General features: G+C 45.1%; 1 protein-coding gene across 29 annotated transcripts; it reads left to right on the top strand.

Moving 5' to 3' along the window:
• Nucleotides 1-2,527: 2,527 nt before the first annotated feature.
• tcf7l2 (transcription factor 7 like 2) lies at nucleotides 2,528-97,492 on the top strand. 29 transcript variants are annotated; one of them, XM_056429286.1, is made up of 16 exons: nucleotides 2,532-3,083; nucleotides 3,261-3,327; nucleotides 3,552-3,676; nucleotides 35,878-35,979; nucleotides 43,695-43,754; nucleotides 80,232-80,364; nucleotides 82,617-82,719; nucleotides 83,712-83,789; nucleotides 88,049-88,186; nucleotides 88,258-88,420; nucleotides 88,935-89,043; nucleotides 89,969-90,031; nucleotides 90,784-90,834; nucleotides 91,871-91,943; nucleotides 92,526-92,598; nucleotides 95,202-95,288. In XM_056429286.1, the coding sequence occupies exons 1-15, from the start codon at nucleotides 2,895-2,897 to the stop codon at nucleotides 92,566-92,568; spliced, it is 1,497 nt and encodes a 498-aa protein (XP_056285261.1). In that variant the 5' UTR covers nucleotides 2,532-2,894; the 3' UTR covers nucleotides 92,569-92,598; nucleotides 95,202-95,288. The 29 variants fall into 29 exon arrangements, 28 of the variants coding, with proteins under 28 accessions (XP_056285256.1, XP_056285265.1, XP_056285264.1 ...); XM_056429281.1 differs by lacking the exon at nucleotides 91,871-91,943 and having other exon boundaries at nucleotides 2,528-3,083; nucleotides 92,526-92,704; nucleotides 95,202-95,330; XM_056429290.1 differs by lacking the exon at nucleotides 43,695-43,754 and having other exon boundaries at nucleotides 2,528-3,083; nucleotides 88,935-89,042; nucleotides 89,983-90,031.
• Nucleotides 97,493-121,896: the final 24,404 nt, after the last annotated feature.

Here is a 121,896-nt window from a genome sequence, read left to right as displayed (position 1 = left end):
TTATTGTACATATTGTTTGACTTCAAGTCAAAACCAAATGCATTTTGGAATATATTTGTCGTAATTTCAAAGTTTTGTTCATGCCCTATATAATAGAAGTAGCACGGAGAAGTTAGAATAAGGCAAACATCATAGATATGGATATAAGAGGCAAATGTTAACATTTGCAGTATTTATTTTCCAAGCTCCCAGAGACATAGAGAGGACAATAATTCCAACAGAGCTGTCATTAAGGTAACACAATGAGATGTAACATAATGAAAGCGACATGTATAAGTGCTTGTTTTCAGCATTAATTATTACAGCATACATTTGCATTTGCCACAGACACAGAATGACAATTAAATCCACCCCTGATTATTGCCGACTTCAAATCCAACGGTGAACAATTCAAACGTGCTGAGGTCAGAATCAGTGTGTGGATTCATCATCGGGGCCGCAGGTGAAGACGACACAAAAGAGAGCTGAAGAAGTCTGGTGAAATCAGACAGCGGGAGACGCCTCTGACTTCTGCACGGACGAGACCAGAACCACGAGCAGAGGTGAGCGCGCGAAGCCCAGAACGAAAACGAATAACGCCGACACGAGATTCAGAGCAGCAGCGGCAACGCAGCCTGTCGTCGTCTTATTAAAGGGTCCTGTCGATTAGGCAGGCGTCCCCACGGCAGGCGTGATCGCACGCCGCCAGCCCCCCAGTAAACTCTCAGGTGCCTGCTGAGGCAATCCGGGGAGAGGCCAGCCCCGGAGCTCCTCGGCTTTGGTTCTGGTCCGTGTGGGCTCAGGTTTGGAGGGCCCTAAGCGGCGGGGTGCCTCTTCTTCCACCGGCTGCTCGAAAAACACAGACACACACGCTGGATGAGAAGCAGAGACTTCTATCCCTTCCCCTCACAGCGCTCTACCAGCGCTCTCACCTCTCCCGCAGACACACAACACGTTAGTGCTGCACTGTGCTCAGGGTTCCTCCTCGCTGCTGTTTGAGAGGAATTACTGTCATAACGTTTGTTTTCATGCGTCTAACAGCACGATGACACGAAACAATATTTTTTTAATCAGCAATTCCATGTCTCGTTTTGATCTTATAGGTATTTATTTTTCGCTGCCGTGTTGCAGTGTGGTGTAAGTGTCACCTGGATGCATGTATCAGCTCCACTTCTTGCAGGTACATTTGAAATTCATTGTTGATTTTGTGATTGCTCCATCAAATATCGGCGATAATAGAAACTGCATTTCCTGAGCTGATGAGATAAGGTTAGTGAATCACCGGTGCTGAGCTCATCACACACACACACACACACACACACACACACACACACACACACACACACACACACACACACACACACGCACACGTGCACAATCCCCTTGTTCAGCAGGAGAAGGCATTAGGTGTTTTTTTCTCCCTGTCCTATTGCTTTTATTATTATATGCAACGGCAAGGTTTACATTTTTATTTTTATTTTGTGTTTATCTGTTTTACCCAGGAAACATTGTTAGATAATTTGCATTTTAGTATTTTTTTCTTCATATTTTTTTCTTCATATTCTTCAAATAATTACATTACAAAAATCTTCATAATAAAGTAATAAGCTAGTCACAAAATTGTCATATGGTTTTGGAGACATATAGTACCTTATCATTATATATTTAATAGTGTTGAATTATTTCCTCTTGCATTTATAATTAACTGCATCTCCTTCAGTAGGCATAGTTATAGATGTGTTTTTTTAGGCTGTATTTGTGTAAGAATAAGACACACAATTGGAGCATCAGTTATTTGTGTCCAGTCTGGCTGCTGAGGGAGAAAATAAAAATAAAAAAACATCCCAGTCTGCTGCCAGTGAGGGATTCAGGTTAGTCCCAGAGGACATCACACCTGTCAAGAAAGCAGGATGCAATAACACCCTCCATCCCCAAGAAATAGATCTGAGGAAACATTATCTAATTAAATGAAAAATAGATCCAAGTCACCGACAAAGCAGATGCAATAGTACAAAAAAAGAAGCTTGGAATAACAGCTTTTATTCTGATTTTATAAGCCTCCATTTTATAAACAAAACAAATAAAAGAACAGATTCAAAAATACGAAAAACTGAAACCAAAATAAAACAACATTGTTAATATAAGCTGTGACTTAATGTGACCCCAGTGCGACAGACTGGTCGGGAGTGGTGAGAGTCAAACTGGTTGCAAACAGCCTGAGGAAGTACCCTCTTTTCATTTTTTTGTTCCCTCCACCGGGAGACCGCCCATATGTGCGTTTAATCCACATTTACAAGCAACTCATATCTTCCTCCTCTTCCACCATCACCGTCCTGCTCCCAAACTGCCTTTTTCCTCCTCACATGCGTTTCACTGCAGTCGTCCGCCGGCTTCCTCGAGCCTCTCTCTCTCTTTTTCTTCTCTCTCTCTCACACACACACGCTCACACTCGCTCTCTCGCTCTCTCTCTCACCCCCCCTCCTTCCTCTCTCCTTTTTTTTCCTTCCTCCTATTTATGAAAACGTCACTTCAAGTCCCTCCCTGTTTGAATCTCATTAGTTTCTTGTGTGTTTCTCCCTGTCAATAATCCTGAATCCAGACTCTCTCTATTTCCATCCCTCTCTATCTGTCAATCAGCGCCGCCTTTGAACTGAAAACCACTCCGACCAACTTCAACTCACTCAATCCGAGCGGCTCGGCTCCTTCTCCGGCTCCCTTTTTCTGCCAAGATTCTCTTCTTTTTTAGTTTTGTACCGGCCGCCAGAGCTTTGGAAAACGCCGATACAAGAACCCCCAAACTTAAAACTCGGACTTTTCTAGATCCCCGAGATCTAAGGGGTCTTAAAAAACTTCGTGGTTTTTTTTTTTGCCCGCACACCCCCCCCCACCACTAAAAAATTTGTGCACGGGGAAAAATGCCGCAGCTCAACGGCGGTGGAGGGGACGACCTGGGCGCAAACGATGAAATGATTTCCTTCAAAGACGAAGGGGAGCAGGAAGAGAAAATTTCGGAGAACTCCTCGGCAGAAAGGGATTTAGCCGACGTCAAATCTTCTCTTGTAAACGAGTCGGAAACGAATCAAAACAGCTCGTCGGATTCGGAGGTAAGTTGCACATTACACTCGCGGCTCGCGCGCGCCCGGCTCCGGTAAGTTTCGGGGCCTTACGTTGCTGACATTGTCACGCCGAGAAGAGACTTTACAAGAAAAGTTGACCGGCAACCGTCGCCGCCCGCTGTGTTCGCGTTAACGCAAACCCCTTGTGTTTCATTTCATTTCAAGGCGGAAAGACGGCCTCTGCCTCGATCTGAAACTTTCAGAGACAAAACAAGAGAAAGTTTAGAGGAGGGTGAGTTTCTGCTTTATTGTTCCGCTCTTGTTTTTCTCTTCTTCCTATATTTGCACCATGACATTGTATGTGCCGGGCGGAGGACGGGATCTCCTCCCGTTTTATTCATAGCGTGTTTTTTTGTTTTTTGTTTTTGTTGGGGTAAAAAAAAAAAAGTTATCAAAACCACTTTATTAAAAACAAAGTTTTCTTCTTTTTTTCTCCCCCCCCCCCCGCCATGTTAGCTGCGAAAAGGCAAGATGGAGGGCTGTTCAAGAGCACACCGTACCCGGGATATCCATTTATAATGATCCCCGATCTCACAAGCCCCTACCTTCCCAATGGATCACTTTCTCCAACAGCACGCACAGTAAGTTCATTTATTTACAACTGTACGTGCACACACACACTCTCACACACACTCTCACACACACTCGCTCTCTCCCGGACTCCGGGTGGACACGGGAGTGTCGTCGCCCACAAGTGCAGCGGGTAGAAAGCGTAGAGCCAAGTTGGGCAACTCCCGCAGTGCAAAGTGTTCCGCAAAGTGTTGGAGCCGGCGGCAGCTAGCATGCTAACAGGGCTAAGCGCTAGCAATGCGGGGCAATGAAAATGGATATTAAGGGTTTATGGCAGGTCATGTGCACTTGACATTTCTACATACATTCGCCCTGAAATTGTAATTAAATGTACGAGGAATGGCACAACTATAGTATTTATATATATTTTATACAGTAATAATAATAATGTTATTATTATTGTATAGGGCCTCGTGTATTCCTGGCTACAATTGCATGCCTTTTTTTTTTTTTAACCCACTAAATAATGCAATTGGCTTGTGTTTGCACAGCCTCATCAAACATGCCCTTTTTTCCTCTCACAAGCTGCATGAGATCTTTACGCTGGCTTTCTGACACGCTGCAAGTAGTTTGAAGCAATGTAGAACCACACAAATAAAATCAATATGCAAATGAGCCTTTCAAAGTGATTTGCATGTGTCAAAACCTATACAGACATTACGTGAAAGGAGCATTCATTAACATGTTATAGTTTTGTTGTTGTTGTACAAAACATTTCTTCTTTATATTTATTTGGTAATTTAATGGAAATGGTTATGCAACTCTGCTGTGCATGTGCACCACGTTTGTCTCTAATGAGGAATCCACTGTCTTTAAAAAAAAAAAAATAGCATGTGCTATGTAAACCCATATTTATAAATAAATTCATGTTATTTAGACACAATCAGCCATGCTGTAATTATGCACACTTACTCATTTGCTCAGCACCTTCGCTAGTCCCACTGGGCAATGGCAATCCTTAAGCGGCATAATTTTCTCAACCATGGGTGTTTTTTAGCCCCCCTATTTTAAACGGTTGCAATTACGAGTCTGTGCTTTAGGACCTGTCATCTCATTTTACAAGGTTACGGCAAAGACCAGGCATTAGGAAATATGACCCCTCCACCACCTCAGCTAACGAAACTGATATTTGTTACATGTTTTTCATGCGCCGTGCACACCTTGAAAATAAATGCACATCTGATGCATAAAGCTTTCTTTTGTGTTTGGCACCATTTCTGACGCGATCGCTCAGGGTCTCACGTAAAATAATTTTTGCTGTTTACACAATTCTCTCTACACCTGCTTTATATAGTTTGAAAAAAAAACCCCGATTTTTTAAAATCATTCCCGGCAAATGTATTCATGAGAACATTTTGCCATTCTTTCCCTCTCAGTCACTCATCCTTGTTAACGCGACTGGCTGGTATGTGGAATTAGTCACTCATTATTCTCATCAGTACTGACACAAACGCACACATTCACAACACACATCATTTGAACTGAGGCGCTTCCTTGTCTCAGTGGCAGAGGTTTGTAGTTTTCTTTGTGCCCATCGCAGCGCTGTGCCCAGCACCGGCCGAGCAGCACGCTTTTCATTGTGCCTATGCAGCAGTTAGAAAAGCACTAAATTGTGTAACCCGGCGAGACGGTTCTGACTCTTAATTCCACCCCTGAACTACCATTTCTTCAAAAAGAAGGAATCTTTTTTTAAATTTTAAATCTGTGCTTCATGCTGTTACCTGTTGTTTAGTCCCCTCTCCGCGTCACTTGCTCGTATACAAGATGGAGTCAGAGCAGAATCTAAAAACAACTGCTGACTGCAGACATGTTTTATTCGCATATTAGCAGACAACGTTTAGCTGAATTCAGACCTGTACCTGAACAGCGGCTGTGGACGATGAGCATGGGTTTCGGCTTGCGGTGATCTTCCCACCGTCCAGCCCGGCCCCCACTGTCTGCAGCGCCCTGTGTGTCCGGCCATTAGAGCTTTGAAGCCGGCGCCCGCTGTAATATAAATGTATTAGACTTAAAGCTGGCATAAATAATTCACCTGGACATTGATTAGCTGTCTTGCTCCCTAACATGTCATGTGAGGCACTGAATACGACGGTGTGTGTTATTGGAATGAGTCTTTCTATGTCCTGTCATGAAAGGGTTTGATTCTCGCTGCTATTCCCTTCATTTATCTTCTTCTGCTTCTCTTGGCTCGGGCGATGCTGTGATGTTTTATTTTTAGGATATGGATTTCAACATCTTTTTTTAAATTTTTTTTATCCGTGCTTTTGTATTTAATATACACGGTTTAAATTGAGATGATATATTTCTCTATTTCTCATAGAATAAAAATCATATGAATTTAGATTTTTTTTCTCTCTCTCTCTCCGCACGACAGCTGCTCCAGCTGAACGTTTTACCTGGTTTCTGCGATTCTGTATTTTTTTTTTTTTGAAAGAAGAAATTCCTGCATGTTGCGGTTACCATAATTCGTCTGACCTCTGGGAGCCATAGTCAGTCAGAATTAGTTTTTACTGCCACCTAAGTACAAGGAGGCTCACAATTTAGTATCATTTAGCAGTTTGACATGACTTTGTCCCCGGGCTTTAAAAGCCCTTGTTTAGTCCTCTCCTCCTCTCCTCTCCTCCTCTCCTCTCCCTCCTCCCCAACCCTCACACAAAGGCATGCTGGATCACTGGGTGCAGGTTGAATTGGAGAAGTGGCCTGCCCAGTTCACCCCCTGGTTTTCTATCTCCTTTCACTTTCCCCCTGTTCCCTTTGCTCTCTCTGTCTCTCTTCCTCTCCCCGTCTCCCTTTTGTTTCCTGCCGACGCTAACGCAGGGCTTGTGAAAAAGAGGCGGCGGGTTAGCTGCGGTGCTGTGGGCTAACATCACACCTCAACAGGTCCGGAGACGCCGAGGCTCAGGGAGGGAGAGCGGGTGTCTGGGCGGCCGGCTCTCCTGCATCGGGGCTGCAGGGCCGTAAATCCACCGGCTTTATTTACTGCCTCTCGGACTTATGAATGTTAAGATATTTGACGCCACCCCTGGCCCCGTAATTCTCCAAGCCTGGAGTCTTTTGGCGGAGGTTTTGAGTTTCGACATATAATTACAAGTAGTTTAAAAAAGAACAAGAAAGTAGAGGGGGGGAGGGCTGCAAATGGGGGATGAAAACACAACACCGAGCATCCACCGCTGTGTTGAGAGTGAAAGAAGATGCTCCCAGAACCCGTGGCGATTCTACGACAAGACGGTGGAACGGCTTTGTTTGGTTGAAACAATAGCTTTTCTCCTCTTTTCCCCCTTTGTTCCATTTTTTTATTTTTGTGCTCGTGCCAGGATCGCTCATGTTGCCGCGGATTCACCTTCTTGAAAAAAAACACACCCACGTTCGTACAGGCTGACTTCTTCCTTTATCATTCTTATTTTAGGAAGACATAATGGAGGATTTTCTGGTCAGATTATTGTAATGAACATGCCGAAGTGAATGAACAGCCACCTCCTTTGTGCTCACGTGCACACATTGCTGTGGCCTTATCTGTTATAATTGAAACAGACAGACAGTATCTTTCCTGAACGTGGCAGCAGCATGAGCATAACAATGGTATATCATATGGATTATGTGTGTTTGGCTGCTGTAAATGGATTTTTTTGGCTGTGACAAGAGGAAAGATGGTTTAATGCGGATTTAAAGGACAGGGCCCACACCTTATCAAATTGGCTTTACATGTTAATAGGACCTAATTGGTGTCCGCGGGGGGTTTGGTGGCACAGCGCGGCTGCATTTTGTGCCTCTAGCCGCAAAATGCACTCTGAGTTTAGTCGGAAGGTTGCGCTTCTTTTGTCTTGCAAATCACTTTTGTTTACAAAAGTAGAGCGGAAGCCCCCCCCCCCAAACTACTTCTTATTGTGCTCCATCTCTTCCTCTCTTTCTCACTCTTCTGTTTGTCTCATCCTAGGCGAGGAGAGCAGAAAGAAAAGGTCCTTATTTTTCTCCGACTCAATAAACAGTCATAAAAAAGCACAATCTGTTTTGGATTTGAGGAGTTAAGTTAGAGAAGGGAGGGGGGGTGGGGTGTGTGTGTGTGTGGGGGGGGGGGGGCTTGTGGGCTGGGAAGCAAAGTTTGGCACCATTAAATAAAAATTGGGGCCTGCTAGACATTAGCGGTGCACAGCACATTCTCAGAGCTTAATTAGTCCGAACTGTAATTGTTCATGGTCTGCCAATAGGAGTAATGCTCAGGAAAAGTGGAGTTGCACTAAATCGGCCCAGGGTTTTTAAAACAATAAATCACTTGCATATTTGTGCCGTGATTCAGTTGGAGGCTCGACCTCTCCCATCTCGACATGTGGTAAATTGTAAAGTCAATGAATCGCAGATGTAGGGGTTTGGGAGGAGGAGGGGTGAGGGGTGGGGGGGACTCAGAAAGAGAGGGAGAGGGAGTACAGTACGGTTTTGTTAGTGCCTGGTGAATGGAAAAGATTTGTGGCAGTAAATATTTACTGAGCATATATATATGTGTATTATTTTTCTTCTTCTCTCAGCTAGCGGGGCTTAATTGTCTAATGCTGATGATGTTGGCAGGCTGAGCTTACGCGCCCGTCGTCTGTCACTCTGCTTGGGGAAAAAACAAAACGCCAGTCACTTTGTGAGTGTGCTTCTAATCAGATGTGTAACTAGTGCAAAGGGATGAGGCGGTTCCCTGGTGGCAGCGTGAGCCGAGCTCGGGTGGAGCCGACGTTCAGCTGCAGTCGAGTCTGGTTTGGGGCTGAACCTTTTTTTTCGAATTAAATCATCGACTTCATTGTTTTAAACGTAATAACGGCTAATCTGATGCCTAATTTTGACTTCAATGTAACAGATTATGCCCGTGACTCATTAAGTCATAGCACAGCCTGCATCGTCTTTTGTTTGTTTTCTTTCGGTAAAACAAATTATTCTCAGAATGGATGAATCCAGCACCTCCTGTAGCCGTCCGTGTTTCTGTCAGTAAGCCGACGCACTCTGCTTCTCTGTGCTCGAGCAAAGAGGGAAAAAAAGGCATTAGTTTAGCAGCTGTGCACTGGTGCCCCCCCCCCCCTCCGCAAGCCCCCACTGTAACCCCGCTGCTCTCCATGCCGCACCCCCCATGCATTTCTATAGAGCTCGACACAAAGATAGTACTGTACATCTGGAATGCAACTTTTGTCATCTGTTAAATATAGGCTCGCTCTGCTCCTGGCCCACAGGGTTTGGGGCTCCCTGAAACATGGAAATTAAATTATTGTGCGTGTGTGTGTGTGTGTAGCCACCAGTTAAATGTGTATCCACATACGGAGCATGTCGGTTTATTTTTATTTACAGTTTCTGCTTGGTAGGAAGCACATTTCGCACTCCCCTTCAATTGTTGACGAGAGATATGCACAGAACCGGATGTACATTTGCTTTCTGAGCATTTTTTTCATTGAATTTCTTTTTAAAAGAAAAGTCGATATTGTTACACTTTAAATATGAATAGACACCAAATGTCCTGTCTGTTCTTTCCAAACACATTGCTCTTTTTAAATGTCTAAGTGCGTAGCTGATCTGTACACGTGTTGACAGTATTGGTTGGGAGAACATGGAGCTTCTTCTGGTTTCCACTAGAGTGAACTTACAGGGAGCTGTTTTGAATAAAGACTTTTTCAAAACGGTGATATAGATTATAGATGGTGCGATTTTATTATCAGCGTGGCTGCGCTGCATCCAACTGAAAAGATAAGGTTTAAATAACTAGTGATCGCATCTGTTGGATATAAAGGTTATGGTTAGGATTAGTTAGTCGGATGATTACCTGTAGAATTGGTATTTTTCACAAAGTCATTATTAAATCATTTGAAAATGTAATTTTCAAGAGAAGCATTTTGGAACATTTGAGAAGAATTCTTCTCGTGTTTAGTCCTGTGGAGCTGTACATTTAACCATATGTGTGTCAGAGAGCATTTTGGGTTGAGCAGAAGAAATCCACAGAATGTTATGTGGGAAATAGCTTCAGCTCGGGTATCACTCCAAACATACTTCTGGCATGTGCATTTCTCTTTCTCTCTTTTTTTCTCCTCCCCTCTTCGTCTTTTCCTTGCCTTGAATGTGCACATTTCTCTAAGTTCATTCATAATGGGACCAGAGTGCTCCAGTAGCCAAATGAGTTCACCAGTAGCGGAGTGGGAGGGAGAAGGGGGGAGGGGGCAGAGAAAAGCGGGAAATGTGTGTTTGGGCTCTGTGTGTGTGTGTGTGGAAGTGGAAGGGGTCGGAGGGGCGATGGTGGGGGGGCGGGGGGGGCGAGGGTCGGACGCACAAAAGCCGTCTGAATAGAGCGCATAATTGCTGTTAATGCCAGGGCAATGAGAGCAGCGACAGTTCCTGGTTAGATGTCCAAACAATAGTTCCCCTAGGCTTCACATTTATCTTCCCGTTTCCAAAAAAAAAAAACGAGGGGAGAAAAAAAACAACACAGCGGGGACTAAGAGCAGAGACGAACACGGAAGCAGGCGCGCTACAGTCTTCAGCCACGCTTGACGAGCAGGCATGTGTTCATGTGTGTGGTTTCTCCCCCCCGCCCCCCTCCTCCACGTTGCTCTCCGCGCTTCCCACACTCATTGTCAGCGACAAATTTGCCTTTAAAAGCTCCGGCTGTGAAGCCGGCGGGACCCTGGCGGTGCCGGCCTTCTGTTTGCATCGTGGAGTGTGTTTGTGAAGGGTCAAAGTGCACCGGCGATGACATGCTTTTCGTTGGGAAAGGAGCTTCCCCTCTCACCCCTTTTTTTTCCTTTATTTTTTTTTAACAACAACTGATAGGGAGTGCTTGAGGCTCCAGTGGAATTTGTGTTTCCCTCCAGAACTCGTGTGTGTGTGTGTGTGTGTGTGTGTGTGTGTGTGTGTGCAGGGAGGAGGTGCCACACTGCCATCACAGCTCTTAATGATCATGTCGGGGCGAGATAATGAGTAGCCATGCCAGTGTGCAGTGAACACCTGTAGTACACCAGCCTTTTATGGATGTGGTAGAATGCTCTGGAACGCACCACAGAAGAAGAATCTCATTCGCACTAATGTTTAAAAAAATAAATAAGAATTTAAATCTTGTACGCAAATAATCAGACAGCGGTGGTGGAGAATACTGGCATTGTTTTTTTACAGAAATGGAAACAATTATGTTCCCGTTCGCTTATTTATCCTGTGGTAGTTTAAGCTCCTATTATCTGTAATTACAAGATATTAAACATTCATATCAAACTATGTGCATTATCACAATGAGTTTATCTCCATCCAGTTTAATATGCAGATGTTGTTATTCGGCAGTCTTGTTTTGGTCCCCGTGTTTCTATCTCCAGTCTTTAGGGAATTTCTGTGTGCCGATAATCTGCTCAAAATGCTCGGAGGCACTTTGTGTGTGCTAAACACATAATGCAGGAGTTTAAGGTGATAAAACTCCAGTCGGTGTATTTTTTGATCTACTAATTAAACTTTTAATTGTGGCAGGATAAGCTCCGAGGAGCGCGTGCGATTGCGTCCGCGTTCGGGAAGCGGAGCGAGCGAGTCCGCTAATGAGGCGACCGGGTGCTTGCTTGTCGCTCGCGGTGGGGGATTCAGAACCGCCCGCGAAAGGTGAGGGAGGTTTCAGAGCGCAAGCAGAAATAAATTAATCTGCTAATCTGCGGTTTATGGTTAGGATTTTGTGGGGATGGGGGGGGGGGGGTGGTATTGGCGAGATTACTTTAAAATGCACAAGGTTAATAAAATCTAACCCCTGTACACTGGCGTGTGGATCAGCGGTAGATTATTCTTCTTTAAATTTTTTTCATTTTTATCCTCTAGTTGATGAACTAATTCCAGTGGAAAACGGATTACGGGTAAATTCCCTTAAACCAGCTGTCAGAAAACCTATTTACCCACAACACTAATGCGCCTCTCGTAGAGAGACAGCTGTCGGCTCGTGTGCAGCGCGGGCGAACATGCCGCGTGGACAGCCTGTCACGTCCACACGGCGCCCACGCCGAGCACGCGGGCCTCCGAGTGCCAACCGCCATCGCGCTGTGTGTTTCATCGAGCGCATCTCAATACGTAACAATGTTCTTGGACACTGTCTGTAAACAGTGCTTTATATTTTAAATGAAGTTTATTTTATTATGAGTATTCGTCTTTTTTATTTTGTTACCCCAAATTGGATCCTCACTCATTACTTGCGATATGCACACGCATATGTATACACTTGTGTTAGCATGTTTTTATCTTAAAAGTGACCCCCCCACACCCCCCACCCCCCTTTATATTCATTCCCCTTCCAGTGGGAGGCCGTTGGGTCCGCCGGGGTTCGGGGTCAATTCCAAAAGTGAACAAATTGACTCACAGCACTGAGTGAATTGTCAATTGGCTTCCTCCCTCCGGGGGTCAGAGTGAATGGAGGCTCTTGTTTGGACAACTGTCCCGAGGTGAGATGAGTGGCCTTCACCGCTCAGCCAGAAGGGACAGACAGACAGACAGACAGACTTACAGACAGACTGACTGACTGACTGATTGACTGACATACATACAAACATCCAGACAGACAGAGGAACCAAATAAACTGGCGAACAGACAATGGCTGCGTTGGAAAACAATGCCGTCTAGTTGTGTGATGTGGAGAGAGTCAAGCATCACATTACTTTGACATCAATATTGAGGCGATATTGTAGAATTGAGCAAGTGATACTTTCACAAAAATATTTACACAATAATCACCAGTAATGTGGCTATAATGACTCAGTGGGTAAAGAGAAATAATAGAACAACATGTCCATCAGTTCCCTGTGATGAAGCTCTTAAAACCAGGGAAAGGCAACTCTTGAGCCATAGACAACATTGAAGACGATATCTCAGCAGTGTTGGTATCATCTTGACATATTACCCGGCCCGGAGTCTCGTCGCCCTGAATTAACTGCTTGATTGTAATAATGACCTGCAGTGCATGGTGGTTGGCAGCTGCTGAGGCCTTGGCACGCGGAGGAAGTAATGAGTGGAGTCTTCCTCGAGCCTGAATGACAGCTGATTTAGGAGACCTCTGTGTTAAGTATTAAATATAGATTAGAGCCGCACATGCTGTACTCGAGTTTGCGTACTTTGGCTCGGGTGCGCTCCGCGGATAATTATTCTACATCCTGGTTTCTTTAATGACGGGTCTTGACCCGGAATCGGACACAAATCGTATTCCCGCATGTTTCCCTGTGTCTCTTTTCAAAAAGTGAGAGATCAGATTTCAGATTTCGTTTGAGTGGAGCCATCCCGGGGAAAGTCCTACTTTAACCCTCCTGTTGCCTTCGGGTCAATTTGACCCGATTCAATGTTTCACCCTCCTGTTACCTTTATATTTTCTAACATATTTTACCCTTTGGGTTCAATTTGACGCCAGCAATTAAAACCTCCAGAAAATTATTAGAATTAATATTGTTTTCCAAGTTTAAGTGTGAGGCACTTTATGTTTGCTTGTTGACCACCGAAAGAACACCGACATTAAACATTGAATTAACCCTAAGGCGGCAGGAGGGTTAAATATTGATTCGGGTCAAATTGACCCTAAGGCAACACAAGGGTTAACGCCACACAATTCCAAAGTTTGTCTTTGCGTGGTGGACCTCGGAGCCTGTAACTTGTCTTTAATCCGTATGTTCTCCCAAACTTGTGCTGAACATCTTTTAACATCGGATTATTTTACAGCAGGGGGGGGGAAATCGTTGCGCCGATTTGTATGTGAAACATGTTTGAGCGTTATGTCGTATTCTACTTCGCTATCTCCTCTGATGTGAGCCAAAGGCACGAATCCGAAACCCGCTCGGTCATAATGAAAGTTCAGGTCCGAGCGCGGGCGGCCTCGGCGTCATGTGATGCACGTCACGGCGCCCTTTAGAACCGGGAGGCTCTTTATCTCCACTTTACTGCCCCCTCTATCTTTATTGGTGGCCGCACTTTGCATATTGAAATAAAGATAAAATTCCAGCTCCGTCATTTGGCGACGTGACGATCCCACTTCTTTTAATCGCTAAGGGAGGTCAGCGCGGGGCTCTGGAGCATTTCTAGCCGACGGGTCCAGGTTTGCGCGTCTATAAAAGCCCTTTTGTCTGTCGGGGGTGACCCTTGCTGTTGCGAGGCCTGTATCTGTCTCTGCTCAGGCCTGCGGTGAGGATGCGGCAGCTGGCCGGGGCCCAGGCGCAGGAATGCCGTGTGTGCTGTTTAAACAGCGGCTCGCCTCAGCGCAGGGAAGGAAGTCGCTGCGTGTTTACATAGCTGAATTGTCCTCTGGGCCCCCCCAGTGTCTAATGCACTTCTGTTCAAACATTCACAAGTGTGGAGATGACCCCCACCGATGCTGCCGTTCACAGCTACGCCTCCAGCCGGCCTCTGCTCTCCGTCTGCGTGCGTGTTTGTGAAGACACGACGACTCACGGCCACGACTTTCTTTTCCGACTGCGAGTGTTTGTTTGGCTCGGGCGATGGATGCAAAAGTATCACCGGGCTCAATTTATCACGTCGAGACGTAAGGGAAGAGATATACACTACCGTTTAAAAGTTTGGGATCACTTAGAAAAGCACTTTTTTCAATAAAGATAACATTAAATTAATCAGAAATACACACTATACATTGTTAATGTGGTAAATGACTATTCTAGGTGGAAACGTCTGGTTTCTAATGAAATATCTCCAGAGGTGTATAGAGGCCCATTTCCATCAACTAACACTCCAGTGTTCTAATGGTACATTGTGTTTGCTAATCGCCTTAGAAGACTAATATCTGATTAGAAAACCCTTGTGCAATTATGTTAGCACAGCTGAAAACAGTTATGCTGGTGATATAAGCTATACAACTGGCCTTCCTTTGAGCTTGAAGTTTGAAGAACAAAATTAATACTTCAAATATTAATCATTATTTCTAACCTTGTCAATGTCTTGACTATATTTTATATTCATTTGATAAATAAAAGTGTGATTTTTCATGGAAGACACGAAATTGTCTGGGTGATCCCAAACTTTTGAACGGTAGTGTATGTTTACATTTAATTTATCTGAAGAAGACTTTTAAACATTGTGTCAGTGCATACAGAGATATATACGGACGGATGAAGAGATAGACGGCACCTCGCGGCTCCGCCCGAGATCCTGTCCGACAAGGAGCCAGACGTTGACGCATGGCGGAGTCGTCAAGCTAATTGTTGTTTAAATGACCTGTTATGATCCGATGACGAATCTCTCTCACGCGCTTGCCGCCGGAGCGGAAAATGCATCCGGGGGATTGGCATGATCATCGCGAGTGTGTAAACCCGGCTTCAACAAGATGGATAAATGCAATTATCGGGCGGACCTGGAGAGGAGAAAATCCATTTAAAGCCCGTAAAGCTAAGCAGGGGCCGCGGTTAATTCATTTGGCCAATTTACGGGTGATGTACGAGTGTCGGGGCACATTAGTCAGGCGGGGGAGAGGTGGGCGTGTGTCGGGTGGAGGTGGGCGTGTATTATTATTTATTTTTTTGTCGTCGGGCTACATGCGAAGATGCTCACTGGTTGCAGAGCAATCTCCTTGAGACCTATTTCCCTACTTCCTTCCACTCCTCCTCGCCCCCTTTTCCGTCTCAGCGGACAAAACAAATGGAGCCGGGACATGGAAATGACAAAAAGATGCACTGAGTGAGAGGGAAGAGGGATTGTTTTGCAAATGAGGCGGGGGGAACGTGTCGGCCGGGCGGCAGAGTGAGTACCGCCATGCTTTTCAATAACCAGAGCCCGGTCGGGTCCCGGCGAGTTTAATGACGGCGTTCTTCCTCCATATGCAGCAGTCGTGGCCACGCGGCGACCATTCGTCGTGGTTCCATGTCCCCGAAGAGCAGACCTGTAATCTAATTTCTGCTTCCAGTGTCAAATCAATGAAGTAACTGCTCAACAAATATTTAGACGTCTACGTTTTTTGTTGTTGACCCGTCGCTAAGCCCCGCCCCCTTGCAGCGACTCCTTTCAAGCTGTCGGAGGTACCACCGAGCGCACGCTGTCACTCACGGCACTCCCTGAGTAAATATTTAAAGTTTTGGGGAAAAACAAGAAAAAGTGATTTTGAAGAGAGGAGCGGACGAAACAAACGCTTTTGAACGTACGCAGGGTGTCGGGCGGATTCAGCGGCAAATAAAAGGTTAAAAAGATAAGGAAGCTGAAGCCTACAGATCACAGTGTTCAACCACGGCCAGCTCGAATTCCACACAACCTCGTGAAAGACAGTGAGAAAGGGTTGCACGAGAGTCTGTGGGAAGAGCCGCATACTTTGTCGTAACCTGATCAGAGCCGGCCGTTGCGACGCCGTAATTGGCCGGTCTGCGTCTGAGGGGGCGGGACATAGCGAAGAATCAATTAGAAAGTGAGGGAAAGAAAATACTTAGAAAGTCAGGAAAATAAACATTTGTTCTCATGTTATTACTGTTACAATTTACTCTCCCCCAGATCTGCTTTCATACTCTCTCTGAACTCTTGAGTTTCAAAATGAGTCATAATTACAACGTGGATCCGATGTCCCTCGCAGTCTCACCCACGATACTTTTATGAAAGCTGTTCACAGGGTTCGTACGGTCACGGAAAACCTGGAAAAGTCATGACATTTCAAAATGGTTTATTTCCAGGCCTGGAAAAGTCATGGAAAAAACATAAATCATAAAAGTTTGGGAAAAGTCATGGAAATTTGTTCATTTACGGTGAGTTTGAAATAATTACTACGTTTTTAAAGAAAGACGCTCAAAATATAAGTCGGCGTACGCTCTCAATACGCACAATTTTCAAAAAATGTCATGTTTATACCGAGATTTCAGTCTGGTCATGGAAATTTGGTTTAAAATCCTGGAAATCCATCGGTCAAAATGAGTAAGAACCCTGCATTCAGCCGTTAAATGCTTCACGTTATTTCCGTCTGCGCCTCTTGTTTGAGCGTGGACAGATTCGTGTTTATCAACTCTTGCAACACGTTGACATTCGACGGCTTCGCTCTGCTCGCTTTAGTCTGTTGCACAGTCATTGTCCCGCCCGAGCGAAACCACTCAACGGTTACACAAGCCGAGCGGTATGCAAAAGCTGTGGTTAGATCACAGCCGGGCGGCTGAGAGGCGTTGAGGGAAGCTTTGGTTTACGGCTCCGAGCCGCAGCCTGAATCAGGCCGGGGCCTCGCTGTCAGCCAGGGAAACACGAGAGGCTGGAGACCTCTCTCGCTATGCCGATGCTTTTTAAAGTGGCCGGGATCACACTCGAGTGCCTCTCGGTTCTGTTGATTCGGGTCGCCGGTGTGCGTACGTGTTTGCCGTGTGTGTGTGTGTGTCGGAGGAAGTGTGTGTTAGCGTTTGTCGCCTGACTGCCAGGCGGCTTCGGGGAAAACCAGAGTCAGTGTGAATGCCGAGGCTTGTCGGAGACAGGTGCCGGGTGCCGCCGCCGCCCCGAGCCTGCCTTGCTCAGCAGCTGGGGCGAAAGGCCTGGCGAGGCCCACAGTCAAGTGTTGGACCATCGGCTAGAATTCCCTGCCGGACGGGCCTCGCTCAAGCCTGAAACGTACCGAATGCACCTTCAGCAGCGCTCTTTACAGGGTTCGTACGGTCACGGAAAACCTGGAAAAGTCACGGAATTTTAAAATGGTCATTTCCAGGCCTGGAAAAGTCACGGAAAAAACTTAAATCATCAAAGTTTTGGAAAAGTCATGGAAATTTGTTATAATCATATGTTCATTTATGCCGAGTTTGAAATAATTAATATGTTTTTTTTAAAGAAAGACGCTCAAGATATAAGCCGGCGTACGCTCTCGATACGCAACATGTTCTACATTTTATTATGTTTATACCCAGATTTCAGTTTGGTCATGGAAATTTGGTTTAAAGTCATGGAAAAGTCATGGAAATCCATTGGTCAAAATGTGTAAGGACCCTGTCGTTGTTCCATGCATACTCGTCTATAGAGCCACATTTGTCATGCTTTTCAAAATAAACTTTGACGTGTGAAAATCAATTCTTCTTCTTTCAGCACGGTTGTTTTAAGTGCCATGGATTTGAGCAGGTTGTTGTAATCCTAAATATAATTCAACAGCTGAACAGATTCTGTTCTCATGCTCCAAGTATTCAGAGATCGTGCAAGTAAGAACGAAACTTTGTGCCACGATTTAAAGTCCAGCTGATTCGTTGTTCTGCTATGCAGCTGCATTTTGAAGGAGCTGGAGAACGAGAATCAAACGCCAAAAAGCTGCGGAAAGTTAGTAAATCCACAATGTCCCGCATTTGTAGAGAACAACCGATCTGCACACATGCTATGATTACATGATTGCAGACATGAGACCTGTCATGAGACCTAATAAGCTCCAACAACCACAACCTGTTATTATGTTATTATAACAAGTGTTAGAAATATTCCACCGTGTAAGAAAATCAAATAAAATCCTCCGTAAAATGTTTTATTCAGTTTTTTTTCCGCAAGTTTCATTTAAATTCAAAAGTTATTTTTGACAACTCGGAATCAAGTTCATCGTGTCGGAACGCCCCATCGACTCCGCTCTGTCTTGTTGTCTCTGACGTCCCCGTGAACCGCGTGGTATTAAACAGCGGCGCAGCGATGTCTCAACTGGAAAGTGGAACAGGAAACATCCCCGGTCCTCTCAGGATAGTGGGGTTGTCGATGTGCCTGGAAGCCATTACTTTAAGTCCTCCGAGCCTTCCAGGGGAAGTTCCACGGACATTTTCTTCTCATTTTCTCCTCTCGCCTTTTGGGATCACTTTGAGTCCTGCGATCTGAAAAATCCGGTGCTCTAAATATGCAGATCCAGTCATCATCGTCTCCCGATCCACCTCCTCGCTTCTTCCCAGATGCTCGCCCGCCCTCATGGGAGAACAACTGCTGGCTGTCATCTATAGGCACACTGAGTTAGAAAAAGAAAAGAAAAATGCATGGAAGTTTTCTATATGCTCCCCCCGCAAGATCATTTTACAACGGTAGACGTGCCTCTCAACACAACTGTTCCCAGGCAGTGGCGGGCTGCCAGTCTTATTACGGTCACCAGTGGAACAAATGTTTTCCCCTGTATAGACGCGGCTCGGTCGTAAAGTTATTCAAGCTGCTGAAAAAACACGTATACAAATTAAAATCCTCCAAATTAAAAATATTTTTGTTATTAATGCCCAGACCTTTTATTATAAAATTATTAAAGTTTAGTTTGACCTGCTAATACACCACAATTTGATACTTTTTTATTGTAAATTATTTTTGTACTCGCTGCGTGACTAATTTCTACAATTATTTGCAACGTAAATCTTTTTCTTCTCAACAAGTAGCTGAATCTTTTCCCACTTCTATTTTCACTGTATTCTCGATGTGTACACTATGTATAGTGGATATTTTAAGGATCAGTTTGCTAAAGTGAATTTCCTTTGGGTACAAACAGCTTGAATGCTCCTCTTCTAATGTTCGGTCAATTTAGAAGTAAATATGATCCAAAAAAGGTTTGTTTTAGATGGCATACATTAGCCTACTCCTGGTGTAACGCAGAAAGAAACGTACAAGAAATGTGCCTTTAAAAAAAAAAATATATATGACCGAAACACATTTTTGGGGATTGAGATAACATCCGCCGTAGGCCTCGCACATTCAGAAATGATCTCACTGAAAGCATTTCATGCCTGACATGAGTCCAGCCAGCGCAGTTATTTTGCTGTTATTTATTTCTCTGGTAGTGTTGAATCATAAACCGGCTGAGAGAGAGGCCTCACGAGCAGTTTGTGACAAATAAATGGCAAAACCCGGGCCTGAACTTCTGAATCTTGCTTTTTTTTGTCCGGACGGCTCGACTGTTGGAGCTCCCTCTCCAAAGATTGAGAATCTGTGGTCTGAGACGCGGGGAAAGTCGACCTCTAATTGTTCTCAGAAGCCGAAGGGGGTTGAGAAATGATGAGTTTGTGTAATGCATCAGCGGGGGCAGGAGGGGGGGGGGATGCTGATATGAGACCGCTCACACTTTGCTGTGAGGCCCAATGGGATGCTCCCCAATGACACACTGGTTGTGCTCAAGAAAAGAAAAAAGAAAGTCTCGAAAAACCCAACTCTCTTTCCTCGGCTCACTTTCAAGAGACGGACACTTTCTTCTCGTTTTAAATTGGGCTTGTCATGCGGTTTCCCCGACCGGGCTGCCGGGAGCCGACTGTTTCCACATCGCCCGATGTTCTCGACCCGTTTTTTTGGTATCGCGAAAAAATAAGGGTCCGCTTCTTCTGGCACTGATCACTGTGGTATTACACTTCCAATATTTTTTTTCTTCTTCTTCCCAAAAGCTAACACGGCCGTGCGCTCGTCTTCTTCTTCACGCCCTTTTGGTCTCTGTCACAGTTGCTTGGCGAGAGGCACATCTGCCTCCCTGTCACTAACACGACCCCGTAACCCCCCTTCTCCCCCCCGACCCTCTTCCACTTGTCGCACAAATCCAGTTTTGTGGTGCGCCGTGAGTGAGCGAATAGCATCAGCAATGATTCAATTGGGTAAAAAAAAAAAAGTAATTGAGAGCCGGCCCTGCTTGCCATCTGTCTGCTGAGATTACTACTTTCCGTGTAATTAAACGTGTGACCTTGCGGCCGCGGAGGGAGGTGCCAGCGAGCAGCTACTGCCAAAGAGCCAGGCCGTCGTAGATGAAGTTGGAGGAGGCTGGATATAAATTGTTTTGGGGGGGGGGGGGCTGTTGGTATGTTTTAACAGTTTAGCCCAGCTGCTAAAGATAGCACGGGCTGATGTGAGTAGAGATTAAGTAGCGGTCTCCTTTACATGGATGTGTCCTGCGCATGTCTTCGGTCAATTTAGCGATGCGAGAGGCGACCCCTGTGTGCACCCAGTGTAACCAGGAGAGGGGTACAGGCGATGGGCCCAAAGCGTGTGTGTGTATGTGTGTGTGTGTGTGTGGGGTCACGACAGGCTGAATAGAGGCTGCTGTTTTCACTCTGATTTTATGTGTGGTTTTGTTTTGACTCCTGAGGTTTGGTTTCCCTTGGACAGTGTCCAGAGATCACAAGGCCTGCTTCTCCTCAGCTCTCCTGCGAGGCCGAGGTGAAGGGCCCTGCACAGCTTTGTGATTGGATTTCAGTCCCGATCTGGTTGTTTTGCGTTGTAAACAGGACATTAAAGACGGGGGAGATGGCGTTTTAATGAGTCTTTCAGTCGGTGTGTGTGTATGGAGGGGTGTGTGTGTGTGTGTGTGTGTGGTTTTCAGCCTCCTCCATTGCGGTCCACAACGTTGTCCACACCCAGAGTCAAGAAGAGGAACTCAACCCCCTGCTGATGACATACAGTTCATACACAAACACAGGCACAACCGAACAAAAAGATGGTGTCTCTTGCAAAAAACCTCCATCCAGAGCTTGGAAAAAAAGAAAATCCTGTTTGTTCCCCAAAACAAAAATACCCATTTTAATGACTATGGTCGTGCTATGGTGCAGCCACAGTGCGGCTGGCAGGGCCCGGCTGAGGTGGCACCGGACACTGAGGATGGGGACACGGTCTGGGCCGGCCTCCAGGGGAATTACAGGGTTTTTAAGGAGAAGGAGGAGGAGGAAGAGGAGGAGGAGGAGGAGGGAAAGTCTGCCTCCAGTCCTAGCCCGGAGAGCTACTGTTCGCAGCTAGCCAGCTACTCCGTTTCATCTTCGCCCTCTCAGGACAATGCACTCTATGTACTCGCGTTTTTGTTGTTCCAAAGTTAAGTTTCATCGTTTCAGTCGGTGCATCTGCAGAAAAAGAAGGAAAAAAAGTGCCGTTCCTCATTTTCAAACGACGTTCTCAGTGTCGAGTCGACCACATTTTAATCTCCCACTGTTTCTGACGTCCCCTCTCACCTCTTCAGCCATGTCTTGCCTCCCTTTTCTCTCCTTCCACCTCCCTCGCTCCACCCTCCCTCTCACCATGTGCTCTGATTACCTCTCCAAACTGGCAATAAATTGATTGCCTTACAGAGATGATGTAAGCCTCTGCCCTAGGGTACATCAGGTTGGATTTCTCTCGCTTTATCTTGTAAAGCCTAAATTAACAGCTGGTTTGGTTGGAGTTCTCCTGGATCTGACTAAAGGATTAGGCTCGGTTCTCATGCGAGTCAATCCGGTTTGATTTATTGCAGGTCTATCAAAAAAGATCAATGGGAGTCCTTTTGAAAGTAAATCCTTAATCGCTCTTTGCACTTACGTGTCATCATTGTGAATTTCTTCCCCCTCCCGTCTATCTCGGGCTCTCTCCTTTCTCCATTCTCACTGCCTAATTCGTATTCTTCTCTTACACCGCTGCCTTGTCTCTTTTTATTTTATTTATTTTCCTTCATCCTTCCACACCCCGCCCAGCCCAATCCGCGCTATAGCGATCCGCCTCAGTCGATGGTATCACGGCGAGTCGTCGGATGGATTTTCCCCCGTTCTCATCGGGTCTCCATCGGGGCGAGGCGGCCCCGAGGAGCCCGGCTTTTTAGCATCCTCTGGTTGCGATCACCACCGAGATGAGACCCAGTTGCTGCCGCTCTCCAAACTTCACCTCAATAACGCCCCGTCACTCGGCTCTGGCTCGAGGTTACGAGGACGATGAAGAATTCATGCGCGTGTTGTCGTAACCGTGGACTTTTGGAGTCGAGCGAGTTGTTCGAGACGCGTTGAACTCCAAAGTCCGGCGCGGGTCGGTGCGTTGACCACTTCTTTCTCGCGGTCTCCGCTCCCCCCCCCCCCCCGGGCATCGACGCGCGCCACCACGTGAAAACAAGAGCGCTAAACCCACTCTCAAAACGTAATCCTCACTTTCCGTCGTCTCGAATGGCGGGCCGCTTATTTTCACATTCAGATGCACGTGCTTCCCTGTCGACAAAATGATATAACACTCAAACGACACCCTGCTGCATATTTTCCTCCAGACATTTGTAAAATGACCTGGCAGCTGCTGAGAAGTGGGGAGCGGAGAGCACACGGGGGGGGGGGGGGGGAGGTTAACATCCCACTATACTCTTCCTCCTTCTCCAGCTTTCTCTTTCTCCTCTCGTTCCGTCTCACTTTCTCTCGCTCCCCCATCAACAGGGCTCATTATGGGCTCTTCAGCCCTCCCCTCCCCCCGCCCCTTATTTTCCTCTTTCCTCCGTTTCTCAAGGCCATGGCAATCAGGGAATCTGTAATTTGTCGAATTCAACCGGCAGGACGGACCAAAGGGCCTCGGGAGGATGGATAAACGGCAGCGATGACGTGCCGATGAAGTTCAGGCCACACGGCCCGGTGATGGTTTCTCATCCCGATCCCCACCCGTCACCACGTTTTTCCTACATTTATACTTTGTCCCCGAATACTCATGAAGTCTCTTTTTCCTGCGTTGTGATCGTGCGCACGGCGCGGAGGGAGGTGTAAAGGTCTCCGGGCCGATCGATGTCAAATCCGGGCGTGTCCTCCCGGCGTGCTCGGTGAGCTGGACGGCTCGGGCTCGGGGCTGTGAGAGTGGCTGTTGAGGAGTGGAGGTTGGTTGTGTGTGAGGGGTGGGGGGGATCCACGGGAAGGAAGGGCTTGCTGTCAGCCAGCTGGACCTCTTAATCCCACAGCCTAGGGGAACGCCTTGTGTGTGTGTTTGTGTGTGTGTGTGTGTTTGTGTGTGTGTGTTTGTCTGTTTGTCTGTTTGTCTCGCAGAGATTTGTCAAGTTTAGCACACCTCTGCTCCTCTCTTTGGCCCAGCTGAGCCCACACTGTGTGTGTGTGTGTGTGTGTGTTGTGTTGTGTGTGTGTGTGTTTGTGCTCCAGTGAGAGACAACCAGGATTTCGTGCGCACTGTGTTTACTGTAGTCCTCTCTTTTAACGGCGCACTGTATATTTATGTCGAGACGACACAGCCTCTCACCCCCTTGATGTCGGAGAGGCGCTGGGGGGTTGGTGCGAGGTGGGAGTGGGGGGGGGGGGGGAGGCTGTCCCGCGTTGCTTGTTGAGGGGGGGGGGGGTTGTTGTGAGGGCAACAAACACTGCCGGCATCCCCCCCCCCTCCGCCCCATCATTTTTCACGCGGCTCGACGTCACACTGCAACTCGCCGGCTGATTGCGTCATCCCCTTGTCATTCATTAGACACAAAGCACACAATTTAGCCACATTCCATGCAAGCTTCCTCTCTTCTTTTTTTCTCCTCCCCCCCACTCTCCCTCTCTCTCTCTCTCTGCCCCACTCTCTCTCTTTTGGCGTAGACTTTTGCATATATCACAGGCTGGCAGGCTAAGAGCTTGGGACTTCCCCACGCCACACTCCAAGCCTTTGATCCTTTGCTTTGGAGGTAACATCAAAAGGAGAGGCATAGAAAGGCAGCTACTACTGTGAAGTTCAATGTTCAACTTGATGGCTTGGCTGAGGGCTTTTTTCCCCTCTCTCCTCCTCTCCCCCCTCCCTCCCTCCCTCCCTCCCTCGATCCCTCCGCTGCATCCCTCAGCTGACAAAAACACACAGTTGTAGCCAAGGTTTTTTTTTGTGTGTGTGCCTCTGACCTCACCTCCACAGAAACCTCTCTGGCACACAACAAGACCTCCTCCCCGTAAAAACTCAGATATACAGATGGGGTACACAAAGTTTTAATTTTCTTTTATTCTGATGGGGGGGGGGGAGGTGCAGTTCCAGCGCCCGGCCTTTCCCCCCCCGCCTCTCTTCTTCTTGCCCTCTCTGTGTGGATGACATGCAGCGTGGTGCATTGCAGCTGGTTGCATCAATGCCAGCAGCGGCGGCGGTGGGTCGGTTAGCTGGAGGAAAAAAGGGGGGCGTCACGCCATATTGTTTTCTGCACGCCCCTCTCTCTGCGTACGGATCCGTCCTTAATGTCGACGTCACTTCTTCTCTGAATGTGCCAGAAAAAAGTGTCTTTCATGAGCTTCCCTGTCTGACTGAGCCAATTAGCAAAGGCGTGTGGCCTGCTTTTCTTCTCCTCTTTTTTTCCGGCTCCAACTCTCTTTCTAGATAGACGCTCTCTATCACGCTACCGCGCGCACACACACACGGACACACTCGGACACACTCGCGCACACACACCGAGCACACGTCTGGTGTATCATTAGCTTAGTGTGCGGGGAGGCGTGCGAGCGCGGGCCCTGCCTTATCTCCATGTCAATCACAGCGTGTGTGTGAACATCAGTTGTAATGATTTCCATCCAGCCCGTCGGTGCGTGTTAGCGCCCGGCTTCCCTCGCCCCCGGAGCAAGCCGTTCCCCAGCTAATAGATGCAAAATTAAGCTGATCAATAGATGGCCTCCGCTCATTATTGACATGTTATCGCGGCGTGGGATTTTGTTGCGCGGGGGTTTTGTGCAGGGCTTGCTAGAGATGCAAGGAAAGAAGAAGAAGAAGAAGAAGAAGAAGAAGAAGGGGAAAAAAAGTTTGCTGTCTTTCCCCACTTTGTTTCAACCCTGCGGTGATATTACATTAAATTAATTTATTTTCACTCACTCTCACGCATGTAAAATATGTTCTACGCTGACGCCGATTTATTTGTTTATTACGTGGCCTACCGGAAGAGTGATCCTCTGCTCAGTGGAAGGAAATGAGATGGAGACTTTGTAAAACGGCGTATTAAAGATTCATCAATAATTGGCATGTGTGCTGCTGTTTGTGTGGTGGGGGAGGAGGGGGGGGAGGGGGGGGGGGCTCTCATGGACGGATCACCACGTGATTGAGCTAAGTGGTAATTAACCATGAGAGAGGTGTGCGTGTGTGTCTATCCTTATGAGCCCGTGTGTGTGTGTGTGTGTGTGTGTATTAAGATGCGGGTGTGTGTAGAGACGTGGGTTAGCGGGGCTGCAGAGGGTAAGATGGGGGGGCCGCATCGCTGCCAGAGTTGATTCGGAGGTGAACGCCGAGGCCGTGCGGTCAGGTTATGGAGGGGGGGGAGGGGGGGCGACACAGCCGCTTGGCCTGACCCTCCTCGGGTCTTATTGTCACGGAAGCGTCTCCCATTTTAATGAGCACCAATAACCAAGCCCTTATTACTTATTTATTCATTAAGCCACCGCGGCAAAGCGGCAGTACCCCACTGTGTGAGCGTGCGTGTAATTTGCTCTTTTCCTTTTCCTTCTTTCACGCACGATATCATATTAAACAGCACGTTGCGTAACCACGACGATACGTCCGTTTAAAGCTAATTGAACCTACGGCAGATGGCCTGAAGCCGATGAATTAGCCTGGATGGTTGGGTTATTGAATCCATAAGCTGAACTCATATTTGAGCTGAAACCCTTGAAATCCTGGGCTTTAGGTCTGCTGAGGGAGTCGGCCTCATGAATATGGAGGCTGAACTGCTTCGAGGTGTATGTGCAAGTGTGAAAGAGACACCGAGCAGACTGTGTGTTGGTTTTGTATGATGCTTTTGTGAAGATTAATTGCCGGTTGGTATGTGTGTGTGTGTCGCCTTCAACGTAATGCTTTCTGATTGATAATGTAAAGTAGTTCTGAAACTGGGCACTTTGCAAATGATGGAAAACAGGCTTCCAGACGCGCGAGAATTAAGTTATCAACATTTAATGGCAGGAAGGGTAAAACAAACATTCAAGGCTTCACGGTCGTGATCTTCATCGGCTCCTCCGCCCTCCTTCTGGCGTTGAGAATACCTGTGGAAGAGCCCCGATTTCTCTAATCCACGGAGTTTCATACTCAATGTCCCTGGCCCCGGTCAAAACGTCACTTCCGGTCAAGTCGCTAAACAAGTATTTTCACAATAAGAGTCCCGTCTTGTTATTGTCCGCATTAAAGTCACTTTCACAATAAAAGTCCCTTGTTGTTGTAGTAACTTGACGGAATTCAACCGGCCTCGTCAATCTATAATACTAACATACAGTCACTCTCATGCAATATACATTAATTCTTGCCATTTACATTTGCATAGAGTAAACATTACCCCTATGCTTCATAATACATTAATAACAATATCAATATCCTCCCTAATATTTTCTATTATAATATCTTTCTATATGTATTAATTTAAAACACGAGACCTCTGCAGATGTTATCAAAATAAACTATTACAACCTGACAATAACCACGCGTAGGCGGAATTGTGCGATAGCGCGTCGTGTTTTCACAATATGGGAAGTCTTTGCGGAGCCTGAGAGTGAACACGTTCTCTCCCTCTGAGGCATGTTTCATCGCTTCCTTATATCCAGTCTAGCGTTTAACTCATTCACAGTGAACTCTCGCAGAACAAAAGCAGACATCCGACATCAAGGGCAGCGCTCAGCTCTCCGCCAGCACAACGCCAAACGCGGCGCTCTCCAGCAGGACGTGGGCGCTGCGATCGGCAGAGCTCTGCTGCCGCTCACCTTTTTAACTCTCCCCTCCACGCCCCAAAACCCGGCTCCCTGCAAACAAAGGTAAGCATGCGGTGTGTGCACGAGTTGCCCAACCTCTTCTCCTCCTACCCCACGGCCTGGCCTTGCATAAGGGGCTCAGGCACGCCCATTCCTGCAGACGTGCCTGTTCGCCACCGTGCAGCCTGTAAGTAGGTCATCGTGTACCAGACTCCCGACCAGGAAGGTCCAGGAGCTGAACTTTGGCCTGTCGGTCCATGAGCCGACTTCCACTGAGCTGTGGGTCCTGGACAGACTCCCCTTATTAACCATCGTCCTGTAATTATACAGATTTTTAAAAAAGGAAAGAGAATAAAAACACAGCAAGAAAAAACAACTAAATCTACGACGCCACGTTCAGTTTTAATCGCGGAGACGTTTAAACACTCATCCACGATGTTTATGACTTCTCATCATTGATAAACGACTACATGTCCTCAGGGCTGAACCAGTAAATCCAGTTGCCTCGTGAATAAGTACATCTTGATATCCTGTCACACGGATGACTGACAATCTTCATGGGAAGGAAAGCAGAAGTTGAACTTTGTCACGTTGATCATTCGATAGAGCGCCGTAACACAAAAAGTCGTTTTTTAACGGTAACATAAATGATGTTTTAGTTCCAACATTAGCTTCCATTAGCTATTTTACAACTGAGCCCTTTTTAATTTGAGCATTTACTAATTAGAGTAGGGCGTATTCATGAGTAATCCCACTTAATTCAATGAACGTGCTACGATCATAACTACGATCAGACACTGTAATTATAAGAACTGCCGGTTTCATAACCGACAGCACACTCAGGTGTCACCCTAGTGGTCAGAGGCAGAGCTAAGAGTAAAGGAAAAGAGAGAAAAGGGGACGGTCGCCCACACAGAAGAGCAGCTCTGTGAAGCAGGAGAAGCACCTGAAGGCAGAGCCCGATGCTAAAGGTGGCAGAGCGCCTGTTCATTAGCGGCGGGCTGACGGAAGACCGGCCAGCTCCTGCCGGCCTTCACCCTCCCTGCCACAGTATTTATAGAGCAGCCAAGGCACGCTGTTAACGACCCGGGGAGAGCGACAGGGGGGGGGGGGGGGGGACGCTGTTTACTTCCTGAGGCTCGTCGAGAAGTCGCCGGGTTTCGGACCGCGGTCATGTCACCCTCCAGGGCTCCAGACTAACTTTTTTTACTAGGAGCACAGTGGCCCCTAACTTAACATTTTAGGGGCGCAAGCAGAAAATTTAGGGGCGCACACAGGGTTTTTCCTGGGTCAAAATGGGTCTTCGGTGCTCCCCAAAAACAAATGCACCGTCTATTCGTGCAGGTCGAGCTGTTGAGTGAGTGATCAGCAGCTGGCCGCTCGGTCCATTCACGCACCTCACAGTTGTGTATTGATCAGACAAGAAGACACGCTTATCAACTCCAGTGTTTCCCCTACTATTATAACAGGGTGAAATCTCCACCCGCCACTCTGTAATTTTCGTCTACCCCCCCCCCGTCAACAATTCTCGGCTCGTGACAGAGCGATGCGCGCGCCGACATCGAAGTTCGTAGTTTTTTTAATCGCAGACTTTTTTTTGCCTTAGGCGCTCGGGAAAACGGCTTAGGCGCGCGCCCAAATTTTCTCTGCAGGAAAAACCCTGACACACTATAAATCGACTTGCAAAGTTTTCCCATCATTTACTGTATTACTGATAAATAATTTGACAATATACAATCTTATGCCTGTTTGCCTTCATGAACTGCAAAACATTCACAACAGAGAACTCTTCAGAAGTTACTGTATTGAGTTTAAACATATTTTAAGAGAAAACATACCTTGAGCATGTGCATGTTGCACTTCGATGTGGCCAATCAAAACATTTGTTGGTTTCTAGAGATGCACCGATCAGGTTTTTGGTGCCGATCACCGATCACTGAAATCAGTATCTGCCGATCACCGATAATACCGATCACCGATCACGGTGTTGATTGAAGCATTCTATTTATTGTGTAGCATTATTGCCTAGGACTATGAGGAAATACATATATAAAGCAACTCAAACATTACCGATTTCTTTAAACATTTAGGACTTTTACTTTGAAAAATGTCCTAATTGATACATTAAAATTGTTTGATTGCTATTGTAGGGGATTTCAGATATGTATGGAACACATCTGCATTATTCATTTCCTGGAACTCTTGGGGAAATCTATTTACAGGACTTTTCTTAACATACAAAAGACTGACTAATTTTTATAAACTCTTCCTTGGTCCAGTAAAAATGTTTTAATGTTAGCATAATTTAAGCTAAATCTCAGAAACTATCTATAAAGATACAACATCAGTTCATTGTTTACTTTTATATGTTAGTGTATGATTTGTCGACATCTTATTTTGATAAACGGATGTTGTTTCACGTGGTTCTTTCCGCTAACTTTGCAAAACCGGATGTTGTCACTTAAATCCTTCCGCTAACTTTATCAAAACAATCACGCGCTCCCGATCGAATGCGTTTAGCGTGAGCATCAGTCTATAGGGGCAGACATGTGAGAGTCGGCTGAGTTGACCCAGAGATTCAACTCGGGGACGGGACGCCGCTCGGTGGTGAGGATCCCTCGTGACCTCTCACTCTGCGGCCCTCGCCTCGTTGAGTCTCCGCTGCGGTGCGCCTCTTTTCACACATTAGCCCCCCCCCCTCTCACACACAGGCCAGCCTTCTTCTTCTTCGGTTTTCGTCTCCTTTCTTCTTCTTCTGGAGTTAATGTCGGTTAGCAAACCAGTCATTCAGGCATTACCGCTAACTATAGTGGGCTGAAGTGTAGAACAAGTTTGTAAGCAACACAAATATTTAATAACAAAAAAAAGAAATCTGCTAATTTACTGGTCGCGCATGCGCGAGTTGATGAAAAATTTACTCGCACTGTGTCTAATTTTAGGCGCAAAATGCGACCATTTGGTCGCAGTCTGGAGCCCTGCCCTCACACTTTTCTTTTGAGAGCACACAGGGCCGCCAGGTGTGTGTGTGTGTGTGGAGTCTTCTCCAGAGTCTGTCGTCATTTTTTAATGATTTAATTAAAGATTTTTTCCGCCAAACGTTCGTCGAGTGGAACCGCTCGTCTCCTCGGGATTGTTCGGCCGCGTGTTGCGCAGTCCTTTGAGACTTTTCCCGGTCAATCAGCTGGTGTTTGAACAGCACATTTGTCCACACTCGCTAAGTAAACAGTGCCAGAGCAAAGCCAGACTTATCTCATGAACCGGTGCTTAAGGGAGCGAAACTAACTTCCAGAACAGGCTTGATAAAAGTCAAGTGTTCGTGGAATGAAGTGTTGAGGAAGGACGCCAAACGGATTTGTTCAAAACAAAGACGCTTTTTTTCGTCCGACATATAATAAACAATAGTGACCTCACAGACCTGTTCATGTCGCCTCATATGACGGGCTGATTAAAGTCTGAGTCGGGTGGAGAGGAGGGAGAGGTCATGTGCACATTCTGCAGACGCGTACGCGAAAGGTTTTTTTTTTTCCCCTCCTTTTTCTGCAAGAACGAGAAAGAAGGGGAGATGGAGGTGGAGCGAGTTGGCAAAGGGAGTAAGGGTAGAGGAGGTGAGGAGGAGAGGCGTTGGATCAGGTCGGCGGCCCCAGTGCCGTCGGGGGCCGGTGGAACCCCCAAGCGGTTCTGGCTTTGGAGTAAAGATGGGCCAAGCGGAGCCCTTTCCGCCCCAGGGCACACAAACCCCGGGCCTTCCCACATTCCGCCTTTTATTTTCCTGGTTGCAAAATGCCTCCGGCTATTAGAGCAGGTGTGTTTTTTCTCCTTCTTTCATATTAACTCATAAAATGTGCATTCGTAGAACCAAAGCAGTCGTGATTGCCGCCCTTGGGTCTGCTAACTTTTTCCCAATTGTGTCAATATGTTCTTGCAGAACACAGGTTCACAGAAACGGACCCGACGGTGTACGGCCGAGTGGGCGGGGGATCTCTCTTAACCAGGGGGATTTCAAAGGGTCCGCATTGGAGCAAGCATCACAGACAATGACAAACTACACGACGAATTACGTGTTTTGTTTGCTCCTTTTTTTGTTTTTTTTCACCTGTGAGTGGCGTCTCTGACCGGCCACAGATGGAGACAATACGCTCAGCGCTCGTTTTTAAGGGGATGACATTGTAGTCAAACTGGATGTCTAATCTCTGAAGCTCGGTGCAGTTTACTTGCAGAGCTTTGAATGGGCTCCTTTTACTCGCCTTGATCATTTCAGACTTAAATAAAGCTCTTTAGCATCGCGGTCTGATTGGTGTAATCTGCAAGCTGTCAATCCCATCTCTGAGCGCTCTCCTGTCGGCCAGAGCACGCTCAAATGTGGGCGGGCGTCGTTGTTGTTGTTGTTCAGGGGTGAATGGGTGAGTAAGCATGTACAGTATGCTGGGGGAGGAGGAAGAGGAGGAGGAGGAGGGGGTTGCTGAGAATGTACATGTGGATGACGTGGATGACGAATTAGGAGAGCTATGTCATGTCTGGTATACGAGGCGGCCACAGATGGGTCGAAGATCCAGCATCCATGGGCTGAATTATAAACCCAAGCTGCTCTCTGTCTGCCTGTCTGTCTGTCTGTCTGTCTGTCTCTCTGTCTGTCTGTCTGTCTGTCTCTCTGTCTGTCTGTCTCTCTGTCTCTCTCTGTCTGCCTGTCTGTCTGTCTCTCTGTCTGTTTTGGAGCCACGTTGGCACCCCGAGCAGCTCTGTTTGTTCGATTGGTCCGCGGCCGTCTGCTCTCAATCCAAAACAAAACCAACAAGCCGTGCGGCGGCCGCTGCTCTCGCCGCCGGGGCGCGTGTGATGAACACATCGGATGGAAAAGGAGCCGGTCGCCGCCAGAACGATCCCGCGCTCGCCACTCTCACTCCAACATGTACGAGTAGACCTCCCACCCCCGTTCTTTGTCAATAGCTCCTATTGACGTTTGGTTAATGTTTGATGGGATGTGGGGGGAAGAAATGGTTTATATTTGGGGCGGATCAGGGTCGAGGTTTTCGGCCAAAATGCTTGTGTGCCCAGCTTGTTGAATTCCTAACGGCGGCGTGCAGACGGCGTGAGGATGGCGTGTGAGCGCCGCAGCCTCCGGCCTGCTCCTCCACCGCGACGCAGGGACCGGGGCCTCGGCTTGTTTTCATCGCGATGATGTCCGGTGTGGATCTGGGTGAACACTTTGTAACTCGCGACGCGCCAGACTGCAGCGGTGAACAGCGAGCGCCTGCTCCAACATATAGGATGGATAAAAGTGCTGAAACAAGCCGCGGATTAATTGATCGACAGTGTTTTGTCAATCGGGTTCGGGAAAAAATGCCAAACTGAATTGATCCGGTCCTCTTTTTGCTTCTGGACCGTTGGTCGGACAAGAAAAACAATTTGAAGGAAGAAGATGATGATGATGATGATGATGATATATACCTTTATTCGTCCCACAGTGGGGAAATTTCAAAAATCACAGCAGCGGTGCATCAACGAAAACAAACACAGAACACAAAACCAAACACTAAATACTAATACTAAATATACAGGGGGAAAACAAAGTAAAGTGCAGAGTTTGCCAGGACCTCCAGCGATCTACTGCAGAGGCACATTTTCTGACAGATGTTAAAGACAAAATTGTGAATTGATGAACAAAAGAACAGAGAAATGTATCAATAATGAAAATAATCATGAGTCATGGGCTTTGTAAACAACCCCCCCCACCACCGCCACCGCCACCAACTCCCTTCCTGTGCTTGGGAACGCGGTGGAGGAGAGAGGGAAAACGGAACAGTGAGAGGGAGTTCATCCCTCTGTGAGGATTCAGAGGACTCCCTTGTCTTTCACTTCATCAGAGACAATTGAGTCATTCAGCTCCCATTGTGGGGCCGGGGGGGGGGGGGCGCAGGGTGGCGGGAGAGAGAAGGGGGGAGGCTGAAAGGGAGAGGGGAGAAGGAGAAGCCGTCTGCCGGAGCAGTCACTGGGTGGCTCTTACAGGTTGGGGGTCTGTCAAGGGGGGCGTGTTTGTGTGTGTGTGTGTGTGTGTGTGTGTGGGGGGGGCAGGAAGAGAGACAGAGGAGAGGAGAGAGTTATCCTGGAACTCCGGAGCAATTTGTCACATTGGAATGGCTCTTGAGTTACCCGGGGGGCCCCCCTCATAGCGGGGGGGGGGGAGGGTTTTCAGGTCGCAGAGTGGGGAACAGGGAGGGGCTTGCAGCAGCAGAGAGGGGTCAGGGGTCGTGGCCTACTCGAGCCCAGGCGGTGTGTCAGTTAGCAGGGGTGGGCGGAGGAGGAGGAGGAGGAGGAGGAGGAAGGAGGCCAACGGAGGGGTGGTCGGAAAGCGCCACGGCTCCGTTTTCCTTGGCATGCTTGTAAAAGCTGCAGGAGAGATTAGTCGGTGAGGACATTTGCAATAGCCGGCCTGAAGTGGAGCCACTTGTAAGGGCATGCGCCGCCGCGCCACCCTCCCTCTCTCTGTTGTCTTTCAGTGTCTCTCCACCACACTCGGGGGGGGCTCCTTACCCACCGACCCAGAATGTGCTCTCGCTCGACCCCTTCCCCGGCCGCAGCTGTGTTGGAATATTTGCATGTGTGAGCATGTGTGCACCACGCAATGGCAGGACTTTCCCATGACTGGATTCACAACCCCACCCCCCCCACCCCTCTTCTAGCCCCCCTGGCACCAGTGGACACTGTCTTGAATTACCTCATACATGACAGCAGCCCCGTCACTCCCTTCCTCCTCTTTAACTGCTACCCCCCCCCCCCCACAGCTTCTCCTCCTCTCTACCCCCTCCATGGCAATTAATACCCAGTGTGGGGGGTCCATAAAAAAAAGCCACAAGACCTCATCTCTGGAGTTTTTTTACATTTTTTTTTTTACAACCTTTCCTTTTTTCCACTCGCAGGAACCGACAAACAAGCATAAACAAATCCAGTTTTTTTGGGCCGTAAAAAAAACGTCTCGGGGTCGTAAATGCGCGGTAATGGCGGAGGAAGCAAAGTGTTTCTTTTTTCCTTCAGCGGGCTGTAACCGAGGACATGGAGTCAATAACTCCCTCCAGCATCGACCACTGGCAGGCACCCCGCGGTGAACTCTTTGCTAATTACCACTGATTTAGACACGGTCTCAGGAAGGGTCGCGACACACTCAACCTCTCACCATCTCGGACACACACACACACACATAGCCTCATATAGGCGTACAAACCAGCCTTACTGGATGAAAACACAACATATATTGGATCATGTATCTGCACCACAGCAGTCAAACTGCCATGAGAGAGTCAGAGCACTTTATCAATGTTTTTTAGAGGATTGGATGATGGTTTTAGAACGACGTGATGTCGATCACTCATGAAATACGACTGAATAGGGTTCAGAAAGCATATCGAAGTGGAGCCACACACTCTGAACCTGCGGAAAGGAGAATTCAGATTTCGTTCAGATGTCCACGTGGCATCGTAGGCACACATCCAAGTTCAAGTTCACCTGTCAGACTCTTTTAAGGGAATATCTGGCGTGTGACAGAGCGGCTCATGTCAAGGCTCACTTTACATGACCGCCTTTGTGGTACCAATTGAAGGTCACACCAAGGACGTCACCCGGCCACTGAGGGCAATATTTCAATGTCATGTAACTCGGTAGTTTCCCCTTTTGTTTGTTCGTTTGTTTGTATTTTATTCAGTCAATCAAATCAAATGCAATACAATATTATCCTATATAATATACAAAAGAGAAAGACTGAAAAGGTATAGGTAGAAGCAAAAAATGCTTATAAATTCCTATCCTAAATTGAAATCGAAATAAATCTGAAAATTAATATAAAATAAAGAAGAAAATAAAACAACAACAAAAAAAACCCAACAATAAACAAAATATATTTATATATCCTACCACATACATCTTCCTCTTTATGTGCCTTCAGGCTCTTCACCTTCTAGTGCTTTACCCATTCCAAAGGCCTCGGAGCCGAAACAGCTGCCGTGACCTAGTTCCCTCAAACTAGGTGGCAGTGACATTGACAAGCAGAGTCTGGGCCGCATACGACAGCAAGGTCAACACCGGGCAGTCAATGGCTGGCAAATCCACGGAGAACGTGCGTCGTCCATTCATTTTCACATGAATCTGTGCGCGATCTGTGCACGTTTTTTTTTCTGAAGATGGACAGATTTGTACTGTTGCTGTTTTTAAGGTCGTAAACCATTTTAGGTCGAAGAGTTAACACGGCACCGGTCATCACATTAAAAAGGACTCCACCCAGTTTATAACAGAGACACATGTTTCTCATGACCCATGTTTCTGCTTATCTGTTTTTCTTTCTGTGTGGTTGTGCACGTGTGTGTGAGAGTGAGAGAGAGAGAGAGACTTCTAATAGAGGCCAAGTCAATCATTTATGGGAGCAGTCAGGAGGTTTAGCCCCAGAGGAGCGTGGTGAGACGCCACGCTTTAACCTCTTTATGGGTTCCAATAAAAGTCTGACAACAGTCACATTTATGGCATGAGGTCATCTTGAGGCCATGAGCCGTGTACAGTACCTTTAACCTCTGCCCTCCCCCGACTCCAAATTAGTGACTTTATGTAATCCAAAAACGTCCGTCGGCTACTTTTTAAAAGGAGACATGGTTTTCTTTGTTTGTTTTAGAACTCCCGCTCACCGTGAAGCTGCCTGGCTATCCTCAAAAAGAGTTTTGTGCAGTAACATTTCTTAAAAAGTGTGTAATAGTTTGGTGCACACAGCATCCTCGGCCCGTCCACCATCCACCTTAAATAAACTTTTCCATGTTCTTGAGTTTTCATACCAATACACTTGTCAAGAAATGTCGTCTTTCCTTTTTGTCTTATTTTGAATGTTTTCTTTTGTTTCTTTCTGCATTATTAACATATTTTGTGTGTTTCTTTCCTTCTGTTTCCTTTCTACCATCCAGTACCTACAGATGAAATGGCCCCTGCTAGATGTTCAACAAGGAGGTCTTCAAAGTAGACAAGCACTTAAAGATGCCAGGTCCCCGTCACCGGCACACATCGTTGTAAGTAACACTCCGCCCGGTACTTTTCTTCTTTCTCCAGCTCTTCTTCCCTTATTCGTGACAGAAAGACAAACACGCCCTGCTTTTCCTCTCTCGTCCGTCCTGAAAACGTCTTCGGTATTAAAGCCCCTCCCATTTTTTCTCTAGATGTTTTGGTTGGAAAAAATGCACATTTGTTTGCATTTACCCGTAAATCCGTCACTAACACGCCCAGTCAGTTTGATTTAACCTCCTACTCGTGTTATACGTGCACATTCTGACAATGAAAGTTGTGTGGATCTCAGAGAGTAGCGCTTTGTGTCTGTTAGTGCCACGGTGGCAGGCCCAGCAGTCGTTCTTTGGACAGTGAATCCCGGAGAAAATGATAAACCGGCCTCGCCTCGTACTGAGCTGGAAGATTATGGAAAACGGGCCTTATGTTGACAACTTTCCCCCGAGAATGAGTTAAAGCTGGGCTGCTAACGCCTCGTCTTTGAGGGAAGTGTGGGGGCGTTCCTTCGACATTGATTACCCTATCCATGGAGTTGGAGGAGATGGTCAGCCATAGGGGCATACGCAGTACACACACACACACACACACACACAAAAGAGCATCCACCCCAGGCATGTCAATATCTAAGAGGCAAGCAGCTGTAGAGTGAACAAATTAACGTAAACTTATTAGTTAAACTAGAGGCATAAAGTTTTCAGGAGGTCAGCGGAAAGGTTGAACATAGGGAGGTCTGTGGTCAGCGAGCCAGGAAAATCAATGAGCGTGGCGATCGAGCAGAATCAGTGAGGTGATCGGGAAGGCCCTGGGCCATTATTGGACAAAGTTGTTACTTTTGTTTTGGAGTCGGGCATCATCTACATATCGTTGTGGAAATTTGAAATGCGCTTAGCGATTTCAGACGGAGACGCCTTCTCAGTTGGTGTGCTCATGAATATAATAACTCTTGTGGTGACCGCTCAGCGCCGGGGCTAATAATACACGGCTGACCCTTTTTTTGTGTACGCACGCGGTGCAACAACGCGGTTAGCAGTCGTCATGGAGCTCACACACACAGTTGAAGCAATGATTTTTTTTTTCTCACACAAATTACACCGACAAGACGGAGTGTCCTTCTGAGTGACTTTTGACATCTGATCAGTTCAGTTACTTTTATGGTCTGTAATAAATACCATCTCCAACCGATACTCAAAAGTTGGCAAGCGGAGGCCTCGTCGCTATTTCGCCCATTTAAGTTAAGCACGTCTTAAAATAGCAGGAGTCGACAAGGCTGTTTATTTGAAACAGAAACCTTGTGAAAAGTTGCATTTAAGACAAAGAGCTGGCGATGACAGCGTCATTCTGAAAAAACACAAGCCCAGCTTAGGCCCTCCTTATCTTCCCCTGCGATGCTCGTGTTATTTTTATACCAGGGGCCTCTTCTTACTCTGTTACTTTAGGAGACGCTGAGAAAAGAGTCCCAACTCCTATGAAGTCATTAAACTGGTCGTGGGCAGCAAAAGCTGCAGGTAAATACTTGCGGTTATATCCCGCTGTGAGTCATATGGCAGTAAATAAATACCACCTCACATCCATCAAAACTCCTGCTGTCCGCTTCCCTTTTAAAGGAAGTTGGAGAACAACAGTAAAGTGTAATGGTTGCAGGTCCAACTTCTAGGAACGCACTAATTACATCATTTTATCGACATTTCCGTTGTAATGTATGTTTTTTAAATGACAATGCACCATTTTGTACTGTTTTTTTTCTTCATTTTTGGCAAAATAAAATTCAAGCATCTATTTTTCACAACATTCACAGAAAGTTGTAGCCTAATAGAAACAGTCAGGCGTGCACCGCGAGCAGGCTTGGAACAAAGAGGCAACACCAGAACACAAAGTGGCTGTGGGGCGAAAACAAACTTGAAACAACAAAGATGGACACGCAGTCAGATGGAAACAATAAGCTGAAGCCCAGATCCATTCACAACCACACAACGTGTGTGTTATAGGACAAGACGATGCAAACACGGGGGATAACTGATGGATTAGCATGATGTAAAAACAAACATGTTGATAAAAAAGTGACTGACATGATGATTACCTCATTGTAATTCTATTCGGTTTTCAGCACAGATAGGACTTGAGCCAAGGACTCAAGGGTTGGACCTGGTCATGATTGGGATCTCATGTTTCTATTTTAGCCACAACCAAAAATAAAGTTAACAGTCTCAGCGTAAAAATAAATAAAAAAACCAGTTGGATTTGATGGTAAATAACTCAGCGTCTGCATTTTTAATGGACCTTCTGGTTTCTTTCTTTCTTCAAGCTTTAGCTCTAAGCAGAAGGCAAACACAGGATGGAGCAGAGGGAGCCCCGTTAAACTCACATGGCGATTAGTACCGACACTGATCAATACCAGAGAATATATTGTAATATTTGTGGTCGTATTGCCCAGCCCTGGTGTGATCCGTTTGATAGAATACACTCCGGCTGATGAGATCAGAGGGATTGCAGCATCGCTGCATCGGCACACATCTCGCCGTTAGCTCCGAGTGATCGAATTGAATGTGAAATGCAGCTTGTACCGTTGCCATCCTGCTCCGGCATCCACCTCCGACTGAGAGGGAAGTGCGATTGGATGTTTCCCTGGTTTGCATCATACCGGCTGTTGTACATATAGAAAAGACAGATTACTGTGGACAGCATCGTGAATGCCAACGATCACCTCACAGGGACTCCCGCTGGCGTCGCTCAATCAGCCGAGCCTGCTTCTTCTTTTTCTTTTTTATACCAGAGGTTGCAGGCCTGCGTGTTAGATAGATAGATAGATAGATATATACTTAGCAGCACCAATAAACCAAACACACAAGAATAAAAAACAAAACACAAAATGTAAAAAAACAGGGATGAAAGATATAGAAGTATACAAAGTAAAATACAAAACAAAATATATATGTACATATACAACACACATGCATACACAACACACAACACCAATGACAAATCAAATCAATACAAAATACGTGTTCCCGTACGTGATCCCCTTATCAATCAATCCGGCCGTAAAGGGGAGTTTCGCTTTGTTTACAAATCCGAAAGAAACACTCGGGCGCCTCGATCGCTTCCACGTCTGCGGCGCTGCATCGGTCGCGATAAGGAGCCGCGGATCGGCCCGCTCGATAACGGCAATCTGAAGCCCGAGTGACCCCGAGGCGGTTGAAACGACAATAGAACGACGGCGGGAGATGGAGGGAAAGGCGTAGACGGCTGTGGATGAGTCTTCTTAGAAAGTCGTCGGAGTTGGAGGAGAGAAAGACGGCGACGGAGAGGCAGACAGACGGTCTCACTTCTGGCTGCAAGGCTCAGGCGAGGTGAAATGCGAGAGGATCGGCCGAGGAAAGGAAGTGACCTCACGCAGTCGGGTCTTTCTGTGTGCCCCTGTTTACCATGCCCTCAAAGGGGGCCAGGCAGGACCCTTTGAAGTGCACGACCGCCCCGCAGGCAGCCTCAAAACCGGCCGCCGCTGAACTTTTATGCCATTGGCTGAAAGTTATTCAATATTTATCCACCTATTGATGTGTATTTTTTTGAGGCAGAGAGTCCGAGAAACATTTTTGTTACGCCGCACACAGCTCCTGAGGGAAAGATCGTAAACAGGGCCGGCTTTGTCAACTCGCCTTTTATTGCGATGTTTTAAAATCGGCTTCAAGCAGGGGGCCACGTGTAGGAAGTGGTGCGAGTGTGTACGTTGTTTGTTTGTTTCCGCTTCTATTATCCAGACAGTGATTACCGCCCCAGTCATACAACACACCAGATTGTTTTGTAAATCCAGTACTTAACATGTGTGTGTGTGTGTTGATAGCATCAACAGTGGTGCAGTAAGGGACTCAGCAGGAGTCCAGGCTCATGTTGCTAATATCATCATGACATCGCTTGACTGGAAGGTATTAAACCATCTCATCTCACAGTCATCGGATCAAGCTTCATTTAAAAAAATTTTTTTAGCTAAAGCACATAACCTTTACATAATGACATGTGTTAAAATATTTAAAATGGAAGTCATTCTTATTTAATCACGTTTCTGAATTTAACGTTCTGGGAATTGGGGCAGAAACATGCAAATGTCAAGAGCATAAGAACTCCTTTTTGCTTTTCAAGGGAATTATTTATAAAACAATTCTTGAGAGTTAGAAATGAAATTAAAAACGTATTAATATGGAAGATTTATGTGGTAGTATAAAAATATATTTTGTTTATTGTTGTTTTTGTTGTTGTTTTATTTTCTTCTTTATTTTATATTAATTTTCTGATTTATTTTGATTTTAATTTAGGATAGGAATTTATAAGCATTTTTTGCTTCTACGTATACCTTTTCAGTCTTTCTCTTTTGTATATTATATAGGATAATATTGTATTTGATTTGATTGACTGAATAAAATACACAAACAAAAACAATATACACTCACACACACACAGACACACACACACACACACGCACACAAACTACTTTCCTGACATTCACGTGCGTACGCTCGCTCACACCGCCTTAGAGTCTACAGCCTTGTCCCGGTTGAACAATGTCTCCATTGTTTTGTGGGCTTTCACTGGCAGCAGGGGACGGCTGGAGTGTTAACCATTTCCCAACTGCGCCTCGCTGTGCGTTATTGTGTGTGCGTGCGTGTCAGAGGTAGTGAAGCATGGGCACGGGGACGAAGAGAGGGAGGGCACTTGCTCCAAGTGTATGGTAATTAGCGTGGAGGAAGTGATGGAATCTGGCCATTTTTATGGCCTTTACGAGACCTCCCACCTTAGCCTTTACAACTCCTGAACATGCTTATTTTATTCCCATTCAGTCGCGTTTCTCCGAAGAACGCGGAGAGAGGCTCTTGTCGAAAGAGCTGACGTGTTTTTGATATGATAAAAAAAGAAATGAAAAGAAATCGCGTCTTAGCCGGGGCATCCGGAGAAGAATCGGCACAATGACTCTGTGGAGCGCAACGACGGGCGTGCGGCCGCGGCTCCCCATTGGCGTTAGAAAAGACGGATCCGGGATCACATCCACCTTCGTTGACCGCGTCTCTGGAGCGATGGGGATAAAGGGGGCTTCCTGTGGTCTGAATGGGCCGTGCACCTGGGCTGGCAGAACAATTGCCCAGAACTCTGGGACGCCCGGCCTCCTCGGCTGTTAATGAGCGACCCCACGGTCAGCGGGCGCCACCCACGCACCGTCCATAGGCGTCACCTCCAAGGCTTTCGCTCTCCCGCTTCACGCCGACCTTAAAGTAACATTATGCAACAATTGTACCTTAAAATAACAGCTTGAAAAAAATTGTGCCGCTACAATGACTTTTAATATGGCGATTTGCGCCTCCGCCATTGCCATCGGGGGTCTGTGGGGAAATAACTCCGCTATGTAGGATTCTGGGGCCGCCCGATCCGGGGCGGATGGACTTCGACCTGCTTTCTGGCAGTGATTACGCAATGTCATATAGTGCCAGTCCACGCTCGCAGCTCCAGTATAAGGGCGAAGCAAGCGAAGTCTCTTGTAATGAATTACACGTTCCAATGGAAATTATGAATATGTAGCTTTTTGGCGTCGTCAACAATATTGTATTCGATCACACGAACTCCACATTCAAACATTTAGAAAACAACGTATATAGGCTGAAAACGCGATCGGTATTTCATCTAAACTAAATGTTGTCATTCTTCTGGTTATGTTAGCATTCAACTCCGATATCACAATGAATAAAACTATGCAGTCATATTTATGTAAAATCTTTGAATATTCTTAGCTTATCGGTTGACATCATTTCTTGGTTTCTGACTTCGTCTGGTCATCAATACAAGTGTATGCGAGGCTGCATCTATCGCAACTGGGTATTTACGACACTGAAGTAAACGTTAAATACCTCCAAAACTGAAGGGGGCGCTAAAAGGGAAAAACTCCATTATGGGGCTTTAAACCGCGCCGCTATTTTTCCTCCCCCGCTTACATCATCGGCTCGGGCTAAAAAATCCGAGGCCATCGAGACGTGGCGTCAGGCCCGGGAACCGTGACAATGGAGATGAGAGCGCCTCGGTCGTGGCGTGCGTCCGGCCGCTTGTCCCCGCGGACAATACGACTCAGTGTCGGCTTAGTCGGCGACAGAAACGGCAGAACGACTCGAGAGTCTTCTCGCTACTTCACGGACTCGAAGTAACCTGATGATCGCCCCTTTGGGTTAAATATTTATGATTTTATATATTGAATGTGCGGAGAACAGCGTAATAGAGCCTCTCCATTACGACATTTTACTGTAGGAAACGTGAACAGCGGTTCTTTGTATTGACTCTGTTCGTTTTTGTGTGTGTGTAAATAGCTCTGGGGGTATCGTCGTCTATTTTTTCCTCGCTCTGTTATCTGACCGTTGAAATACCTCTGTGAACTTAAACTACCCCGGGGATGTGAGACTCTGTGTCGGACATGCACATTTAAAAGGATAATACGTATCTGTATCTGTAAGCGCGCGCGTGTGTGTGTGTGTGTGTGTGTGTGTTTCACCAATAACTCCAGTGTTCACTGCGTAGCTGTTATTAAAAGTTATCTCGCTGTCCCCGGGGTCAAGCACAAGTACAAATAGACCCCAGTGATCCTGCGCAGTGGCTTTTAGGTCCCGGAGCCCTTCAGGAAACTAAATGCCCCGTTGCGTTTCTCCGCATGTTCTGAGACTTCCACTAGCATGTCCTTTCTTCCTTAGGAAATCAATGACTCCCTTCCCTTATTTTCTTCCTCTTTCTTCTTTCCCTGTCCTCTATCATCTCCTGACATTTCTAACAACAATGTGAGATCTGAATTTGTGCTCTTCCGAGCAGTAGGTACAAATCTGCCAGGTTAACCTCTGAATCTCTCCTCCTCGAAAGAAAGTTGGATTTAAACAGCTAGTAAGAGGAGGCAGCTAGTAAGACTAGGCAGCTAGTAAGAGGAGGCAGCTAGTAAGAGGAGGCAGTTCACAGCTTATATTTGAGTGCTCACAGTGAAGCGATGAACATAGCAGTCATGACTGCTCTGGGGACCCGTAGTCAGCCCACTTACTTACTTCCATTTATTTCATATCATAATTTAACATCAAGAAACACGTGACTCCGACATTCAGATGATCTTATTTACTCCTCTGTGTCGGATCACGATGGCTAGTCAAAAACACGTTGTGGTGACGGTGGATCCCCAGATCAGCTGACTGCTCCTGAACAGTTTCTGAAAGTGTGAATGTGGAGGAGATGCAATGTTCTAGCAAAGTGAAAGAAATGTTTTAACAACATGTTCTTAGTTTGTACTCTAGGTTGAAATGCACTTATTGTAAGTCGCTTTGGATAAAAGCGTCTGCTAAATGACATGTAATGTAATGTAATGTAACAACCAGCCGGCCAGTAGCAACAGCCATTTAAACCAGTGCAGGGCCAGTGTTCTCCCATTCTAGCCGTGTAAGATTAATAATAATGTGGCCGAACATGCGCCCAGGAGAACGCTGAGCCAGCAGAAGTAGTAGTTTAAATTACTAAAAAGCCAGGGGATGCATTATTTCGAGGGAGAACATGTTTCTTTTGCATAAAACTTGGCCGGCTAAGATTGTGTGTGTGTGTGTGTGTGTGTGTGTCTGTGCGTGTGTGCGTATGTGTGTGTGAGAGAGAGACAGAGTGAGCGGGATTGAGAGATGGAGAGCTGATATAATTGTGTGACTTGGGAACATCCATCTTTGCCTTTCAGGGGCCCTTCTGCTGGGAATTCCCCGGACAGTCAGATCTGAGCCTTCACCAATTTCATTTGGTGAGAGACCTTTGAATTCCAAAAATATCTTGTTGGATTTTTTTGGCTGATTCCACACGCAAATTAACAACTGATAATTGATGATTTTAAACAAAAATAACCTCAACACTGGTGATGATGATGATGATGATGATGATAATGATAATAATGCTGATAATGATAATGATAATCCTGCTGTGTTGTGCTTTGTGCTATAATCCAGTGCTGCTGCTTTGTTGCTGGTGTGCTTTTTAATGTGTGTGATGGGATGTTTTTTGGGGGGGGGGGTTTGGATGATACATGCTTCATACATTTCAAGTGCTTCCTTTAAAATGTGAAACACTAAAAGAGAGCCTCACGGGGTAGTAAAAGTTTTTTTTCTTGTTTATCTTTGTTTGGCTCTCTACTAATTTCTGTGTGTTAAGGATTCTATCTGCTGCCTCTATTTGTCTGATGACTAACCGGTCTCAGTCTCTGGATCGTAAAGTGGAATCGGCCCGCGAGCCGCCAGCAGGAGAAGGCGGTCTTTCAGTTGTGTTGCTGCCGCCAGAGAAATGTCACGTGACGGCAGTCTTGAAGATTTGGACCGAACCTTAAAAAGTGAAGTGACACTTCTCGTTATCCAATACAAGAGAGTCCAGATTGGTCTGTCCTTGTGCTGCAACCTTTAAAATAGAATTAAAAGAAACTGTTATTTCAAGAAAGTGGCCCATAAAGGCAACGTGAGTCTTGATTTCAGCGAGCCTTGTTTCGGTGTGTGAAGCTGGAGAGATGTTGGCATTATGATACCCAAAGGGCAATTTACGCATCTCCTCTGTGGCGACCATGGCTCTGTGGATTGCCTGCTTGAATTGTATGACTCATCAGCTGCTTGTGGATTGTGCACACTCTGCAGGGCATTTGTTGCCAGGTAATAACATTAAAAAAAAGAGAAGCGAGAAACGAGGTCAATCATGCTTCATGGCGCAAATAGCTATTAATATGACGGTTTTGCCGATGAGGATTTATAGGTAAAACAAATGACAGCACAAAAACAAATCCTCCTGCTGCCCGCCTCCTCTCCTTTTCTCATCCAAGTGCCTTTGCTAGAACTTGTTTGACAAGGTCTGGCAGGATCACTGTTGGGTGTGCCTGTCTTCTGACAAACACACCTTTGTCTACACTAGCGTATATGTCGGATCGTTGCTTCTAAGGTGTGACTTGAGTTGAAGATGACAGGCAGTCAGAGCTGGGTCAGGTTATAGCTTTTATGTGTTTGCATACAACAACATGAACTCATTTAACCCAGAGACTTGCAGGCCGGATGCGAGAAGATTAAAAAAACACCCGCAAAGAACGGCGTAACACAGAAAGGCTTTTAGAGAGACGTGATCTTTCGGTCGATTTGGTCATAGTTCATTTGCACGAAGAACTAGGATCAAGGGTCAGAAGTGTTGATAAATAATCTAATTTATGATGAACCGCTCGTCTCCCCCGGGTTGCACGATCTCCCCGGCGCCGTTCCGCGGGCGGGCCCCCCGTGAGCGGGCCCCCCGTGAGCGACGACGGACCCGGCGGCTCCCGACGCTACTGTATTAACACCGGAGGCCGTTTCACAGGGGGAACTTGTTTTGACAGAACTCCAGGTGTCTCATTGTTTGGGCTGGCATGGTTCAACAGATTTACCAATTAGCACTGGGCTGAGGGCGCAGGAAGAGTGGGAGTGGAGAAGAAGGGGAGGGAAGAAATGAAACAGGGGGAGGAGGAGGAGGGAGAATGGATGAGGCGGATTTGGCCACGGTGATGGAATGAGGATTGTGAGTGAGAGGTGCGGTGGGAGGGAGGGAGGAGGGGGGGGGGGGTGACCATACGGAGGCAGGCTGGAGTAAGGCGATTCGTGACCTCGTTTTTTGTGTGTGTGTGTGTTGCTTTTTTCTTCCTCTTCCTCTCAGCAGCACCGCGGAAGGGGACGAGGAGGGGGGACGTTGTAGAGAAAGAAGAAGGGGGCAGGAGGGCAGCTGACGGAAAGGGGGGAGGGAGGGGGAGGGGAGAGTGTGTTTACACATGAAAAGTTCTGTCTCAACATACACCGTATCTTCCCTGAGATCGTTCTCAATTTAGGTACGCACTCAAGGGGATATATTTTAGAATAATTGGATATAGATAAACTCCCGACACTTGATTACGTCGCACACGTTGCTCACGCGTCAGCCTGCGGGAGCGTCGGGTTGTTTTTCCGCCGCAAGTCCCCCTCGGCTCGCGGCTCTCACTCTCGTACGAGGCAGAATTGTGTGGGATTAAACACAATGTTATTACTCCCACCAACCCTCTTTGTTATTCCTCAGAAATGTCTGCCCCCTTTTCTTCCAAGAAAGTTTGGAAGTGAACTTTTTTGAAAACTAGGGTGAAGTGATTTCGTGAATATCCCGCAGAATTTAGAGTAGTTTTTGGGGGGTTTTTGAGTCATACGACACTGATACACGTGCATGTGCCGTAGATCCCAAAAAGTTAGCTTTGTTCAAACTGCCTTTCTGAGAGAAGTTTCATTCTTGAGAAGAGCTTGCTTCTCTTTGTGCGTGTGTGTTTTTGAGCCGACCAATCATAACAAAGAAAAGTCAGGCCTTCTCTGTTTGTAGGTAACTGTCAGTCTACGACAACAACCAGACTCGAACTGCGAGAGCAGAGGAGATGTTTGGGGAGGGAGGGGCTGTTTGTCTGATATTGTCGTCTGCAGGCACGGGGAGTCTTGTTTGAGTCGCTGTTCGATATCAGGGACACGAGTAAAGCTCCAGGCACTTTCCTTCTGGAAACTATTGACCTGTTTCACAACACAGTTGCCGGCATTAACGTTCGACTCTTTTGGCGTGAGAGTTTCTCATAAAGTCAAAAAAGTCAACTTTTAGTGCTCTCTCTGGAAACTTTGGTGCATTGTAATACCACAACAAAGGACTTTAAGGATATTCAGCATGGATGTGAGAAAACTTCACTCAATCTGTTGACTCTTACCAGGGCCAAGATGAATGAAGACAATAGTATTTAAGATTTCAAGCATTACCTCAAATAAATCAATAATCAGACAAAAACCACGACAAAAGGTATTCCAAGAACGCACCTACTTAATGCTGCGGCCTCAATTCTAATCGGTTCACTTCGCCGCATCCTGGATCCCTGTGGTTTCCTCATGACTTGGCGTTGAGCGATCCAACAATTGCTATGGCGACTGTCTGTTGTGTACATATGTACAATCAGCTTGGGATTGAGAGTGACGGAGACGGCCTTTTGGAGTGGGGGGGGGGAGTAGATATGAAGCCCCGCCAAATTCCCCAAAGAACAAATCACAGTTATGGATGAATACACTGTCACAGTCAAATTTCAACTCTCTGAGTCAGTGTGTGTGTGTGTGTGTGTGTTGAAGACGGAGGAATGCTGAGTGATTCCAGAGAGCACTTAAGCCGCCTTGAATTCAGTTTGGTGTTCCCACCCGCGTTATAACAGGAGAGGGGCTTTCCTTTGGAGTGTGCACGGGTAAACACGGGGTATCTGCTTTCTGAGTCATTTAGCGTCGTCCTCTGTCACCTTTCCTCGTATATTCCAAACAATGTTTTCCGGTTTGTCGGGCTAGCCTGAACGAGACTACACCCCCCCCCACCCCACCCTTCCCCCCCCAGTCCAATTTATTACAGTCTGTTCCTCTTGACAGTTCCACTGAAGACCCATGTGAACTTTTCTTGGATTTGTTTGCCTCCGGTTTTGATGTGCGTGTTGTTATTTTTCTCCCTCTCCGTCTGCCATGTGTGTGTGTGTGTGTGTGTGTGTGTGTGTGCAGTCGACGGCGCCTGAGCGCCAGGTCCTTCTTCTGTCTCGGCCCAGGAATTTGATGAGAGACTTATTTTCCGAACCAGTTAGTTTCTATGAGCATCTCCCCCACCCCCCCCACACTTCTGTTTTTTGCCTCCCTTTTCCAATAGTCCTGGAAGTTCGGGACACTTCTTTGCGTCACGTGACCCTGCCGTTTGACTGCTCCTGCATACCTGTGCAGGTGTGCACACGCTTTCGCATTGACTTATGCAGCCTTTTCAACAACAAAAAAAGATTACTATTAATTGAATGGCCTGTTAAGACGCCACTTAAATCAGTCATGTAATCGCTGGAGGGAAGTGTCACGGGGTGAAAAGGAGAGATGGAATCCATGAGATTAGGGAGGATCATCGTACCAGACGTTTTGGATGGAGGGAGAGACGGCTCAATCCTTTTTTTTGGTTGTAAATTGTGTTTATTCTCAAAAGCAGAGTACACATTTATACATTGAACTTGTCATTTTTCATTTCCCCCCCCATCCCAACACAGAACAAATCGAACAAATCGCACTGCTTGAATTGTCAAAAAGCACATAACAGTATTAGTAGTTCAAGTATTACACAAAAGTGAAAATAGTGTAGGAGGCAATGCAGTCAAACAGAAACCAGAAATGAGTTTGAGACATTGTAAATTATTGGTAATTATTAGTTCCTACAACAGCTTCAAGACAACTTAAATAGCTTCCCCTCCCCCCTTTTTGTAAATAAAAATAAATTAAAAAAAACATCAAAGACAACAGAAGTGGTTTATGAGTCTAATGAGAGAGTCTTCAATTTATTAGAGACGGCTCAATCCTGACGGCATATATTTTGTTTTTCATGGGACAGAAGTCCTCGGAACACTTTTTCCCCCCAGCGAGACGTGCTATACCATCGGCCGGACGTCGTCTGCGAAAGATGCAGAGAATTGCATGCTGGGGGAAAAAAAAGAATAAACGAGCCTGTCACCAAAGTTGGAAAGGATCCCGAGCGCAGCGCTACTGTCAGAAAGCGGCTTCCATTTCATACATTATTAACATTACCGAAACACATTATTTGTGTATTTATTCATTCATTTGTCTGGTTAACATCCGATAAACAGCGCGGCCAGACAGTTGTGTGAGATTTGAATAAAAAGCCGAGCGGCGTGATTGGAGCGGGACGGGAGCGGATTCTACGGCCCCCAGACTTCCTCTCCAGGCTCATTAAGGGACAGTGAGGCGATGATGTCGAATCGGCGCGCACTTTACCGGCCTGCCTTTCTCTTTGAACAGCGTCGCCCTCTTATCTGCAACATGCTCTGTTCCTCCAGAACACACACATTCTGCCTACACACACTCTTCATACTTATTTAGTTTGTGTAGACAGAAAACTCTTAAGTATGTGGCTTGTCCACAGAATTTTGGCAGCTTTTGTTGTATTTTCTCCTACGCTATCGAAAAAGCCCGGTACTAGTTTTTTTTTGTGTTCTTTTTTCTTCTTCTGCACAGACATCACAAATGGATATTTTAATTGGAACTTTTGGCACTGTCTCCATCTTGTGTTGGAATGGCAGACAAGTGAGTGTCTGGTGAGGCCGGGGCCGGGCTGATTGGTGTGTAGCGAGGCGTGTCTGAATCAACTGGCAGCATGAATAGCTCGCTTGATTCTCACTGGCATTGCACTTTTTATTTTTATTTTTTTAAACAACATTTCTTTTTTCTTTGGAATAACCAACAAGGGACAAGAGAATACCTCCTGCTTCCTTGACACATGACTTCTTTTTGTTTTGGTGGTGCAGTTTACTAGTTTGGTGCCTTTCTGCCAGCTGACCTTTTGGTGCTCTTGAATCAAGCAGCTAACCCTTGCTGTCGTTTAATTTCACCCATCGATTCATTCACTTCATATGAAGGAATAATGATATTACCAAAATGAATTATTAAAGTGATCTGGATTTATTTTAAAGTACTACTTCCTCAAAGCAATTGGGAAGCCTTTTTGGGATTAGTGAAGAATAACAAAAACTGATAGAATCAGCCCTGAAGATAATTTATAATACCTCTTTTTTTGGAGTCACGCTGCATATTTAGTCATAACTCTGTTATGCACCATTGTGTTTGGATGCCTTAAGCTGTTGCAAGGCTTTTAAGACACAGTGATGTCATACTAGGATCTTTGTGTATGCATGAAGACTAAAGCAAATACATTAGACCCAGCAGATAAAAGCTGCTTACTTATGATGTGACAGAGATAGTGGTAACCCGGGTGACTGCTCAATACGGTAAATGTTATTCTTTTTTCCTGTGGTGGAAGAGCAGTGCTCTTAAATCATATACGGAGAGACAGCTACACCTTATTTCCGTATTTCTGTGCCAGGCGCCATCAACAATTATTAAAAGAGATTAAAGAAATTTTCTCTCATTCACTCAAATGTCGGTAGAGATCGAATATGCACACGGTGCCACGGAGTAGTTTATCCACTCGTGTTTCTTTTGGGGATTTACAAAAGAAGAAGAAATAACCACTTCCTGAACTCAGGCAATTGAAAGTGAATAGATCTCCGAGCCTAAATGACGTATCGGGCCTGACTCCTGCTCCAGCGAGCGCTCGGGGCTCCGCTGCAGAAGCCAACGCAAACCACACGCACGCGCCGCGTATCCGCACAAGGACACACCTGTTCAAACTGTGGGCAGGCGGTTACCTCGAGCAGGACGTGTTGGCACACTCGCGCCAGCGGCAGAGAGCCGGGTCAGGTTGGAGTCATTTGTAATCCTCCGTGACATAATGTAGTCCTTGTGTTTGGCAGGGGCCTGTGTGTGTGTGTGTGAGAGAGAGAGAGAGAGAGAGACGAGGGAAATGGGAGAAAGATGTCATGTGTGTGTGCAGGTGGGGTTGTGTTATCTGCATACTCGCATGAAAACAAGTGTTTTGTGTGTGTGTGTGTGTGTGGCAGTGGGCCGTAGTCTCCGGGCCGGTAGTCAGCGCTGGCAGACCGTTCAGCTTGGGGTCTGGACGCAGCATGGCGTCTCTTGAGATGAGGTCAGGAGAGATTTCCAGAGACAATATATATCGATTTACAAATATCAGTTAGAAAAAATACATGAAGTGTATCCTCACTTTTTATATAATACATTTGGAGCTACCTTCATGTTGCTGGAATAAAACCCCAACAGAACATATACCTGCATATAATGGCTATAGCGTCAGAATAGCATTTGGAAATATTGTGATATGGATGTAGTGTCCAGAGCTCAAGGAGAAGTCCTCAAATGACCTGTGTCCAAATTACACAATATCAAATTATGTAAAACAAAAAGTCGCCAATTTCTACATCTGAAAGCTGAAAAGAGATTTAAAATGTTGCTTCATGAATTACTTGGACGATTAATGGATAAAGCAGGAACAGAATGTAAGTGAAGTCACTAAAGTAAACACAGGTACACGGGCCAGAAAATGTTGTGAAACGCTGCAACGCCGCCACAGGGCACAGAGCTCCGAAACAGCCGAAGAACAGGGGCCGGCCAATCAGAAGCCGGAAGAAGCCACACGACGGATTCATTTCATTGGCGTGTAGAGAACTCTCAACTGGTGCGGTACTTCTCGTTGCTTCACCAGTCACCGGGGCACTGACATCTGCTCTATTACTGAGGTGCACCCCCCCCCACCTCCACCCCCACCCCCCCACCGGCGAGGGCCAGGTCCAAGGTGCACATGGCACACGAGCCGGTGTCAGTCTGCCTCTCCCGCCATTTTAATTGTCGTATCTCCTCAGCCTTGATATGAGCAAAGAGGGGGAGGCACATCAAAGGCACACCTCCCCGTGTCTTCACAAGTTGCCCGTCTCTTTGGAGGAGCCCGGGCATCGGAGAGCCAGAAAAGGGGATTGGAGAGGTCGGTGTGGATTCCCGGCCGGGATGCGTGTGATGGGCTAATTGTAGCCCCCAGTGGACACAGGCACACATCACAGAGGGCTGCGGATGAGGAGCTGCAGAGGCTGGAAAAGACTCCTGCTAGCTTTCTCCTCCACCTCTTAGATTTCTGCACATGGCTCTCTGATACCTTTGATTTCAACAGTCTGTCTCGAGCATATTGATTTCAGACATTTCCCCCCCCCAATACATCAGTTTTTCTTTCTCAACTATTCCCTCATTTATTGCGCTGCACATTTCAATTTTCGCTTCCTTGTGAGAAAATTGTAAACCTGGCAACTCCCTTGAGTTGCCAGGTTTTACGGTTTTCTCACGAGTAGGGATGGGTATCGTTTGGGTTTTTTCCGATACCGGTGCTAAACCGGTACTTTTAAAACGATACCGGTGCCTAAACGGTGCCTGAACCGATACTTTTTTTTTTAAACGCACATTGAGGACATTAAAAACCTCTTCGGCCATATTCCCTGGAGAAGCCGTTATCATGGAGCACTGACACACAACGGATATCAGACTGTTAACATACACAATATATGTTCTCCATTATATGAGGTGATATGTATTGTCATGTGCAGACCTTATAGGGTTAATCCTGTCACTGTTTTGATGGGCAAAGAGAACAACCAATCAGAGGGACTGAAGATGACACGTGACACAAAGTGTTGCTTCTGACAGCGAGTTACACTGAAACAAAGTGACGCCCCACGGTCTTTATTCCTCCGTCATTATATTCCCGGTAACACCGGGTATACAGCCGGGACCGCTGGACACCAACACATCTGCTAGCAGACTGTTACGCTCGTAGCTAGCGCTAGCTACGAGCTAGCTTAAGCATGGTTATAATGGATAATTTATTATTTCTTGGCCTACTTTTATGAATGCAAGACTTGCAATCAACGTTACGGTACTAATCTGAGTTAAGGCTGCTCGTCATCATCGGTCTCCGCGTGTTCAGGGGGACCGGTGACGGTCTCCCCATCGCGTCCAGCCTGACGCTGGTGTGCTCCACACGGGTTCACTAGTCACACACGGCGCAGCCTCCGCTCTCAAACTTAAATATGAGAGGCTATCTTAACCTGCTGACAGGGCGGAGTCACCAGAGAAGTTCACAACAATAGTTTTTTTCAATTTCAATCGGCTCAGGCACCGGAAAGAAGCACCAAAATGTGCGTTGCGTTTCGGTCCGGGTAATACCGGTTGTATTGGAACCGGTACCATATTGGCACCGGGTTTCGGTACCCAACCCTACTCACGAGCCTGCAGTTGTTTCTCTGAGATGGAGCTGTAGGCCCGATCGGCTGCCTTCTCCCATCTCGATCGGATTTGACACTTTCTCCAGACGATTGCGCTCATTATTGATGCACGCATGCCGGAGTGCTCGTTGGTCATTGCATTTAATCAGCCGTCTCTGACCACGCCAAATCAGAGGCTGACCCCTGACACCACGCATAACAAAGCAATGTACAGACACACGGACCGTCCTCGTGCCTGACTCCCGACAACGTGATCAAAAAGACTCTCCGCCGCTTTGAACAGTTCTCTTTGTTTCCCCATCTGCATCAAAAAGAAATCAAGAGCTGAAACTTTTGAGTGCGTGTATCAGCTTTTCCTCCCAGTGCACCCACCTCGCCAACGCCAGTTTGTCGGTCGAGCATTACGCCACGAGAGTAAAACACAGTTAAAAGGAGGACGGCACAAGGAGATGACACCGGCGAGGAAGCGCCTCGAGTTGGGTTGGGCCCTGGCAGGGAGAAAATCAATGGGAGGGAACGCTGCCATACACGGAAATGGCACAATGGGAGGGAGAGGAGGGAGTAAAGAGACAGATATATATATATATACATACAGTGCATCCGGAAAGTATTCACAGCGCTTCACTTTTTCCACATTTTGTTATGTTACAGCCTTATTCCAAAATGGATTAAATTCATTATTTTCCTCAACATTCTACACACAACAACCCATAATGACAAAGTGAAAACTGTTTTTTGCAACCCTTCGCCAGATCTGTGCCTCGATACAATTCTGTCTCGGAGGTCTATAGATAATTCCTTGAACTTCATGGCTTGGTTTATGCTCTGATATGCACTGTCAACTGTGATACCTTATACAGACAGGTGTGTGCCTTTCTCAATCATGTCCAATCAACTGAATGTAGCACAGGTGGACTCCAATCAAACATCTCAGGGATGATCAGTGGAAACAGGATGCACCTGAGCTACATTTTGAGTGTCATGGCAAAAGCTGTGAATACTTATGTACATGTTATGTTTTCGTTCTTTATTTTTAACAGATTTGCAAAAATTTGCAAAAAACAGTTTTCACTTTGTCATTATGGGTTGTTGTGTGTAGAATGTTGAGGAAAATAATGAATTTAATCCATTTTGGAATAAGGCTGTAACAACAAAATGTGGAAAAAGTGAAGCGCTGTGAATACTTTCCGGATGCACTGTATATATATATGTCTCTTTACTCCCTATATATATATATATATATATCTATATATTCTTCTTTTTTTTTACTGAAAAATGATGCATTTGTTTTACCCAGGGAGAGAAAAAGCTAAGATGAGGAGAGAGAGAGAACGAGAGAGAGAGAGACAGAGAGCGAGAGAGAGAGAGAGAGAGGGAGCGAGAGAGCATCTTTTGAAAAAAAAAAGCAAGTTCTTTGGTGAGGTTGAGTTGTGTGGTTAAGGTTTGTTTTATCCAACTGTGCGTAAGCGTGTGTAGCTGTCTTTCAGGTCTCTTTTTAGTCGAGGCGCAGAAAGACTACTCATGGCATGTTCAAGGGCGCTCAGTGGACCTGGACGCCCTGCAGGAGGCGGAATTATGAATACAACACGAGTAAACAGACACCTACATATACTATTAAAATAGTAATCCTGGTACTTTGCAAGAGAGCCTTTGAGTAGTGATTTGAGTCGGTCCGTGGCAGTTCAGGCCGACTCCTCGGAGGGGGTCATTGATAAAGACTTGTGAAAAATCAACTCGCATGTGCCTGATGGTGATAATGATTTGCACATTGGCAGTAATGTATTCCTGTGCGCATTCCTCCAATACAACCAGTTTAGTATTCAGTTTAGTGATAAAGGATTTTTTTTTTTTTACACCGCAGCTGTGAACAAAGAATACAATAGCGGCACAAACTCGAAACACAATTCCGAGCCTGAGCCCCGAATTTCATTCAGACTTCACTGTGACTGAGTGAACCCATTCAGTGGGAGTGCGCAGCGGTTGGAGAGATAGTATTAAGTTGCCTGCAGATGGAGGTCAGTGTGACTGGCACAGTTGGCACCTTGGCACGGCAGCACTCGGCGCCGCAAAAGGATGCGTCGACTGAAGGGGGTGGGGGCGAATCCTTTTTCTTCTTCTTCTCACTTCTTTTATTGTCAGCGCTTCCTGTTTTGAAAGCCATTAAGGAGCAAATTTCCTCACAGCGAGAGGGGAGATGAAAAGGCCCGGTCTTTTGAAACGTGTCCAAGCGCAAATGTGAAAAAGAGGGGGAATGATAGCTATCTGTAAACATCTCTGTCGAGGGGTCGACGGAAAAGGAATTGTGAGGGAGCGATATATTCATTTGCCTTCTTTTTTTTCTTCTTTTTCTTCTTTTTGGGGAGATTCGCCGATGAAAGAGATGCTGCCGCTTTTTGTTCCGCGCCAGCTGTATTGCTCTATTCACCGCCGCGCTAACGTATCGGGGGGGGGGGCAGGCTCGCATAACTACACAGCCACCGCCGCCCCCCCCCCTCTATCCCCCCTTCCGAAAAAACGCTTTGTGACATCTGCATCCACACATGTCTGCATTCACTGTCGCCAGTGAGTATTTATAGATGAGTTGGTTTCGTCACCCATTGATCCCTCCGGGTTCTCTGATCGCAAAACTGTACTTTAAAGTCGCTTTCATGTGTCATCACAGAGGTAATCTCTGTGCATTTGAACTGAGAGGCACCCGAGGTTACCCGCGCAACCTGAGATGGCGACGAAGACTCGATCGGGCCCGTGGCGAACGCTTCGCCGTCAACGGCGGTGCGTCATCCCGTCCGTCGTTTCTGTTCAGTGTCTGCTCCGTTGGCATTTACACCACTCCCCTCTCTGTGGCGCTCGCTCAGTGTCTTCTTGAGAGTAGCAGTAGCGTGGAGCTGCAGACTCCTCCTCCTCCCTCCTCCACCCCTCACTGCCCCCGAGCCTGGCCGGTCTGCGCCTCTTAATAAAACTGACAGGCTCTAATTGGGCTTAATTGCACCCTTCGGGCGTCGTCAAAAGGAGTGTTGCGAAACAAACTGCAGGGTCTGCGAGCAGGCCAGCCCATCTGTTGGCCGCCGAGCTCGAGCCTGCATTTATGTGTACAATCGCCGAAGCTGTCGGGCGAAATGGACAATACGTGCGGCGTGCCCGGCAGCGCATTTGGGAACGCTGACGTCGGGAGGGACGCGGCGAACCGTTCGTTCCTCGCGCCGAGCCAGACGAACGAGAGCTCACAGGACTGAGAATCTCACGCATTCAAGTAGAATAGAATATACACTTTTATTAATCCAATTAGGTCTCTGCATTAACTCCATCCCATTTTTTTTATTTTTTATTACAGGGCAGTGGGCGCGCCGGGAAGCAACTGGGGTTCAGTGCCTTCAGTCAGGACACTGACTTGCAACTAATGGGGAGAGCGGGGATCGAACCCACAACCCTGCGGTTGCAGGACGGCCCTCTTACCCCACTGAGCTAAAGCCGCCAAGTAGGCGGCGTCACCCGGCGGTGAACCTCGGGCGCGCTCTCCGCCGCTAAATCGACGGCGGTGGTAAAACAGAGAGCGTGCGTGTCTTTTGAGGACGTGTCTGCATCACTAGGTGTCGGAGAAGCCTTTCTAAATCCCCGCTATTATGAAGAAGAAAAAAAAGCCAACCAAACAAATCCCTCCCCGGCTGCTTTCCAGCGGTATGAGCAAAAAAAAAAAAAAGATGAAGCGGCGCTCCGCATCCCAGCAGCACCACCTCCTGGCCGACGGACACGTGCGGACCCCCGGCGCCGGCCTCCATTGGAACGTGCTCTGATTCAGAGAGGCGGGGCGGGCCTCCGCTGGGGTCACTGAGCACAATCGATGGAGGGCTCCAGATGCGATTGAGTCATTGAAATGGCAACGCCTAACCTGTGTGTGTGTGTGTGTCAGAGACGGAGAGTATAAGGCGGCGGTGACCCCGAAAGCTGCGACCCGCAAGGAGAAAAAAGCAGATAATCACATTGAGCTCCAATTCATCTGGCCATTCGTTCCCTTCTTCTAGCCTCTGAGCTATTCACTCATTACAGCCTTTTTCGAAGTCTTGAGACGGAATATGCCACAAACGGGATTTTGTGTCGCGGGGCGCGCCGTGTCCGGGAACGACGCGGGGAACGAGGCGGCGGCTGTGTTTTTGTCCGAAGCTTAAAAGTCATGTGATGATGCAGCGGCTGAGCTGGAGGCCCCGTAAATAGTGCAGCGGCCTCATTTCAGGGGCCTGCTGCCGCTTCGGTGCCCGACTAGCCGACTCTGTCGCCCCTTCCTTTAGGAAAAGAGGCAGAGCACGTAATTAAGATATACGGCCCAGGGTGGACTGAATATATAGAGGGAAAGTATAGAGGAGCAGACCAGTCGGCCTCAATCGCAGCCTGCGGTTTAGTATTTGGCTGCAGACGGTGCGAGAGTTTGTGTCGGTGTGTGTGTGTGTGTGTGTGTGTGTGTGTGTGTGTGTTTGTGTCTGAGCAGCAGGCTATAAAAGGCTGGTGAGTCGAGCCGTAGCCTCTCAGTGTGTCGGGGTCACAGCGAGCCAAACTGTTGTGCACACGTACACATGCCCTATGTGGGGATTCTATTTCTTTGTGTGTGTGTGTGTGTGTGTGTGTGTGAAGGATGCAAACCCCCCGCTCTTTGACCCAAAGTTCCTTCCCCATCCCGTTCTCTGGATTCATCCTCGTAGTCATATATAATCCTGCTGTCTGGGGCAATAGTGTGTATCTGAGAGGACGCATCCTCCTTGACTTTACACCCAGCGTACACACACACACACACACACACACACACGCTTTGCTGCTCACGCCTCAGTGGTTCCAGTGCTTTGTCAGTCTCTAATGGTAACTATCCATCAACGGTAGGGGCGTCGCGCTTGGAAATGAAGATGGATTGAATTAGTGCTGAGTGCGCTGGCCGCTGTATTGTGGCGGCGACCCGTAATTACACTGTCAGGACCATTGAACCCCCTCGACGAGACACTGAACCTAACACATTTGCGCCAGTGTTGATTACAAGGTCTCTTAGTCTGGGCCGATTCACATCATGTCGTTCCTAATAGCGAGTGAAAGGCCCGGTGATTTGCGGCGTGTGGACAGAGGTTCCCCTGCATTTACTGAGAGGTTGACCCGAGTGCTGAAGATCTACCCTTTTATTGTTAGACACATTAAAACAGGGGCTAACGTTTCAGTCTGGCATATCAGTAACAAATACGCACAATAATGTTTGAAAATGAGCATTTATATGAAAACAGGCGGTGGATGTGCAGGGACGCTAATGCACTGACACAATGTTTAAAAGTCTTCTTCAGAGAAATTAAATGTAAATATACACGACCGTTCAAAAGTTTGGGGTCAGACAATTTCGTGTCTTCCATGAAAAATCACACTTTTATTTTTCAAATGAATATAAAATGTAGTCAAGACATTGACAAGGTTAGAAATAATGATTAATATTTGAAGTATTAATTTTGTTCTTCAAACTTCAAGCTCAAAGGAAGGCCAGTTGTATAGCTTATATCACCAGCATAACTGTTTTCAGCTGTGCCAACATAATTGCACAAGGGTTTTCTAATCAGACATTAGTCTTCTAAGGCGATTAGCAAACACAATGTACCATTAGAACACTGGAGTGATAGTTGATGGAAATGGGCCTCTATACACCTCTGGAGATATTTCATTAGAAACCAGACGTTTCCACCTAGAATATTAATTTACCACATTAACAATGTATAGAGTGTATTTTTGATTAATTTAATGTTATCTTTATTGAAAAAACAGTGCTTTTCGTTAAAAAATAAAGACATTTCTAAGTGACCCCAAACTTTTGAACGGTAGTATATAAGTGTTTTAACTTTTCAAAGTTAATCATGTATTGTTTCCGATCAATTGCGAACTCTTATGCTAATCTGTTTATGCTGCAAGGCAAGTCGTGTAACCACGGTAACTGTGTCCAGCTTCACAGATTGGCAGATTTTGACAAATAAATGCTAAGAAAAGTATTTGGCTGGTAATGAGCTTTTCAATTATCTGCTGTATTCGCAGTTATAAGCGACAGGACATGCGCGCACAATTCTGAACGGGAGCGGACATGACACCAGCGGAGATACTGTTTACCGTGTGGGATGGCGAAGGCGAATAAAACCAGCACAAACAACCAAACTCGGCCCTCTCCACCGGCCTTTTCCCTCTACCCCATCCCCTCTCTGTGGGAAATGAAAATTGGGCTGAAGTGTTTGTTATTAAACACGTCCGGAGAAACTTCAGGAAATGGACTTAATTTCATATCGAGGCACTCGGAGGATCTTAGCGAACCAATTAACCTCACCTCAGCTCATTAAAAAACTCTCCTTTCATGGCCAGGAGCAGCGACTCATCCGCTAACACGGGACATGAAAGCGCAAATTTGTCCATCTAAAACTCTTAAAAGTAATTGGCCAGTAATCTGGTAACACGGCCGAACTCGAGTGAAGTGAAAACAGATTATTGAGAACGGGGACGGATCCATCGCACTGATGATCTCGTAGAACTCCGAATATATTAGCAGCGTTGGGAAGGGCACAACGTGTGCAGGAGTTGTTAAAGTTGCCCTGCGGGATTAAGTCAGTTTCACTCGAGGTCACCACGTGGTCGAGGGGCATCCTGAGTGCAGCTGGAAGACGGAGACACCTCCCTCACGCGATGGAGGTCAGTTCACTTAGCGGCGGCTCAACGAACGCCAGGGGAGTCGTCCCGCAAATTATTCCACCGAGCAGCGACTACAATAGAGCGGCTCGATTGCTGTTGTTATTCTGTACAATAAATTCCAGTGGATCAGGGTTCTTACGGTCATGGAAAACCTGGAAAAGTCATGGAATCTTAAAATGGCCATTTCCAGGCCTGGAAAAGTCGTGGGAAAAATTGAAATCATAAAAGTTTTGGAAGAGTCATGGAAATTTGTTAAAATCACTTGTTCATTTACGCCGAGTTTGAAATAATTCATATATTTTTTCAAGAAAGACGCTCAAAATATAAGCCAGCGATAGCTATGAATACGCAACATTTTCTACAGTTTATACCGAGATTTCAGTTTAGACATGGAAATTTGGTTTAACCCTCCTGTTACCTTTAGGGTCAATTTGACCCCATTCAATGTTTAACGTCGGTGTTCTTTGGGGTCAATTTGACCCCAGGCTGTTTTTCACTGTGTCAAACATATAAGAAATATCAACTTTTTGATATATTTAAAGGGCTATTTAGGTAGTCAACAAACAAACATAAAGTACCTCACACTTAAACTTGGAAAACAATATTAATTCTAATAATTTTCTGGAGGTTTTAATTGCTGGGGTCAAATTGACCCCGAGGGTAAAATATGCCAGTAAATATAAAGGTAACAGGAGGGTTAAACATTGAATGGGGTCAAATTGACCCGAAGGCAACAGGAGGGTTAAAGTCATGGAAATTTGTTAAAATCACACGTTCATTTACGCCGAGTTTAAAATAATTCCGATATTTTTTAAAGAAAGACGCTCAAAATATAAGCCGGCGATAGCTCTCAATACGCAACATTTTCTCAATTTTTTCATGTTTATACCGAGATTTCAGTTTGGTCATGGAAATTTGGTTTAAAGTCATGGAAAAGTCCTGGAAATCCATTGGTCAAAATGTGTAAGAACCCTGATTGGATGTACATAGCCGAGCATTGAATTTGACAAAGAAGGAGAGCTAAACGTGTGTATATTTACCACCAACCTCTGTGTCTACGTGTGTGCGTCAAATGTGTGTTTCCTGCTTTGTTTGCGTTCGTAAGCTCGGCTCAACGCGCCCCGTCGTCGCATGCGGTTTTCTCTTTCAACCTCATTGAGAGTCCATTTGTGTCACCCACAAAGAACATTAATATTAGTCATAACTTAAGCATTACGGCGCTGTAATTGCATGTGCACCACGCTCTGACTTTTCTTCTTTTCTCCTTTTTGCACATGAATCATTATTTCCCGGCCTTTATTGAAACCACCTAATGGGTTAATGGCATCGAGAGGGGAACCGTTCGGCGCTCTCCACCCCAGCATGCGTGTTCGCGTGTGCATCTGTGAGCGCACGTCCAGGCTCGCTTTGCGCGCACTCGTCAATGTTAATAATCACGGCGAGATAAACACACCATTTGACCATTTTCACAGTGATCTAATCTGAAAGCGCGCGGGGGAGATGATCAAAACCCGCTTTAATGGAATTTATCAGCGCCGCGTGGTCAACATGCGGCCGACAGCCGCGTTTCAGATGCATCTCGTCGCCTTTCTCTGCATTCAACGTGCCCGCTTTGTCCCTTCGGCCTTGTCTATTAACAACACAATTTAGGGTTGAATTTACATTTTCGGATTAATTCAGATTTTGACAATGCGAACCAATTTTTCTCGGCTTTTCATACCATCTAGATTAGATGTGGGGGGAGGGGGGGTGGAGAATGGCTTTTGTCTTGAGGTCAGGGTGGCGATGAACCGGGAGTGTATCGGTTACAGCCCCATTGCAACGCGCGTTTCCATCTCCCTTTAGCTAGAAGGCAAACGGCACCCGAAATCTGATTAGCCTCCATTATAAAGAGCGATATTTTCATCCCGCCGATTCTCGGCACTGCGTCAGAGCATTCAGTCGCTTTAATGCCGGGAAAGGCCGCCTCTTTTGACAGAAAGTAGATATTCCCAACATCACTTGTTTGGACATCCCTGTCTTTTGTGACATGGAATAAAAGACGGGCAAGAAAATAAAAAGCAACTAAATAATGTCAAAAGATCAGAAATCAATGGGCCGGAGGAACTCGATCCGCACGGCTCCGTGTTGCGAGCGACCCCCCCCCCCCCCCCCCCCGGACCCCCTCGCATCCACAGCCACTAAAGTTGCTTTTGTTCGCCCTCTCGAATATGTAACTCAAGCATGAGGAAGTCGGCTGACGATGTTTGTGCATCGGCAAAAAATAGCCTTTTACTTAAAGGTTACGGCCAAGGTTTATTGAGTTACATGTTCATCAGTGATGGGAGGCAGAAGAGTTGAGCCACGAGAGAGAGAGCGTCTTTAATGTCCAGGTTTCTATTTCATATTTTGGTGTCACCGTGATGTGGAGGAGCAGGAAATGATCAATGAGGCCGTGGATTAAATGGTGGTTGAGATGGAAGTTGGATTTGAGCATGTGTTTATTTATTACATTTTCTAATAAAACAGGGAACATTTAATCGATCAAGCAAAATACATACGGAACTATTTTAAAAAAGGTTGGAAAAAATCTTAAATTAATAATATATTTATTTATTGAGAGGATACAGTCTTAATGTTGTTGATATAAAGAAAACACAGCAGTTCTTATTAATAACCAATATATATATATATGTATGTATATATATATATGTGTGTATATATATATATATATATGTGTGTGTATATATATATATATACAGAAAGAAAAAAGAAAAGAATATATATACAGAACATTTTAAATTTGTCTTTAAATTGTTTAATTTACTAAATGTAATTTACAAAAACGAAAATGTATTTAGGAAGATGAATATCATTTAATTAGCACAAAAACCTTCTAACATTCTTTATGCAAAGCAAATGCAATGCAATAATATTCTTTATTTATAAAAATGCAGCACATCTATAAATTAATGATAAATACCTGTGTAAAGATTCATTTTGACGGTTGATAAATACCCCCCCCCCAAAAAAGACAACATCTTTCCAAGTATTTCATTTGATCTGATAATAGCTCGCCTCGTTGGATAAGTATGTATTGTATTCATCATCACCATCGTAATGTTTCTGTTAAAACTGGAGGTGACTGGCCGGCTACTTTATCGCCTTCTTCCATTCCTAAAGAAATGGTGGACTCTGTTAAACATGATTTTTAGGGGTTACTCTAGAGGTTGCAGTATAGGGTTTCAACTTCTGTGGGAGTTGTGATCTGTTCTAATGAGAAAAAGAAAATGTGTCACCCACTGAGGCCGAGAGATAGACACAGGATTAAAAATACCGGCGGAAAAAAAAACAATTTCTGGACATTTCTAGGAGATAAATTAAATTTCTTTGCTATTTGGAGGTCTTCTTTGAACATGCAATTGTAATGAACACATTCAAAACCGGAGAATAGATTTACCCTCGGCTTCAAATAAGTCGCCGTTATCGGACTCTGTCATTCGCTCCTTCCCATTTTCGAGCCGCTAATTGATGTTTTTGATGTCGGGGAGAAAAATTGAAGAAAATGTCATGTGTGAACCGGCGCGGAAGTTAATAAGATTGACTTCGTCGACTGAATTCACAATGAGCGAAAGAGAGGCGTGTAATGGGGACCGCTGCGAATGTTGCCCGTCCATCTGCCGAGGGATGAAATCGACACCGGGCGCGAACGGGCCCCGTAGAGGTCGATGTGGAGGGGTGGACCCCCCCACCTCGCAAAAGAAATAAATCCGGATTTTTTATTTTGGTTTTCCCACTGATTGGAGTGCATAAGCAGCTGTTTTTCCAGAGGGCTCCCTAAACCGAGCCCCGGCTTTCCGGCGGAGTCGTCTCCCAGGGCCGCCTCCTTCTTCTTCGCTCCGAACAATACTCGCTCTTAATGCTGTTTTGAGCCTGAAAAGCCACGGAGCTTAACAAAGGTTAGATTAAGATGTGGCTATAAGATGCACCGATATCAGTTAGGGTCATTGCATATGCTTGGCCAATGTGTAACAGAGCCTGAACTTAAATCCCCTTAAATAAAAGGATAGAAGCGCCACCGGGGTCGCTCCATCTTGAGCCATTTATCGGGAGCTGGCTGAAAGCCAAACATCGCCGCTTTCCTTCTGCTGTTCTTTCTCTCCGAGTGAATTTCATCGGGAAATGTAATTATTAGTCACAATTTGGCAATTTAAAAAAATTAATAAACACATCGGTCATTTTAAAGTATTTATTTGGCGATTCACGTAAAGCGTAAATGGGTTCTACGTTTTTAATTGGGGAAAGGATTAGCGGAGTTTGGTTCACTGCTTCTGATTATTTTTCCTGGCCTAAAGGGGGCCGAGCTAAACCCCTAATACGGCCAGTACCCCTAAGCGCTCTTCTTTTTGAAGACACCAAACGTAAAAAAAAAAAAGTGGCCTCCGCTAGCGTTCGGCCCTCCGAGGATCGTGGATAAGGGACGTTATTCTCAGAATAGGCAATTAATTCCGCTGGCAACGATCGGTTAGAGCTTCTTCCCCCACCGCCGCTCCAAACGCCCTCCTCTCCACCCTCCACTCGCCATTTGAAATGCTAACACAATGAAATATTTTTCTATTGGTCCGCGTCCCTCGGCTAAGCCACCGCCGCCGGCAAAGAATTTCATCGACTGATGAGACCACAGGCGCGCCCGATAAAAAGGTTAACTGTACGTGACACGCACTCCAAGTCGCCCGCTCTACCTTGAACTCTCAAGCTCTGTAACTTTTATTTGACTTTTTATTGTTTGCGAGGAACCGGCCTCTTTGGCCGCCGAGGCTGAAAAGGAGGCGGCGTTTTGTTGGCGTATCGCTAAAAAAAAACGAGGACAACGGGACAGTTGCTTTTTCCTAAAGCAATTCCGGTGCATTTGATTGGGCCGTTCCTGCGATGACATTTTCGCGGACGAGTTTCTATTGTCCGTTGATTATTTGTCGGCTTTTTCTCTTTTTTTATCGTAAAAAAAAAGGAAACGGGCTGTAATCCAATTCAGATGATACCTCAGGAGAGTTTAATGCATGTTTATATAAGGTCTCAACTAATTTTGAAATAATTCGGTGAATGGTGTGAAATTCATTAAAAATACAAATTTGAATTTGCTCCGAATTATTCGTTTTATCATTCTGGAACAACCCAAACCGTTTGCTTTCGTTTACATCGTCCCCTCTACACGACACGTATACATTTTGTATCCATTGCGTTGGATTTTTACAATAGCTTGGCTCTGCTGTGTGAGAATAAAGAAGAATCCAGGCTGGCACATTTCTTCCAGGTACGGTCGACTGCCAGAGAGTGTTGAATTGTTAGTCAAAGATATACGGGCACAGAACAGGTATGGCTGCTGCGGTACCCCCAACCCCATCTTTCATACACACTTGCACATATACATTACACACACACACACACAGTGCTGTGCGAGGACTGAGGCAGGTGGCTCCCCGTGGCTGCAGCTTCATGACAACATGCCATTAGAAATAGCAGGCCTGTTGATCAATCCTGCCGACATGACAGCTTCGCCGCGAGGCCTGGCTCTTTGAGTGCCGACGCCGCGGCAGCTCCCTCTCCCGTTTCTCCCCACTAATTGGTGAAGGTTTCTCTTATATATGCTCGTGGCACAGGGCTTTTTTTTTCTCCTCCACCACCTCCTCCTTTTCTTCTTTTTCTCCCTCTCTCTCTTTTTGCTTCTCTTTCCCCAGCCATGCCCCCCCACTGCTGCCACCCATTTTTATCTATTTCTCTCTCCCTATAGATATACATATTATTTTTTTTATTTTCATTTGAACATTGTCACATTGGAAGTGATAACTTTGGATGAGATATTGCAAGTGGGTTGAGTAAAGAGACGTGTGTGCCGCGGGGCCTGTTCGTTCTGTATTTTTTTGCGGGACTACCGGAGCTGGGATTTGACATTGACTCTAGGCAATGTGCATCGGCACCACAGACACAATGGGGATCATCCAGAACACGCTTTTTAATCTTCCTTGGGTTTAAATGAAGGAGAAGCCAGACCTTTGATGCGATTGTGTTTTTAATTGCATGCTTTTATTTTGATAATTCAGGCGACGGTGCCACAAATACTCCATCCGTAATGAAGCGACGCCGCGTCATTTACGTCGAAACTCATTTATTTGTTGACATTGTTTTGCTTTTTCGCAAGCGGCTGTACAGAAGAATCCGTGGTCGTGTTTATTTGATTCATCGCGTCGTCCCTTTCTTTCCCGTCAAACAGAATTAGGTTGGAAATGTCAAAACAATTGTCAGGGAACGTCTGTATGTGTGTGTGTGTGTGTGTGTGTGTGTGTGTTGCTTGCCGACTTGTCACGGCGCAGCGTTTTTTAATTCCACCGGCGTTTTGCCGGCGCATCGCTCTTAAACGCCACCCACTCTGAATCTCTCCCAACTAAATAAATGAGGGGGGAGATAAGCACACATTAAATGTTTAACTGTCTCGCATTTGTCATCTGTTTTACCCCTCTTAATTAAACAGACGCGGCTTAGTACCGGCACTCCAAGCGCACACACACACACACACACACACGCGCTGCCTGAGAGCACTGGAGCCTGAGAGCAAACACTGCCTCACCGATGATTAATTTAGCCGTTAATATTTATTTTGCTCAGTCCTGCTCAGTTAGCGGCTCAGTGGAGGTCAAACCTGAGATGCGGCTTCTCAGTCTGCAAACATGAGGACGAAAAGATAGATTTTTTTGTTTCCTTTTTAAAATTGTATCCCTATGTGTCCCATCGTGGTTTATAGCCGCGACAGAGGAAGACTTCTGTGGGCCGGTTGTGATTTGTGTCTGCTGCAGTGAATCCAAGTGATACGCTGCATGTTGAAAACATTAACTACTACCTCCACCCAGTGGCACAAAATGAAGAAGAGGAGAAAAAAAAGGCAGGTGTGATTGGCAGAACACCGTATTTCATGTAGTGGGAAGACTTGCCTTAAGCAAAGTGGGGGATGCATTCACCACACAATGGCGCCGCTATCTCCCGCTCTGCATCGTCTCTCTCATCGCCGACCTTTATTACATGCCGTATTTGGCGTGGAGAATCCCCTTTCTTATCGACACTGAATTCTAATGCGAGCGCCGTCTTATTCTCGCGGTTGTTTTGACATTGCGTTGCATTTCCCGCGTTGGTTTATTATATTCTCGGTGAATCGGAAAGCAGATCTGTCTGCGCCGACGCTCACTATACTGCGCTCTCGGCTCGCTGCCTGCTCTGTAAAAAAAATAAAAAATAAACGCCGCGATTAAACATCGTGTGGCGCCGGCTCTCGGGGCATCGGCAGACGTGGAAAGGGGAAAAAAAAGGGGAGAAGCTGGAGCTCGGGCCCGGGGTGAGTGCGAGAAGAGAGGAGAGGAGAATTGGGGGGTTCCTCTGAAGCCCCCTCTCCAGGTCCGAGGAGCGGGGAGGGCATCAAAGTGGCTTGTCTTATGTGGCTGGTGTGAGACTTTGAAGTCTCAGTCACCTACAGCACTCACTTCATCAAGTTCACGAGTGTCTTAATCGCAGATCAATAACTTTCAAAGTCAGAGAGTTAATTTGATACTAGCGCTGATATGATCACGCTGGGCCACAGAGCTGCCTTTGCCTCGCTCCCTCTCGTCTCCTTCTCGCCTCCTCGCCTAGATTGGACCGGTTTCAGGCTCTCGACTTGAATGAAGCCGCGGTGTGATTCTGTGTTCGGCGGCGGTTCTCAGAGACGACCGTCTGTGAGCGCTTAATCAGTGTCTGTGCCCCAGTCACAACAATCAAACAATCATTTGTATAATTACGATTTAATAATCAGCATTCCTACGGTGCCATTTCAAATTTGAGATCTGCTTTTTTAAATTATATTTTTATTGTTTGTATAATAAATATTTATTTATTATTTATTGATGTGAAATACTCAGAGATGTAACGCAGATGTTTTTATTTATATAATGCTTTTGACAGCAAATTAATTAAATTGACAGGCTCAAAATTATTATTTGAATTATTAAGACTCAAATTAATGTTTATAAAGTTAGAATTTATTTTTTATTAATTTCGTGTTTGGCTCACTAATTTTATTAGATGTCTCATTCTTTGCTGCTGAATTGGATCAAGTTTAATTCATGAGACTTCTCACTGCGAGATCTTGCAAATTATACTTTCTAAATTGTAATAGCAAAGTATGTAATTATAATAATACACATTTTAGGGACATATTAATATTAATAAAATTGAGACTAAATATAACAAAGTGATATCTTAAGTTTAAAATGTGAATGGAGCGCTGGAAAAATATATATATGTCAATGCCGACGGCTTTTGGAGATGGGAAGAATCCGTAAAACGGAGCGCTTTCTTATGCACGCTATTCATTTCAGAAAAAGGCAGCGCCATCTGTATTTGGTTCTGTGACACCAGTGACTCGCTGAGGCTGGATCGACACCTGGAGAACAAAAGGCCAATTTAGTATGTTCATCTAAGGGTTGCTAATGGTATTAGGGAGCCGGCACGGTGGTCGGCGGGGGCCCGGCGCTCCAAGGTGAGCCCGCAGCTTGACCCCCACACTCACACCAATTCACTGGGCTGCTGGCATTAGTGCCCCACATCTGCCATTTTTTCCCCTTCGTGCGACCCCCCCCTCGGTGCTTATCCCTTTATTTCATGGTAGCAATCTTCAGAAAGGCGCAAGTAGAAAATAAGTTTTAATTTGACCCAAATATGATTTTTCCTCCGACGGAAAATCAATGAACGGAGAAAAGTAATTAGATAATCGTGGAAAAAGGGACGGATCCTGATTCGAAGCTCGACTCCCGAGTTGCCCCGACGATACAAAATGTGAGAAAAGAGGGAAAAAAGGGGGTTTGCTTTTTTAAAATCATGCACGAGACACAGTCGGGTAGCGAGGAGTGAAGAAGATGGCTCGTCATCTGCTTAATTCTTCAAGACAGTTACCGGTAGGAATGCTTTTGCTTCAAATATTCCAGACATGCGGGGAACTTTATATTTATCAAACCGTGCCTGGCGTAAAAAAAAAAAAGATAAATTGGATCGGCGTCATTATGTAGGAAAATATGTAGATTTGTGCATTGTGACATATTTGATGAAGGTTTTAAAAATTGTGCAGAGAGCCGCGCTTGACAGCCGGCGGTTCCCGGTGTGAAGCGGTTTGCGGGAAGCGGGCGGCGGAGCAGGGAGAGCGCAGGGCGGCGCTGAACCGCTGCAGCGGGTGGTGCTGATGGAGGCTGCCTGTGTGGTCCTCAGCGGTCCTCGGTGCGCTGGAGGTCCGGAGGTTTTATGAATGTTTCATGATAAATTTAGCGCCGGCGATGTTCGCAGTGTAGCACCCGTACGTCTTATTTATATTAATGTTCCGACAAAGGTGGAAAAAAAGCGAATCCAAATCTCCTCACGCAAAGTAAATCAAGAGGAATAAATCCGTTGTATTTTTATTGAAAGAAAGAAAGAGAGAAAAAGGATCTTCTTTGAATTTTTATTTCGTCTTCCATCATGAAAATTATTTGTAATTTATCATTTCAATCCTTTAAAAAAAAAAATTGGTTAAAATATCAAATATCAGTCAAAATGTTTCTATATTCCTATCCTTTCTTTCTTTCTGCCGTCCATGCACCATGACATCTCGCTTCATTAAAAGTGTATTAATCTTGTCTCGTCTCATGGGAGGTACCTTAAGATGATGTTGTGTCTTTTTCTTTAAATTGTTGGAGGGGAAAAAAATCTTCCAGATTTGGTCCCTGTCAGTCAGAAATAATTGTGTGCTTAATCTTGTCCCTGATGGATGACTTGGAGTTCAGCAATGGGCCAGCTCCAATGACAAATACAATATTAATATTCATTAACTGCTTTGACAATGCTAATTTTGATGCAGGAGTAAAGGGCCTTCCAAAGTTAGCGGCCAAAGCATCAGAGCTGAGCAAGGTGGCAAGATAATTTGTGCTGCTTTGCTGAGCTGAAGGCTTTAAAGTCTTAAGCGGGGGGAAAAAAAGGCGAGGTACCACAAACAAAATAAAAGAGAAAGGGAAAAAGTTCAGACGCATTGGAAACCAGGACTGTGGAAGTAATACGATCAAGAGACGGCTTCACAGATTTGACACCTCCAACGCTGCATCTTTGAGCAACTCTTTTTTTTCCATTTAAACAAAAACGTACAACAAACGGGCAGCACAACATGGTAAGTCAGCACATTCTTGATATTTTGTTTAATCTTTGTGATCTTTTCAATTATCGCTATTTGAAGATCAATAGTCATTTTTTTCTCTGCTGCGGTTAAAAGGCTCACAGCGGTGGTACGGTGGATGGTCGGATCGCGGCTTTAAGAGTGGGCTTCCTCTCTTAAAGGCAGCAGTCGGCCGGGTTGAATTCTCTATCGCCAGCTCTCCCTAAAAACCAAACGGGGCTCGTAACCATCTATTGGTATTTTTCGTATTGTTTTCACGGCGGTTTGGTGGCTTGTTGTGGGGCGGTCTTGACGTTGGAGTCGGGGCTCCTTTTTTCGCCTCTCGGTCGTCTTCATTCGGGATAGTTGGAGGTGCAAAAGCTGCTCTACAATGACGCCGCGCTCTTCTGGTGATAAATATCTTCTTTTTTTTGTGTGTCTTTTCCGTGCCGGTTTTCCCGTGACTTTTTGCATCCAAAAAACGGTGGCGACCGCGGGGGCAAGTCACTGCCCTTTTGCCCCGGACCGGAACGCTTTCTCTCGCTTTTTTTCCTGCCCCGGCGTTTGTGTTTTTTTGATTTTGTATTTAATTTACTGTGACTCGCGGTGAATGGAGCGTGGCTAGTTTTGGGGGATTAATGACACGACGAGAGACACCCCGCTGCTTGAGTTTAGCCAAGTTAAGGCAACTCCTTTAGACGGCACTCCACTACCTTTTATTTCTGCAGAGCCGCTGAATGAAAAGCCTTCTCCCTTTCGCTCCCTCTTTTTGTTGTTCTTTCAACTTATCTAAGAAAGAGAGATGGACACAAAAGAGCTTGTTCGGGGGGGGATATGAAGATGGGCGAGGGGGAAAGAGGGGGTCTCGGTCAGGCTCGGAGAAGAAGAGGAGAGCAGCCTAAGTGTGCGTTTGAATGCATGAGGGGGCCGAGAGGGACCCGGCCGCTCCGGCCACCGCGGTCCTCCTCGCCCTGGGACCCGAGGGGCCGCCGTCCTAAGTCACTGCCCTCGCCCCGGTCCTCCGGCCGCTCTCTTATCGGCTTAACCCATCGGGCGTTAGCGAGGGGCTTGCCGTAGACGAGGTGCTGCCCCCCAGTGGATTAGTGGCTGACATGGTGGTGGGAGTCTGCTTGGAGTCTGTGCACTACCACGAGTGCCAGCATGCTTGTTTTAACCAGGAACCGAGCAGCATCCCAAATACAGCTCTTTTAAATGGTAAGACTTTTCAACATTTTAATGACAGCTGTGCTTTATCTGCTGGTGCTTATTTGGCTTTATATATAATGTTTTGATTAAATGTGTTCATGGATAGTTTTCTGGGCTTCGTTTGGCAATTTATAACACTTATGTTGCTAAGTGACAGATTGACAATTTGGATAATGAAAGGCAGTGTTTGATTGCTTTGTCTTGACAGCCTGACAGGGGTGTATTATTCTAAGACTTCAAACTAAATAGTGTTATTGTGTATTGTATGGCGAAATACAATTATCTTAAATGTAATTGACAAATACCATTATTATATTGAGGAATTTTTAAATATGATATGTTGTATTGACATCTAAATCCATGGATTTGTGATTGTATCTGCTATTACTGTGCTTTAGTTAACATTAATAAATCAGGGTTAACATTTTTTGTTGTTCATGTTTAAAATCCTTTAGTATCTATAATTTATTATCAAATCCGACTCTTGTAAATAACATAATTATAGCATAATTATTAAAGTGTATGCTTAAAGAAGAGCACCAGAGTAGACGAGTTACTTAAAGGTGTTTTCTCACTTCGGATTTATTCTGCATTGTTCACATTCATCTGTGAAAATAATTCATTTATTAAGGTCACAGGCCGTTCCATTTCCTTGTTTTGTCAAAGTTTTTTGTTCTTTTTTCTTTTTTGCATCGCACACTTTTTGGTCTCGTGCGAACATCCCAGACAGTGGAGTGGGAGAGAGTATTTTCGTCTCCCCCCCTGCACTCGCTTGTGTTCTGGCGTTGATGCCATTGTCGCCGGGTGATTGGGAGCTGTCCATCACTTGCTGGTGAACTGGCAGTTTACTTAAGAAAGTACACGTGGGACAAAAGGAGATGGCAGGAGTGTGGCAGGCCGGCTGAATAGAGGGAGGGCAGGCAATTAGCCACCGCCTTGTCGGAGCTCTTTTACTTGTCAAGCTGGAGCCGCGACGCTATTGTCCAAGCTGTGTAAAGGACATTCCCAGGGCTTTGTTTTGGCTTTAAGGGCCTCAAGACTGCCTGCTGCAGGCCAGGGGACGACCGGGGTCCTAACAGGGGGACACAGGCTGAAGGAGTGCAGGGGCAGAAGAAAGGGACAGCGTATTAAGAGAAAAGTATTGTCAATTCGCAATTTTGCAAGTGCATTAATTCAGCTGGAAAACATTAATATTTGTGTTCTATTTGCCTTACTCTAAAATATATTTTTCCTTTTGTTTCCGCAAAAAAAATCTTAATTCCGTTAAGATTGAATTAATTTTTTTTCTTTTGTATTTTCCTTTAATAACCTTCATCGGGTTATATAAAAAATATATATCAAATGTTAATGTGTTTACACAGTCGTATTTCTTTCTATAAATATTTAATTTGTCATGGTAATTAGTTAGATTTGGGTAGTAAGGGGTTATAAAAGATTATAAACGGTTGACACATCTTGTTAAGCATAGAATGCAAAAGTAAAAATGACCCTTACCTTTAGAAACGGTTTATTTTGCAGGCAGAATTTCCATTTGTGACCATTTTAAGTTGCTGTGAAAAACACAATGTCTTTATCCGAGGGGGTTCAACATCTAGAGAATATTTCCCTAATTAAAAAAAAAAATAGTGTTCACGAAATCTTTTCTCTCAGACAATTTTTTTCGGCCCAAATTTCTTAAAAACACCGTGGTAGATTTTTAGGAACATGTTAAGTTTTCCAAAATCCCAAATCAAAAGTCATGTGTTTGATGGAAACTCCTTTAATGCACCTTGTCTGTGTGTGTGTGTGTGTGTGTGTGTGTGTGTGTGTGTGTGTGTGTGTGTGTGTGTGTGTGTGTGTGTGTGTGTGTGCTAATGTCAAACAGATCTCTTGAGCTTTGCGCTTGTTGAAAGAAGAACACCTTGACCATGCAAAGCTTATCATTTGACTTGAGTCTTGAGGAGAAGAATGGATCTGAAGGTGAAATAGTTGCAGGAAGTGAGAGAATAGCGAGAAGAGGGCAGGGAGGAGGGCTGGAGGCCTCGTTGACGAGGACCCCGAGTAGAGTCGAGGGGGAGTTAAGAGAAAGATTGTTCTCCACTCTAAGGTATTGTTTAGGGAAGGGGGGGGGGGGAGGAGGATTGCGGAGAAAGGTGCCACGTTTGTGTCGGAGTGAAGAATTTCTCCCCCCGCCCCCGGAAAGTGAGTATGAAGAGGGGACTGTCAGCATCACACAGATAAAGTGACTGTTGGCCACACTTTGCTGAGCCTGCCCTCCCTTTGTGGATGTTGTTGTGTCTTGTTCCCCCCCCCCCTTCTATCTCTCTCCCTCTCCTGCTCTCTCTCTCTCCTCTTTGTCTCCATCTCTCGCCTTGCTCGCTTTACCTTGTAGCCAAAGCTTTTCAAGCTGCCAGTTCGTCTCTGGGCATCCTGGAGGCACAGCAGAGCCCACACACATACACACTCACACTCTAAGAAACACATACACAGGCCCAACGTACAGCGGGGATTTGGGTAATAACTGATTTTTGTGTGTGTGTGTGTGTGTGCGTGTGAGTATTGCTAGTGGGAAGACTGCTGCAGTGCTGAAAGTCTGCTCACAGTAACTTTTCCTTCTCTCTGTCCACATTCTGGCTTCTTGTGCGTCTTGTCACCGGCATCAAACTTGAGAAGAAGAGGAGACTGTAAAGCTTCTGTTGTTAGAGTGAGGGATTGCTTCTTTTATTTTTATTTAAAGGATAGATGTGGGTGGGGGAGGGGGGGGATTGTGTTAGGACTGTTCATGGGGAAACTAGGCCTCAGACCCTGAACCTGCTTTAGACGTCTCAAGAGATGCACACACTCTCTTATGTCAGAACCTGAAGGGACGATGTTCAGTCGGCCACAGCACCAAGTGCCAAGAGAGGGGGCACGATAAACACACACACACACACACACACACACAGCGAAACACTCACACTCGGAAGGAGCCGAGGCTGAAGCAGACAAAGAAGGAGAAGTGGAGGAGAGAAGCGTCCGAGAAGGAGGCAAGAGAGCAGCGAGAGAGAGAGAGAAGGAGGGAAGGAGGCGCTGGGGGGGGGCCAGGTGGAAGGAGGAGGAGGAGGAGACGTGGGCGGGGGTGGGACCGAGAGGGTCATGTACCCGCGGGATGGAGCTGCAGCCGGGCCGGAGGAGACGGGAGCCGAGGCAGGAGCCTTGGGCCCCGGGCTCTCGCTCCTCCAGCAGGTGGGCTGCTGGCACCTCAATCTGAGCAGCTGGGTGAGTAACGCACTCCTGCTCCCCTGCTTCGGCACCGGCTCGCCGCCTCCTTACCACTGAAGGCGCTAAGCATTATATTCTGACAGGTTGTTGTTGTTGTTGTTGTTGTTGTTGTGGTGGTGGTGGTGCAGGTTCGTAGTAGGCCATCTGATTTTTAATGATGTTTAATGTGCTGCCATATTGAATGCTTTTGAACTGAGTGATTATATATATATATATAGATATATTTATATATATATATATTTATATATATGTATTTATATTTATATATATATATTTATGTATATATATACATTATATATATATATTATATATATATTTATATATATATATATTTATTTATATATATATTTATATATAAGGGAGATCTCAGAAAATTAGAATATTGTGATGAAGTTCTTTATTTTTTAAAAAAAAAAAAATGTGGCATTCATGATTCATTACAAAACAACAGAAATATTGCAAGGCTTTATTCTGATTTATTGCTGATTATACAGCTTAAGAAAACTCAAATATCCTATCTCTAAATATTAGAATATCATGAAAAAGTACGAGTAGGGTATTAAACAAATCACTTGAATTGTCTAATTAACTCGAAACACCTGCAAGGGTTTCCTGAGCCTTGACAAACACTCAGCTGTTATAAATCTTTTTTACTTGGTCTGAGGAAATATTAAAATTTTATGAGATAGGATTTTAGAGTTTTCTTAAGCTGTAAGCCATAATCAGCAATATTAAAAGAATAAAAGGCTTGCAATATTTCAGTTGATTTGTAATGAATCCAGAATGCATGACATTTTTGTTTTTTTAATTGCATTACAGAAAATAAAGAACTTTATCACAATATTCTAATTTTCTGAGACAGTCCTGTATATATCAAATGTTATCAATGACCTTAGATTGGGGCCTAAATGATAACTCGTGAACAGCGTCTCTGAGTTAATTTAGAAAAGTAAATTTTCCAGAAACAAGGTTCTCGCAAGAGGAAAATAATTCATTGGCCAAAACATTCTTTGATCAAGCTCATGTCTTAACCATGAAATGTAAAAATACGAGTTCAATAACCTCACAGATTAACATATTCTTTGTTAATGTTGCCATCCGATTCAAATTCCTAATTGCCTGGCTTTCAACCGCAATTCTGAGGGCCTGATTGCATTTCAAAAGGCAGAACTCGGCGTGGCTCTTCACACCGAGGCGACGGCAGCTCTCACAGAAGCCCCTCTGCCTCAGGTACGAGAGCTCAAGAGGCTGTTTACACAGAAAAGGGGAACGCTTTAACACACGTGTGTCGAAGAGAGAACACAACCGTTCCACCACTTCATCGTTCAGCTATTTGTGCGCCGCGTTATTTGTCTGCGACGTGTCAGAACGAGTCCTTTCTGAGATTCTATTTGATGTGCCGACTATCAAAGATGGGAAGCGGAAATAAATGGTGACGAGTGACTTGAGTGCTAGCGAAGCGAGCGGGAGGAAGGGGAGCAAAGGCTCCGGCCCACGTCGTATTTTTGTTCGGCGCTCTGATCAAGCAGTCGGCGTGTCACTGCAGCAAAGTGAATAGATTAACTTTTAAATATCCGGTGGTCTCGGGAGCCCCTCGCCCTCAGAGACGCGTCTTCTCCTCTGCGAGAGAAAACCGATCAACACCTCCGTATCTGCTCTTTAAATCCTTTTTGCTCCCCCCTCTTAAATTCCCAGGTTCTTAATATCGTGGAGAGTTATTGTCTCTCCAGTGATTAACCAAGAAATGTTATTTCTGAAATGTCGCGGGCTTTCTTTCTTTCTTTTTTAATCGGCGCGCTACGCTGGCAGATCGTAGCTCTGATAAACCTTTAATTTGTCGGAGCGGTTCATATTCCAATCGGCGTTAATCTCCAAATATTCCTTTTAGATTGTCTGCTTGAATCTGAGGAGGGTTTTGACTGAGTGCTACCAGTGTGTGTGTGTGTGTGTGTGTGGGGGGGTAGTTTGATATGTGGTTTGCTAGGGGATCGAGATCTTTAGCCTGGAGGGGGCACTCCATCCCTCCCAGAGGAGAGCAGCAGTCACACGTGTAAACAGGAGGGCGTGGCCTGATACCAGATGATTCATTAGATTGGTGGCAGCGCAGTTTTTTAAAAACTTTTACTCAAAGCAAGTTTGTGCACAAACAAATTACTCTTCTCTGACACATTCCCCAGCTCCCCAGTATTTCCTCTGTGTGTGTGTGTGTGTGTGTGTTTCTGCATGGTGTCGCTCCATGTGCCTTGGACGCTCTGGGAGAGGCTCAAGGCGCTCTGGGAGCTTTTTTTTTTCCTGCTTTGGAATCCGGAGGCCTGAGAGGACCTGAGAGGACCTGAGAGGACCCCGATCCATCACGGCACTGTCATCCCCACATCTCCTCTCCTCTCTCTCTCTCTCTCTCCCCCGGCCCTCACTACAGCTCATTAGCGCCCCGCAAGCTGTTGTGACATCTCATCATATCATGACATGAAGCAGAGAGACAGAGGCTGAAGCCCCCCCCCCCTTCTGGGCCCTCAAGGTCACCACCTTCACATTTAGGGGCTCAAATTGTCCCGGCGAGGTGCCACCGAGAGGAAATGCAAGGCCAACAGCTTTTCCTGTCCGACCTCCACCTCTCCGTCTCCCTCCCTTTGTCTCACTCCGTCCTGCTGTCACTTTCTCACCACCTCTGCCTTCTCCTGTACACACACACACACACACACTCACACACACACACACCCCTCACTTTCCCCAGAGGTCCGACTTGAAGCAGCTCATTTGTCTACTTCCAAAAGGTCTTTTTTTTCACGCAATGGCGCAACAGCATTAGTCACCGGCGCTGCAGCTTTTGAAAAGAGTTGAACACTTGCAGAGTTACTTTGTTCAAAGTTGTAACCCCCCCCCGCTCCCTAAAAAACAAAAAATGTTGGTGTTTTTTTCGCTTTTAATGATAAGTAAATTTTTACGACACAGAACAAAACAAATTCCGGCGTCTGAGCATTTAGAGCATGTGAGCTTTGCAGCTGGAGATAGAAGAATAGAATAAATAGAGCCGTGGCAGTATCAATAACACAACCAGAGGCGGCAAACCGCTGCTTCTGTTTGTGTCTGCCGTGCCGGTGTGCTGCCTCACTTCACCGCGTCGGCCCTCCTCAGCAGCCGGCGCTGTGTGTGTCCCGGATGAGGAGAGAGTCAATGTGCTCATTGATGTTCTCACAAGAGTGTGCTTTTAAATGTTTTACTGCAGGGTCTTTTGAATGCCAAATCTCTTGTTTTTTTTAAGGCTGGAGAAGCCGGTCTTTACGACTGCGGACTAGCGGGGCGTTTGTTTGTCTTCTGCTCTATTTGTTGATTGTAATGACGGAGGTGGTGGGAAGGATGCAAGTCAGCGGGGGTGTCGTGGGCAGGAAGCGCTCGTTCTCTTTTTCTTTTGTCGAGCGGGGAGAGCGAAGCCTCCCACGTCGCCTGCTTTTGTTTCTCGGCCCTCTTTCGGGCTGCGCCCGGCGGCCCGCCAGACGAGTCCCGCGCTCGCATTGTCCCGCGGTGGCCGACGGGGGCAGGTGTCGGGCCTCCTTTTTTTGGTTTCCCCCGCGGGGACCACCGGGTGCTGCCTTGACGTCAGCGGCAGACAAAGTGGTTGCTGCTGCGCGTGCGACGATCACGTAAGATGGAGAGAGCGAGCGAAGACGTGAAGTCCACGTCGGCTGACCGGACGTGTGTGTGTGTGTGTGTGTGTGTGTGTTGGGCGATGCACACTGAGGGTTCAGTTTGACCGATGGCACTGACAGTTTTCACTAATGTCAGCAGAAGGAAAGACACCGAAAGGAAAGTGAAAAGGGAAGAAAGAAAGAGTAAAGGGGGCGGCGACAAATCATTGGAAAGAAGCTGTAGCTCAGTGGGGTCAGGGGGTCGTCCTGCAACCCCAAGGTTGTGGGTTCGATCCCGGCTCTCCCCATTAGTTGCAAGTCGAAGTGTCCTTGAGCAAGGCACTGAACCCCCAGTTGCTTCCCGGGCGCATCACTAAGGATGGGTTAAATGCAGAGAACTAATTTCCCCTTGGGGATTAATAAAGTATATATCTTATCTTATCTTATCTTAAAACTACCAAAGAGCTTTCTCGTGTTTCACATTCAGCCCCCCCGTCTGTAGTGGAGTGAGCCGACTGGAGGCAGCGGTCAGTCCATTGTACTTAGCCTTGGGGGGCTTTTCATGGAGGGGGGGGGAGAGCACACTCTTATACCACGAGTGACGATGATGTAAATCGTCTGGCTCCTAGCTCTCCCCGTGTCTCAGTCCTAATGCACAGCCTCTCTAGCTGCCTCCGTCTCAATGTGGACTCAGTGGAATGGGCATTTTGGACCGTCTTCTCAATGGCCGGGACCCCCGCACAAAGGAACCCATTTAAATGGCCACTAAAGCTTTTTCGGCACCGAGAGATGAAGAATTGACAACATTCTTTCACATCATTACCCGAGGGAGGAGCGGGGAGTCGTGAAGGAGGAGGTTAGGAGGTGAGATATAGGAAGGGGGGGACGGGGGACGGAGGCCGGGGCCATCTTCTAGCGTTCAGCTTGGCAGCCGTCATAATCCTGGTTGTTTTCCTACCAGTTGATTCTTTTTCATCCCGCTATTCTAGATGTGCAGATCAGATCAGGAGCCCCGACGCAACGAGGTTGTGTTGCTTTTTTTTAAATTTTTTTTAACGAATCCCACTCCACCCACCGCCCCTTCCAGCCCCCCGACACACAAACACATACCCCCCCCCCACCCTCTGCTTCTCTTCTCCATAGCCCTTTCAGCTCAGGGCTGTGAATGAGTCCCAGGAGTCTCTCTGCCTCCCTGGAGTTCTGCTGGGGTTCATTAATCTTTCATTGGGACCATGGCAATAGGGAATGCCCCCTCCTCCTCCTCCTCCTCCTCCCATTCTCCACTCCCCCACCACTGCCACTACAGAATAGAAAGTCTGGACGGCCGGGCTTTTTCGGACCATTCAGACGGACAGCTTTAACTACCCGGTGGACATTTTTAGCGCGAGCGTGTCCCGTTTGTGCGTCGCGCTCTCTCGATATATTAACTTTGGCCTCTCCCAGCCCCGTGCAGATGAGCATCACGTTCTGCTCCCACTCGTCTCGCCGTGGACCCACAGCTTTGCGTTTGTATTGTCAATGAGCGTCATGTGTACGCATGCCAACATCTAGTCCCATTAATGGTTTTCAAAGTCTTTTGGAAATGTGCCACAGTGGAGCATTTTTTTTTTCTTTCGCTTTCTTGCATGGGTTAAAGTCACTAATGAGGGTGTGTGGCCTATCAGCAGATTGAGCACACACACACACACACACACACACACACAAGCAGCTCTCCTCTCTGCTCCCCCTGAACATATCATCCATGTTATGATAAGCCCGATTAGTGCTGCTTCGTTGACTGCTGAGGGCAGGATAAGGATGTGTGGGTAAGGAGGCGAGAGCAGCCTCCTCCACCAGCCTAATCTACAGCAGAGCTCTAATCTGGTTATCTTGTGGTCGGGGGGGCTGTGTGTGTGTATTAGTGTCTGTCTCAGCCTGGTCTGATGAGAGGCGCTGAGCTCCGGTTAACGCAGGGCCCCACGGCAGCACACCCCAAAGCTCCACTGTAATCTTTGGGTAATTGAAAAAAAAAGGGGGCCTGCACCACTTAGGAGCACAAAGAGAAGATTACATAGCGAAAACTAATTTGGCAAAAATGCAGAAATGGATTTTCAGCCCCGCCTCCTCTCGCCGAGCCCTTTTATTACAATGCACCCCATACACCCTCCGTGACCCGGGCCCTGGGGGAGGAGAGGAAGAGGGGAGGCCGGGAGGAGGCGAGCGCCGACTGCAGCCGCTAATGACTGTGGGTTTACACGCGCTGCCTCGGTTGTGGGCTTCACAGATGATCGATTACTCGACTGCAACCCGTGGTTAAAAGTGCCTCGTCACATGCGAGACCCAAATACGAACTGGCAAACCCCCAAAGCCTCTGAGATTGTGTTACAGAATTCCAGGGTGACACCACAGAAGTGTTTTTGATTACAAACCACACTGTTTTCACTGCGGCTCGGCGGTTTTGACCGTGGATGCGACGGCTCTTCTTTCGAGGATGGCCTTCCGACCAACTTGTGATTCTGTGTCGCAGGCGCCTGCAATCTCTAAAACCCCAAACCCAAATATTAACACCGTGGCCTCTTTCCCCCCCCCCCCCCCTTTCTGTCTTTCTCGCAGTCTAATAAGGTTCCAGTGGTACAGCACCCTCACCATGTGCACCCTCTCACACCGCTGATCACCTACAGCAATGAGCACTTCACACCGGGGAACCCCCCACCTCACCTACAGACAGACGTGGATCCCAAAACAGGTATTTCTTTTGGACTGCTTTTGTATTTAAAGTTAGCACCGTGCTTTTTTGGATTCCTGCTCATCTTTTAGAAAACAGAAGTGTGTGTTTAGAGCTGTCCGGATGAATCTTCTGAACCCCCCCCCCGATACATTTCAAGAAGTTAAGAAAACCACAGAAGCAGCTCTCCTCATATAAAAGACTCGTCAGCTCTGAAATAGTGTTTGCACCGACGGGTGTGTCCATGGTTTTTATGCCCTGCTGCCACCACGGCTCTCCTACACAGGACTTTGTTTGTCTCGATGGCGTCCGTCTGTCTGTCTTGTAAAAACACTTCCAGATTAAAAGATAATTCAATTGGCATATTTACCATCAAGGTATAATTTGACATCGGCGGTCCTATTCAATATTGATGCCACCCCCATGTTTTGTGAGGAAGTATTATGAAAGGAAGTATTAGAAATGTTAAACGTGTCCACGGAGTGCTTATTTATGGACCTCGTGGACGCAATAAGGCCCGTTAACGAGACCGTGGTCGTTAAAGTGAGGCAAAGTCCCAGTCAGCTAAAGTACAACGTGTTGTTGTTCTCCTCTGTGACCGAGTGGTGAGGCCGCGACGCTCATTAACGGCTTCAGCGGAAAGTGGACTTTACGTCGGAGAACCTGAGCGGCGGCTCATAAACCACCTCGTGAAAACACGGAAGCCAAACCGCCGGGACTTGTTGTCGCGACTTGTTTGCCAAGCGTCAAAACAAGACGGCCGCTGCAGTCGGAGGTCCTCGCGTATAAATACCCGACTTCTCCCGACCGTCTGCTCGGAGCGACGCCTTCAACTTGGCGTGCAAAGAATCCTCGAAAATGAAAGACGTGACCCAAGTGCTGGGATTCATACCGTTTTATCGTGAGCGACTCTCCACGTTTAGAAGTCGTCTCTCCCTCGACCAATCAGCACGCAGTTTGAGGCAATTCTATCCAGCACTTCATCTTTGTCCTTTCAGGTTAATGCATTTTCAGTGCGAGGCATAATTTCTTTCTTTTCAGTGGTTTCTGGTGGATTGAGTCCATGTTTTAGGTAATAATGTTCCCTTATTATGATGGTCCTTACAAAGGGGAAATAATGTGCCAGCTGCTGTTTAATGTAGTACTTAATAGGGCAGCTTAATTGAACTCAGTGTTTAATTAATTAATGAGCTATATTAGGTCTTCAGCACTGGGTGGCGATGGGATAATGTTTGAAAGGCTTTCCTTTTTAAAAGAATTTGCTTTTGTCAGAGCGGCGCTCCAAGCAGAAAAGTTCACCGCTGAGACACAAACTGCTGCGCACTCAGAAGACGGTCCGTGGACGACCTCGGGTCAGCGCCAGAGTTTGGGTGTAACCACCAACACGGGCCAAGTTACGATCCGCGAAGGTCGATCTGCACAGATCAGGTCCAAATATCTGCAACAACACCCGGGCGAGCCAGCTGTGTGAGAGACACGCACATCAGCCAGCGTGGACGTCCCCATCTTCCTGAGCGCACACACACACACACACACACACACACACACACACGTCCCTGCTGCGCGTTTAATCACGTCGAGTGTTCCCTGTTAAGATTGCCATGAGAGAGAAAGTTATTTTTACAAACACACGTCTGGACTGTTTTTATGTTGAATCTGAGGATCAGTCGGGACGAAAGGGAACCAACGGGTTCATACATACATTCACATCAGTTAAAAACATTTATGCTGATGTTCAGCTCATAATCTATAACAGTTGCATCGCTCTTATATTTTCTTTTTCATATTTAATAAAGGGTAAACCCCAAATCCATTCAGGCAGTGTAAACCCGGCTGACTCGACCTGCAGCCCTGTATTAGCCCCGCTCTGATCACAGACTTTAATTATATTGTTCTGTTTTGTTAATTTCTAAACCTCAGACATTTGATCTAATTAATCTTCTGAGTCAGTCGACAAACGTGACGAGAGGAATCGCGTTGGTCTCCTCTCATCGCCTCTCTCGCCTCAGCCTCCCTCCAACACATTGTGGCGCCGGCGCCTCGAAGGCCTTTGATCAGGAAGTGTGATTTAGCACTGTGTACATGCGAGCAACAAGGCCTCTTCCTCCTCCTCCTCATCCTCCCATCTGCACACCCTGTGATGTGTGCCCCCGTTCAGATGTGAAACTCTCAACAAAGTACGAATTCAGCGCTGACAAAGATTTGGTTCTCTGGCTGTCATCCTCCTGTCTGTCCACCTCCTACCGACTCCCGTTATCCTCTTTCTTCCACAGGCATCCCGAGGACTCCACATCCTCCAGATATATCTCCTTATTACCCGCTGTCATCCGGCGCTGTCGGACAGATCCCCCATCCGTTAGGATGGCTAGTACCACAGTAAGCAAATCCATTTTTTTGTGTTCCTCTCTCTGCTGTGTTCTCTCTGGAATTGTGTAAAAAAAATAGTTTTTAAAGGCAAGCAACACCAACCTATTGTCAGGATTAATACGCTGTATATCAAGCCAGATCGTTAATAAGAGAAACAGCTCACAATAGTAGCAGGATGTTGCTCTGTATGTACACTAAGTGAATGATGGACGCTGTCTCCGTCTCCTCCGGGGTCTTCTCTCTGCTTAAGGCCCCTAAAACTCTAAATTGATCGCTTAACTTTCTGACACGCTCCTGGACCACAGCGGCCCGTTGCAGCGTCCTCAGGCCCTCACCAGCCTCAACTTGCCACTTTGAAGCAAATGCTATTTTGCATGTCTCTGTATGGTCCAATTAGAGTAATGAACCGTGATTGCCCGTATTTTACCCACAATTCCACACGGGGGCTCTCCCCTGGTAACTCTTGTCAACACTTGTTAATATGACAAAAGGCTACAAATTAAGCTCTGTTAATTTAATGTTTTCTCACCGCGATCTAAATACCGAGAGAGGCCCCCGAGCACAGCCGCGGCGCCCTTTGATTTGCTGCACTTTATTTTGGTATAAATTTGCATTCATTGCTGTTTGTCTTTGGATGTGTAGACCTCAATTAGCGTGATGGCTCCATTAAAGAGAGCCGCGCTTCGTCTTTGATTATCACAACAAAACACCTAGTTCCAGCTCGGGGAGGAACCGGGGCCCCGCTCTGTCGGCGGAGAGCGAAGGGTTATGAAATTTAATTAGCCACCGCTATCAAGATTCGTGGCATTCAAATTGTTCAGAGTTTTCCTCCCTTTGATCTGCGCTCTGCAATCCCCTAGATTTTTGTCCTGATCAAATGAGAATAAAGGGGCCCACAGCGGGGAGAGGAGAGAGACCGAGGGCTTTAACTTCTCCTCTTCCATCAACCCTGTTCCTTTACCTTTGTGCCTTTCTTCTTTTCTTCCCCCTTCCCTTCCCAGGCAAGGTCAACCTGTTTATCCCGGGGGTTTCAGACACCCCTACCCAACTGCGCTCACTGTCAACGCATCCATGTCAAGGTGAGCTGAGACCGAGGAGCTAAACACACACACACACACACAGTGTCTCACTTACTCACACCTTTAGTTGTGCGTCTGTGTGTCTTTGTGTTGGCTGTGAGGGCAACGCACAAGCAACACACATGCACACTCGCGCATGCAGAGACGGTGAGCGGCGCCTGTTCCCCACGCTCCACATCTCTGTGTTCAAAAGGCCAATTCTCCAGTGTGGCGCTCCAGCTCGCGTGCTCAAATATTAATTATACTTATCATTTTCTAATGAGGCCCCTGAAGAACATTTACCCCCCACTGCATGTCAGGCATATCTGAAATGAGCTGGGGCATGTCCACGCTGTGAGTCTGAGCAGCCAGACAGATACACAAACACAGCAACACTTTGATGGGGACTGGGTGATTGAAGCCGTGGCCGAGCGCTTTGGTCCAGCCCATTAGGGTCCAGCTCAAGTGCTGCTGTGGACACTGGGGGGGGGGGGGCATGTGTATTTGTTTGCCATCTTGTTTACATGTGTGTGTGTCGGTGTTAAACGACTTACTGTTCCCTTGAGGGATGTGTGTCCTCTATATAGTGTGGAAAGTGAAAATAATTAATTTTAGATGACTAAAAGCCCTAAGAAGCCTCAACACAAAAACAAACAGCTTGCCACTCCTCCTCCTCCTCCTCCTCCTCCTCTCTACACTCCCTTGCAGCAGGGGACTATGAGCCGGGCTGCTGCCGAGTCGAGGGATGAGGCCAAGCTTCAGTTTAATTACAGCCCGATTGGAAAAGCAGCTCCTGAGGGCGGCGTGTTTAGACCTCGGTGACATTGATGGATCATGTAGATTCAGGAAGGGAGGAGACGCAAGGGGCACATTTCTGAATGCTCAGCCCTGAGAATAAGGGGAAGTTGAGCCTGTAAGCTCGCCCAGACAGTTTAGTTTTGGGGCTGTTTTTGTTGCTGTTCAACTGCCCCATTAGTCATTCAAAACATAAATACCTAATTGCATCAAATGTTACATTTAAACTCATTCTGTAGATGGGTGAAGGATTAGAGTCCCATTGGCCCCTCCCAGTCCTTCCAGAGCAGGTCTCAGGTGCACGGGGTCAGACAATGGGTCGGTCCAGACATTGGCATCTGGCAGCGGTGCCCAGCCAACCTGGGCTTTAAGTGACTGCTAATGTGGTCCCTTAATGACAGCCTCTACATTGTGATCATCTCATTTCCAGTGGAGCTAATTGAATATACTGGCTGGGGTGTGTGTGTGGGGGGGGGGGGAGACGGGCCATGGGGAAGAGCTAATGCCCTGTGATGAGGCCCCTAATTGAATTAGTATAACCGAATAGAGGGAGGGCTCTGGGAGCTCTCTGGAGGATGGGAGGCTTTAACACATCTCCATTGAAAAACCTGAAGTCTGTCTTGGACAGGACAGAGGAAATAAATCAATTTTGTTGACAATATCTCGCAAAAAAATCGGTCTAATCCGTTCATACATAGCCTTCAGCCAGTCGGTTTGGTTCAAAGAACGGACTAGGCTGTTGTGATAGCTCAAACGGTCTGCGAGGAGCCGGCTGACGGGAGGAAACCGGAGAGAAAAGACATCCCGGCCTCGTCCTCTGGCCGGGAGCCGGCTCTTTGCAGGAGTGCGTTGCTTCAGCTTCAGTCCCCCGCGCCGTAGCGAGAACTGCTTTGGGATGCAGGGAAGGAATCCGGAACCTCGTCGTCCCGCAATGAGCACCTTACACCTCGGTCCTGTTCAAAAATGCATTTTCTTTTTCGGACATGAGGGGGAGAAAAAAAGCCAAGGAGAGTGGAGACAGTCAGCGGAGCAAATGAAAGACATTATTTTGATCATGGGGTTGGAGTCGGTGCAGGTCCCAGGATGTGTGTGTGTGTGTGTGTGTAGGGGGGTGGAGGATGTGCATATGTGTGTGTGACAGGTAGGAGGAAGTGAAGGCCCCTTTGCCCCTCATGCTTAAGCCTGCCCTTTGATATGTTCCCCCGTCATCGTGCTCCCTCTCTTCTCCTTGGGAACGGGAGAAGCGCACCGTCCGGATCATTATACATTAAACAGGCAGGGAGGGGGGGGGGGTACTGCTTCGCGTTGGCAATTAAATGGCACTGGCTGACACTGGGCTTGCTGCACCACTGACCCCCCCCCCCCCCCCCTCAACACCCCGAGCCATTCTTACCTTTTGGATTGAGACGTAGAAGCCCCAGGGTTGGGGTGGGTGGGGGTCTCCGCTGCGTCTCCTTCTCCGCGTTGGTTAAATTGGTCCGAATGATGATGATGACGATGATGACGATGATGATGTTGCCCCCACGCTTCAAAGGGATGGCCGTCATGTTTAAACCATAAACTGGGCCACGCAGCGGCAGCAGCAGGAGGAGGAGGAGGAGGAGAGGAAGCGAGAGGATCGTGGGGGTGGTGAGGGGACAGGGAGCAGTCGAGGAGAAGAGAAAGGAAGAAATAGAACTTGGAACAGAGGAAATTTTAACAAGTGCACAGAGAGAGGAAACGGAGCGAGGAAGAGGCAGCAGCCCTAATGATGGGCGATAGGCAGCCACCGAGCTCCCCGTCAACGGATGACATGGCACAAACACCAATGTGTCAGAGATGAAGGGAGAAGAGGGGAAAGGAGGAAAAGAGGGAAAGAGTTTGAGGGGGGAGCGCACTGGCACTCCCCTGAGATGGCCTCCAACAGAAAGTAGTTGTTCCCGGCGAGTTTATCCTCATCATTATATTCTGGCTCGGAGCCATGCAGCCAGACACAGCCAGATAATGAGCTGCTTTAAAAAAGAGAGAGAGAGAAGAAGAACAAGAAGAAGTATTCCTCCTGTTTTCTCTCCTCCTTCATCCTCCTCTCTCCTCAAATGCCCGTGTGGTCACGTGTCACCGCCGTAAACACACACATGCAGATGAGACGCGCACGCATTCAAATAACCCGACGCACACAACGAGCCGACGATTTCACAAATGAGGGTTTCTGGCCTCGGTGGGCGGGAGACGATGAAATGATGGAGCGATGATAGGAGCGTCGAGGGATGAAGATAAAAACCGTCTTCGCCGCTCGCAATGCTGAACTGGCAGAAAAGAACAGGGGGAAGCAAATACAATAAAAGCCCCAATTCCTGGTGTGATACGAGACTTTGATGGAAGATTTTAATCTCGTCTGCAATATTCCTTGATAGCGCAGGATGATTGAAGCTTCTGAAATCTGGCATGTTCAGAGGAGTTTCCGCAAATATACCAATGAGTTGAAGCCAGTTCACATTTTGTCATCTACGGATACAATTAAAATCTCATTTGGGAGCGATTACAGTTTTTAAGGCGAATATAAACCTGTTCTGCGCAGCACTTCTATATTCAGTCTCTCCTTAACTAAGAAGAGAGAAGTTCAAGGTGCTCAGAGCCCTCAAGCTAACACGCTTCATTGAATCTATTACACGGATTGTTGCCCGTATTGGTCGGGACACTCGTGATAGAATTTTGAAATCTCAATGAGGTTGTGATGAAATAAAGGTGAAGAAAGCCACTTGCCTCGAGGGTTTCCCCGTGTGGCTTTTTCTTTGGGGAGGGGGAGGTTTGCTCAAAAACGGCATTCAAGAGATTTATCCTTGTGCAATTGCACTTCATTATTTCCACACAATATAAGCGCTCATGTTTCCAAATCTTTTTTTTTCTTTTTTACTGACGGTTTGGTGTTCTACTTGTGTGTAAAGTGTATTAAATTGTGTGATTAGATCTCACACTCGTTTTGGATAATCTATCCGAACTGATTGTAGAAAATGTATCGCCGTGGACATTTTCCACGTGGATGTCTGTATACATGCGTGTCTTTTCTTAACCCTTCTGTTACCTTTAGGGTCAATTTTACCCCATTCAATGTTTAATGTCGGTGTTCTTTGGGGTCAATTTGACCCCAGGCTGTTTTTCACTGTCAAACATATAAGAAATATCAACTTTTTAATATATTTAAAGGGCTATTTAGGTAGTCAACAAACAAACATAAAGTACCTCACACTTAAACTTGGGAAACAATATTAATTCAAATAATTTTCTGGAGGTTTTAATTGCTGGGGTCAAATTGACCCCGAGGGTAAAATATGTTAGTAAATGTAAAGGTAACAGGAGGGTTAAATGAATTTTTTTTAAATCATTTTTGATGAAATTAAATTGAATAATCCCTTTGAAAGCACAAAGCAATATAGCCCCTTTTAGTCCTGTGTATACACGTGTTTCACATCCTCATTTCACCTGTACCATTCTGACCATTTACACAGTCTTCTCTCCTCCAGGTTCCCCCCACACATGGTGCCCCCTCACCACAGTTTGCACGCCACGGGCATCCCCCACCCGGCCATCGTCTCTGCCAACGTCAAGCAGGAGTCCTCCCACAGCGACATCTCTCTCAACAGCTCGTGAGTCGACCTCCCGCACGCTTTCGGTCCCGCGCGACTCGCACGCCGCTCACCTCTCCGCCCCTCCACAGGAAACAGTCGGACGCTAAAAAGGAAGAGGAGAAGAAGAAGCAGGTCCACATAAAGAAGCCTCTGAACGCCTTCATGCTCTATATGAAGGAGATGCGGGCCAAGGTGGTGGCGGAGTGCACACTGAAGGAAAGTGCTGCCATCAACCAGATCCTGGGGCGGAGGGTAAGACCTAACAGAGCACCCTGAACACACACACACACACACACACAGCAGACTGAAACGTTGGTTTATGTACACATGCAAAGTGTTTTAGAGATGAGCTCATTTCATTTCCTTCATTTTGTTTGTTTGTTTGTTTGTTTGTTTGTATTTTATTCAGTCAATCAAATCAAATACAATACAATATTATCCTATATAATATACAAAAGAGAAAGACTGAAAAGGTATAGGTAGAAGCAAAAAAATGCTTAGAAATTCCTATCCTAAATTGAAATCAAAATAAATCAGAAAATGTATATACAATAAAGAAGAAAATAAAACAACAACAAAAAAACAACAATAAACAAAATATATTTATATATACTACCACATACATCTTCCATATTAATACGTTTTTAATTACATTTATAACTCTCAAGAATTGTTTTATAAATAATTCCCTTGAAAACCAAAAAGGAGTTCACCATTCCCTCGTTAAAAAACAAACAAATCTTCATGTGTCTTTCTCATTTTGCAGTGGCACGCCCTATCGCGGGAGGAGCAGGCCAAGTACTATGAGCTCGCCAGGAAAGAGCGACAGCTCCACATGCAGCTGTACCCGGGCTGGTCAGCGCGAGACAACTATGTAAGTTTTTAAGTTTACAAGTCGTAACGGGCGGTCCTTTCCCCCTTTCACCAGGCGACACGGCCACCATGAGTTCTTTCTTTTGCTCCTAACTAGCCTGAGGGATTACTTGTCATTACCTTCACATTCGAGAATGCGGAAGGTTATGTTTTGATCGCTGTGTATTTATTTGTATGCGTTTTATTCGCATAACTCAAAAAGTATTAAACCGAATTGCATGAAATTTGGTGGGATGATTGGTTATTATCCGGGGACCATTTGATTAGATTTTGGGATCGATCGGGTCAAAGGTCAATGGCTTCGACGAAGGTATGCGCTCTACCGAGTGCCAGTTCTAGTTTTTTTTGTGACATGAAGGAATATTTGGGACAAAGTCAGACCATGATGTTGTTTCTATATCCATTTTGTCCAGTTTTGGGATTACATTACATGTCATTTAGCAGACACTTTTATCCAAAGCGACTTACAATAAGTGCTTCAACCTAGAGTACAAACTAAGAACAACAAGAATACAGAAAGTAACATTTCCTCAACATAGTCGAACGACAAAAGTACCATAATAAGAGCCATTTAAGTGCCACTGAAGTGCTAATCTGTTTTTTAATCCAGATGTAGTCGGGATGAAGTTGACAAGAGTCTTCCACCAAACAGAGGCTCGCCACAGTGTCCAGATGTTCACAGAGTAGAGGAGAATAAGACAAAAGATTACAGTAAAGAATGAAATAGTAGAAAACAGAAAGAGGGGGGGGGGGCTGCAGTGGCTGCTACAAACCGGAGGGCAGAGACAGAAACAAAAGGCTGAGAGAGAATGAATAAATAAGGCAACACAAAGACAAAGTCCTAGTCTCTGTTTCATGTTTTGGGCATTCTGCAATATAATAACTAAGGTTCCTGTCTGTGTCTATTTTTTCTTTCTATTTTCTTGGCGGCGAACCAACAGGGGAAAAGGAAGAAGAGAAAAAGGGAAAAGCAGCAAGCAGAGAGCAATGGTGAGTGAGCTGCAATTATCTCCCATATTAGAAGAGCCCCGTCATGCGTCGGGCCGACGGGACGTCGTGCGAGATCAAAGTCACGCTAGTTCTTTTTTGTGTTATGTTTTTTTTTTTTGGAGTGTGTTATTGTGCCTGGCTTTTTTTCCTTTCTATTTTTTTTTCTGTATAGTTATGCTTCCAAATGCAATATTATAATGGTAGAATTGCCTGTAATACCCCCCTTTCCCCATTTCCCCCCCTCGCCCTCCCCAGCTAATAACAACTGAATATGCATGACCCCCCCAGACTCCTTCTCACCTCCCCTCTTGACACTCCCCCCCCCCCCCCCCCACACACACACTTGGCCCTTAGCGTTCTGGTATTGTGAAATGTATGTTTTGAGAATGTGAAGTTGAAGCATTGTGAGAGCCATTAACTTTGCTAGTGTTGTGTGTGTGTGGCCCTGTTGGATAATGCCTGTGCCCTGCAGATAGACTGCACTACAGTACTGTGTGTGTGTGTGTGTGTGTGCTTGTTGGACTGCCCTCCGCTTGCTTCCATGCATGCTTTTATACCAACATTCAACAAATCACTCACATCTTAAAATGAAGGCGGTTTGCTTATCTTCTGATTCATCCAGTTTTATTCTCATGATTCATCCTCTCCTGATCATATTGTGAGGAGCGATGGCGACTTGTTATTATGTATTTTGCGCTCGTTTGGTGACGGATTTCTTCTTGAAGGCCTCTCTATCTGTTCTTTTTTTTCAGAACACAGAGAATATTTTCCAAACCCTTGCCTTTCACTCCCTCCGATTACAGGTGCTAATGTCATTTTGAGTCTTAAATTACTAACTTTGTTTTTTTTCTTTCTTTTTTCTTTAATGTATATTTATTTCATAAATTGATGTGCAATATTAGGCCGGTAAAAAAAAAAAAAAAAAAAATTTAAATATGCTTTTGCTGCTTGTTTGCTATTTCCCTTTCTTTAATTGCTATTGTTTATTTAACTTCAAGCTAAATTAGATTACATTTAGTTCAATTCCCCCATGTTGCCCATTAGTGGAGAGCATTTTCCGTGTTTTGGCACAGTCACTATGCAGGACGCCCGAGGAACTGATTCCATGACGTCAGGTCATCCTTGTGGAGTCTGACCTGAAGGAGGCGATGTCGGGGTGACCCTCCTGAATCTGTACGCTGCGGTAGCCGCAGTTTCCTTGGCTCACTCCCTCTTCAGATGGGTCGACTCAGCCACGTCTCAATCCCTCGGCTCTAATTCTCATAATCCCAGTGACTGGTCTGAGCCACAGTTTGGTGCCAGGTCTCAGAAGTAGATTCCCTCTCCACGTCCCCGCCTCTTGAGAGCTTCCCCTGGCTATCGGGCTCATGACTGTACGTTTTTTTATTTATCAGTCTGCTCCTCCAGTCATCGCCTCGTGAACTTGTCTTCTTTAAAGCACAGTGCAGTAAATAATCCAACCTGCGTCTGCTCCATTTATTATACCCCCTCGACCAATCGAGCATCTTATCTCCAGCTTTAACTCCAAAGTTTAGGTTACTAAAAGCAATTGTTTCTCCATTAATGTTTTGATTTCATAACCTGCATGCATTTTGATTTCCACTAATGTCTGAAACACACTAATTGTGTTCGGTCCTGTCTTTAAAGGCTCATTTGAGAATGGCTTTCCGGGGTGTTTTGATTTTCTTTGCACAATGAGCCGAGCTTCGTAGATTCACTGTGACTTGTTTTTTTTCCCCCCTCCTTATTTCCTCTCCTCCTTTTTGTTCCTTATTGTTTTTGGTCTTTTGGTTCCTTTACTCCTCTCTGCTGGCTTCCCCCTCACTGTTGCGGCGTCAGACCTGAGCGCTCCTAAGAAGTGTCGAGCGCGCTTTGGGCTCGATCAACAGAATAACTGGTGTGGCCCGTGCAGGTGTGTATGGTGTGCGCTTGCACCGGCCGGGGCCAGGTGACGGCTGTGCGACCTCACACTGGGACTTCCTCCTCCGCTCTCTGCTGCTGCCGCCCTCTTCTTCCTCTCCTCTGTCTGTCCTGCCAGGCTATCGTGACCTCTCAGCTTCCTCCAGCCACGCCCTGCCGGTCTATCTCTAGGTTCCCACTATTTTTTTTAATCATTTTTTTTTTTAACCTACTGTACGGGTTGAAGGGTGTTAACAGCAAATGCTAGAATGTCTGTACGAATGGTGTCTGTGTGTGAGATTTAATGGAGAAAAAACAAGTATTTGGGGGTTACAGGGGTTTCATTGCAGGACGTTCAGTACAATAAGCCTCACTGACATTGGTCAGAAACCCTAAACTGGCAGGTCGGGGCTTGGAGGATCTGGAGCCTGATGGCTTGTTCACGATGGAGGACATCCCAGTGTTGCCAGCCTGAACCTCAGCCCTGGCTACATGTTTGTGTCCGTGTAATGACGTGTCCATTTTGTTTTTTCTTTCTTTTCCTTTTGTTATTTGTCTCTGTGTGTGTGTTTGTGTCTACCTCTTTGGCTAACAGATGCAAATACCCCAAAGAAGTGTCGTGCCTTGTTCGGGCTTGACCAGCTGAGTTTATGGTGCAAGCCGTGCAGGTATAACTGCTGTAGTCCCAATGGGAGGAAGACATCCGCAATGAGCAGCTCCTTCTCCTTGATTATTTGCTCGGGCACCCCTCTCAAACGGGTTTCCATCGCTGTGGTAACAGATGGCAAACTCCTCCGCTCCTTCTCCTTAGCGAGGAGCCTTCCTCGCTGTAAATTCCCTCGCAGCGATTCTTCCTCGTTGAGCTCGGTTCAAGCCCAGTGGCGGAAAATGGATTTCTAAATAACGTGACTGAATACTTCTCAACAACCCCAAACACACGTTGCGTAATTTGGAATCACTCGTCTCACACTCTGACTTGAAATCCATTTTCTCTCCGTGTCGTGTGTGTTCTAATCGGCGTCCTTTTGAATAACAATGTTGTGCTTACAAATTGAGCCCTGCTTTCTCTGGGACCCTGCTCAGTGACACTCTTTTCTGTGCCCTCTTCCTCCTCCTTCTCCACCTCTTCTTCCTCCAAACTCCTCTTCAATAACCCTTACTTAGTCCCTACCTGTTGTCTTTCTGTTCTGACACAAGCAGTCTTTGAATTGGGAATATTTTCATGGTAGGTATTTGTTTCCGCTCAGTAATACCCTTCTCTGTGTCTTGCACCACACCCTGCCCCACCTTTCTCTCTTGACACCACCCTGCAACACCCACCATTGCAACACGTTGTTTGTTTCCCGCTGCTCCACTTTTCATTTGTGTTGTTTTTTTTACTCGTTGAGACGGGTCGGCTTTAGATCGACATGCAGTCTGGATGTTTATTTTAAATGTCGCCGCACTTCGCCAGAAGTCGCTCTGAGGCGATTTCAAAGGACAGCTCTTCGTTTTTGTCGAACCTTCAAATGTGGCCGAATGTCCCATAATAATTTGAACACATCGCCGAGATTATCTTTGCATGACAATGTTCTTTTAAAATAAGAATGACATCACCTCCACACAGCGCGCCACTGTCGGCGATTCCACTCCGGCTCCCGTCTTCCCCTCCCAGCTGCAACGCGAATATCAAAAACACGACATTATTTCCGTCGACAATCACGGCAGATCAGGAGATCGGGACGCTGGGAAAAGCGCGATAATTCAGTCTTCCTTTTTTTCCGGAGCCGAGAGGTTCAAAGTTCTCTCTGGGCTCCATTTCCTAAAAGATGCATCTGGTGTAATTTCCCCCGAGACGGAAAGAAATCAATAACGTACACAGGCACATACGACGAATCGATATGTCTGTTCAAAAATGGATATTAGCTCATTTGTTGCGGTTTGACAGACAGTTACCCAGAGCACGATGTCGGCGTCGCGGTAAGCGATACGTCGGTCCGGCCGGTCGATGCTCCGCTGCAGCGGCAGAGGCACTAAGAGCCGTATCGCCGCTCTCCTCCTCTTCCTCGTCCGCTGTTGTTCGCCCGTGATGTCGAGTTCATCGGAGATGCACGCTTGTCTTTCACCCTCGCATGAGATCAAGGTTTTTTTTTTTTCTTCACGTGATCCGCCGATGTCCCTCTTTCTTCCTTCTCGGTCGTCGGCTCTCTTTGTTTGTAGACCTCATAACGGCGTGGAAAGGTTTGATTCGACGACCTTAAATCAAACGGCAGATCGGCCTCACACCTTCCAAACAGCCCCACTCTTTCTTTCTTTTTTTAAAACACCGGAGTCTTCTTCTTTTTTGTTCACACCTACTCCCTGTCCCTGTGAGTCTTACATACTAATACTTTCACGGCCTTCAGGCATCCCCGCGATAGAACGGAGAGCCGAGAGAGGGGTCACTGCCAGGGTCAGGGTAAAGATGAGGTGGGCAGAGATTCCCCCGGAACCAAATCCGAACACGGCCTCTTTTTTTTCTCGCAGCAGAGTCGCCGCAGACAAATGCAACAAGCCCCTCCCCCCCCTCCCCCATTCATCGGGTTCCACCGAGCGCAACGGGTCTGGCCTCGGGACTCAGCAGGCGGGGTGGGGGGGGGGGGGGGAGGGTCCCGACCTCAGGCAGGAATGCAAACATGATGCCTTGACCCCCTCGCGCACACACACACACACACACTTGTGTCTGTGGGGCAGATGAGGAGTAGTGTGGATCTCGTTGACTCCCCCCCCCCCCGTATCCAAACTCCGAACCCCTCAGGAGAAGCGAGAGCAGGGCCAGATAGAGGTCCAGTGACCCCGTGTTGCTGGAGAGAGAAGCGGCCGACCCCCCGGCTGTAGCTCCGCCTGTGAGAGAGTCTACATCCAAAGGAGCAAACCACTGCTGCATCTCATCTTCTCTCACCGTCGTCTTCATCACCTCCGTCTGTGCTTTTCATTTCCCAGCTGCTTCCCCTGTGATCCCTCTCCTTCGTGTCTGTCCCGTCTGATGGTTCGGTGTTTGCAAATCGACTGTCGTTTCTACCACGTTTTGGTCTTAGCACCAGCGACTTAAATGCACCGGCAAAAGAAAATATTAGCGGTTGTGTAAAAAAAAAAAAAAAAACAGTTTCAAATGAGGTATTTTTTTTCCTCCTAAATTTCCACACAAAAAAAGCCAACGGTGCATTCAAGCCGGCGACGGTTCTGAGCGGCTCGGCGCTTTGAAGGCGTGGTACTAAAAGATGCTCTCTTTCTCTCGCCCCCCCCCCTTCAGGAGAAAAAAAAAGTGCATTCGCTACATCCAAGGTGAAGGCAGCTGTGCCAGTCCTCCCTCTACGGACGGAAGCTTACTCGACTCCCCCCCCTCCTCCCCCTCCTCCGTGGCTCCCTCCCCCTCCTCAAAAGAGTCCCAACCTCAGACTGAACAGATGCAACCTCTCTCACTGACTATGAAACCGGCCCAGCAGCCACTCCACCACCCGCACCTCCTGGCTGGGCCCCCGCCGCCATCTTTGGTTCACTCTGCTGCTGCAGCTCGGAAAACGCCCGCCGCCTCCTCCACCCACCACCACCACCACCACCACCACCACCCCCACCACCCCCCCCACAGAGGCCCGGGGCGCGGCGACATCGTCTCGTCCTCGATGGCCCGGCCCTCAGCGTCGCTGTGTCATTCCCACTCGCTCCTCTCCTCCACGGGCCCTCAGCCTCTGTCGCTAGTGACCAAGTCTATAGAATAGTCGACCCTGTTCTTCTCCTCTTTTCTATCTCTGCACTCAAACACACACAGAAACACACACACACCCACACACACACACACACACACACACTTCTAGGCTCTCTCTTCACTTGCTGTCGGTTCATTTCTCTTTATGTTTCTGTGCCATGAGGCTTTGAAATTTAGTTTTTTTTGTTTCGTTAAAGTTCATTGGTCAATATTTGACCCATCATTATAAAAATTTAAAAAACCGAATTATTCTAAAGATATGATACAATGAGCTGTAGTATAGCTTTGTGAATCTGCCAACATTTTTATGAATTTAGTTTTGACTCTTTTTGTTTTGCGTGGCGTTAAAACAGTGCAAACAGAAAAATGATCTAGTTCAACTTCAAAATGTTTAAACGACGGATATAAAACGGTAGGCTAGGTTATTCAACGAGCCCTTTTCTTGAAAGAGTTGGTTCTCCTTCTTTATTTGTATTAAATACGAGCTTGCGAACCAATCATTTGACATCTGTTCAAACTCTAGGAGGGCATGAGGCGGGCGGCGACTCCTCTTCGAGGAACAACTTTAATTGTGATGTTACTTGTTCTTGTTTAAATGTACAGAATATTGGGGAGGGGGGATTACTGTGTTAAATATGCATTCTTCCACTGCGTTGTCTTTTTTTCTTTGTTGTTTACCTTTGGGGCGGAGTCAGGCAAGTCGGGTGGGCGGGGTGGGAGGGTCGAGGGTTATTAAATTCAAAATGTCACAACGCTAGGACCAGTAGTATTTATTGCTTTAGAGATTGCTTGTTGTATCTTGTACGTGTCTCTTTTTGACTTTTTTTTTTTCTTAATACATTGTACAAATATTTTTTCTTAAGGTAAGCGACTTATATATGAATGATCCATTTTTACAAGGAGGTTTTAAAAAGGCAAATCTTTTGTTATTGATTTCTTTCCTCGCTGAAAACCTGGATTCCACTCAGTGTGTATTGTGTAGATCTCATGAACAGAAGTATGCACAACTTCATTTCAAGAAATGCGTCTATAAGCCATTTTACAAAAAGAAGAAAAGAAAACTTGAAACGAGACAGTGGGTGCCGTGTCTTCAGTAGTTGGAAAAGTGTCTAACGCCCTTCTTTTTTATTGCACAGTCACATCTCTCAGACTGTAGATTCGTGTACAGATTTTCCGTGCCAAATTTTGTGATAATTTTCTCTGCCCCTCTTTACCACGCTGTAGGGATCCTCTCTTTTTTTTGGTCGTTATTTTTTATTTCGATACCATTCTTTGCTGTGACGTTACATAGATCGCTATGTATGTAGTATAAATGTTGCTATAACAAATGTGTTTGGTAGCAAATTGTCAAATATAAAAATTTAAACTTAATAAAAAGGCGGACATCATACTGTATAAACCCACAAGGGCCAAATTATGTATATTAGGAAGTTCATAAAAAAACTATTAAATACAAAAAAATACACAAACTGCCACTTTTAAGTACACTACTACATATAGGTAGATAGAAAAAATAGGCATGTTGATGTTGCAAGAGGCTGTAAAAAAAGCTACAAGAGAATCATCCACTCGGTGCCATTGTAGTTGACATGACGCGACTGTAATCTGTCGATTTCTTCTCTGGTTTATTAAGATGCTAATGATAAATAGTTTGAATGTTTCCTTAACGGCTGTGATGTTCCTGTTCTATTTTATGCTCTTATCTTTTTGTTTGTTTGTTTTTCCTGTTATTTTAAATGGTTCCAAAACCATGTTTTTTTTGTAATGAATAAATGTTTATGCTGTACAGTCTCTGTAGCATGCAGTTCTGTATTAATAAAAGCAACTTAGTATGTGCACATTTGTGTCCTCCTTTTATTTGGAAACGTACCGGAAAGTTCCCGACCTGAGAAACTGTTGCGACGGCATCTCGGCGAAAAGTGACAAGAGAGTCGTCAAATAATACCAGAGTCATTAGGATGCCTTGAATTAATAGTCTAATAGAGATTCACGCCATTATAATGAAACATTAGACTTTATCAGGTTGCATGAAATGTAATTCAATTAAATTCAGTTTATTTTGTATACAGGGTTCGTACGGTCATGGAAAACCTGGAAAAGTCATGGAATATTCAAAATGGTCATTTCCAGGCCTGGAAAAGTCATGGAAAAAACTTAAATCATAAAAGTTTTGGAAAAGTCATGGAAATGTGTTATAATCACATGTTCATTTACGCCGAGTTTGAAATAATTAATAAATATAATATTATATATTATTATATATATTATATAATATAATTTTTTAAAGAAAGACGCTCAAAATATTAGTCGGCACTCTCAATACGCACAATTTTTTTAATTTTTCATGTTTATACTGAGATTTCAGTTTGGTCATGGAAATTTGGTTTAAAGTCATGGAAAAGTCCTGGAAATCCATTGGTCAAAATGTGTAAGAACCCTGTGTATAGCCAAATATCACAAAATACAAATTTGCCTCAGAGGATTTAACAATCTGAACACGTACGACATCCCGGTCCCATGATATCACATCGGATCAGGAAAAACTCCCCAGAGATATAAACAACCCTTTCACAAGGAGAACAAAGTGAAGAAACCTTCAGGAGAGCAACAGAGGAGGATCCCTCTCCAGGATGGACAGAAGTATAGATGTCATGTGACCAGAAGGAGTCATTACATAGTAACAACACATTCAATGGATATGACAGAGTGTATGAATAGTTGGTAAAATGTAATTCCAAAAGTTAGAAAAATGATCTTTTAGAGCAGATTAGCTCAGGTGACTCCACTGTTTTCACTACTTTGTGTTCGCACACGTGAAAAGTGAACGCCACGCTTCATATGAGCTCTTCTGTGTGCAGCTTTTTCACTTTAGAATCAAGAGTTTGGATCGAGTGTCTTCTTGACTCGTCCTGAAAGAGAAGACCTCAGATCCTCAGCAAATTATATTTGATTGGTTACTTAAAAAAGAAACCATTGTCACGGTGGTAATGTTCACTCACTGACGTCTGTGGGATGAGTGGACAGTGACGATCCGTTCAAAGAGAATACCGTCTCCTCTTTTCAGGAGTCATCGGATAAAAGCGAATTCCCCTCAATCTAATTATCGATGTTCACAGTCTGCATCTCGATAGTTTCCTGTGTGAAGAAATGTTTGGATTCCATCTCAGAGGAATCACCAACGACTGAGAACAGGAAGGACTACACACCTGAGAACAGGAAGGACTACACACCTGAGAACAGGAAGGACTACACACAGGAAGGACTACACACCTGAGAACAGGAAGGACTACACACAGGAAGGACTACACACCTGAGAACAGGAAGGACTACTCACCTGAGAACAGGAAGGACTCCACATACGGACAGAGAGGAGGGTCATGATCAATAGGGATGGGCATCGAGAACCGGTTCTGTTTTAGAACCGGTTCCCAGTGAACCGATTGTTTGGGATCGTTAGCCAAATTCTTTAACGGTTCTGCTAACGGTTCTCTGTGGCGTTGCGCATGCGCGAACTTTTTTAGTTTCTTCAGACTGCAGCAAACATGGCAACGAGGCAGAAGCGCTCTAAAGTTTGGCTCTCTTTCACAAGACAAAATGACAACTACGCCACTTGTAACGTGTGTCAAAAATCTATTTCGTCGAAGGGAGGAAATACAACAAATATGAAGAAGCATTTGAACACAGCGTGGAATTAAATGACAGGAATGTCATGTGTTCGATGCAGCAGCTCAGCTAACACCGGCTTCATCTCTTTCTGTCCAAGGTAAACTCCTCCAAAGTGATCACAACCACTCACTGTGTGAAGCCATTTGCCTTTATTGTGTGGAGTCGATCAAGTTATCTTCTGTCCCTTCGTTTGAAGCACACATTTGAGCTCCGGCGGCATTGGTCTCCCATTATCGATCACTTCACGTTTGGATTGAAAGTCCAGTTTTGAGAAATGTTTGATCGTAACGGTATTAATTATTGGAGGGCGTGTGTTATCAGCAAACGTTCGCGTTATCGTGTTAACCCATTATTAAACTGAGCATATTGATTTTTAATCCATTATTAAACTTAGCATATAGCTACGCTAGCTTAGCTACAGAATCTTCCATTGTCACCCTACATTGAGGCAGAGGTCGTGTTTGCCTCCCCTCTTAATGTGGCTTTATGTCAGCTCAGCAAATTCAGCGATTTTGTTAGTGCCATTTGTTTCATTGTGTAAACCAGCTTTCACTATATAAATAATCTCCATTGCCATCCAATTTAGCTGATGAGGTTCAGAGTCAGACCGGTTCAGAGGCTGGTCGTCTGTCTGGGTCACAGGCTACAGCACGTCTTGTCCACCTCCTCATATCTTTGTGTTCATCCTCCACCCCATCTGAGAGAGTGTTCTCCACGGCTGGAGACACAATAAGTCCTGAGAGATCGCGTATCCTCCCGGAGAAAGCAGACATGCTTATTTTTCTGCACAAGAATTGTTGATGATCCATACAATTGTTGGTTGCACACTTGGTATTTGCCACTGCTAGTTTCATTTTTGGCAGCTCAGTTCATATACCCTTTTAAAAAAAGGAAGGAGCACTGTAATTTCTAGGAATATGTTTAAATTAAACAGAATAAATTTTATTTAAGTTATGTAAGTTTTATTTTAAGTTCAAGAGTAATATCGTATAAGTGTTTTTGCTTATTTAAAAAAAGTAAATGTGTATGTATACATACTGTGTGTGTGCAGCATTATATAAAAGAAAATGAATGTGAATAAACCCGTTTGTGCTCTTTTTTTCACCCCTTGCCCAAAAGAATCGATAAGAGAATCGATAAGGAATCGAATCGATAAGCAGGAATCGATAAGGTATCGGAATCGTTAAAATCTTATCAATTCTCATCCCTAATGATCAATGTGTGTTCCTCTTCGTCAGGTATGGATGGAGCGTATGAAGCACAGGTAAATGAAATGCACCGTACATCTGTTAAAGTGGTGTGGGATGGATTTCTGTTCAGTCTCTCCGAGCAGCACCTCCAGAACACTCAGACAAGGCTGCTGCACACAGGTGTGCATATTATGGTCTGTGTGTATAATACGTGTCCATTTGTATTGTGGCATCAACACATTCAACCGCTGCCGACACCTCGGCCGTCGGAGGTTGAATCAGTGATCGTTACATTCCGTTCTGAGCGTTCTCTCGCGTGAGGAATGCTGTGGACACGTGTTCTGCGTGAGCTGCGGCACATTGCAGATCTAGCAGACGTGTTCGGGTCGGTCTCGTCTTTCACGAAGTTCTCAATGGATCAAGAAAAGCGTCTGATTGTTCACGCTGGCAAGTGAACGCATCATTTTAATCCTCCTGTTACCTTCAAATTGACTAACATCTTTTACCTCTAATTTGACCCCAGCAATTAAAACCTAGAGAAAATTATTAGAATTTATATTGTTACCTTCGCATTGAAAATGTGGAAGGTTATGTTTTGATCGCCGTGTATTTATTTATTTATTTATTTGTATGCGTGTTATTTGCATAACACAAAAAGTATTAAACCGAATCGCATGAAATTCGGTGGGATGATTGGTTATTATCCGGGGACCATTTGATTAGATTTTGGGATCAATCGGGTCAAAGGTCAAGGTCATGAAAAGGTCAACATCTTCTTTTTACCATAGCGCGGTCAATTTCTATCCAATTGGCATGCAACTAATGCCAACATGTTCATAATTCAATGCCCAATCTTGTGATATGCGAAGGTATGCGCTCTACCGAGTGCCCGTTCTAGTTTCCCATGTTTAAGTGTGAGGTATGTTTGTTTGTTTGTTGACTGCCTAAATAGCTCTTTAAATAAATAAAAAAGTTGATATTTACCTTCGCATTGAAAATGCGGAAGGTTATGTTTTGATCGCCATGTATTTATTTATTTGTATGCGTGTTATTCGCATAACACAAAAAGTATTAAACCGAATCGCATGAAATTTGGTGGGATGATTGGTTATTATCCGGGGAACATTTGATTAGATTTTGGGATCGATCGGGTCAAAGGTCAAGGTCAAGGAAAGGTCCAAATATTCTTTTTACCATAGCGCGGTCAATTTTTTATCCAATTGGCAACTAATGCCAACATGTTCATAATTCAATGCCAAATCTTGTGATATGCAAAGGTATGCGCTCTACCGAGTGCCCGTTCTAGTTCCTATATGTTTTACACAGTGAAAAACCACCTGGGGTCAAATTGTACAGGACATTGAAAACATATCATCATGTGAATTTTATGTTTTCCCAGTTGTCCCCAATAAATTAGGAAAAGTCATGAAATATGAATTTAAAAAAATTATGTCAATCATTTTTTTAGAGACGTTAAACATTGAAGGGGGTCAAATTGACCCCAACGGTAATAGGAGGGTTAAGGATTCACTTAACCCTTGTGTTGCCTTCGGGTCATTTTGACCCGATTCAATATTTAACCCTCCTGTCGCCTTTGGGTCAATTTGACCCGATTCAATGTTTAATGTCGGTGTTCTTTCGGGAGTCAACAAACAAACATAAAGTACCTCACACTTAAACTTGGAAAACAATATTAATTCTAATAATTTTCTGGAGATTTTAATAGCTGGGGTCATATTGATCTCAAGGGTAAAATATGTTAGTAAATATAAAGGTAACAGGAGGGTTAAACATTGAATCGGGTCATATTGACCCGAAGGCGACAGGAGGGTGAAACATTGAATCGGGTCAAATTGACCCGAAGGCAACACAAGGGTTAAAGCAGAATGGATTTGTTTTCATCAACGTATTATTAAGTTTGATTAAGTCTCCGAAGTATCCAAGCAAAAACAACGAAGAAAAGCAATAAAGAGTATCTGGAATACGGCGTGCGTGTTTTACTTGGTGAATCTGAAACCAGGCGGATGGAGCCAGCTGTCATCAAGCAAACGTGGGACTCTTTTTTTTCCTTTTTTTCTTTGAGAGTGCACAATATGCACATGTGATGCATTTGTGTGGGCGATACCCTTGAACAATAAAACATCAGACAAGCGGCGTCATACGCGGCGTCGTCCGCGGCGCTTCGAATGTATCTCAAGAAGCAGGAAAGGCATTGTCCACCTGAGTGAAGAGAGGACATGTTTGTGATGTCGGCGTGCCGCGGAGGAACAGTGGCGAAGGCCATCGCTGCAGGCGAGCATATGAATCAGAAAACATTGCAGAGCATTAAATATGGCCTCTAGGTTGCAAAAAAACATGGAAGGTATAAACAATTTCAACAAAAAGAAGAGATATACACCCCTGACCCTGATCTCTGGAGTGAAGCAAATTGAAAGGTTGAAGGAACGGTCGCGGCGTAGAGCGTCAACATCGACAATCTCCGCATATTTTCAGAACAACATCATGTTCGGAGACGTATGTTGTCCTTCCGAAATGACATTCCACAAATAAGTGTATTATGAAGTTGTTGTTTTTATTTTAAAGAGGGCTGCTCTTGGGTTTCTGTGCGCGGTCGAGTTTTTCGAAGGCGTTTTTTATTTCGGCTGCTTTGTGCGAACGGAGTTTGAAGTGAAAATTGAAGTGCCTGAATTCTATGGATAGCTCAAAAGAAAATGTTAAAAAACAACTCCAATGTATTGAGACTCTGCCGTGACCTTCACCAGGGAGGAGGACGTCCTCATTCACTCCTCGTGCACTTTGGTTCGCCGCTCTCCCCGAAGAGGACCGCCGCTCCGCCCACAACATTCATTGGTTCAAAAAGCACTCGAGAAATTGTTTGGGGATTGGAAAAACGAAGCCAGAGCCCCGTTTGTGTGTTTTTTATCTGCTCTTGACCGTATCTCATGATCTCAAGATTTAAATTGCGTGTCCAAGGATGGTGGGGTCAATCTATTTTTTATGCAGGATTGTAAGAAAAAATACTCACAGTTAAAGGATTCTAAGGTCATGTCAATACTTATGGGTTTGCACTTTGGAGAAGAGGGTGAGGAAGAGGAGATTCACAAAGGGGTGACAGTCAGAAACACACGGAGCAGAAAAGTCTGAGTGTTTCCAAAGATGTGCCGTTTGCTCAAACTGTGGTGTGAAAGACGAGAAGTTAAAGCCGAGAGCCGCGATGCGGGTTAAAGGCCTTCGGGATTATTTCAGAAAGCTCTTTTAGGAAATGGAGTCCAGGCCACATTATCAGACCCAGCTAGAGTGCAGCATCGGGCAACTTTGTTTGTTTTTTGTAAACAGTAATACATTTAGGATTATCCGTTGCGATGTGTTTCTATATGATCCGTTTGTAGAGTTGAAAAGAAAAAAACAATTCTTGCTCATAATTCGCTCTCGAGTGAACACAAAATAACTCTTGCGTGGCAGGAGCGTGTAAAGGAAAATCATTTAGGCTTTAGAAGTGTAAGCGGTTACTTATTGTCATATTTCATCCGTTTTGACGCTGAAAAACACTTGTCTCTACATTTTGGGCGATTTGAAGTATGGATTCAAATCGCCAAAAATGTATAGATCAATCAATCAATCAAACGTTGATTACAGAATCAAGGTCCAGATAGTACAACACATTAAATTATAATAAAATACATACAAAACCACAGGTAAAAATAAAAAAAGAACTACAAGTGCTTTATAAATAAACAGGTAGCGTGTAGTGCTGCATTTTATATTTGATTTAAAAATAGAGAATTTGATAGAGAAGTGACTTGTAGACTAAATGTCCTCTTTTTCTTAAACTAATTTTCTTAAGAATCAGCCCACTCAGTAACAATTGTCCTGTAACCTTGAAGAACAAAATGATGAACATGAGAGGTGGGCATTCTGAGAGATCCTCTCCTCCACTATGAAAGAGTCTCTTTTATCGAAGAAATAACTAAGGGCTACCGCACAAGGTACGCGTTGGTCCAATTTGGTGCACAATACTTTCCCTTAAGGACGTGCCAGTAACAAGGCCATCTTTAATCAGAACTATTTTGGACCCATGAAAGCCATATTGTGTATTGCACAACAATAGATTGTGAAAAGAGGGTCAATGAAAGCGGCGTTTGAGTCCATAGAGGAGAGGAAAAGCAGCAGAGAGTGGAGGGATCTTCCATCAGAGAGAATTTCGGCAATTAAGACCCCAACAAGGAGAGTCTCTGTCCTTGTTCAGCTTCAGTCCGTCATCATGGTGCCGTTGTCCTTTAAGATCAAACGCACAACATCTAATGGACCAAAAGTCAAGTGGTGGCAACAGTTGGGCAACAGCACAGAAAGAAGAAACATCTGGGATTATCCATTGGGTTGTTTACGTTATGCTGGACTATGTATCTGTTATCTGGTCACCGAGCAGGTTAAATCATGTGAATGAGGTCATTTATATAACTCAGCAGTATTATAAATAATTATGTATTATTAATTATAAATTCAATGTAGTTTCCAAATATAAAAATGTTTATATGACAAGCCAAACATATATTATTGAAACATTAGTTTTGCTTTATTTGGTTTCAATATTTTGGTTCCATTCTTTTGCTTTTATTGCCATGGACATTTGCAAAGATTATTGAGAAAAGGAACTTTGTGTTTTATATCCTCTGCCCCCTGATGAACACTCGGTAAAAGCAACAAGTGTCCGGGCCAACGAGTCGGGAGGAAGAAAAACATTGTGGCCAACAGCTGATAATAAACACAACACGAACAAATAGTTTAATATTGCAGACAAAACAAATGTATATAGATAACAGAGCTTCCTGTATCGATTAATATTCTCCTGCTTAAATATAATCTTTTCAGGTAATAATATGTCTGGATGTAAACTGATATGTGTGGGTATATAAGTGCGGTATTGATTATTTATAGATTGAATTGACTGATTGATTTAATTTTTCCACCACTGGATCTGGCAGGAGCAAATCTGGAATTATGGTGATTGGTCATCTCAACATTTCCACAATGTGTAAGTATATTTTGATTTAACAGAGTATTTCATTGGTATTGTCACTTTTATGTTAAAGAACTGAGTAATTCTTCCACCACTGATTATATTTACGTATCATTTTCCCCACCATAAAATGACATTAGAAAATGTTTTAAAAAGGACACAAGTTTAAACTGAATGATCTTTTATTATGGCAATGCAAAAGTGCACAATGCATGAGAGTACATCATTGTTACTGGACGATATGTTGCTGATCAGTTGCAGCGGTCAGTGCTGCAGCAGGTACCAGACCCGAAACTTGAGTTAACCAGCAGAGTGCAGTCACTTTGCTTCATGCAACTCTTGAAATAGCTGTAATCTGTAAAAACAGGAATAAAGAGAGGATGTATTATGAGACGACGACTGCAAGTATTTACTGAACGACTCTAAACGGATTGTTTTTGGTCTTTTAGCTGAGCAGCACACGGCGTGAGCGGTCTGTACTTACGGGGTCCAGCTTGGAGAACGATGCTGGCGCAGACTGTATTATATCCAGAGCAGGTCTCAACGCGTCTTGAACATCTCTTGTGGGTGCCCGCACAATTACACTGCAAGGCTTCACCTGGGAATAAAAGAGAACAATGATGTTCAACCATTAAAAACAAACTCGTGCTACATTTGCCAAACCCCAAAAGATTGTCTTAAAGCTTTCAAACCAGACATTATGTTAATGTACAATAATCAGCTGCAGATTATTGCGGCTGGTTTTGAGGAGAATATTACGATTGTAGTGAAATAAACTGCAGGTGTGTTCCTCGTATGAACTTACCCTGGCTCACAACCACCAATACCAGAAGAGCAAGAATCACAGTCTTCATGGTTTGACCTGTCTGTACAGCGAACACCGATATCTGTAAGAATAAAACAAGATGGTGTTAGAAATCAAATGATATATTTATATGAATGAAAACACAGAGATATCCCACCTTGTTGTAATGCTGGAGTAATGGTGCCTCCGATGTGTGCTGCCAGGCTGACAGTTTCCTTTTTATGTGGACATGTTGCGCAATCACGGGAAATTCCAGTGCGTCATAAACAGAGTGACTAAGGCCAGACAGTGATTCTGCAAAACCGAAATAACAACTGTATATATCAAATATTTTCGATATTTTTTCAGCTGACTGTTAATGTTTACGTTTCATAAAAATAGTAATTCCGGTGTAAAAGTCTATTCCTGTATGAGAGCACATGTGAGGCACACGTTTCACTGTTGAAATAGCAACTTTATTTGATTTTAGAAAACAGATCACAAACAGAAGAATATTTGAACAAAGTGTAATTACTGGAATATTTCCAAGAGGTGGGACTAAAAGCTCCAGAACATTTCTCGAAAGAGGACTTTGAGAACATTTCCTTGTTGCCACATCAGGGAAGTGTTTTGCAACAAAAACAAACTAGATTGAAAAGATAAGAGAGACAAAGCAACATTATAATGGGAAATGAGAAATTAAAGAAAAACGGTACAGAAAGGAGAAAACAATTGAATTAAAATCAGGATCTATGAGGCAGTTTAAAGAAATGTTGCAAAAGGATGATTTACATTTGAACTGCCCTGAGAAACTGAGTGTGATCCAAAGATCAATAATCTAGAATTAGAAATAAATAATAATAAATAAATATATATATATATAACTATATAAATATATATAAATATATATATATGTAAATATATATATATATATACAATTGTTTTCGATGACAAAGTCAATACAATTTAATTCTATATTATGATCCCATTATGATCACATTACAAATCCCATTCAGTATGCCATAAACAAATCATATCATTGTGTTATTCCATCTATGAAAAGGGCCTACACTAGTATATGACCCCATACACACACTGTGCATGTCTGTCTCTGGTTGCCAGGGTGAGTAAAGAATGCCTTAAAAAAGTATCACAGAGTCTGTCATAGAAGAGTATGCCATTAACAGGCCATATAACATGTCATAGTCATAAGATTTTTCACAGTATTTTATGTCATGAGAAAGAAGTATATTATGTCGTAGAAATACCAGATTATAGTATGTCGTTAAAAAGTAAAATTATCATATTAGTATATCATAAAAATGCCAGGGGATAGTATCCTAGACAGACTATCATAGTTTATAGTTTGCCGATGTCATAAAAAAGCTATAGAATATGTGATTGTATAGTATTTTAATAAAAATAATTTAAATAAAATAGTGTCATAAAATAGTATGCCATTAAAGGGTCGAAAAACTGTTATTGTATAGTATGCTATACAAATTCCATTAAATATGTCATGATATGGTATACCATGAAATTCCATACGTCATAAAAAACCAAAATCTTCATAGAATTTCATGTATGCCGTAAAATGTCATAATAATTGGCGAAGTATAGTATGACACACACAAGTTATAACAAATGTCAGCGTGTAATATATCAGAAAGGTCATAGAAAAGGTCATGATATAAATGTCATAAAATTGTTACAGTACAGTATTCTGTAAAAAAAAATCACAGAAAATGTCAGAAAAGTTAGTCACACAAATATCATAGAAAATGTCATAAGAAATCTTATTAAAATGCCAAAACAGGGGAAATGGGACTGGAATGCATCTGGAAAGCCAGAAACCAGCCAAGTCGCGATGAGGTCACTGATCATTAGGCCCTCCTATCAATGATCTACAGAAATACACTGTTAACTTGACAGTCTGATCATCTTCAAATGTATTTATTATCAAGATGTATAACAGCCTCACCTGCATCTTAACTAAAAAGTGCTTCATATTTGGACTCGGTCGCGATTACAGAACAAAAATAACTTGAGAGGCCAAGACTAGGAGAGTGAGTAAGTGAAGGTGCTGCTCACATGCAGGTGTTAAGTGTGTGTGCTGCTGTCTGGATGTCGGCGTGTGTGTCACCTTCCCAGCACAAGTGCCCTAGTCCCTAATGATGGCGGTGTGCAGCGAGCTAACTACCCTCACAGTGGAGCGAGCCCCCAGGCTAGTGCCACATCTCTCCATCAAGGCCTGCCTTCATCCCGCTTTACACTGGGCCCTTTCCAAACACACACACACACACACACACACACACACAGAGGGCCAATGACAAATAATTCATATTATGGCCTGCCTGAAAGTTTGCCACACTACCTCATTAAGCAGCCTATTGTAACTGGATGACATTCTCTCAGCATAATAACACTCCTTGGTCGGGTTGCGTTTGAAGTGACATCTCACTCGAGTGAAACAGAAAGAAATAAAGAAATATTTTTTAAAAATGCCGTGTTGTTTTTCACCTTCGGGAACTCTCAAGGTGACGCAACTTTAGCTGCCAGATATCAATAACGGATCCCTGTTGTTTTTCTTGATATGAATGATGGATATGAACGAAGCCACTGCGGCTCAATCCAAACCTACATATTGAGTTTGATGCCCCACTTTGGGCGGCATTGATTTTTCCTCTTAGTTACACAGTCCAGCGCACCGCTTCTGACGCGCCAACGAACACGAGTCCGTTTGATTTCATCAGCGGGAAAAAATTTGCAACGGGGCAAAGAGAGAGGCAGGCTTGGTATAGAGGGAGGAGGAGGAGGAGGGATAGCAGCGCATGAGGGGGGCATTCGGGGGAAATGGGCTCTCTGGCTTGATGAAGGTGTGGCGAGGGGGGAAGTGAACATGCTCTATTGATGTGCTCCGTGTTTGCAGCAAATGGCAGAATGGCATCAGTGTGGGAGTTCCTTCCTCTTCTTTTTTCCGAGCGGCAATCAGTCGGTTCAGAGGCGAGGAGCTCCTGGCGAGCCTACGAGGCATGTGGCTCGGTGCTCTCTGTCCTGGGGGCGAGACGCGGAGAGCTCTGACTTAGCGCCGGCTTTTTCCGGGGCATGAACGAGGCATGGGAGAGGAAGCAAAAAGTTTCTCAGCAAAGTGAAACGGGGGAAACGTGTATGTGTGTGTGTGTGTGTGTGTGTGTGTGAGAGAGAGAGGGGGGATCATCCAAGCGAGGCAGACTTGAAGTTAAAGCACTGACGAGCACTTCAATCGTCACTTCAGTCTCGACAAGTATGCCAAACATGGATTTTGCATAAACACACGGCGCTTCAGAGACAGACGTCGGGATGAAGAGGAAGTTAGTCGAATGACAAAAGGGAGAATGAGAGGAAGATGGAAGGCGAACCCCCGAAACGTGAGGGAAGATGGAAGACGAGCCCTGCTACGTTGGATTCCGCAGCTGTCTTGCATATCCCTGAGCAGATAGCAGGAATGAGAGCAGCGCGTGTTTCCGGCCTCCTCTAATGAAGTCCAGATGCATCAAGTCAGCGCTGCTCCTCGTCATCTCAAACTGTGACCTTGGAGAAACGACCTCAGCTGTGGGCTCTCGTATTGACAGAACACTGCAGAGAACCAGCGGCCGCGCTCGCCGCCGAGGGAATAAGAGTCGGGAAAAATTCCACGGTTACAAAACGTCTCATCCAAACGCCAAACGGCTGCCTCTCGGAATTTCCGATTTTTAAGAAATTAATTGGGTGTCCCGCGCCGTCCTCTCTTTCACGGTTATCTCTCTGCACGAGGGGCGACGCTTATTGAGCCGACCCCGCTCTCCACGTGTCATAACACGGCCGGTGTGGAAGATCTGCTCCTCTCTGTCTACTCGGCTGACGCTGAGAGGCCGAGGGGACATGCGAGGGGGTCTTGTTATTCAAATGATTTTTTTGTTTTTTTACATGGAACCGAGTAGCTCTTTTCAGACGGAGAAAAGACATCTGCACCGGGGCTTAACAACGTGCAGCACAGCAAACTCAAATGAGATAATATTATTATTATCATTATATACAGTGCATCCGGAAAGTAATCACAGCGCTTCACTTTTTCCACATTTTGTTATGTTACAGCCTTATTCCAAAATGGATTAAATTCATTATTTTCCTCAACATTCTACACACAAAAACCCATAATGACAAAGTGAACACTGTTTTTTGCTAATTTTTGCAAATCTGTTAAAAATAAAGAACGAAAACATAACATGTACATAAGTATTCACAGCCTTTGCTCAATACTTTGTTGAAGCACCTTTGGCAGCAATTACAGCCTCAAGTCTTCTTGGGTATGATTCCACAAGCGTGGCACACCTATTCCATTTTGGAATAAGGCTGTAACATAACAAAATGTGGAAAAAATGAAGCGCTGTGAATACTTTCCGGATGCACTGTATATATATATTTATTCTGTAACATTAAAATAAAAAAATCATGATCTTTATTCATGATCTACCAATTAAAAAAAAAAATATTATGTATTCTTATCTTTTTAAAATCAAATTTTATTTTAAAAAATTCCTAAAATTTAAAATTTTAATATTTCCTTTATATTTCTTAAAGACCAATAAAAAAAGATTTTTAACAGCTGAGTGTTTGTCAAGTTTCAGTAAAGAGATTTCATTAGTTTGCTGTTAAATTTTGCTCAGGTTAATTGTTTACCCTTTCTTTTATATTTATTGATTTAATATTTTATTAGTATTAATATTTTTTGAGTTTGTTATTTGTAATATAATCTATTAAAATAAAAAGAAAAAAGTTAATATAATTTCAGTTGTTTGTAAATTGCTATGAATGACATTTTTGTTTTTTTAATTGCATTGCAGAAAATAAAGAACTTCATCACAATATTCTAATTTTCTGAGATAGTCCTGTATATAATTTTTTTTTTTTTGTTGCACTGCAGTAGATCGCTGGAGATCCTGGCAAACTTGGCACTTTACTTTACTTTACTCAGCACTTTACTTTATTTCCCCCCTGTATATTTAGTATTAGTATTTAGTTTTTAGTATTTTGTTTTGTGTTTTATATTTATTTTCATTGATGCTCTGATGTGCACCGCTGCTGTGATTTTTGAAATTTCCCCACTGTGGGACGAATAAAGGAATATCATATCATATCATATCACATTATAAACAGAGAAATACAAACGTACAAGCGGTCTTACAAAGAATCACTCGCTCTTGAATTTGAGAAAGGAAAATAGATAAATCAGTGTGTGGCATTCACAGTGACATGAGGCAAGTTGAGTGCTAATGCACTGGGTGCAGAACTAGATGTAAAACTTCCATGTCATGTCAAGAAAAACCTTGAAAAAAATTAATATTCCTAACCCCTTGTGAAATTGAATCACTTTGCCTGACGATACGAACAAGAGGGTTTCATCCCACAGCCGAAACGGGAGCAGGTCGTATTTCTGCACCGCAATATTACTTCTCATGCCTCTTTCGGTGATGGGAGATTAGAAAGCACAAGACACGCCGATGTGGCTGAGAATCGGGCGAAAACATCTCACAGATTTTCAACTCCTCAGTCGAGTGCAACGTGGTAAAACTTCAGCGGCCACAAAAAGTGGTGCGAAAGCGGGACGGCGGGTCTCGTCGAGTCGACGCGATTACGCCGTCGAGGAGATGCTGCGAGCGTCGCGCGTGAGACAAGAGAGACGTTTTAGAGGAGATTAGTGCCGACACCTCCCCGTGTCTCGGCGTGCAGCGATCACACTGTGTGGGAGGAGGCCTTTTGTCGCTTGTACCATTCAAAGTGGGAGAGGGAAAACAAGCGATGGGGATGACACCCAGCCGCCTCCGATAGATCAAAGCCAAACGAATAAGCCCGGATGCTCAAATTAACAATGAGGGCTCTTGTTTAACTCGGCTGCTTGACTTTCCCTCGGCTGAGGCGCACAGGCACTACACAGGTACATTTAAATCCACACGAGGACGGGACTTTGGAAATAACGACTGCACTCAGCGTCATCGGGAAAAGAACGTGAGAGGGAAAAGAAGATGAGAAAAGCTATTCTTCCTGTCAACACACCTCCGTGTTCAAATGTAAAGCGAATGTGCAGGGCGACAGAAAGAAAAGTGTAACGGACAACAATTGGGAATAAAAGGCGGTATTTCAACTGAGGTGGAGGCTTATTAAGAGGCCAGTCATCCACTTAGTGGACCTTAGAGTAAAGCACACGAGGCAACAATAATCCATCTCCATTGTTCCCCTGAAGAGGCTTGTTGAAAATTAATTTGGGCTGGTCAACAGTCAATAACATGCTCCCCAGAGACACGCCGTTTAGCCCCCCGCTGCGCAGCGTATTAGAGCACACACACACACACACAACCACACACACACACACACACACTCAGATCCACATCGCACTCAGTTGCCTCTCAATGGTGAGAGGAAAAGCATTATTGACCAATTCCTGAGCTTAATGTACCTGCATGTCACCCTCCAGGCGATCCACTCTCACCTCCTCCATCTGCTCGCATCGGGTTGTCGTGTATTCATCTTGTTTTTTATTCATGTTGCACCGTGAGACGAATAGTTTCCAGTGTAAGGACACTTATGTTGGATAGTTATCATCGGGAAGACCGACCGCAAAACTAACTGTTTTTAAAATGTGTCTTTTAGCGCTTCAATCAACATTTGGTTTGACTGAAGACTACATTTTGTTCCTTTTTTTCTTCTTCTTAGGGTACATTATTGGTATCATCATCCTAAAACATGAGCAACACATTATGTGTTTAAAATTGTTATTTTGATAATCAGATGAAGAATATTTGTATGTTAATAATGGAAAATATTTGCAGAATCACAAAATAATCATTTTAATGCGGTGGATTGTGTGCAGCAGTAATAAGACCAGACACATACACTCCATGTGCAAACAATACTTCATTTAGTGTGTTTAAATATGCAAACATCCATTTGGACAGGGATTTTGTAAAATGCCGACAAAATCACACTCTCGTTCATACAATGCAATTTAATTTGAACTGGATAAATAGCTACAGGACTGTCTCAGAAAATTAGAATATTGTGATGAAGTTCTTTATTTTCTGTAATGCAATTCAAAAAACAAAAATGTCATGCATTCTGGATTCATTACAAATCAACTGAAATATTGCAAGCCTTTTATTCTGATTTATTGCTGATTATGGCTTACAGCTTAAGAAAACTCAAATATCCTATCTCTAAATATTAGAATATCATGAAAAAGTATACTAGTAGGGTATTAAACAAATCACTTGAATTGTCTAATTAACTCGAAACACCTGCAAGGGTTTCCTGAGCCTTGACAAACACTCAGCTGTTATAAATCTTTTTTTTTACTTGGTCTGAGGAAATATTAAAATTTTATGAGATAGGATTTTAGAGTTTTCTTAAGCTGTAAGCCATAATCAGCAATATTAAAAGAATAAAAGGCTTGCAATATTTCAGTTGATTTGTAATGAATCCAGAATGCATGACATTTTTGTTTTTTTAATTGCATTACAGAAAATAAAGAACTTTATCACAATATTCTAATTTTCTGAGACAGTCCTGTATATTGACTTATTGCCCTGTGTACGAATAAATAGATAAATGGAAAGATCAATTTGTCTTACCTTGCATTTAAACATTTCTATTAAGTATTTAGATTATACAAAAGAAAAGCTGACAAAAACAGACATAGAAATTTTAAAAAGGGACAGGAAAAAAACAACGTACTGACCGACACGACATCACGTCTTACTGTCGTGTTTTCATTTTAAATACCCGACAATGCTGCTGACGGAGTGTTTCACATCTTTGGTTGCAAAGTGCACCACACGTGTTTTAGGGTAGTCAGCTGTTTTCAATGCTCTCAAGTTCAGTGTTTTTATACACAGGCATGAGGCAATTCTGCAAGGGGAAACACATAATAGCTTCCACTGTCCACTGTGTGTATTTATTTGTTCATAAAGTATGACTTGTGATTCGTCCCTAAGGGTCACCCTATAAAAAAGCATCTCCGTCTGATTACGGGCTGAGGCAACAGCCGGTAGAAGTGTTGCAATCCCCTTGAACCCATTTGGGACGCTCACATCAGGACATTCTTCAACTATTAGCTTCTTCCAGGGCTGAAAACATTCCCAGATGATTTTCTTGTCAAATACAAAAGCAGATTACAGTTAATTTAAATGGAGGATGACACAATTAGACTAAATGCTGATAAAATCGTAAAGGAATATGAGATGGAGAAAGACCATTTCTGTTGAGATTTTTGGATTTCAAGTCATGGATGTTCATTCCCATCACCTCTCATTCACCCACGGTTGAGCCCTGCCATGTCGTATTCTCAAGGTATCAAAGAATGGATTGACAGGGAATTTGTACACATTAATCCCCTCTTATTTTTAACCTTGTAGAAAAAAGAAAAGAAAATTGAACAGTGTCTTTACAAAGTGTGAAGACTTGGTTTTCTTTCGGAGCATCTCGACCTCGTGGAAGAAGATAAAGGCTCTTGCCAGCTACACTCGTAACCAATCCGGCGCTCCGGATCTATCGATAACAAAACGGTGCTTCTCCAACTCTCACCTCCTCTGAGAGGAGAAGTACAAGCCCCTGAACGTTCGGAGCTGCAGAGCTGTGTATACGGGAGCACACATGAGCCATTTTGTCAGAGCAAGCGGTGAGGCTTTGGCTCCGAGTGAAGACGCTCGAGTAGAAGCGCCGGCATTAAAGTTGAGAAAGAGTGAGAGAGAGAAAAGAGAGAATGGGGCTCACCCCCCCCCCCCCCCCTCCCACATCAAAGCATTTCCCTCCAGCGGTGTCTTGTGATATTTATTTATTGAGATGATTTTGCCAGAAACCCAGTGGCCTGGCTGTGCCCCCCCCCCCCACCCGCTCCCCCCTCCACACACTCTTTGATATGTTGCTTGGTTCTTAGCTGGCCGTCCTTAGAGAAAGAGGGTTCAGGGGGCGGGGGGGGGGGGGTCAGCCAAAGAGACCCCCAGAGGAAAAAAAACACGGCTCACAGAGTACACCTAGAAACACCACACACCGCACCATAGACACGCACACACACACACACACACACACACCAGATGATGCGCGGGGGAAGGGAGGGGGCGGGGGTGGTGGGGGATCAGGCATTGATTATTATTAAAAGGGCCAATGATTTGTTTCCTCCACCATTTGGAGGACCACGGCCCACATCTAAATGAATGTCAGATTAATGCCTTGAAGTCATCACAGCGCACTCCTGATTGTCGTGTTCGGTCCACGCGCCGCACAACAAGACAAACACGAAGGAAAAACACGCCGAAGTGTTACCAAGCTCAACATTTCGTTTCATTTTTTTCCTTCTTTTTCACGTTGGCATCCAGTGAACAAAGAACACGGGAAAACAGCCTCGGGGTTCATTTCTCTCATTAAAATGTCCAAATATGAAACGGGTTGACACCTCGTAATGAGAGATTCACGCAAGCTTCGCACACACAAACACAGAAGTCAAAGGTCACTTGTACATCAGTCACATTACAGCGCTTCAGCCAGGCCTCTTGTACCCAGATGAAGCATCCTTTACGGGCGAATAATGGCCGTGTGCTGCTCGGAGAGCTCATATTAGCAGCGGTGGAGCGCCAAGCAGGACGACTGATCCAGGAAGGCCAGGTGGAAGCCATTATGAGCACCATCTCGTTTGCAGCGGACAATAACGTGTGGATGGGGTGGCATGTGGACGCCAGATAGTTTCCATGGAGCCCTGGACAGGAGGGCGCTATGGAAGCATCAGCTTATATTGACATGCCATTAAGACCTCATATTTAAACTTCACATTGAAAATGTGGAAGGTAATGTTTTGATCGCCGTGTATTTATTTATTTATTTGTATGCGTGTTCCTCGGATAACTCAAAAAGTATTAAACCGAATCGCATGAAATTTAGTGGGATGATTGGTTATTATCCGGGGACCATTTGATTACATTTTGGGATCGATCGGGTCAAAGGTCAATGTCAAGGTCATGAAAAGGTCAACATCTTCTTTTTACCATAGCACGGTCAATTTGTATCCAATTGGCATGCAACTAATTCAATGCCCAATCTTGTGATATGCGAAGGTATGCGCTCTACCGAGTGCCCATTCTAGTTTGTTCTTGGATTGGGATTACACAACAGTTTTTTTTTTCTGCTGTCACACGAGGTTTCATTCGAGGCATCTCAGGATGTACATTTTGTTTTTGTTGCCTTTAAATGTCATTTGTATGAAGGAAATGCAAACAACACAGTACAAATCTGACAACAGTAGAATCCATGCATACTGATGTTCTTCATCATTTGTTTTGGCAGTCGCTAACTCTGAGTAAGTGAGGAGGGCCCCTGTCAATGGGGCCCCCGTGTCAAGGCTGTCCACAGAGAATTCCCAAAGTGGGGCGGGGAGCCACTCCTCAGTGCAGCGCAGGTTGTAATTTCAGCCACAGGGGAGGGCATGCTCATCTTTTTCGCGTGACAGAACTCCAACATAATGCATTGTCAAATAATTCTTAATATGGCGAGTGTGACACGATGGCCGAATTCTCAATATTCAGATTTGCTGTGGCTCATAAACTCAGCCGCCGGCCCATCAATCAAGACATCTCCACTCAGAAACCCACTTCCTCTTCCTCTTCCTCCTCCTTCTCTTCTTCACCTGTCAGCCCATTTGAATACGAGGTGGCGCTTGGATGGCTTCCACAAAACAAGCCTCTGGGAGAACAAGAAGTTTTACACGTGTCGGCATTTTGATTGAGGAATATGCGTCGCTCTCCTGCGCCGTCGGATGTGACAACCCCTCTCACCTCAGTCACAGGCATTCTTCTTCTTTTTTTGCATTACAAGGTGTGTCTCATCATCTGGTGGAAATCAAGGCCGTTACAAATCAATTGGGATATTTGTGTCCAATATTGACACTCATTGTTTGAACAGGCGTTTACAAAATTCCTCGGCAAACAAGGAGGCTGGAAAATGAAAGGCTCGACAATGCGTGCTCCAGATTGATGATGAGAGCAAACGCGGACAGACAACATCACGGACTGACAGTCACTGCCCATCTTTCTTAGTTGCCCCATCAATAAGTCTCCATTTAACACCCCCTATAATTGAACTTGTGTAAACAATAATCCATCGAGAAGCAGAAGGGCCATTTAACACAGAGTGATTGTCTGAGGGTGAGGGTAAACAAACAAGAGCGCTACTGGATCTGTCACGGCCTGGACCGCTCGAGATAAAGATGGATGGGGGAGTGGGAAGGAGGGAGGGGGCCGAGGGACCGGGACAGGCAGTAAAGAGCCGTGTCAACCGCTCTCCCTCCTCATGCATTAAATTCAAAGGAGTCTGGTGGACAACACTGCCACTGATCAATTGTAAGCAATAGGGGGAGGAGGAAGGGAGGGGGGGGGGCCGGCGCTGGTTTGGCATACGTGATCAGCACATTGGGCCAAATGATGTCATCCATCAGGATGGACACTGCAATTTGCCCTCTATTTCCTCATCAATCAAACTTGAGCGCTCTTACAAGGGGGTGGGACACGTGTGTGTGTGCGTGCGTGTGTGTGTGTGTGTGTGTGTGTGTACATGTACACTACCGTTCAAAAGTTTGGGGTCACTTAGAAATGTCTTTATTTTTCAAAGAAAAGCACTGTTTTTTCAATAAAGATAACATTAATCAAAAATACACTCTATACATTGTTAATGTGGTAAATGACTATTCTAGGTGGAAACGTCTGGTTTCTAATGAAATATCTCCATAGGTGTAAAGAGGCCCATTTCCATCAACTATCACTCCAGTGTTCTAATGGTACATTGTGTTTGCTAATCGCCTTAGAAGACTAATATCTGATTAGAAAACCCTTGTGCAATTATGTTAGCACAGCTGAAAACAGTTATGCTGGTGATATAAGCTATACAACTGGCCTTCCTTTGAGCTTGAAGTTTGAAGAACAAAATTAATACTTCAAATATTAATCATTATTTCTAACCTTGTCAATGTCTTGACTATATTTTCTATTCAATTTTCAATTCATTTGATAAATAAAAGTGAGTTTTCATGGAAGTCACGAAATTGTCTGGATGACCCCAAACTTTTGAACGGTAGTGTATGTCTGGCGTCTAGTGACAGAGAGCATTGGCAATCTCCAGACTTTACCTGAAGGGCATTAAGTGGCATCAACAGTGCAGCAATCCGCCCTCACTGCTCTTTTATCCACGACTAAGATTTATAATCTGTTTCATTTGAATTAAACACTATCGATACAGAAAATGAGTTATTGCATTTACTGCACATGTCCACGTTTTTGTCTAAATACATTGTTGTGCCATTGTTGAATATGCTATTCCATGATGTAATTAACTTTGCCTTGTAGCTTCAGAGCGTTCAGCTGTCGAACGGTTTTGAACTGAATGTGCCTTTGGCTCTTGTATGTACTATATCTCATATAAGATCTCCGAACTGACCACTAGATGTTATCCTGCTCAATTCACAAACGAGCTCCCAAATACATCAAGTCCGACGTTTAAATCTAATATCAACAGCTACTTTGCCGCCGGCATGTTTTTATACACTTTTCAACATTAAGTATTTTAACTGCCAATTCAGAATCCTATTAGTCTCAGCATCCACTGGGAGCTTCAGGATTAAAATATTTCAAATATTATTGTAATGTGTTCATCATGAAACCAGTACATTCAGTTGACACATTTGGAAAAAATACCGTATGTGTGTTAAGTAATCTCTTCATAAACTGTATGAACAGCGCAAGATGAAACAGATATGCGGTATGAAGCGAATCTGAATGAGTTTCTCTTTGGAATAAATATTTGATTTGATGAAAGCAGGGTGGCTCCATGTGTGAATTAGACCGAGACCCTTTTGGTCACTCCAAAGTCTAGACTGTAGGTCAAGTGTGTTAACAGTCTCAGGACCATTGAGCCTTTATCAATGTGCCTGAGGAGATCAGCGCTGGGATCACCTTTGCCCACTGGATTACACCTGATTGACGCTGATGATGGCGGAAGGACACCGCTGGGAATCCTCCAGAAAGCTTGGCCAGTAGCATGACATCATAGGAGCTAGACATTTCCTTGAATAATTGAATTAAAATGTCTCATTAGTATCACTATACGTGAGATTTTTATCACGTACAAAATAAATGTAGGCTAACTATATGTCAGGTTGTTGTCAGAGAAAAATAGGACCCAAAAGCCAACAACAGAAGATGTAATCCCTTAGTGAAAACAGGTCAACACAGACACAAACTAGAATGGGCATGGACACAGGTGACACGGTGAGCTAGCAATCACACAGGTGGAAACAATCAGGAACAGGGCAGGCAATCATAGGGACAGGAAATGCAGGGAAACAGATGACGAGACCAAAATGGATCATGACACTATACAGGATTCCACTGTATGTTCATTGACATAGAATATATACAGGACTGTCTCAGAAAATTAGAATATTGTGATAAAGTTCTTTATTTTCTGTAATGCAATTAAAAACAAAAATGTCATGCATTCTGGATTCATTACAAATCAACTGAAATATTGCAAGCCTTTTATTCTTTTAATATTGCTGATTATGGCTTACAGTTTAAGAAAACTCTAAAATCCTATCTCATACAATTTTAATATTTCCTCAGACCAAGTAAAAAAAAAGATTTATAACAGCTGAGTGTTTGTCAAGGCTCAGGAAACCCTTGCGGGTGTTTTGAGTTAATTAGACAATTCAAGTGATTTGTTTAATACCCTACTAGTATACTTTTTCATGATATTCTAATATTTAGAGATAGGATATTTGAGTTTTCTTAAGCTGTAAACCATAATCAGCAATATTAAAAGAATAAAAGGCTTGCAATATTTCAGTTGATTTGTAATGAATCCAGAATGCATGACATTTTTGTTTTTTGAATTGCATTACAGAAAATAAAGAACTTCATCACAATATTCTAATTTTCTGAGACAGTCCTGTATATATATATACCATGCACTACCGACAAGGTCTACTCAGTGAGTTCACAGAATATACAATTATTCTGAACATTCAAAGGAAAACTTGAAAATGGCCTTGTTCCCTTTTTATTTCTTCTTCTGCATAACATTCGTACGACTGACTTTTATTAATGTTGTCATTACTACGACGACTAACAATCCATTCATCTTCAATCTCGCGACCATTATCTGACCCAGCGACTCAGAAAAATCGCCACTCTCTCCCTCATCACTTTCCTCTCCTTACATTGCTGAGATAATGGTCTCCTCCCCTCTGGGGGACAGAGCGACCAGTCTACTCTGGAGAAGATCAAGTTCACCTCATTATTAACCTACACACCCCCTCTGACCTCTGCAGCACCCACCCACCAGGCAGCAACATGTGCAACTCATTGTGGGAGGAGGACTCATTGGCCTCCTTTTTACCCCCGGCCTGCGTCGGCTGACTCGCGTGGAGAACCAGAGCTGATTTATTGGCCTAACGGATTGGTCCCAAGTGACTCGGATGCTTTTCAAAATGTAATGCACGACTGAGGGTTTGGACAAGTGATTTTTGAGTTAGTTATAATTAAAGAATAGTAAGGCTTCGAAGGCTCTCGGGAGAATTAGCGTCTTCTGAACTTGACAAAAGATGTTGACTATCTCTTTTAAATAAAGATACAGGAATGCTGATGACCGTTCAACTTTAATAAAACTCACAGTGCGATAGCTTATCTTGTATAATGGCTCAGATGGCACTGTGGTCGACAGCGTCCAGTGGTTTAAGGGTAATGGCAGCAGCATGAGCACACACGATACCATTGTTGAGCAGATATACAGTGAAACAGTTATTTGTTTCAGAAACTGTCACCCCCCCTCCTTTACTTTTACTTTCACATCCAAATGAGATACAGCCAGTCATGAACGCTGAGTGGAAATCAGCTTTTATAATGTGTAAACTCATTTGACCCATGAATTTCATGGGATTATACACAGACATGGAGCATATCCTCCCTGAAAAACGTACTATATGCTTATTCACAATGGTGAGGGTAGCAACGTCCTGTAAAGTAACTGAAGTCTGTACTTTTGCTTTTTGTTTTAGATATACCGAATGATCATGGCCCTCAGTTAAAGTCAAATTCATCATGGAACATGTTACATTTGGACACGATCAGCATCCAAGTTCCCCATTTTTACTTTTGCTTATTTTTGAACATTGCATTTGAATAAAACAAACAAAAACAGCGGAAAATATAGTGTTTTTATGTGGACTGCACTGGGTTGCATTTGTTAAACTCAGACATGCTCAGTGTCGGAGCACAGAGACACCAGAAGGACAGAGGGCCGCCGGTTTCAGAGAAGAATAAATATGCAAAAAGAAAAAAAAATAGAGGTGCTGTACAAAACAAACACACACACACACACACACACACACCACTCATGTCATCCAGTCTCAGTGCGAGCGAGAGTGCTGGCATCCACTAGTGCTGGGAGATGTTCTAAGACCTCTTGTTTCTTTGTGCCAGCTCTGCTATACCCTAGTGGGTGTGCATTTAAGTTTCCCCATCTGCTTCTGTTCAC

This window comes from Pseudoliparis swirei, chromosome 13, assembly GCF_029220125.1.
Source record: "Pseudoliparis swirei isolate HS2019 ecotype Mariana Trench chromosome 13, NWPU_hadal_v1, whole genome shotgun sequence".
Taxonomy (NCBI): domain Eukaryota; kingdom Metazoa; phylum Chordata; class Actinopteri; order Perciformes; family Liparidae; genus Pseudoliparis; species Pseudoliparis swirei.
Note: the sequence above shows the minus strand (reverse complement) of the source record. Positions and strands in the feature narration are given on the sequence as shown.

Bases quoted from the DNA above. Each gene is read 5' to 3' on its own strand.
- tcf7l2 (XM_056429265.1), top strand. From the start codon at position 2,895: ATGCCGCAGCTCAACGGCGGTGGAGGGGACGACCTGGGCGCAAACGAT. The intron at 35,980-43,694 runs GTAAGTAACACT...TTTGCCTTTCAG, and splicing joins CGTCACCGGCACACATCGTT to GGGCCCTTCTGCTGGGAATT. The intron at 80,365-82,616 runs GTATTTCTTTTG...TTTCTTCCACAG, and splicing joins AGACGTGGATCCCAAAACAG to GCATCCCGAGGACTCCACAT.